The sequence below is a fragment of the Lepidochelys kempii genome, chromosome 6 (genome assembly GCF_965140285.1).
Source record: "Lepidochelys kempii isolate rLepKem1 chromosome 6, rLepKem1.hap1, whole genome shotgun sequence".
NCBI classification, from domain to species: domain Eukaryota; kingdom Metazoa; phylum Chordata; order Testudines; family Cheloniidae; genus Lepidochelys; species Lepidochelys kempii.
The window spans coordinates 127,807,654-127,916,174 of record NC_136385.1 but is presented as its reverse complement, the minus strand read 5'-3'; the positions used below and the strand labels follow the sequence as shown (position 1 = coordinate 127,916,174).

Below are 108,521 nucleotides of genomic sequence, written 5' to 3'. Positions count from 1 at the left end.
GTGCCTGGCTCCCCCTAGTGGCTGCCCCCAGCAAGCGTAAGGGCCTGCTACTTGCTCCCAGCGAACAAAGTTACCCCTTTAGCTCAGCTAGTTTTGTTGCTGAAGGTCCCAGGCTTGCTCCATTGGACTCTGTTTGTGTATGTGGCACAGATGCCTTATGCATCTCCCATGGCAGCTTGAGGGCCTCATCTTTATATTGGTCCCAGGGCAATGCCCCCGGTTGAGCCTTGTTGTGTGGGTTCACATCCCCCTGCAACTGGGGCAGGGGGAGTGAAAATTGCTGGATCCTTGTTGGGGCATTTCCCAGCTGGAGCAGAGAAAGCTCCCTCAGGCAGATTTTAAGAGAGGGATTTGTCCAAGCAGCTAGCTCCCTCTGCGGCTGCCTCCACACAAATTAGAAAAAGGTGTGTCTGTAAACACCTGGTAACTGCGATGGTTCACCTTGACCAGCCAACACCTTTCCACTTGCCCTGCCTACACCCGGATTTTAAACCATGTTAGCAACCCCAGTTTTCAAGACGTACCTTTTTTCCAACTGCAGACATAGCCTCAGCGTGACCAGCCCCATTCCCTCCCAGTATATAGGAGCCTCCTGCTCCAAACAAAAACTCCTTGCGGGTCTAGCCTTAGCAGCAGCCACGTATGCCCCAGAATACCACTCTCCCGTCCCCTAGCTCACACATCCCTAACCCCCTTTGCCCAAGGGCTACTCCTACCTCCACTGCATTCAGAGTGGAGTCTAAGCATAGAATCAAAGAATATCAGGATTGGAAGGGACCTCAGGAGGGCATCTAGTCCAACCCCCTGCTCAAAGCAGGACCAATCCCCAAGTTTTGCCCCAGATCCCTAAATGGCCCCCTCAAGGATTGAACTCACAAGCCTGGGTTTAGCAGGCCAATGCTCCAACCACTGAGCTATCTTCCTGCCCCTGCTCCAATGAACCAGAAGTAATTAGCTCCAACACCTGCTAACAGGGTGCACAAGAAGAAAATACAGCTGCCTTATGACAAGACGCTGTGGCCCAGTTCCTTAAAGGTATGGGGGCTCCTACCTTCTGCTGAATTCAGAGGAAGTTAGGGGTCTACAAACCTTTCAGGGTGTGCATCTGTGCATCTAGAGCATCTCCTGCAAAGGGGACAATAAATGGCGACTCCCTGACTGCTCCAGTCAGGCCGGCCAGCCAAGGTGCCAGCTGAGGGTCTGGTGCTGGGAGGTGCCAGCAGCCCGTGGGAGTTGAGATGCTCAGCACCCGGCAGGATTAGGGCCTAATCTCGTCCCTGACTCCCGCAGTTTAGGCTTTCCAATTGCGGATGGGTGAATCAGTCGATTCCTGTTTAAGGACAGAGTCAACCACTCTCCAGTCGCGGCGCACAGAGTTCAAGCTGAAAGCTTTCCACTGCACAAAGGATCCTGAGTCGTGTCCGGCCAGTGGAAGCCTTGTTGCTTCAGAAGGGCCATTAGTTTTTGTAGGTGCTGGGTAGGAATGTGTGCGGCCCTCCTTCCCCGTCAGTCTCTGTGGGAGGCCAGGCCCCCTCGCTGGCCAGACCAGACCGCGACAGCCTTGCTCTAAGGGGCTCGCAGCCACATTTCCAAGCTCGACCTTTTCTTCTGGGTGTTCCTGTCTCCCATTCAACGTCTCAGAAGTGACGAGCACCCGCAGCTGCCCTGGGCTGGACCGGCAGTGTTGGATGCCCGGCATTCTGGCACCCAACATGGGAAGCTCCCAGAATCAGAGGCCACTTTCAGTCCTGCTGTGGGTCAGCACTGGGCCCATTCACACGTCCTGGAACGGTGCTGGACGGACTATTGTCCCTACACTGCTTTCACTGTCAGCCAAGGGGACGGTGTGCTACTAACTCTTGTCAGCAGCAGGGCATTTTCCTTGGGCAGCTGCGGCCTGGAAGTAACAGAGCAGCGCATGCAGAGCCCCTGTAGGCAGGAGAAGAACAGATCGCTCAGGTCGCTGTTAGTCCCAGTCTTAAATGCAAAGGACAAAGGGCTCAGATCCCCAAAGGCATTTAGGCTCCTGATTGCCAGATCTGGGCATTGCTCAGTCCCTACTGGTGGGTGTATGGAGCAGCATTAAAGTACAGTTATATGGTCAGAGAAAAGTCCGTGTAAAATGACACCTTCACAGCCAACAGCTCTGCTCCCAGTGTATGTCCAGAATCCTGCCTGCTTTCTTTGGTGACAAGAATAACACCTTCTTGCTTTTCTCTCCTCTTAGCCCAGCAGTGCCAGCTCAGCTCTGGGAGAGTGAGCTGGATTCTAGGCTGGCTCACGCATCAGCAACTGAATTACTAACTAAGTTGCAGTTACAGCCTTTTTTAAAATGTACTTTTACAGGGGATGAGTCACAAGCTGGTAAGAGCCAGCTTGATTATCATATTCCAGGCTCAGGTTGCAGGGCTGGCAGTTGGGAAAAGCCATCTTTCCACCTGGACAAGGAAAGCACGTGCAACAGAAGTCATGAAGAATTGCTAAACATTGAACCCTATGGTGCTATTTTAGAGTCAATTTCCAGAAAATAACTACACTGTATCATGATTCTGAAGATTCAAGGCTTCCTCTTTCACAGACAATAGCTTTGCAATGTAGCTCTTCGTTGGAACACAGGGTTTTCATATCCCTAGATTTTTGAAAACAGCCTGACCGCTTTTGTTAAAAACAATTTTTTTTTGTTTACATGCAATGAAAGATACACCCTCCGCAAGCTAGAGAAACCACACGTCCTTGTGTCAGATTTTGGGCTTGATTTCCGAGGTATTGCATCTGAGCAGCAAGTCTGGGAATTACTCATTGTATACAGTGACTGAAAAATCAGGCCAGATCTTTTGAACGTGTGTGTGTGTGTCTGTGTGTGTTTGATTGCCTGGGTGAAATAGAAAGCAAATGGTCACAAACTTAGATGCAAACAGCATTTGACAGAGAGATTCCTATTTTATTTTTGCCTATTTCCTGTGCATAGAAAACCCTCAGAAGTGACCTTGCTGTCATGTGACACTTCATTCCAAATGCACCCCGGACAATAGATGGCTTTGTTCCACTCTGCAGCTTAATCTCTGAATATCACTTGCCTTCTGTGCCTGGTGGGAGTATACAGATCTCAGCCTCCCTCCCTCCCGGGAGGCTGGGGAAGGGTTTCCCTGCGCTCTCAGGAAATAAAACCTCTTCTTGTCTAACTGGAGACGACAAAGGCGGCGAAGAGATAAGAATGAGAAAATAGTTACATAAAGTGAGTGAAATCAGCAAGAAATAAATGGGGACAAAAAAGCAGGAATCAAAAGTGAGGTCATGGAAACAAAGCGCGATAAATAGCCACCCATGGGCTTTCTCCTCATTTCTAACAACCAACCACAGCAAAAGATTTAGAACAAGACTAACCCAAGTACAGCTCAAATGAACTATTATTCTGTCCAGGATTAATACTAGCTCCTTGGCTCGCTGCTGCCATCCTACGTTCAACATGAGTAATGCAACTTGAAGCTTATGCCTACCGATATGCATCCCCTACATGTTCTCCCCACGTAGCAGGTAGGAAACTGTCTGGGCCAGAACCTCAGTGGGTGTAAATCAGTATAACTCTGAATGCATTGAAGTCAATGGAGCGATGGCACTTTACACCTGCTGAGGATGTGGCCTGGGAGTCTCCTCCTCATCCTTCTTTGGGTGGCAGGGGTTGGCCCCTATTTCTCCTCACTGCGTGATGGGTGGGAGGTTTTGCCCCCAAAAGCAGTGGATCACCCCAACTCCACAGCAGTCCCCTGTCTTTGCAAAGACACCGAAAGGAGCCACACAGCCACTGGCTGGGAACTGCCCCCTGCGCCCCGGCAAGCTGTGCAGGGCTGGGCCAGGACATGTTTCTTCAGAGAGCTTCCATTCCCTCCCAGATTTCCAACACACACGCACACCCAGTGGAGGGGCTCCCGCAGCATACCATGAAGCTGAAGGTCGGGGGGATGGTACTAATCTGTCCTTCCTTCCTTGCTCCATCAACCAGGATTCAACGGTCTAGGCTCCTCTCTCTTCATGGAGGCAGAGAAGAGACTATTGCCATTGGTTGCTGGGATTATGGGCCAAACTCAAGCGTGGTGTCACCCACTGGGGGTGTAATTTAGACCACACATTGGTAAACTGGTGTAACGTACATGCCGGGGAGCAGACAGGCAGGATTACAACAGGAAAGGCAATTTACAGTTCTGGAGGGTGTACGATAAAAGGGTTGCTTTTCCTGCTATAGCCCCGCCCTTAGCATGTCATTTACACCAGCTGATACTTGCCGACAGGCAACTGACACTGGCCTGAGGCTGTCTATCACCCAGTAAAATCAGTCCTATGTATATTTTTGCAACAATCTGCCATTTTACTAAGAGAGTTAGGCTAATTTTGCAGCTCCAAGTGTCTGTGGAACAGGGTATAGGAGGGATAGAGAAAAGGGGAATTAGAGTATGAGGGCCAAATTTTAATGTGTTGTAAGTGGGTGATGTCACTGGATGTGACCTTGCTTACAGCGGGGTGAATTTGGCCTACAAGCTACAGCTCTGCTGTTTATAATGAGTTTGAACTTTCTCCAGGGAATCTGAGTTCCATTTTGTTAGCAGCCTCTTACGTCACATCACTATTTACACAAAGAAAAGGTAGGGTTAATAATTTGATCTGATTTACCACAAGCTATTGGGCTGGATGCAGAAATCATCGGGTGACATTCTCTGCCCCGGGTTCTGCAGGAGATCAGCCTAGATGATCCCAATGACTCCGTTGGTCTTAAAAGCTGCTACAGTGTTGCCAGTTCTCACAATTTTATCACTCGCCTCCTGATAGCTCGTATTTTCGTGAAGCTCCAGCTCCCGGATTCATGTGATTACATAAGAATCTCAGCTCTCGTTTAAAAAACAAAGGAAGTTTCTAGCCTTGTCGAGGGCTTGAAAATGTGACTCTTAAAGGCTCCAAAAACCGAAGGCAAATCCAAAGGACCCAAAATGTATTCTTTTAAACTCTCACGATTTTTGAGCCAATCTCATTGGTTTTCAACCCTTGAGACTGAGACTATGAAGTTCAGCAGTAGCTGTGCACATTTTAAAAAAATGCCCTGAGAGCACTGGCACATGTTCTCCGCAGTTAACAGGCCGGTTATGACTCATACATGTTGCCTAACTGGCTTGTGGAGTTTTGTGTTGTTTAAGTTCCTCCAGTAAATATTCAGCATCAGAAAATGGAAGAGCTGCATTTCTTCTCCCCACGCTGCAGGCATCAGAGGGAGTTCCTAGTGCACAGATTGGTCCTATGCAGGTACAGCATAATTGTGCAAAAGTTGATTATAGGGGCTTCAACAGCCAGCCTTGCCAGGATCAGGCCTTTGCAAAGTCATGCCAGGGTTTAGTAAATACACAGTCCCCCCGAGCTAAGATGGGGCTTTTTTCCTGGCTAACAAAACATGTCCCTGGAGAGAGTTTGATACTTTCAGTAACATCATCATCTGAAATGTGGTTAGGGTTGCCAACTGTCTAATTGCACAAACCCAAAGACCCTTGCTCCACCCCTTCTTTGGGGGAGTTTGGGTGCAGGAGGGGGTGAGGGGTGCGGGCTCTGGGAGGGAGTTTGGGTACAGGAGCGGGTGTGGGCTCTGGGAGGGAGTTTGGATGCGGGGAGGTGTGGGGTGCAGGCTCTGGGAGGGAGTTTGGGTGCGAGCTGTGGGCTGGGGCAGGAGGTTGGGGTGCAGGAGGGTGTTCAGGCTCTGGGCTGGGGCAGGGGGTTGGGGTGCGGGAGGGTTGGTAGGGGCAGCGCATCCCTTGGGTGGCTCCTGAAAGTGACTTGCACATCCCTCTGGCAGCGGCTTCTTGGCGGGGGCTGGGGCAGGGGGTCTCCGCACGCTGCTTCCCACAGGCACCACCCCCTCAGCTCCCATTGGCTGCAGTTCCCGGCCAATGGGAGCTGCGGAGTCAGAGCATGGGGTAGGGCAGTGCGTGGAGACCCCCCGTCACACCCCCCCCCCCGCAGGAGGCAAGAGGGACGGGAGCAGCGTGGAGCCAAGGCAGGTAAGGGAACCCTGCTGTGCCACCAGACGTTAGTTCCTAAAATCTCCCGGTTTGGCTGCAGTGGAGATTCCAGGAGACTCCTGGTGAAACCGGGAGGGTTGGCAACCCGAAATGTGGTCATTATATGAGATTTGCAAAAAATCCGGCCCAGACTCAAAGCTCTCCTTGATGGAACCGGCATGAACTCTGGCTGCCTGCTGGTGAACAGAGGTTTAACCTCAGCTCAGCTTCCCCTCCCCTTCCCTTCTCTTTCCTTCCTTTCCCTTCCCTTCCACCTGAATATTATACCTTGTGCAGGGGTGTGGCAGGAGGTCTATATACTGACTGCTTGGGTGACAGGAGACATTGCCTGTGGGAGTGCAGCATCCTAGGACAGGGTCAGACTCCAGGCAGGTGAGTTCTGTTACTCTCTTTTTTGCTTTTATGCTAACTTGCTTTGGTTTCTGGTTATAAACACTGTCCTTTGAAGGACCCGCTGCTAATATTAGTGATTGTCATCAAGCGTCAGCCATTGAAGTGAAGCCTGAGCTGCTAATATTGTGGTGTGCGTTTGTTTCTGTACTGAAGGCTCAAAGCGGCTCTGTGGCCTCCGGGGATACTAATGCCACTGACATTCAATTGGCTCGCTAGACGGGCTTTAAACTTGCAATGCAACAGGGCAGACATGCTGCAGGTGGGCTCCTGTCTCTGGCTGCCTCTTGGCATCTGCAGTTTGTCTAGTTAAACCTCTAAGCGCTCCCATTTGTGCTCAGTGACCCCTGTGGAAAGAAGCCAAGGAGCAGCAAGTGCAACCTTCACAGGAAGGTTTTACTTGTCAAGGACTTGCGCAGCTGCAGGGCCAAAAGATGTCTCCCCTTCAAGCCCACCTGCAAGCGGAGGCAGCCGCAGACTCTCTGGGGAATTTGAGAAACATAGGCTGGAAGGGACCTTGAGAGGTCATCTGGTCCATCCCCCTGCACTGAGGCAGGACCAAGTGAACCTAGACCATCCCTGACAGGTGCTTGTCCGACCTGTTCTTAAAAACCTCCAATGACGGGGATTCCACAACCTCCCTTGGAAGCTGTGACCAGGGTCCCAGGGGAGGTCACTCAGTTAGGGTGAACCGCAAAGAACGGGGCAGACAATCCCCAAAGCTGGTGGATATTCCAATACTTAGATTTACCAAGTCAGCACAAAACAGCTTCTATAATACCTCACTGGTTACCCAGAAGCCAGCAACACAGTTCCCTTAAAGCCACCCAGACTCAAGCCTCCACCGATACACCCAAGTCAACTATGATGAGGATTAGTGAAAATCTTATTCACCATATAAAAAAGTTCTCCCAATCCCAAAGGATCGGACACATTACCTCCCAGGTTAATGAATATTCTAGATCTTACCCAAATACACGCTTACAGCCAATTCTTATTAACTAAACTAAAATTTATTAAAAAAGAAAAGAGAGAGAGTATAGGTTAAAAAATCAGTATACATACAGACTTGACTACAATTCTTGAGATTCAAATTCAGAGCAGAGATGGTGAGCTTTGTAGTTGCAAAGAGTTCTTTTAGAATTTAGCCCACAGGTTACAGTCCAATGTCCAATATCATATTCAGGGCTTTCCAGTTTAGGACTAGGATCTCAATCTTGTGACTCAAACTTCCCTTGCTGAAGCTTAAGCAGCTCTGAGATAAAAAGAATTGGGACCCAAGACATCTTTCTACTGTTTCAGGTCTTCTTGTGACAGCTCGGAGTCCTTCGGCGAACAATAGGCACTCCTGGGAACTTTGAAGTAGACCCATTTCCTAAACATCATGTTTATTTATCTACAAAGGTTAACATAAGGCAATTGCCTGTTTTCTATCATTCTCAGATGATTTGCTATACATTTCAAAGAGAGACGAACACAGTGATGTTAGGATTGGTCAAAGAATTATTTTGTAATATCTTAGTAAAATGATTGGTTAAGGTAGAGCTAAGCAGGACTCCAGTTTCACAAGATAAACTGGGGTCCCAAAGGAAGTTCTTTGGAACCAGCTCCAGGACACAGACCCAAGATCAGAGGTGCCAGACCTCAACGCTCTGCCAATGACACTGTGCAGAAGCTGGAGTCCCTGGATGACCTGATTCTGACTGGCCATCAGGAAAAGTTCATCGGCCTTATTGGGACTGGTGAGCATAGTATGCTTAGTGTGTACGTTCTGTTTTGATGACTGTTAATAAATAGAGGTTAAGGATATTACTGTGTAAGGCTCTTTCACTGGTAAAAGTCCCAATAAACTCACAGAAGATTATGCCCTGAGCCCTAAGAATTGGGTATCGGTGGCCCTGAGCCCTAGGAACTGGGTAAGGGTAGGTGACTTTCCCCCAGAGCCCTAGGAACTGGGAAAGGATGGGGGTGCCTAAATCAACCAAGTTACGCCTTGAGCCCTAGGAACTGGGGAAAGGTGTGTGCCCTAAATGTGCGGGTAACAGTTGCAGAGTCCCCGGCCTTCTGCACAGGGCGGTGCTGAATGCAGGAGCCTCAGGACAGGCTTGCTGTGGGGTAGGCAGACTCGCCCACGCTGGGTCAGTCAGAAGGCGCTCTATCGATCTCACTCAGTCCTGCTCCCTCAGGCCCTTCGACAGCTTGTCCCCGGTTCTGCAAATCCTCCCTGGGGATCTCGCAGCAACAGGGCCGGAAACCTGCATCCTCCCTGACACAGCCGATGGGCAGTGAGTGTGTGGGGAGACTCAGCAGAAATGACCCGATGCAGACCAGCCAGAGCCCTCAGCAGGAAGGAGCCTCGATCCCATAAATCCACCCAAATCAGCCAAAAGTGACACAACCCAAGAATCCCTTGAAGCCTCAGTAGCTACACGTCAAGTCCTGCTTTCCCTTAGGCTTTTCCCCAGCCTGGCACCGGTTCCTGGAGCCAGACGTTAACGCCTGGCTTCCTGGGGACCTGGACTTGCCCCTGCACTCTGTCCCATGGGACTCCTGCTTCCCATTGTGGTGTCCTGGGCATTGCCTGTTGCTTGTTGGAATCACTTGCCTGGCCCAGCTCCTCCGTCTCCTTCAGCGGAGCTGTACGGATTTACACCGGCGGAGGATCCGGCCAGGTTCAGCTGCACCCTTCTGACTCACCGACAGCAAACCCGACACAGGGAAACACAAACTGCCCTGAAGATGTTTCTTTTTCCAGCCAACTCGACGGAGCTGTGGGCTCCCACCACCAGCTCCCAGACGGCACAGCTGCATCTACACGGTGGTAAGGCGCCACACCTAAGCCTGCGTCCTCGTTCCATGACCAGCCCGGCTTTTGTCCTCCCTCCGCCTCAGGACCTTGGCTAACAAATCGCCAGGGTGACTGGGAAGAAAAAAGCCGGGGGGGGGGGGGAGGGAGGAATTACGCGAAGTGTGAAAAAAAATTTGCAGGATTATTTTTGAGTGCGAGGCCATTCGAATCACCAGGGGGTGAGAATGATGACTTGGGCCCAGGCCCCACCCTCTGACGAGCTGGAAAAGTGGCCCGGCTGCCCTGGGGGAGGAGCGACTGGGCCAAATCGGAGGGGTGAGCTCTCCACTTTTACAGACCTTTCAGCGCCCCTGCGCACAGAGACGCCAGTCCCTGCGGGATGGGAGGTTTGGAGAGGGGCTTTCAGTGCTATCTGGGGAAGCAGCGATGCAGAAGGGGGTTGGGGCATGGCGCTCCAGGAACAGTTTGGTCCGGAGGGGACGGAGGGGAGGGATGGTGCAGATCACCTCTCTGGGGAAGAGCTTGGGGCTGAGCGTGGGGCAGGAAGAATGGGGGAGCAGGTGAGTGTGGGGCAGTGAGGGGGGAAAGCACAGGACTGGGTGTGGGGTGGGAAGAAGGGGGGTGATGCAGGGCAATGGTGGGGGGAAGAGCACAGGGCTGGGTGTCGGGTGGGAAGAAGGGGGGTGATGCAGGGCAATGGTGGGGGGAAGAGCACAGGGCTGGGTGTCGGGTGGGAAGAATGGGGGTGATGCGGAGCAGTGGGGGGAGAGCACAGGACTGGGTGTAGGGTGGGAAGAAGGGGGGGTGATGCAGGGTAGTGGGGGAGAGCACAGGGCTGGGTGTCGGGTGGGAAGAAGGGGGGGTGATGCAGGGTAGTGGGGGAGAGCACAGGGCTGGGTGTGGGGTGGGAAGAAGGGGGGGTGATGCAGGGTAGTGGGGGAGAGCACAGGGCTGGGTGTAGGGTGGGAAGAAGGGGGGGTGATGCAGGGTAGTGGGGGAGAGCACAGGGCTGGGTGTGGGGTGGGAAGAAGGGGGGGTGATGCAGGGTAGTGGGGGAGAGCACAGGGCTGGGTGTCGGGTGGGAAGAAGGGGGGGTGATGCAGGGTAGTGGGGGAGAGCACAGGGCTGGGTGTGGGGTGGGAAGAAGGGGGGGTGATGCAGGGTAGTGGGGGAGAGCACAGGGCTGGGTGTGGGGTGGGAAGAAGGGGGGGTGATGCAGGGTAGTGGGGGAGAGCACAGGGCTGGGTGTAGGGTGGGAAGAAGGGGGGGTGATGCAGGGTAGTGGGGGAGAGCACAGGGCTGGGTGTGGGGTGCGAAGAAGGGGGGGTGATGCAGGGTAGTGGGGGAGAGCACAGGGCTGGGTGTGGGGTGCGAAGAAGTGGGGTGAGTGCGGGGCAGTGAGGGGGAGAGCACAGGGCTGGGTGTGGGGTGGGAAGAACGGGGGGGTGATAGGGGGCAGCAGGAGGGGCGTGTGTCCACAGCTGGGTGCCGGGAGGAGAGGGCAGGGCAGGGCTGGGTGCAGAGGTAGCTGGAGGCACCTCAGGACTGGGTAAGAGGGAGTGACCGAGGCGAGCTTGGGGCTGGGTGCCGGGGGAGAGAGCTTGGGGCTAAGGGAGGCCACTGGGGGGTCTGCGGGGGCTGGGCACAGGGCAGGAGAAGGAGACTCCGAGCCCCCTCCTTAGAAAAACTCTGGTTGTGCCCCTGCTTGGGTCTATTGTTTGTTTTTGTTCCTCCAACTCAGACAGCTTGTTGCCACCCATGAAGGCCAGGGGAGGCTAAGCTCCCCTAACCCAGGCCATGGCCCCTCCCTCGCTTCTCTTCTCCCTTGAAGCTGGTGGGGGCTCAGCTCCAGCCGGTGGCTTGGGGTTTGGACTGGTGGCCAGGGGTGGCTCGGGCTGGTACTCAGGCCAGCCCAGGGGTCCGGGCCAGCCAGCATGCCTGGGGCAGCTTGGGCCGGCCCAGGAGGTGGGCCACTCAGGGGCGCCTCCGGCTTCAGGGGGGGCACTCGGGGCTCCGGCAGGCTGTGGGGGCCGGAGCCTCAGGCGGAAGGGGTGGGGCCAGGGTCTAGCCTCCCGAAGTGGGGGTCACCCACCACCCATGTTACCCTCCCTTCAAACTTGACACACAGTTAAATCTCCTTCAGAACTTGGGCCTGCGGTATATGTGTAGAAAACAGGTTATAATTAAGCAAAACTATTTATCGATTGTCCCATCTAAGGTGTATGTCTGTAGAAGGGCAGTTTGCCCTTTGACTGGTTGCAGCTTAGAGAGAACATAAATATCTGTCTTCACATCATGACTGGAGCTGGATGGAATATTTTTTGGAGGAAAGTTTCCCACAGCCCCGCCCCAAATAGTCTAGTCAGAACCAGAAGTGTTCCCCAGCCAAACAAAACTGACATTTTAAGTCCAAATGTTAACTGGAAACTAAAATTTTAGTTTCAATGCAACTTTGTTTAAACTGAAACATCAAAACAGTTGAAGTCTAAAGAGAATGACAATTTCTGTATGGAATCAGCTTGCGAAAACTGAAACTTTTCAACTGGAAAACTCCCAACAAAGGTTTTTCATTTGAAATTTCTCCTGGAGGGATGGGTGGGTTTTCCCAGCTGCCCTATTCAGTGTGGCACCCAGTTTTGCCGTATCTGGATCCACAGGGAGATCTACTTGTGGAGCGAAGGGAGCAGAATTGTGATTCTGGCTTTACAGGCTTGCTAATGAATAATTGTTCTGCTTGCAAACAGAGGTGCTAAAAATACCAGTTTCCATTAACTTCAATGGGCGCAGTCAGCACTCAGCACATCTGAAAACCAAACCATTGTATTAAGAACCTAATTTGAGGCTCCCAAGTTTGCAAATCTGGGCTGACATTTTAAACTATCATTTGTACAGTGAGTGTGGGGCACTTCCTATTCCCAGGGAACAGATCCAGGAAGACATCCTTTGCTACCACCCTCCCGCTGCCAAAAACATCACCTCTCTCTATCCACCATAGTGTCCCATTAAGCGCGGTACCAGCTGATGTATTTTCGGGGAAGGCTGGTGAGACAGTTCTCTGGGACACCCGCCCCACTTCACTGGCTAACTTTACATACAGGAGGGGAGCTCAGCTGCTCACTTCTTTCAACTCTAGTGATCAGTTTATTTAATTTAGGGTTTTATATTGCTGCTCATCGCTGTCATATCTGAGCATTTTCCTTATATAATCCATAGCAAGAGTGAAGCTGCTAGTGGACTTCATGAAGTCTCTGGAACATCTCACTTTATGGGGTAAAATCTCATCTTGGGGAAACTCTGGTTTTCGGTTTGGACTTTTTTAAAAGTGATTTTATTCTCTCCTCTTTTGGTTGGTCAGGATTATCGAGTAGGTGTCAGTTTACCCTGCTTTACGTTCTCAAGGCTGGCTTCACAAGGACAAGGGCTTGGGACCTGCTATTTCTTTCATGATTCTCCAGGGAGACCGAAAGACCAGCTCTGACAACGATGAGGGATTAACAACAGCTGCTTGGCTCTGGAGAAGGACTGTGGACTGGCAATTTAGGAGACAGAGAAGCCACCACTTGTGGGAAAGCAGGGCAGTGCACTCCTGGACACAGCAAGGGGTTGGACCCTTGGGGAGGGGAGTTTCATGTTACTACTTGTGGTTTGTGTTCCCTTGTTTTGATTTCAGGTCATGAACCTTCTCCTCTGAGAAATGCATGTGGCTGGCAGCATCTGATCTGTTCAGTGAGATTGCCAGTTTACAGTGTCTAACCTCTACAGGGCCCTCTAGCTAAAAACAGCTTGACAGTTCAGCTTCCTGCAATTAATACAGTTAATCTGACTATGTAGAAAGACCTGCTGACAAAAGCCAGCCTGTTTCTTTGGCATGAGCATGCAGGCCTTGTGATGTCCGTATGGCCCCAAGGCATGGCATTTCCTAGAGACACAAGAGGGCAAAGGGAAGTGGGCAAATGGCTGCAGGACAGTCCAAGGTACAGGGAAGAGGAAATCAGTCCAAAGTTCTGTTGGGCAATGTGAGCTCTAGAAAGAAGCTGAGCTTATGGCAGAGAGAGATAAAGGAAGCCGAGCCCCCAAGGAGCTTGTAAGCATCACATGTAGGTGATGGAAACAGAGCTGTAGACTCTGGTGAATTTCCCTGCAGAGACCATGTGACCTAGTGACCTGTGTTCTATTGCAGGCTGGGTGACCTTATGCACGTCACTTCCCCTCGTTTTCCCCCTACAATCCTCTTACTGCCACCATCTATTAGATTGTGTAAACTCTCTGGGGTGGGGACGGTCTCCCACTAGGTCCTAGTACAAGGGACTATTTCAATTCTACTGCTTAAACTCGATATGGCCTCATATTGTTTTAAACATGTAATTTCAGACAAATCTTTGAACTTTAAGCTGGCTAGTATGAATGTCACAAGGGACTTTTGTTTGCAAAATATAAGCATGTAATAGTTAGAAAATGAGCAGTGAAAGGAAGATAGGTAAATAGGCAAATAGTCCCAGCTCTTCAATAATTGTGTGGACACATAATATCACATTACAAATTGAAGGCTTCAGTGAGATCAGGATCAGGCCCCCTCATCAAAAGCTGTCACACCACATGGAAGGAAAAGCCATCATCACAGAACCAAAAGAGGTAATGGAGAGCAGCTGTCACATCTGGGGTGGGGGAGGAAATCAAATATAAACATCTAGCAATTCAGAATGGTAAAATCTGGACAGACACTATATAAATAAGTGTCACATAAGATCAAAAGCAGTATATAGGCCATTAAATATTTTCAGCTTCTGCACTCATAACACAAGAAAGCAAAGAAAACATCCAGAAATGCAAAACTTTAAGACTTCTTCTAATCCAGACAAAGTTCAGGCGGGATGCTATGTGCATTACCAGGAAGTCTTACAACACCAGTTCAGATTCTTTCCCCAGTCTGGACACTTTTGAGATATAGTCAGACTCAGCAGGACTAATTAACCCATTGCTGATCCAACTCCCATTGACATCAAGAGGAGTTTTTCCATTGACTTTAGTCGGTGCTGGATTGGGACCCTAAACCATAACAATGGAGATGCTCTCAATCCAAATATAAACATCTAGCAATGGACATCTGGAGTTACAGCTAGCGAGGGATGTTAAGAGTAACAAGAAGGGTTTCTTCAGGTATGTTGGCAATAAGAAGAAAGCCAAGGAAAGTGTGGACCCCTTACTAAATGAGGGAGGCAACCTAGTGACAGAGGTTGTGGAAAAAGCTAATGTACTCAATGCTTTTTTTGCATCTGTCTTCACGAACAAGGTCAGCTCCCAGACTACTGCACTGGGCAGCACAGCATGGGGAGGAGGTGGCCAGCCCTCTGTGAAGGAAGAAGTGGTTCGGGACTATTTAGAAAAACTGGACGTGCACAAGTCCATGGGGCCGGATGCTTTGCATCCAAGAGTGCTAAAGGAATTGGCAGATGTGATTGCAGAGCCATTGGCCATTATCTTTGAAAACTCATGGCAATCGGGGGAAGTCCCGGAAGATTGGAAAAAAGCTAATGTAGTGCCCATCTTTAAAAAAGGGAAGAAGGATGATCCTGGGAACTACAGGCCAGTCAGCCTCACCTCAGTCCCTGGAAAAATCATGGAGCATGTCCTCAAGGAATCAATTCTGAAGCACTTAGACAAGAGGAAAGTGATCAGGAACAGTCAGCATGGATTCACCAAGGGCAAGTCATGCCTGACTAATCTAATTGCCTTCTATGATGAGATAACTGGTTCTGTGGATGAAGGGAAAGCAGTGGACGTGTTATTCCTCGACTTTAGCAAAGCTTTTGACACGGTCTCCCACAGTATTCTTGTCAGCAAGTTAAAGAAGTATGCGCTGGATGGATGCACTACAAGGTGGGTAGAAAGTCGGCTAGATTGTCGGGCTCAACGGGTAGTGATCAATGGCTCCATGTCTAGTTGGCAGCCGGTATCTAGCGGAGTGCCCCAGGGGTCAGTTCTGGGGCCGGTTTTGTTCAATATCTTCATTAATGATCTGGAGGATGGTGTGGATTGCACCCTCAGCAAGTTTGCGGATGACACTAAACCGGGAGGAGTGGTAGATACGATGGAGGGTAGGGATAGGATACAGAGGGACCTAGACAAATTAGAGGATTGGGCCAAAAGAAATCTGATGAGGTTCAACAAGGACAAGTGCAGAGTCCTGCACTTAGGATGGAAGAATCCCATGCACCGCTACAGACTAAGGACCGAATGGCTAGGCAGCAGTTCTGAAGAAAAGGACCTAAGGGTGACAGTGGACAAGAAGCTGGATATGAGTCAACAGTGTGCCCTTGTTGCCAAGAAGGCCAATGGCATTTTGGGGTGTATAAGAAGGGGCATTGCCAGCAGATCGAGGGACGTGATCGTTCCTCTCTATTCGACATTGGTGAGGCCTCATCTGGAGTACTGTGTCCAGTTTTGGGCCCCACACTACAAGAAGGATGTGGAGAAATTGGAGAGAGTCCAGCGAAGGGCAACAAAAATGATTAGGGGACTGGAACACATGACTTATGAGGAGAGGCTGAGGGAACTGGGATTGTTTAGTCTATGGAAGAGAAGAATGAGGGGGGATTTGATAGCTGCTTTTAACTACCTGAAAAGTGGATCCAAAGAGGATGGATCTAGACTATTCTCAGTGATAGCAGATGACAGGACAAGGATTAATGGTCTCAAGTTGCAGTGGGGGAGGTTTAGGTTGGATATTAGGAAAAACTTTTTCACTAGGAGGGTGGTGAAAACTGGAATGCGTTCCCTAGGGAGGTGGTGGAATCCCCTTCCTTAGAAGTTTTTAAGGTCAGGCTTGACAAAGCCCTGGCTGGGATGATTTAGTTGGGATTGGTCCTGCTCTGCGCAGGGGATTGGACTAGATGGCCTCCAGAGGTCCCTTCCAACTCTATTATTCTATGGTTCTATGATTCAAACATCTGCAGAAGTTCATGTGTTAGCAGGTGCATCAGTGAACTAGTCTGCAGTGTCCTCAGTAAGAGAATACTTCAGCTAGTATCTGACTACAGCAACTCCCCTCTTAATGTCCTCTCACTTAATGTTGATTTGATCTTACGTCCCTGCTCCATTACAGAACATGCTCGTTTAAAGTTGTGCAACGCTCTGCTAGAACGTTGTTTGGCTGCCTGCTTTGTCCACAGCTGGCAGCCCCCTATCAGCTCCCCTACACCCCCGCCCTATAGCGCCTCCTGCCTGCCAGCAGATCCTGCGGATCAGCACTTTCCCCCTCCAGCCCCGCCTCCTACCCATGGCAATCAGCTGGATTGAGGCATTCAGGAGGCAGGGGAGGGAGGGGGAGACTGCGCGCTGCATCCTCGCGCCTCCCCCCTCCCTCCTGAATGCCACAAACCAACTGATTGCCGCAGGCAGGAGGCAGGGGAGGAAGGGGGGAGGAGCGAGGACGCAGCGTGAAGAGTAAAGGGGGAGGGAGGGAAGAAGAGGCGGGTTAAGGTGGGGACTTGGGGGAAGGGAAAGCGGGAGTTGAGCCCCCCGTCCCTGGTTCTTGCACAGTTGGGGAAGCTGCAGCTGCTGCTGTGCCTTCAGCCTCCTTGCCTGCCTCATTGTCTCCAGTGCCAGTGGGCTGTGCCTGTGTGGGGTAAGGCAGGGGCACCTCCCATTGCTTCATACTCAGCAATGATGATTGTAGTATTAAATTGTTTCTTTAAAATTGTTTAAAACTTATATCTGTATTAAATTGCTTGTTTAAAATGTATATAATGCCTTTTGTCTGGAAAAAAAAAATTCCCTGGAACCTAACCCCCCCCCCCATTTACATTAATTCTTATGCTGAAATTGGATTCGCTTAACATCGTTTCGCTTAAAGTCACATTTTTCAGGAACATAACTATAACATTAAGTGAGCAGTTACTGTATTAACGGTGTAATATGAGACAGCTACATTTGATTCCTTCTCTAGAATGAATCACTAGCTCTGGCATAGACTAGAGGTTTTGGGTGCCTCTGTTTCTGGGTACCCAACTTGAGATCCTTTAGTGTTTCCTGATTTTCCAAAAGCGCTGATCACCCACTCTCTTAAAATCAGGCCCTTTAAAATGTCTCAAGTTGTGCATCCAAAAACTGGAGGCACCCAAAATCACTAGTCATTTTTAAAAAACGTGGTTAATCTCCAGACCCCGCTGAATAATTACAGACAAAATACCAACTGGGGCAAGAGATCTGCCTGCTTTATGATCTGAGCAAAAGCATTTTATTCTTTCCGGACTGAAACTTAAACTGGGACAAAATGGAAAAATGTGTCATGTAGTCATTTAAATCATTGCCAACCCATCATCTGTCATGTAAATATAAACAACATGCTGACACCTTCAGGCAAAGAAAGAGCAGTAAGGCAGGGGTGTGTTAGAATCATAGAATATCAGGGTTGGAAGGGACCTCAGGAGGTCATCTAGTCCAACCCCCTGCTCAAAGCAGGACCAATCCCCAACTAAATCATCCCAGCCAGGGCTTTGTCAAGCCTGACCTTAAAAATATTTAAGGAAGGAGATTCCACCACCTCCCTAGGGAATGCATTCCAGTGTTTCACCACCCTCCTAGTGAAAAAGTTTTTCCTAATATCCAACCTAAACCTCCCCCACTGCAACTTGAGACCATTACTCCTTGTTCTGTCATCAGCTACCACTGAGAACAGTCTAGATCCATCCTCTTTGGAACCCCCTTTCAGGTAGTTGAAGGCAGCTATCAAATCCCCCCTCATTCTTCTCTTCTGTAGACTAAACAATCCCAGTTCCCTCAGCCTCTCCTCATAAGTCATGTGTTCCAGTCCCCTAATCATTTTTGTTGCCCTCCGCTGGACGTTTTCCAATTTTTCCACATCCTTCTTGTAGTGTGGAGCCCAAAACTGGACACCGTACTCCAGATGAGGCCTCACCAATGTCGAATAGAGGGGAATGATCACGTCCCTTGATCTGCTGGCAATGCTCCTACATATACATCCCAAAATGCCATTGGCCTTCTTGGCAACAAGGGCACACTGTTGACTCATATCCAGCTTCTCGTCCACTGTAACCCCTAGGTCCTTTTCTGCAGAACTGCTGCCGAGCCATTCGGTCCCTAGTCTGTAGCAATGCATGGGATTCTTCCGTCCTAAGTGCAGGACTCTGCACTTGTCCTTGTTGAACCTCATCAGATTTCTTTTGGCCCAATCCTCTAATTTGTCTAGGTCCCTCTGTATCCTATCCCTACCCTCCAGCGTAGGGTTGTTGCCTCAACCCTACCTCTTTTCCATTTATACACCATATGATTTACTTCAAAAAGCAGTTGCCAAATTCAGGACTCTGAGATAAATCCCCTGCTACATAATTACTATCACCTACTCAAGATAGCTTCTGAAGGACCTTACACTTGATAGGGGACATGCTGCAGCTCATGGATCTGACAAGTCAACCTGAGGAATGGTCAAATCCAGGATGCTTCAGAAAAAGCTCCATGATAACAAAACAAACTAAAAAGTTATTTATCAAAGAACCTGAACTATATGTTACGTGCAAGAGGTAGTTTCCAACTGGTTATAAAACCACTGCAAGAAAACCACCAACTATTGAAATATTACACCCCAATAAGACTACTGCTAAAATTATTCCGTAGTTTAATTCAGCCCATTTCACGACAGCAAAGCAAAGTGTGGGAGCGATCTCTACAAAAAGAGCTAGCTGTATAGGGAGAGACTATATTGAATGGCATAAGACACCAATAAAAGCCCTGCCCTTGAAGTTCTGCCAACAAATACTGTAATAAAGATGTGACACACAGAAATGCTGGTGAGAGACTGAAATTTATTTCTTGGCTCCAGTCACCTGGCATGGAAGAGGAGTACTAAAGATTATATGCTGCTCAGATGACAGGACTCAATATTTGCTATCTTCTTTCACACACACACACACACACCTTTTTTTTTTCATTTTTGAAAATCCAATGCAAATAAAACGTAATAGCAACTAAAGATAACAGCCACAAACTAACACTGCTAGTTAACAGAACACACAAATGGAGACATGGAGGTTGTAGATCACGGTTGATGATGACCTGAACCTCCCAACAGATGGCAGGATCGTTCTGTCTCTGATTGGACATCTGCCCATCATTACTATCTCTGAGCCTCTATAGCTTTCTGGCCACTTAACCCCTTTCTTGCGGCATTTATTTTAATGGTCAGCGATTGGACGAGCATATGTTAATTATCGTCTGTGCAGCGTGCTTCCACTATCTGGATGTCATCAAGAAACAGAGACCTAGGGCCTGACTCAGAGCCCCTTAAATTCTATCGAAATAATTTTACTGTCTTCAGTGCACTTTGGATTAGACTCCAAGGAACCTCTGGTTTTGTTTAGCAGTTTTCTGTTCCTCCTGTAAGGTTAACTCTCACGGTAGTTGATGAGCTATAATCTTGCTGCCCGCGGTACAGTTATTATCTTGGCACTTTGTTTGGAACCTAACATCTCCTCCCACTTGTATCTGCAGTGCCTATTTGGTTTCCAAATCACAGTCTTTCACCTGTTCTAGTTTCTTTAGGTACAACTCTTGTTCAGCTACTTGAGGGGCTTTGGCTCAATAGCTTGTTAGATGGTGACACTAAGGTTTTTGTCCTTCTGTCTTGGCACTGGTGATTCTAACAGAGCATTGTAAGGTGTGTTGAGGTGGTCTAATAATGCGAAGTACGGACCCCAGGAATCCACTTGGGCTTTCTTTTGTCATTTATTTGCTACTTTGTACTGATTTTTCTGGTAACCCTTTTGACCGAGCATGGTAAATGCTTAATGTTGGTGTGACTGAACTGATATTTCTAAGAGAATTGCTGGAAGAAATCACTTGCAAATCGTGGGTTGTGGGACCTTCTAAGTTATTAATTCATCTGGAATCCCATGGTGAGCAAACTGCAATTGACAATGTGTTATCACATGGTTACTCAGTGTGTTGTGCAACAGCTTGGTTAAAAAAACCCACGCTCAGTAGCAGTTCACTAGAGGTAAACTTTCCCTTTTAATTCAAGTAGATCCGCATCAACCTGGGACCTAGGGGAGCAGGCCTCGCATGTGACTTTTAAAAAAAAAATTAACATACATGAGCTCTTGGAATGGAGTGAAAGCAGCAGAATAAGAACAATGGACTTCAAAAAAGCAGACTTTAATGAACTCAGAGAACTGGTAGGTGAGGTCCCATGGGAAGAAAATTTCAGGGGAAAAAGGAGTTCAGGAGACCTGGCAATTTCTCTGAGAGACAATATTAAAGGCACAAGAGCAACCTATCCCAAAGGGGAGGAAAGATAGGAAGAATGGTAAGAAACCAGTATGACTCCATCAGGAGCTCTTTCATGACCTGAAGATCAAAAAGTGGTTACACGGACAAATTGCTAAGGATAACATCACCATGCCACCATGGGTCAGCAACTGAGCAGAGAGAAGCTCCTCCACGTAGCTCCAGCCACAGCTGCTGCTCTTCCTGGTTCTCCCGCCCCAAAGTGGTGGAGGCAGGTTACGGCAGCCAACTCTGCTGACCAGACGCTGCCAGGCTCCCTTTTCAACCTGATGTTCCAGTCGAAAACCGGACACCTGGCAAACCTAGATTCAGGACAAACTGCTGAGAAATAGGGCAGACTCACCCCAAACTGTTGGTTATTCTACGATTAGAGATACCAAGCCAGTAACAAAAGTAAACTTCTGTCTCACCTCACTGGTTAACAAGAAGTCCAAACTGCAGTCTCTTTAGGCATTCCAGCACTTATTTCACCACCCAGACTCTGAACTTTATGACAAGTGTTTACTGAAAAGTAATTTCATCAAACCAAGGGATCTTCTGATCTCAAGAGATCAGCCATATGGCCAGGTCAATATGTAACTCAGATCTTACCCAATAATCATGCTGTAGCCAATCCATTAATAGCTAAAATCTAAAGACTTATTTATAAAGAAAAGAAGAAGAGAGTTAAAATGGTTAATAGATCATATACATACAATAATTGCAAAGTTCTTATCTCAGTGGTAGCAGTAGCAATGATGTTACAAACTGCTAGCTTGTAAAGTCTTTGGTAATTTCCAAAAGACTGGAAGGTCCTCAGTCCATAGATTAGAATGTTTCTTAGAGTTGTAAATCCATAGTCAAGATAATCAGAGCAGAAAAGAGACAAGATGAACTCTCTCCTCGGACCCTACGCTATCAGCACTCCTAGCTATCTTCGAGACACCACTGGCTTCCTGAGGAAACTACAATGCATTGGTGATCTTCCAGAAAACACTATCCTGGCCACCATGGATGTAGAAGCTCTTTACACCAATATTCCACACAAGCTGACAGGAACAGTATCCCTGATGAGGCCACGACACACCTGGTGGCTGAGCTTTGTGACTTTGTCCTCACCCACAACCATTTCAGATTTGGGGACAACTTATACCTTCAAGTCAGCGGCACTGCTATGGGTACCCGCATGGCCCCACAATATGCCAACGTTTTTATGGCTGACTTAGAACAACGCTTCCTCAGCTCTCGTCCCCTAACGCCCCTCCTCTACTTGTGCTACATTGATGACATCTTCATCATCTGGACCCACGGGAAGGAGGCCCTTGAAGAATTCCACCTGGATTTCAATAATTTCCACCCCACCATCAACCTCAATCTAGACCAGTCCACACAAGAGATCCACTTCCTGGACTCTACAGTGCAAATAAGTGATGGTCACATAAACACCACCCTATACCTGAAACCTACTGACCGCTACACTTACCTACATGCCTCCAGCTTTCATCCAGGACACATCACATGATCCATTGTCTACAGCCAAACCCTAAGATACAACCGAATTTGCTCCGATCCCTCTGACAGAGTCAAACACCTACAAGATCTCTATCAAGCATTCTTACAACTACAATACCCACCTGGGAAGTGAGGAAACAGATTGAGAGAGCGAGACGGGTACCCAGAAGTCACCTACTACAGGACAGGCCCAACAAGGAAAAGAATAAAACACCACTGGCCATCACATACAGCCTCCCAGCTAAAACCTCTCCAGCACATCAACGATCTGCAAACGAAGGACGATTCTTCACTCTCACAGACCTTGGGAGGCAGGCCAGGCCTCTCTTACAGACAGCCCCCCAATCTGAAGCAAATACTCACCAGCAACTACATACCACACCACAGAAACACTAATCCAGGAATCAATCTCTGTAACAAACCCCGTTGCCTACTCTGTCCCCATATCTACTCTAGCGACACCATCGGAGGACCCAAGCACATGAGCCACACCATCAGGGACTCATTCACTTGCACATCTACCAATGTGATACATGCCATCATGTGCCAGCAATGTCCCTCTGCCATGTACATTGGCCAAACTGGACAGTCCCTACGTAAAAGGATAAATGGACACAAATCAGACACCAGGAATGGTAACATACAAAAGCCAGTAGGAGAACACTTCAATCTCCCTGGACATTCTATAACAGACTTAAAAGTAGCCAGCCTGCAACAAAAAAACTTCAAAAACAGACTTCAAAGAGACACTGCAGAACTAAAATTCATTTGCAAATTTCACACCATTAATTTGGGCTTGAATAGGGACTGGGAGTGGCTGTCTCACTATAAAAGCAGCTTTCCCTCTCTTGGTATTGACACCTTCTCATCAATTATGGGGAGTGGACTACATCCACCCTGATTGAATTGGCCCTGTCAACACTGGTTCTCCACTTGGAAGGTAACTCCCTTCTCTTCATGTATAATAATGCCTGCATCTGTAATTTTCACTCCATGTGTCATAAATATAAAGGGAAGGGTAAACCCCTTTAAAATCCCTCCTGGCTGGAGAAAAAAAATCCTCTCACCTGTAAAGGGTTAAGAAGCTAAAGGTAACCTCACTGGCACCTGACCAAAATGACCAATGAGGAGACAAGATACTTTCAAAAGCTGGGAGGAGGGAGAGAAACAAAGGGTCTGTGTGTCTGTCTATATTCTGTCTTTGCCGGGGATAGACCAGGAATGGAGTTTTAGAACTTTTAGTAAGTAATCTAGCTAGGTACGTGTTAGATTATGATTTCTTTAAATGGCTGAGAAAAGAATTGTGCTGAATAGAATAACTATTTCTGTCTGTGTATCTTTTTTGTAACTTAAGGTTTTGCCTAGAGGGGTTCTCTATGTTTTGAATCTGATTACCCTGTAAGGTATCTACCATCCTGATTTTACAGGGGGGATTTCTTTATTTCTATTTACTTCTATTTTTATTAAAAGTCTTCTTGTAAGAAAACTGAATGTTTTTTCATTGTTCTCAGATCCAAGGGTTTGGGTCGGTGGTCACCTATGCAAATTGGTGAGGCTTTTTATCCAACATTTCCCAGGAAAGGGGGGGTGCAAGTGTTGGGAGGATTGTTCATTGTTCTTAAGATCCAAGGGTCTGGGTCTGTAGTCACCTAGGCAAATTGGTGAGGCTTTTTACCAAACCTTGTCCAGGAAGTGGGGTGCAAGGTTTTGGGAAGTATTTTGGGGGGAAAGACGTGTCCAAACAGCTCTTCCCCAGTAACCAGTATTAGTTTGGTGGTGGTAGCGGCCAATCCAAGGACAAAGGGTGGAATATTTTGTACCTTGGGGAAGTTTTGACCTAAGCTGGTAAAGATAAGCTTAGGAGGTTTTTCATGCAGGTCCCCACATCTGTACCCTAGAGTTCAGAGTGGGGGAGGAACCTTGCCACCATGCATCTGAAGAAGTGGTTTTTTTATCCACGAAAGCTTATGCCCAAATAAATCTGTTAGTCTTTAAGGTGCCACCAGACTCCTCATTGTTTTTGTGGATACAGACTAACACAGCTACCCCCGATACTTGACAAGATGGAGATGTTTACAGGGTCTTTCATACCCTTTGCCATGTGCCTGGAAATTTTATGTTTCAGACAAAGCTCACAGTCTCCATTTGTGGAAAATTACAGGCAGAAGATGGAGTCAAGGATCACATGAGCAAGTCACATGGCCTTACATGGCTTGCTGACTCACGGGGGCAGCCATTACCCATATTCTGCCTGGGGCATCCACAGGAAGGCTCACCTGGTGGGACAAGCTTTGTCTATGGCCCATTGTGAGAGTTAATTGCCTTTGATGGACCATCAACACACAGCTGTCTGGCTTCAATACAGATTTTACCTGGTGGGTGTTACCCCAGGAACAAACACATTTGGGATACAGATGTATAGCCAATTTTCATCACTTCAGATACAGTGATGGTACATAGATTTAAACAGGATAATCATCTTTAGCTAACCATAACTTTTCCATTGACACCTTACATGATATACTTTGTGCAAGTTTTGTTGCAATTGTTTAACAGTGGCAATATTAATTATATAAATGGTCATATTTCAATCATTCAACATCACAGATGAGCACAAAAGAATAGCACAAGCATGTTGGCAGAAAATAAGAAAGGCTAAGGCAAAAAATAAATTATAGTTAGCAAGGGACTTAAAAGGTAATGAAAGGTTCTATAAATACATTAAGAGCAAGAGAAAGATGAAAGAAAGGGTAGGTCCTCTACTTAGCAGGGAAGGAGAGCTAATAACAGATTACATCAAAGCTGGGGTGTTTAATACTTATTTGCTTCAGTCTTTAGGAAAAAGTTAAAGTGTGACAAGATGCTTCACACAATTAATATTAACAACAAGAGAGAATGAACACTGGCCCAAATAGGGAGAGAACAGGTCAAAGAATGTTTAGAAAATTTCATTAAATGTATTAAAGTCAATACTGCCTGATGAAATTCACTCTAGGGTACTTAAGGAACTATCTGAAGCTATCTTGGAACTGTTAGCAATTATCATTGAGACTTCATGGATGATGGGTGAAGTCCCAGAGGCCTGGACAAGGGCAAATATAATACCTACCTTTAAAAGGAGAACAAAGAAGACCCGGGGAACTATAGACCGGCCAGCCTAATTTTGATACCTGGAAAGATACATGAATAAACATATTAAATAATCAATTTGTAAGCATCTAGAGGACAGCAGAGTGATAAGGAATAGCCAACATGGATTTGTCAAGGACAGATCATGCCAATCCAATCTAATTTCCGTCTTTGACAGGGTTACTAGCCTAGTGGATAGTGCGGAAGCTGTAGGTGGGATATGTTGTGATTTTAGTAAGGCTTTTGACACAGCCCAACATGATGTTCTCATAAGTAAAGTAGGGAAATGTATCCTAGATGAATTTACTATAAGCTGGGTGTGGCCGAACACACGCACTAATCATACCCTACTCACTACTGTAATAATCTTTGTATAAAATATGCCTTGTGAGGTGTCATTGGAAAACTAATAACTTGGGAGTCAGTAATATCCTGGTGAAATGTGTGTAGCAACACTATATGTAAAGTTATGAACATAATCTGAAATTATGACTGTAATGTGTTTACCAGACGAAGGGTCTGGGGGAGGGTGTAAGCCTGTTCCTCAAAGACAAAGGACAAATGAACACCTCTAGCCAGGTGTCATCAAAGTTGATTGGCAATCACTGGTCAAGTGGCCATTCCATGGCAACAGACGGGGGCAGGGACAGATTGATCTGCATTTAACAAACAACATGGAACCTCTTACATCACGATACTCTGTATCTCTATCCTCACAGTTCGAAGGAAATATATCTAGGGGTAACCTTCTGGCAAATTCATTTCAAAGGGTGATTGGAGTACACAAGTGACGTGCAAAACTGCCCCAGATTGATTGATTGATTTCTTTCTCATTCACTTATGAAGACAAAGGAACCAGTCTTTGGAGCCTGAGAGGGGTTATGACTTGAGAATTTGATTAGCCCTGTTGCTGGGAACATGTGGTAAGGATTTTACGTTGAACCAAGTCTAGTTTAAGTTTTAGCTACTAGGAAGCATTTTATCTTTATTTCCCTTGTAACCATTTCTGACTTTAATACCTTATACTTGTCCTCACTTAAAAGATATCTCTTTGTAGTTAAATAAACTTGTTTTATTCTTTAATCAAAACTAATCCATTGTTGTGTTTAAACGGGACTGTTTGATAACTTTAGCTAAAGTAGTAAACCGTTGTATATTGGCGCCTTACAGGTAAACTGGACCTCTACTATCTGAAATGTCCAGGAGAGGGCGGAACAGTGCAGAACCCATTTTGGGGGGAAAATGCAGGATTGGGAGAGTGCTGGGGTCACCCTGCAAGTAGTAGCCAAAGCTCCTGGAAGCCAGAATGTGGCTGATGTGCTGCTGAGAGGCTGCTGGGGTTACAGCTGCTGGACCAGGGCTGTGGCTATGCACAGACAATCAGGTGAGACCTGCATACTGGTAGGCTGATTGCGAGTGACCCAAGTTGGGAGCTACAACAACAAAGCATTTTTAGGCATCCAAGGTTGCAGGGTACGTGGTGACACAACCTCTCGCTGGTCTGGACTGCACCCCAGAATGTGACAGTGGGTGCAAAAGTGATTAGAAGATCGTATTCAAAGAATAGTTATCAATGGTTCACTGTCAAACTGGGAGGATGTATCTAGTGGGGTTACACAAAGGTCTGTTTGGGTCCAGTGTTAGTCAATATTTTCATTAATGATTTGGATAATGGAGTGGAGAGTACACTTATAAAGTCTGTGGATGACACCAAGCTGGGAGGGGCTGTAAGCATTTTGGAGGACAGGATTAGAATTCAAAACGACCTTGACAAACTGGAGAACTGGTCTGAAATCAACAAGATGAAATTCAGTAAAGATACATGCAAAGCACTATACTTAGCCAGGAAAAATCAAATGCATAACTACAAAATAACAGTGGTGAGTAGTACTGCTGAAAAGGATCTGGGGGTGACAGTGGATCACAAACTGAATATGAGTCAACAGTGTGATGCAGTTGCAAAAAAAGGCTAATATCATTCTGGGATGTATTAACAGGAGTGTTGTATGTAAGACATGGGAGGTAATTGTCCCACTCTACTCAGCCTTGGGGAGGCCTCACCTGAAGTATTGCATCTAATTCTGGGCACCACATTTTAAGAAAGATGTGGACACATTTGAGAGCGGTCATAGGAGAGCAAAATAATTTATAAAAATGTAGATAACCTGAGCTATGAGGAAAGGTTAAAAAAAAAACAATCTTGGGCATGTTTAGTCTTGAGTAAAGCAGATTGATGTGGGACCTGATATAAAGGTAGTGTGACCAGATGTCCCATTTTTAAAGGGACAGTCCCATTTTTTGGGACTTTTTCTTATATAGGCACCTATTACCCCCCAACCCCGTCCTGTTTTTTCACAGTTGCTATCTGGTCACCCTATATAAAGGGGATGGTGATCAGTTGTTCTCCACGTCCACTGAGGGTAGAACAAGAAGTAATCAGTTTAATCTGCAGCGAGGGAGACTTAGGTTAGATATTAGGAAAAACTGTTTAATTATAAGGTTAGTTAAGTTCTAGAATAGGCATCCAAGGGAGGTTGTGGATTCTCTGCTTAGAGAACCTGCTTAGACAGGTTAGACAAACACCTGTCAGGGATGGTGTGACACAGAAGCCCATTTGTGCCTCACTACTCTTATCAGGCCTGACATTGTCATTACACCTAACACGCTGTTGTCCTGATATATACCCAAAAGGTGGCATGAAAGATATTCCTGGAAAATTAATAACTCAGTGATCATTAATATTCTTGCATGCTGCATGTGCACAGTGCATACAAAAAGTTATAGATATGTGCTAGAATTATGTTCTTCAATTGTGTTTGGCAAGCAATGCATAAGCCCAGTGTGCCCTAGACAAAGGAATATGTATTTATTTGTCTGACCAGACTGGTCATCAGGTAGAGACAATTAAGGACATTTACGTAAAAGGTAAACAAAACCATCAACCTAGGAAATATCCTCTTGCAGGGGTCTGAATCTCAAAGGATAAGCAATTGAATCAACTGCTTGTATACAATATCAGTAAAAGTGTATTGAGTATGTATGAACCACACTGGTGTTTTATATTATTGTGAAATGTGTGTATTACACTATACAAGGCAATATGCATACTCAATGATATTTGGCTGTGACCAAACCCAGGGAAAAACAAATTTCCCCCCCAGGAAGGAAGGTAGCATTGTGAAATCAAAACAATTGAAGCCCCATTTACATATGAATCAGCAGGGGGAATGGGAAATCCCGAGGAAGGGAAGAACATCATGAAGACATCCTGAGCCTGGGGACAAAACCGTGAGTTTGGGAAAGTGTGTTAGAGAAGAAGCCATCTTGGCATTAGTCACTAGACAGACACAGGGAGCAGAGCTCTTGCAAGCAGAGAAATGTGGGTCCTGCAGTCAAGGGGGTTGAAATCTCTCGAACTGGAAGATTGTTCAAAGTAGTTTCCTCACCAAAGACTGTAGCTCATTAAGTTAGATCTTAGCCATTAGAAAGCATATGTTTACTTTTGTTTGTTTGTAATCCTTTCTAACTGTATTCCTTCTATTTGGAATCTCTTACCCTATGCCCTTTTCTTAATAAACTTGTTTTATTTTTTCAATAAACCAGCCCAGTGGTGTGCTTGAAGGGAAGAGTGTATTTACCCCAGTTATGTTAATAAGCTCAAATGTGCTTTTGTCTCTCTAAAGGAGCAAATGAGCCTCATTTACTTCCCAGAGTGTTCCAAGAGAGGGCTGGACACGATAGGGCAGTTTTGGGGAAATTCAGGATTGGGGGTGTGTTGGGGTCTCTTGGCTAGTAGTAACTAAGGCTGGTGGAGACCAGAGTGTGGCTATGGTATAACAAGCAGGCTGCTGGAGTCCGAGTTGCTGAACCAGGGCTGCTTAACACACAGACACTCAGTGCGTGCTTGAATGCTGGCTGGGTGCGTCCAGACAGGGAGCGACAGCAGGAGAGCATTTTAAGGCACTTGGTTACAGGACAAGTGGTGAGACAACCCCTTACTAGTCAGAATTGCACCCCAAAACAAGACAGATGGTCTAGGTGTACCTGGTCCTGCCTCAGCGCAGGGGACTGGACTTGATTATCTCTCTTCTAGCCCTACAGTTCTATGATCCTATGAACTGAGCACACCAGTATTAACAAAATCTTATTCACAGCCTTTATTTCTTACCATTAAAAGATCCATTTGTGCTTTGTCAACTTTTTATCTTTATTGGTGTATTTAATTTGCTCTAATTCCAAAACCTGTAACCATGTGTTGTACCAGAGTCAAGTAGATTTTTACAATTTCAAGTGATTTCAGTGGCTTTTACATTCTGTTTCCTGTATTTATTGCATATTTCACAGTTGGATATCCTATCTTCACCTGACCAGAATAGAATTCATGGGCTCTGATCTTACAATTCTCCATATTCAGATTACGATTTCTGACCTCATACTATTAATATACCATTACTATTGATTTTACATGAAAGTTATTCAGATCCTTCTGGACAACTGTGTTATATCCTCAAATAATAGATGCTGATTGGTATTATAACTAGAGTTGGTCACAACTATTTGTATTTGAAAGCATGTGCACGATAAGAATTTCCACTTGATCAGACCTCTGCTACTTTATGATCACTTTCTAAAGTCCAGAAGTGCTTTGCCCTGTGGTTTCTGTGATATTGCTTGAAAAGGTCTGTGGTTTCTTTCCCATCTCCATTGACTTCTACCCAAAAACTTACTTATGACACTGCTTACAACTGAAGACGTTAGCTTTTCTTTTGCCATCTGAGCATAGTTCTTCTGAGTTTTAGCTAGTGCCACTAACTAATCATCTTCCTGGAGGCCTGCCCCAAACACATGTGAAGCTGTATTGACTGAGATATTAGGCTCTTTTATGAATCCCAAAATATTTCAGTACAGACACTTCCATGGCAGCTTTTAAACTACTCAAAGCTTTTCTTCTGTCATCCCAGTACCATTATGTACTGTCCTCTAATTCTCTTTCGAGAGACTAGAGATGTTAACAGGCCCAGGAATCATTGTAAGGCCTCAATACTGGGCATGGGCAGCATGTGAATCCCCCGCCCCTTTGGGGAGACTAGCCCCTGGTTCCGGAGGCCCTGCCCCTACCCCACCCCTTCCACCCCCCCCTCGCCCGCCAGAACCCCAAGCCCCACCGTGGCTTGGCCAAAACACCCCAAGCACTGGCCCATCTGTTCCAGCTACCCTGAGCCATGGGCTGCCAGCCAGCCCATCCCAGCCACACTGGCCGCCTTGATCCCTGAACCTCCACCTGGCCCTGAGCACCGGCCTAACCCCTGGGCCACCAGCCGGCTCCGAGCACCAGCCCAACCCCTGGGCCAGCCTGAGCTGCCCCTGGCTGGCTGGCTCAAGCTGCCTCTGGCCGAGCTGCCCTGGGCTGCCCCTGGCTGCTGGCCAACTGAGCCCTGGCCCAGGCTGAGCCCCTGCCGATTTCAGGGGACAGGAGAAGTGAGGGCAGGGTCTCAGGGCAGAGTGTGGGTGGGGCCAAGGCCTGGGTTAGGAGAGGCTTAGCTTCCTCTGGCCTATGATACCCGCCGCCCATGGTATTGGGGTTTTTAATTTATTTGTCTAGTTGACTCTACTCTCTTGGTTAGGTCTGATTTGATACCTAAAATGCAAAACTCTGCACCTTCAATTCCCCTTGTATCTAGCCAGATCAGCTCAAATCCTTGGTTTCTATCAAAAACTAAAACGATTTCTCCATTGTAAAGTCTAGACATTATCTCCTCAGCTATTCAAGTGACCATTCACATATGCACGTCTTATTAAAAATCTTTTGGATTCTTAGCTTGTTTGGTTTTATTACAGTGATAGTACTGTTAAGTGACTCAGGGTATGTTGACACTGCAAGCCTGAGCTGGCTTTCATCTAGCTCAGTGGTTCTCAACCTATTTACTATTGTGGGTCGTGTATGTGTTATGTGGGCTGCATCCAATACTACCTGTATGGCCCTGAGGATGTCACAAGGGCCACAGCACTGTGCTGATTGGGCAGCAAGTGACCCATGGGCCGCAGGTTGAGGACCACTGGTCTAGCTACAGCAAAGCTAGCTCACTTCAGGTATGTCTGCCTCTGCTGCAATCACACCTCCTGATAGCTGCGTAGATGTACCCTCAGCGTCTTTACCTAGTGCATGTATTTTGGCAACATACAGGGATTTAGCTCAAGGTGATAGATTATATCTGTAATGAATCCCAGGTAATTAAACATGGTATCAAGCTGTTATAATTGCACAATGTTTGCTAGCCAAGTTATACTCCTTAGTTTCCCCACATTTCCAGAGTGCTCTTTAGCCCAAGCACACATTCAGACTGGCAGTGCCATATTTTTCATTTTGTGACTCCAGTGAAAAATCAAGCTTAATTTTTATTTTTAACCATGCTGGTCGCCCATCTATTTATAGATGCTGGTTGTGTTTACACTACCCTCTGCTCCAGTTTTGGTTGTGACACTAAAAACGAGTGATCCAAATGTCCATTACACAACCCAATCTGTTGTAAAACGTTGTGTAGCAAATGTAGCTAGAGACCCAGCTCCTTTCCCAATTGTATCATTAGCGGAGGAGCTCGGTGTGCATAAATTTTGCTTTTGCGTTTCTGTGTAACTGGCTGACTCACGCGCTTTGACGAAATACTGCTTGGGCAGACATGTCGGCCACAGGGGCACCATTTTAGATTTTGGTGGGGGAGGGGGCAACTTTAACCAGGATTCCAGGGGCTACTTAGGCATCTGAAAACTCGAGGGTTTTTTTCCCAGACAATAACTTAGAAATTAGCTGATAGAGCACTGTATCTAATTCCTATATAAAAAAAGAGGATTACATAAATATTAGACCCACTCAGCTCTAATCCTTACATGTTCTCACATCTAGTGTCAAGTCACTTGAGGGACACTGGTTAGGTTTACAATTTTAATGTATATTCTTTGTTACTAGCTCTTGAATACAACAACTGCCCTCCCCTGTCCCCCGAGGTGAAAGTAATATTAAACACTTACCGGGACGGGAGCCTGGCTCCGGGCCCCTGGAAGGGGTGGGCCTGGGGGTCAGCCTCCCTCAGCCAGTCCATCCGCGCTGCCTGGCTCACGCCGCCCGGGGCTCCTGCGGTGATTTGAAGGGCCCAGGACTCTGGCCACTGCAGCAGTGGCCAGGAGCCCTGGGCCCTCTTAAATTGTTGGCCCTGGGGTAGCTGCCCCTTTGCCCCCCTCCATCGGCCTCCTTACGGGCAGGGCCGCTGATGTGGCGAGGGGGGGGCCGGCGACGTTAGCAGCAGCGCTGTAAGGAGGGCCCTTTGCTGCGGCAGCTGGGTACGGACCGGAACCGGCTTCTTACCAGTTCGCCGCACCGGCCCACTTTCACCCCTGCCTGCCCCCCAGCTGGCGCCCCTGGTGGGGCCATTTCTTGTGACTGACCCTGCTCCCCCAGCCCGTGCTGCAGAGCGGGGGCACACAGCCCCCAGCTCGCTGCCCCAGCCGATGCAGCGGAGAGAGGACAGGGAAGGCCAGGGAGCCAGAGCCGCCCTGGCCCCGCAGCGGGGGCCCCAACCCTGCTACTCCTACACCCCCGCCCTGAGCGGCAGCCGGGGGGCGGGGCACAGGGAGGGGCGGGGCTAAGCGGGGTTTAGCCCCGCCTTCCTGGCCGGTGCTGGGGCGGAGGGGGCGGGTCCGAGCCGGCCTGGCCCCGCCCCCCCCGCAGATAAGGCAGCCGGCGCCGCTGCCCGGCGCAGAGCCGAGGATGAAGCGGCGCAGCGAGCGGGGGGTCGCGCCGCCGCCCTTGGGGGAGGGTCCCGCGGCCCAGGCTTCGCCGGGCGGGGCTGGAGACCCCCCTGGGGGCTCCCCGCGGCCCAGGCGGTAAGTCCCGTTCCGCTGGGGGAGGGGGCGGCTCTTCTCTCCCCCCCCCCGCCGCCGCCACGTGCCCCCCTGTGGGGGTGTCTCCCTCGCGCTCCAGGGCAGGCCCCCCCCCCCGTCTGCACTGCCCCTCCCCCCCCGGGGGGTCTCCTCTGCTCCCAGCCCCGCTCCAGGTGAAGCGATGCAAGGCGGGTCGTGTCACGCTGCTCCCCGCTGGCAGGGGGGTGCCGCTTGGGGGTGCCCAGGTGCCGCCCTGCCCCCTCCCAGAGGGGGAATGGGGGGGGAGCGGTGGTGTGCAGCCCCGGCTTGGGCCCCCGGGGGGGCTGCGAGCGGGGCAGCGAAGAGCAGCTCCGGGCGCAGCCGGGTCACTGTGCCCGGCTGGGCTGCCGAGCATCCGGAGCCGCTGCTCTCCGGTCTCCCCTTACCCTGCCCCCGTGGGGACATGAGCTGGACGCAGCGAGCCCTGATGTGGTTCCTCGCTCCCCAAGCCCGGCCTCCTTGGGGGTGTGGAGGAGCCGCGTTGGTGCGGGGGAGCCAGCAAGTCAGTTGCCTCTTGTGGGCGCAGGAGCTGAGTGTTGGGGGCTAAGAGGTCCTGATTTTATAGGGACAGTCCTGATAGTCAGGGCTTTGTTTTATTCCTCGTCCTGATTTTTCACACTTGCTACCTAGTCACCGTCTTGGGGGAGCAGGAGGGGTGAGGTGCCCCCAGGGGCAATGGAAGAGGTGCCTTGCCCATGGGGATCAGGGGTGCAAAAATACAAATTCACCCAGGGTGCTATTTCCCCTAAGCCTGGCCCTGGGTAGCTGCACCTGCTGGTGTACATGGGGGTTGCTTTATGCACAGGTATCCGCCCTTTTTAAAAGCTTGGCTCCCAGTGTATTGCGTGCTGCCCCCTCCACCCCATGCCAAGTTCAGTTTTGCTTAATAAAACACAAGCGTGCTCTCTCTCTCTACATATTTAAAAACTTTACAATGGGTACAAATTGCTCAGAGGAGCATTGCAGATTTGAAAGGCGGGTTAGAGCTTGTTGTCTGACCCCAAATAATAACCAATTGCTGATGATGTTTGCTTAAATTATGAACATAGACTATACTAGATACTTCTACTGGGAACCCTAAAGAAGGAATTAAAATTACCACTTTCTTCTGAATCCTTGGGTTAACAGATGTGAAAGAGCTTTTGCTTCTGCTTTCACAATCCTCCTTAGCATTCATCCATTTGGAGCTCAATTGGCTCTTCTCCCATCTACTACAAATTCCATCCTGTTTTTTTTTTCTAGCCTTTCTGCATAAATTAATCACCTCCCACCCTACCTTTAATTATTGTCTCATCTCTGTAGAGATCAGAATAGGTTGATAAACTCTTATCCAAAATCTAGCCACAGTAGCGCAATCGATCTCATCTAAGATAACTCTTCATAGCGTCTGTGTTGAGCAATTCTCATGACTGTTCTGAGCTCCAAGTGCATCCAATATTCTGCTTGTTTTTCTGATGTATGTTGTGCAGACCTTATTATTTTTGATTAGTAGTTGCCAAGATGTGCTTGGCACTGAAGAAACACAGTATGGTTTATGCTCCAGGGGCCCAGTCTAAGGACTGGGTCAACATAGACCAGGGAAAGGGAATGACAAGAGACAGTTTCCTAGATTTTCCTGCTCTGTCTTCTAGAGAACTTACTAAAACGCATTCTCACTTTCGATTTCAATGTAAATAAGTCCCCAGTTAGTCATTTTCCTGCCAGTGGTTCTACCGTCTAGATTGAATTGCCTTGGGAGTCTCTTATGTTGTAGACTTTTCAGGACAGGAATTGTCTTGGTTGTGTGGCACCAGCATGTGGAGAGCTAGGCCGTCCAATTCAGCATTCTGTGTAAAGTCTCATCGTATGACAGTACCTTCTTCAGAGTTGTTTATCTGAGAGTCTACATGGATGTCTAGGATCATAAAACCTTAAAATAGACTGAATTGCTATGATTTTGCTTGGATCAAATGCAGTGGCTTGTAATTTCTTGCCTCCTTGGTATCTAGTGCTTGTGAAAAGTGGCAAATGACAGTAAAGGAGACTTGAAGTCCCCTTGCCCAGTCACACACCAAATACCGCACAAATAGTGGTAGCATATGGGCTCCCTTGAAGTACTGAGGGTCACGACAGACCCTTTATCCCAGTACAGATCTGCTGAATAATTCAATTTTTATTAAACTCTGTGGCACATGTTTCTTTTTCTATAAAAAGAAAAGCATTCTCAGGCTAAAACAAAGCATCATCCATATAATGCATTAAAATGTTAAAATTCAGTTCCCATCCAGCTACTTTCTTAAGCAAGTTTTCCCCCATTCCTATCTGAGAGCCATTCCTGCTCTAGATGATAAACTCCTTGGTGCCTGGTTGAATTCTGCTCTCGCACCTCTGACTTCGCAGGGAGGCTGCACAAAGTGAAGGATGGGATAGAAAGAACTTGGCTTTAATATTTAATATATAATATATTTAATATTTAATATATAAGCTATTACCAGCAGGACAGTGGGGTGGGAGGAGGTATTGTTTCATGATTTCTGTGTGTATATAAAGTCTGCTGCAGTTTCCACGGTAAACATCTGATGAAGTGAGCTGTAGCTCACGAAAGCTCATGCTCAAATAAATTGGTTAGTCTCTAAGGTGCCACAAGTACTCCTTTTCTTTTTGCGAATACAGACTAACACGGCTGTTCCTCTGAAACCTGGCTTTAATATTGTGACCCAAAATGTCATAGATGCGTTTGTAGGTTCAGACCCTAGCCAAGCATCAGCAATTACCTAATAACGACTAATACCCTCATTCAGTTAGAAATAACTGGCATCATTCAGCCAACCATGAAGCTGGTCAGAACATTTGGTCAAAAGCGTCTGTCTTGTTCAAGGGTGGTTATTGTTTCAATTTCTTCTGTAAAAACTCTTCTTCCATCCACAGCATTTACCCCACTTCTGATATCTTTCCTGCCATATTACTTTCCCAGCACTATCCCCTTCTTCCTTGGCTTTCTTCCTCTGTGTCTCCTCTTATGCACTGACACAAGCTTATGCTGTCTTGCTTTCTGGAAAATCTGCCCTGTTTTTTAGATGTACAGTGAATTTGTACCCCTTTTAACTCAACTGTCTTCTACTCTGAGCCATACCCTAGGCTGGTGTAACTGCAATGACTCCAGCTGAGCGTCTCTAGCTTACGTAAACTGAAGATGCTGGCCCTTTATACTCAAACATCTAGCTCTCTTCCTCCCTTTCCATAGCACTCCACATCAGTGTCCTTCCTCCAACAGAGCTCTGGTTTGAAGTTAAAAACTTCCTGTGGCCTCTGAGATATTCATGCTCTGGCAATCTCAATGGACAGCAGCAACAGAGCTAGACTCACACTGGCAAATAGCTAGCTTGCTTTCTGATGAGTATCCTGTCATGTTGCTGGGGTGTCTGAACATGTTTGGACAGTGCCCTCAAAGGCTAGAGCCACATCCCAACAAGAACAGCATCTTCTGGGAAAGTTTTGAATAATTCCTGTTAGTGTATGACTGGGTGTGTGTGGGAAGTCCTTTTCCCTGACTCAACAGTTGCATCATGATCCAGCATCATTAGCTTGCAAGACTCCTCATTTCCCCAGAGATTGTGTGAACTTTCTCTCCCAGCCTGGGGCTAACTCTGGAAAATCTCCTGTTGTTCTTGGTGTTTTCATCCTCTTTTGGGCATTAATACATTTCAGAGGTAGGTTAGTTCAACACAAAGCTACAACTGACAAAGCTGAAGCAATTACTAGGTGCTTCCAGGCTCTCTTCAGTGTCTGGGTGTTGCATGCATAGAGTGACTGCAGTTGCAATGGCTTGAGCAGTAATCCATGTTTTCTCACAGCATACTCAAATTCTTTCTAAAGAAGAGTGCTGCTTTTCAAATGGGGCCCGCATCTCACTGTGTACTGCATAGGTGCCATTTTTGAGTAGCATGGAAGTAGTTGACCCCTGCTCCACCCCACTATTTTTCCTCAGGTGCCTATGCAAGACAGGCTGTGTTTATCCCCTTCTGAGAGATGGGGGTGGGGCGGGGGGAAATTGAAGCATAGAGAGGGTGCATCAGCTTGGGCAAATCACTGTCTGCGCATTCCTTCTCTAGCGCATCAAACATAAGGTGTTTTTTCTCTACTTCCAAGGCCCTCTGCCCAGTCTCCACCCTTCCTATAATCTGTCATTTGCTATTAAGAGGTCAGTGCTTGGCTCCGATTGGCCCATGATGTCAGTCTGTGCTGCCCACTCGTTAAGCTTTCAAGTAAGTCCCTTCCTGGTTTCTCCTTGGCTGCCCCTCAAATGTGGGAGGAGCTCCCCATGAACATCCACAAAGCTACCTCCCTAACCTCCTTCAAATCCCTCTCCAAAACTCTCCTATGCTGTGAGGCCTGCAAAAAACTTGACTATTAGGCTACTGGTATGTTGTGACTGCTACCTATTGCCAATGTTGTCTCACTGTTTCCTTGTACTCCCCTGTTGGTCTGTACCCATCTTCTTTTTGTCTCATAGAATTGTAGGGCTGGAGGGGACTTAAAGAGGGCATCTAATCCAGCTCTCTGCTGTGAGGCAGGACCAGGTATACATAGACCCGTGGTTCTCAACCAGGGGTACATGTGCCCCTGGGGATACTCAAAGGACTTCCAGGGGGTACATCAACTCATCTAGATATTTGCCTAGTTTTAAACAGGCTACATAAAAAGCACTAGCGAAGTAGGTACAAACTAAAATTTTGTACAGACAATGATTTGGTTATACTGCTCTATATACTGAAATGTAAGTACACTATTTATATTCCAATTGATCTATAATTCTATGATAAAAATGCATATGTAAGCAATTTTTCAGTAATACTGTGCTGTACAACTTTTGTGTTTTTTTTTTTTGTTTTTTTTTTTGTAAGCAAGTAGTTTTTAAGTGAGGTGAAACTTGGGGGTACACAAGACCAATTAAACTCCTGAAAGGGGTACAGTAGTCTGGAAAGGTTGAAAGCCATGAACATAGACCATCCCTGACAGTTTGTCTAACCTGTTCTTCATATCCTCCAATGATGGGGATTCCAAAACTTCCCTTGGAAGCCTGTTCAGTCCTTAACTATCCCTACAGTTAAGCCATGTCTTACATAAAGTCAACTTAACTTTATAGCGTAGTTGACATTGAGCCTCCGACTGAAGCAAATCAATCTTGTGTGTCCACGCTACACTCATTGTGTCAGAGGAGTGCAACCTCACTAGCAGGGCTTGCATCGCCGCACAGACCACTGCACTGTGGGTAGTTATCCCACAGTTCATGTAGCCAAGTGGAATTTTGGGTTGGGCTTGCAATGCTTTATGGGACCAAAACATTTGCGGGGGTGGTTATGGGAACATGGCATTAGCCTCCCATGATGCACTTCCCTCTTTCTTTCCCTCCAATCAACAGCAAACAAACAAAGCCTCTTTTTGCACCTTTTTTCAATAAGCCCAGGTTACCCATGCAGCTGCTATAGCATGAACCCAGCTCAGCTCTACACTGTTGTTGTGAGCATTACAAACACCTCACGCCTTATCCTGCAGTATTTACACAGCCAATAAAGGAGCTGCCGTGTGGAATGATGTCACACAAGCAGCCCTGCTGGAAGACCCAGAACAGAGTAATTGGCAGTTGCTGGCAACAGTCATGCATCACCTTGACATGGTTGACTGCTACATCTGGGCCTGGGAAACAAACACTAACTGGTGGGACTGCATCGTTATGCAGCTGTGGGATGACCAGCAGTGGTTGCAGAACTTTCGAATGCATAAGGCCACTTTCCAGGAACTGTATGACAAGCTTTCCACAGCCCTGAAGCACAGCAATACTAAAATGAGAGCTGCTCCGACAGTTGAGAAGTGAGTGGCGTTAGCTCTGTAGAAGCTTGCAACACCAGACTGCTACCGGTCAGTGGGGCATCAATTTGGAATGGATAAATCTACCATGGGATCTGTTGTAATCCAAGTTGCCAGGGCCATTAGCAGACTTCTCCTAAGAAGGGTAGTGACTCTGGGCAATGTGCAGGACATAGTGGATGGTTTTGCTGCCGTGGGGTTTCCTAACTGCGGTAGGGCGATAGATGGAACGCATATCCATATCTTGGCACCAGACCACCTTGCCAAAGAGTACATAAACCGAAAGCGGTGCGTCTCCATGGTATTGCAAGCGCTGGTGGATCATGGGCCATTTCACCGACATCAACATGGGATGGTCAGGAAAGGTGCATGACATGCACATCTTTAGGAACACAGGTCTATTCTGAAAACTGCAAGCAGGGACTTTCTTTCCAGACTGCAAAATAACCATTAGTGATGTTGAAATGCCTGGGAGTCCCAGCCTACCCCTTGCTCCCATGGCTCATGAAGCTGTTCACAGGCAGCTTGGACAGCAGTAAGGACCGGTTCAACCATCAGCTGAGCAAGTGCAGATTGGTGGTGAAATATGCCTTTGGATGTTTAAAAGGTAGTTGGCGGTGTTTGCTTACTTGGTTAGACCTTAGTGAAAGCAATATCCCCATTGTTTATTGCTGTATGCTCCATAATATCTGTGAAACAAGGGGAGAAAAGTTTCCAGTGGTGTGGGGGGTTGAGGCAGATTGCCTGGCAACCAACTTTGAGCAGCCAGAAACTAGGGCAATGAGAAAAGCACATCAAGGGTCTCTGTCTCCATGAGGCTTTGAAAACCAGTTTCAGCAATGAGTCAGAATAATGTGACACTTATCTGTATTCCTTGCCAAACTTCCCCTCCATTGCATTTTCTCCTCTGTAAACTCCACCCCCACCAATCACCGTGTGTTGAATGAATAAAGACCTTTTCTCCTCAATCCAGTTACATTGTGTTCTATGCACACAAACAGCAAAGAAAAGTAAGATAACACTGTGAGGGGAGAAACAAGGAAAGCTTGCGTACAGCTGCACTGAAATAACAATCAAAAGGTGCAGGAATGGGTGCCTTCTGGTCCTTGTACCCTCCCCTGGTGTTGGGTGAAAGGGATACTGACACCCCCCCCCCACACACACACACACCCCACACACACCTCCCCTGGCCTCATAGGACATCTGGGAGAGGAGGATGTGGAACTTGGCAACAATGGCAGCAGGTTCAGCATAGGCTGCAGAGGGTCTCTAGCGTTCAGCTGCCTTTCTTGAACCTCAACCAGATGCCTCAACATGTCTGATTGTTCCTTCATAATCTGCAGCATCTCTTCCTGCGCGGCATGCTCTTGTTCCCTGCATGGTCTCCTGTCCTCCCGGTCCATATCCTCGGACAGCGTAATCCTCCATTTTCTGAGCTCTGTCTTCTCACTGTCGGAGGTGCGCATTAACTCATTGAACATGTCCTCCTGACTCATCTTTCCTCCTTCTAATCTGGGAAAGTCTCTGGTGTGGAAGAGGCACTGACAGACAATGTTTCAGCTCCAAGGAATACAAAGCACAAGGGTAGCATTGGTATATTTATGCTTGATCTGTAATTTTCACTCCATGCATCTGAAGTGTTTTTTTTTTTTACTGACAAAAGCTTATGCCCCAATAAATGTGTTAGCCTTTAAGGTGCCACCAGACTCCTCATTGTTTTTAAGGGGGGCCTTGACTGTGCATGCAGTGTTTCTGGTGCAAGGTTAATTCTTTTTATAAAAAACACACCCCTCAATGCACTTCATTGCAAGCCACCACATAATCACAACCGCTGGCTACTGGAAGAGTTGGTTTGCTGCTCCAGCCATGGTGAGTAAAGCTACAAGGCATGGACGAGAGGTTTTGTGCTGCTGCTTTTGTGAAGACATCCTTAGGATCACTGGTTGGAACTTAAGGAAAAAAACCCTTTCCCCTCATCAGCCTGGATGGAGATTGAAGACAAGCACCAGCATAAAGTCCCCCCAATTTTTTTTTACAAAAGCAGCACGGGGGAGGGAGACACAGGAAGCTGCCCCCCTTTTTTAAAATGCTGGTTGCAATACACAGTGATCCTTTCCAACCATAGCACGTTTGGGACAGCGTGGTTGTGATCCAGATTTTACCTAACGGGTAGATTACTCGTTGAATTGTTTGCAGTTTAAGGGCTAGCATTGAAAACTTCCCCCGTTTCCCCTAGGTAACCATATGCGATACCCTCAGAAAAGGGTTAACAGACGGCAAGGCAGAAGATGCTGCAAGCATCTGGGTACAGACCTGGTCCTTGTGCTGCAATGCCAGCAGAGTTAATACTGGAGTGGCGAGGGAAAGTATCCGTCCTGTGGTGGACAAAATAAGGCAGCCCTTCCCAGAAACTTTCTGCCAAGGATTGCGGAGTACCTCCATGAAAGCTTCCTGGAGCTCTCCATGGAGGATTCCTAGGCCATCACTATGCACATAAACAGTCTTTTCCAGAGAGCACCTTCTGCATAACTGGAGTGGCCATGGATACCCACTACACCTACTTTTTTGTTCAGATTAAACATAAAAAATAATAGCATGTAACCCCTACAGTTTGACCAGAAAGGTGGGCTCACCAGAGGTGCCTTCCCCGGCATAATGCTCTCCCACCAACTGGTCCTCTGAAGGGATAGGCTCCAGGGTTAAAAACCGTTCTTGGCTGTCAGGGAGAATGGATCCGCCACTTGCCTGCTTCACCACCTCCTTGTCAACAATGTCCTCCTCATTGTTGCTTGAGGTCACCCAAGGCTCCTGGGAGGTCTCCACGGAGCGTTTTGGGGTAGTGGTGGGGTCGCCAGCAAAAATATCATGCAGCTCCTCATAGAAGTGGCACATTTGTGGGGCAGAACCAGAATGACTGTTCGCCTCCCTTGTCTTCTGGTACGCTTGCCAAAGCTCCTTTATTTTCATGCAGCATTGCTGCATGTCCCCGGTATAGCCCTTCTCCCCCGTACAATCTTGGCACAGATGGCGGTGTTTCTTCTGCAGGATCGCAGCTCTGCCTCCACAGATTCTTCTCCCCACACAACCATAAGATCCACCACCTCCCTGTGTACTCCATGCTGGAGCGCGTGTGCAGCCTTGAGTCTCCATAATCGGTTGTGCTGGCGAGCTCCTCACACTGATCAAACAGGAAATGAAAATTCTAAAGCTCCCATGTTAAAGCCCAGGAAACCTCTTTTTCCTGTGTACCTGGCTGATGTGCAGTAGAGTTGAAAGTGCTCTCCAGAGTGGTGACAGCAGAGCACTGTGGGACACCTCCTGGAGGGCAAGTCAGTCAAATGACACAACGCAGTGTCTACGCTATCCCCGTGTCGACCCATGGATGTCCGATCAAGTGCTACACCTCTTGTGGAGGTGGAGTACAGAAGTCTACAGGCCATTTAGGACAGTGGAAGGGACGCGGTAGTGTAGACACATTATTAAATAGACCTAACACGGCTTATGTTGCCCGAACTTTGACGTGTAGATCAGGCCGTGGAAAATTTTTCCTGATATCTAACCTAAATCTCCCTTGCTGCAGATTAATGTGATTACTACTTGCCCTACATTCAGGGGACATAGAGAACAGCTGATCACCATCCTCTCATAAGGCCCTTAACATAGTCTTCAAATATCCGCTGCCCTCTCCTCCTCCCTCCCCCCCCCCCCCAGTTTTCATTTCTCAAGACTAACCATGCCCCTTTCTTAACCTTTCCTCATAGGTTGGATTTTCTAAACCTTTTATCATGTTCGTTGCTCTCCTCTTGACTCTCTCAGAACCGGACACAGCACTTCACCTGAGGCCTCACCAGTGCCACATAGAGTGGGACAAATGACCTCCCATGCCTTACTACACTCCTTTTGTTACAGCCCAGAATTTTAGCTTTTTCACAACTGCATCAGATCCACTGTAACCTCCCACCCCATTCTCTTCAGCATACTACCGCCTAGCCACTTAGTCCCTGTGGTGTAGTTGTGCATTTGGTCTTTCCTTCCTAAGTGTAGTACTCTGCATTTACCTTAGTCTGAAATCAACAAGGGTAAAGTCAATACTCTGACATGTCAAGGTCACTTCGAATTCTCTTCCTGTCCTCCAGAGTGCTAGCAACCCCTCCCAGCTTAGTGTCCTCCACAGATATAAGTGTCGTTTCCACTCCATTATCCAAGTCAATAATGAAAAGACTGACCACTGCAGGACCCCACTAGATATGTCCTCCCAGTTTCACAGCAAACCATTGTCACTCTTTCATATAGTCCTTTCATCTAGACCACATTTTCCTAGTCTGCTTTTGAGAATGTCATGTGGGACTGTGAAAAGCCTTCCTAAAATCCAGATTTATCCCATTCACAGCTTTCTCCTTCTTTGAAAGGATTATTTGCCTAGTGGGGGGAGGGGGAAATTCTGATCTCAAAAGATCCGCCACATAGCCAGGTCAATATATAACTCAGGTCTTACCCAATAATCATGCTGCTGCCAATCCTTCAGTGTCTAATCTTCTCTTACTAAAAAAAAGTCAAAATGGTCAAAGAAATCCTATACATACAAACATTGCAAAGTTCTTGTATCACGTTTGAAGCAGTGGTGGAATAAATTGCTGGCTTGTAAAGTCTCTGGTAACATTCAAAAGATTGGAAGGTCCTCAGTGCATTGATTGGAAGGCTACTTTTAGGGTAGATCCACAGATCAGAGCAGGAAAGAGGCAAAATGCAGATGCCTCTAAGGTCTTTTCTACTTTCTCCCAAGCTGGAGGGAAAGCTCGCAGTCTTAGGGTATGTCTACACTACAGAATAAGGTCGAATTTATAGAAGTTGGTTTTTTAGAAATCCGTTTTATATATTCAAGTGCGTGTGTCCCCACAGAAAATGCTTTAAGTGCATTAACTCGGTGGAGTGCTTCCACAGTACCGAGGCTAGAGTCGACTTCCGGAGCGTTGCACTGTGGGTAGCTATCCCACAGTTCCCGCAGTCTCCGCTGCCCATTGGAATTCTGGGTTGAGATCCCAATGCCTGATGGGTCTAAAACATTGTCACGGGTGGTTCTGGGTACATATTGTCAGGCCCCTCTTCCTTCCCTCCCCTCCGTGAAAGCAAGGGCAGACAATCGTTTCGCGCCTTTTTTCCTGAGTTACCTGTGCAGATGCCATACCACGGCAAGCATGGAGCCTGCTCAGGTAACCGTCACCGTATGTCTCCTGGGTGCTGGCAGACTCGATACAGCATTGCTACACAGTAGCAGCAACCCATTGCCTTGTGGCAGCAGACGGTGCAATATGACTGGTAGCCGTCCCTCGTCGTGTCCGAGGTGATCCTGGCCATGTCGGCTGGGAGCGCCTGGGCAGACATGGGCGCAGGGACTAAATTTGGAGTGACTTGATCAGGTCATTCTCTTTAGTCCTGCAGTCAGTCCTATTGAACTGTCTTATGGTGAGCAGGCAGGCGATACAGATTGCTAGCAGTCCTATTGCATCATCTTCTACCGGGCAGCCATGAGATGAGGATGGCATGCAGTCCTGCACCATCTGCTGCCAGCCAAAGATCTAAAAGATAGATGAAGTGGATCAAAACAAGAAATAGACCAGATTGGTTTTGTACTCATTTGCCTCCTCCCTTGTCTAGGGGACTCATTCCTCTAGGTCACACTGCAGTCACTCACAGAGAAGGTGCAGCGAGGTAAATCTAGCCATGTATCAATCAGAGGCCAGGCTAACCTCCTTGTTCCAATAAGAACGATAACTTAGGTGCACCATTTCTTATTGGAACCCTCTGTGAAGTCCTGCCTGAAATAATCCTTGATGTAAAGCCACCCCCTTTGTTGATTTTTAGCTCCCTGTAAGCCGTGTCGTCAGTCGCCCCTCCCTCCGTCAGAGCAACAGCAGACAGTTGTTCCGCGCCTTTTTTTCTATGCAGATGCCATACCAAGGCAAGCATGGAGGCCACTCAGCTCACTTTGGCAATTAGGAGCACATTAACCACCACACGCATTATCCAGCAGTATATGCAGCACCAGAACCTGGCAAAGCGATACCGGGCGAGGAGGCGATGTCAGCGCGGTCCCGTGAGTGATCAGGACATGGACACAGATTTCTCTGAAAGCGTGGGCCCTGCCAATGCATGCATCATGGTGCTAATGGGGCAGGTTCATGCTGTGGAACACCAATTCTGGGCTCGGGAAACAAGCACAGACTGGTGGGACCGCATAGTGTTGCAGGTCTGGGACGATTCCCAGTGGCTGCAAAACTTTCGCATGCGTAAGGGCACTTTCATGGAACTTTGTGACTTGCTTTCCCCTGCCCTGAGGCGCATGAATACCAAGATGAGAGCAGCCCTCACAGTTGAGAAGTGAGTGGCGATAGCCCTGTGGAAGCTTGCAACGCCAGACAGCTATCGGTCAGTCGGGAATCAATTTGGAGTGGGCAAATCTCCTGTGGGGGCTGCTGTGATGCAAGTAGCCCACGCAATCAAAGATCTGCTGATATCAAGGGTAGTGACCCTGGGAGATGTGCAGGTCATAGTGGATGGCTTTGCTGCAATGGGATTCCCTAACTGTGGTGGGGCCGTAGACGGAACCCATATCCCTATCTTGGCACCGGAGCACCAAGCTGCCGAGTACATAAACCACAAGGGGTATTTTTCAATAGTGCTGCAAGCTCTGGTGGATCACAAGGGACGTTTCACCAACATCAACGTGGGATGGCCGGGAAAGGTGCATGATGCTCGCATCTTCAGGAACTCTGGTCTGTTTCAAAAGCTGCAGGAAGGGACTTTATTCCCAGACCAGAAAATAACCTTTGGGGATGTTGAAATGCCTATATGTATCCTTGGGGACCCAGCCTACCCCTTAATGCCATGGCTCATGAAGCCGTACACAGGCAGCCTGGACAGTAATCAGGAACTGTTCAACTACAGGCTGAGCAAGTGCAGAAAGGTGGTAGAATGTGCATTTGGACGTTTAAAAGCATGCTGGTGCAGTTTACTGACTCGCTTAGACCTCAGCGAAACCAATATTCCCACTGTTATTACTGCTTGCTGTGTGCTCCATGATATCTGTGAGAGTAAGGGGGAGACGTTTATGGCGGGGTGGGAGGTTGAGGCAAATCGCCTGGCTGCTCGTAACGCGCAGCCAGACACCAGGGCGGTTAGAAAAGCACAGGAGGGTGCGGTACGCATCAGAGAAGCTTTGAAAACCAGTTTCATGACTGGCCAGGCTACGGTGTGAAAGTTCTGTTTGTTTCTCCTTGATGAAACCCCCCGCCCGTTGGTTCACTCTACTTCCCTGTAAGCTAACCACCTTCCCCTCCTCCCTTGGATCACCGCTTGCAGAGGCAATAAAGTCATTGTTGCTTCACATTCATGCATTCTTTATTCATTCATCACACAAATAAGGGGATGACTACCAAGGTAGCCCAGGAGGGGTGGTGGAGGAGGGAAGGAAAATGCCACACAGCACTTCAGAAGTTTACAACTTTAAAATTTATTGAATGCCAGCCTTCTTTTTTTTTTTTTTTTTTGGGCAATCCTCTGTGGCGGAGTGGCTGTTTGGCCGGTGGCCCCCCTTCCGCGTTCTTGGGCATCTGGGTGTGGAGGCTATGGAACTTGGGGAGGAGGGCAGTTGGTTACACAGGGGCTGTAGTGGCAGTCTGTGCTCGAGCTGCAGCAAAGGCAGCTGGAGCACAAACTGTACACTGGAGCATACTGGTTTGGTCCTCCAGCAGTCTCAGCATTGAATCCTGCCTCCTCATCACGCTGCCGCCACATTTTGAGCTTCAGCCCTCTCTTCAGCCCACCACTTACTCTCTTCAGCCCGCCACCTCTCCTCCCCCTCATTTTGTGCTTTCCAGCACTCTGACATTATTTGCCTCCACGCATTCGTCTGTGCTCTGTCAGTGTGGGAGGACAGCATGAGCTCAGAGAACATTTCATCACGAGTGCGTTTTTTTTTTTTTCTTTCTTATCTTCACTCTCCTCTGGGAAGGAGAAGATCCTGTGATCATTGAAACACATGCAGCTGGTGGAGGAAAAAAAAGGGACAGCGGTATTTAAAAAGACACACTTTATAAAACAGTGGCTACGCTCTTTCAGGGTAAACCTTGCTGTTAACATTACATACATAGCACATGTGCTTTTGTTACAAGGTCGCATTTTGCCTCCCCCGACCGCGTGGCTGCCCCCTCAACCCTCCCCCCTCCCTGTGGCTAACAGCGGGGAACATTTCTGTTCAGCCACAGGCAAACAGCCCCGTAGGAATGGGCTCCTCTGAGTGTCCCCTGAAGAAAAGCACCCTATTTCAACCAGGTGACCATGAATGATATCTCACTCTCCTGAGGATAACACCGAGAGATAAAGAACGGATGTTGTTTGAACACCAGCAAACATACACTGCAATGCTTTGTTGTACAATGATTCCCGAGTACATGTTACTGGCCTGGAGTGGTAAGGTGTCCTACCATGAAGGAAGCAATAAGGCTGCCCTCCCCAGAAACCTTTGGCAAAGGCTTTGGGAATACATCCAGGAGAGCCGCGAATGCCAGGGCAAAGTAATCCTTTCACATGCTTGCTTTTAAACCATGTATAGTATTTTAAAAGGTACGCTCACCGGAGGTCCCTTCTCCACCTGCTGGGTCCAGGAGGCAGCCTTGGGTGGGTTCGGGGGGGTACTGGCTCCAGGTCCAGGGTGAGAAACAGTTCCTGGCTGTCAGGAAAACCGGTTTCTCCGCTTACTTGCTGTGAGCTATCTACAACCTCATCATCATCATCTTCGTCCCCAAAACCTGCTTCCGTATTGCCTCCATCTCCATTGAAGGAGTCAAACAACACGGCTGGGGTAATGGTGGCTGAACCCCCTAAAATGGCATGCAGCTCATCATAGAAGCGGCATGTTTGGGGCTCTGACCTGGAGCGGCCGTTCGCCTCTCTGGTTTTCTGGTAGGCTTGCCTCAGCTCCTTCAGTTTCACGCGGCACTACTTTGGGTCCCTGTTATGGCCTCTGTCCTTCATGCCCTGGGAGATTTTGACAAAAAGGTTTTGGCATTTCGAAAACTGGAACGTAGTTCTGATAGCACGGATTCCTCTCCCCATACAGCGATCAGATACCGTACCTCCCGTTCGGTCCATGCTGGAGCTCTTTTGCGATTCTGGGACTCCATCATGGTCCTCTCGCTGCTGATGAGCTCTGCATGGTCACCTGCAGCTTGCCACGCTGGCCAAACAGGAAATGAGATTCAAAAGTTCGCGGTTCTTTTCCTGTCTACCTGGCCAGTGCATCTGAGTTGAGTGCTGTCCAGAGCGGTCACAATGGAGCACTCTGGGATAGCTCCTGGAGGCCAATACTGTCGAATTGTGTCCACAGTACCCCAAATTCGAGCCGGCAAGGCCGATTTAAGCGCTAATCCCCTTGTTGGGGGTGGAGTAAGGAAATCGATTTTAAGAGCCCTTTAAGCCGAAATAAAGGGCTTCATTGTGTGGACGGGTGCAGGTTTACATCGATTTAATGCTGCTAAATTCGACCTAAAGTCCTAGTGTAGACCAGGGCTTAGTTTTTGGGGGAAAAATTACAGGCAAAAGATGGAGTCTGGGGTCATGTGAGCAAGTCATATATGCCCTTGCATGTTTTGACTCACAGGAGCAGCCATTACCCATATTTTGGCTCAAGTGTCCACAGGAAGGCTCACTGGGTGGAGATAAGCATCTTCTGTGACCCATTGCACGAGCTAAGTGTTTAATGGGCCATCAACTTAAATAGCTCCTTCCCAATGTGCTGGCCAGACTGGATGTAAATTACCTGGTGGGTGTTACCCCAGGACACCCACCTTTTTGAAGTACTGGTACATAGCCAATATTCATAATTTTAGATACAAAGATGATACAAGATTATAAATGGGATAATCACCCTCCAAATCATAACTTTGCCATTGACACCTTACCTGATACACTTTTTGTACAAGATTTGTTGCAATTATCTAACAGTGGCAACATTAATACTAACAAATGTTTATACTTTGATCATACAGTATCACTTGTTCTCTAGGTGCTTACAAACTATTAATCAGTTTTGTACAATATCTTTCCAGGTATCAAAGTTAGGCTGACTGGTCTATAATTCCCTGGGTCTGCTTTGTTCCCCTTTGTAAAGAAAGGTACTATCTTTGCTCTTCTCCAGTCTTCTGGGGCCTTGTCTATCCTTCATGAGTTCTCAAAGATAATTTCTAGCAGTTCCAAGATTGTTTCAGTTAGTTCCTTAAGTACCCTTAGATGAATTTCATCCAGCTGTGCTGACTTAAAAAATATCTAAGATAAGTTAGATGTATTCAACATATTCTTTCCCTATGTTGGCTTGTCTTCCTTTTCCTCTTGTTAATATTGTGTTGAATATCTGGTCTCCATTAGCCTTTTTAGTGAAGACTGAGCAAAGGAGATTTCATCATTTATTAGCGCTTTCCCTCTAAGTAGAGGAGCTAAACTTTTTCATCTTGCTCTTAATGTAGTTCTAGAACCCTTTATTTCCTTTTTTGGCCCTTGCTAAGTGTAACTTTGTGCCTTAGCCTTCCTGACTTTGTCCCTGCATGCTTGTGCTATTCTTTTGAACTCCTCCTTAGCAATTCATCCATGTTTCCACACTTTGTAGGATTCTTTATATATATATTTAGTCGTTAAAGGTCCAAACTGTGTGTGCACATTTGTAATCTATCAAAATACTCTGAAATTTTGAAGGATACACATGAGCCTACATGAATCGAGTAGCATTTTATTAAGATTTTTTCCTCCCACAACATGGTGGGGTGGAAAGAACCTAGGTCAGCCCAACTATCTCAAACAGCAAATACTTATTGCATCTTGCCTCCTGGAAAGCAATAAGTCTTGAAAACGAGTAGCGTGCGCAGTGGAGAGAATTGTGTGTTACTTAACATTGAGGTTTAGAAACTTGACTTCTAAAGCCCTGCCAGAAAAGATGTGTAAAAAGGTAAAAGCAAGGACTAGCCTTGTCTGAAAACTCTTAGGCACAGCGTGTGCGCACACCCTCTGAACAGCGATTCTATCCCTAGTATACTCAACCTCTGACTATTGTTTACCAGTCTGGGTGAGAAGCTCATGTACCAAATCTCTGGACATGCAGTTTAATGCCATGATGAGAATCCTAACGGGAACATTCAAATCCACACCTGTTTAAGAGTTGTGCACTCTGGCACACCTTTCCCCCGCTCCCAAATCCAGGGAGAGATACATACAACTGAACCATGGCCAACCTGAGCTTACAAATTCATGAAGACTTCCAGAACCTGCCAAAGGCATGCCTGAAATCTCACTGGCTTTTTTTTTTTTTTTTTTTTTGGGCAGGGGAGAGATCTGGCTAAAGTTCTTAAAGTGCTCTCATTCAATCCTGAGGCTCGCTGGAAAGAATTCTGGGATAATGTGAATTTCCCACACACCTGATTGCCAATCTCACAAAGGAACTTCCGTGCTTCAATGTACCCTGGAGACAGTCCTCTGCACTGGACCATTTTAGAACATTGCGTGGCAGCTGCTGTCCCCACTCTCCTCTCTTGGAAGAGGAGACAACACAGTATGACTGTAGACACCCCCTGGCAAACGGTGGACCATGCTGAAAGTCAGTGTCTGCTTTGATCACTTGCCAGTGGCATCTCCCATTTACATCAAGCCACTCCTGAAGCTACCCGCTGGCGCACTAATCTGGACTTGCCTATTTGCCTCTCTTGCCTCACGAAAGAAGGCTTTAGAAAGATTGAACAGGCTGTTGAGCATCAGTGATGGGAATAGGGAAATCCCTTTGCACATGCTGCCTTCTGCACACCAAAGAAGTGCTCCAGCTTGTTCGTGCTCCTCTTGAAGTACCTGAGGATCATTTTCCAGACTTTGCATAGAATACAAAAGACAGAGTTAACTCGAGTCTCTGCAGGCAGCAGCACTGCTGAGCACGACTACAGCAAATCTAGCAATTGGTGGTGGTCTTAGGCCTCTAGTGCCTGACAGGGAAGTGACTTCTTTTAAAATAGCTTTTTGCAAGAATCTTAACTTTCCTGCTGCTGCGGAAGAAAACCACCCCTGCAAAACTCTAGGTCCTTGTTTTAATCATGTCCATAAGCTAGAGACTTGACCCAACCCCTCCCCCCACAAGTCCTATGTAAAGACTCATAAAGCTAAACTAACGCTAAATATTGTTTTCTTAAAGTAATGTATATCAATGGGATTTATGTCTTACAGGAGTTGGCCATCCTGGTTATTCAGAACACTAATTCTGCATCTCTTCATTATTTATGTTTCCATACCATTCCTTATACGTCTCTTTCCTGCGCTGTTGGCCAAGTTGGTCTTTCTCAATATTGGTAAGTATTCCTCCCACTTACTTGTGGGGACAAGAAATTATGTGGAACTCATTGCATTTCTTTCTCTATTGATTTATCAAAGAGCAAAAGGGGGCAGCGGGTGAGCAAAAGTGTACATATTGCTTTACTAGTACCAAGCTACACATGAAAGTGTATCAAAGGGCTAAGAATGATCTATTTGGGGGATTCTGGCTAATTTCATGAGATTTCTGGGATGTGAAATAAAACCTCTATGTAAATCTGAAGCAGTGTGGTGGTGTGAGGGGTAGATTGACTACCTTTCTGTGGTGCAGCTGGTTTGGTGGGATGAGAAATGCAGTGGGGTTGCTGAGTGAGAATAACCTCTTCGGATGATGAAGGCAAGGGACAAAGGGAGATCCTTAATTGGCCTGACCTTCCTGGTGGCAATATATTTGTTACTCCTGGGGGAATTCTGCGCTAAAATATTAAAATCTGTACACTCTTTTTTTTTAAAATTCTACATATTTTATTTGTCAAAATAACGCCATATAATCACATCAGTTTCAGTTATTTTTGGTAATTTATTTCAAAATACCAGTCAGCAAGTTTTGTAACAATACAGACAACAAAACATGTTTTTGACAGATCCTTACTAGACATATGAATACAGAACTTTGAGTAATTCCTTTAAACTACAATGCAGAACTGTATTTGCTGCACAGAAGCAGTGCAAAGGCTGGGGGGCGGGGGAATCAGGGGTAACGGAGAAGCTGAGGGAGGGGGAAGTAATTGCTGGGAAGGAGCCTGGGAGTGAACCTGGAGAGTGGCTGGGTATGAGTGGGAGACCTATGGAACTGTTTGTTTGTTTGTTGTTTTTTAATTTTCTGAGGGGGAGGAAGGATTGTTGGGGAGCCCCCCCATGCAGACCCTGGCTGCCTCTAGCCTCTCCCATTCAGTCAGGCACCCCCATTCCCATCCTTCTGAACCCCAGTCTGTGCCCCATTCTGTCTTCTCTTCTCTCTTCCCTCCCCCCCCCCCCCAAATATGTCTCTTCACCTGGTCCCCCCGCCCCGGGTAGGGCACTGTAAGGAATGCCGCCTCTTCTCCTCTCCATTGGCTGCTACGGGGAAGCTATCCGCTGTCATGGTGCCACAGCAGCTCCTGGTGGCCAAAAGGCATAACTGCAGTGCCTCTCTGACAAAGTATTTTCTGTGGCAGGGGGGAAATCTGCAGACGACTTGAATTCTGAGCGTGTGCCATGGTACAGAATTCCCCCAGGTGTAAGTGTGTACGGAAGAATCCCATGCACTGCTACAGGCTGGGGACCAACTGGCTAAGCGGCAATCCTGCAGGAAAGGACCTGGGGATTACAGTGGACAAGAAGCTGGATATGAGTCAGCAGTGTGCCCTTGTTGCCAAGAAGGCTCAGAGCATATTGGGCTGCATTAGTAGGAGCATGGCCAGCAGATGGAGGGAAGTGATTATTCCCCTCTATTTGGCACTGGTGAGGCCACAGCTGGAGTATTGCATCCAGTTTTGGGCCCCCACTACAGAAAGAATGTGGACAAATTGGAGAGAGTCCAGCCAAGAGCAATGAAAAGGATTAGGGGACTAGAACACATGACTTACGAGGAGAGGCTGAGGGAACTGGGCTTCTTTAGTCTGCAGAAGAGAAGAGTGAGGGGGGATTTGATAGCTGCCTTCAATTACCTGAAGTGGGGGTTGGCTGTTCTCCGTAGTGGCAGATGACCAAACAAGGAGCAATGGTCTCAAGTTGCAGTGGGGGAGGTCTAGATTGGATATTAGGAAACGCTATTTCACTAGGAGGGTGGTGAAGCACTGGAATGGGTTACCTAGGGAGGTGGTGGAATCTCTTTCTTTAAAGGTTTTTAAGGCCTGGCTTGACAAAGCCCTGGTTGGGATGATTTAGTTGGTCCTGCTTTGAGCAGGGGGTTGGACTAGATACCTCCTGAGGTCCCTTCCAACCCTAATCTTCTATGATTCTAATAGCACAAATAAACAATGTACCATCACTTTGCAATTATTTTGCATTAATATGCTGTCATGTAGCAAGAGGAACAGCAAGGCCCGGTGAAGAATTCGATTTCTTTACAGTAAAGTCCTCACTGTTTTTGGTGTAATAGAAGCCCAGAAATCAATGAGAATATGCAAAGAACAATATTAACCCCCTGAGATGATAATGTACTCCAGTACCTGCTGTATGTGGGTTCAATTCCACTGATGTAAGGGGAGTTTTACCCATTTGCATGAGATCTGAATTTGGCCTTACACCTTCAAAGGCATAAGTGCTGACTTCCCCTCTTTCCTGTGGGTGCTCGACCCCCACCTCTGCTCTTGGCCCCGCCCCACTCCACCCCTTCCATGAGACCCTGCCCCTTCCAACTCCTTTTCCAAAGTTCTCACCCCAACTTCAACCCCCCTCCCTGCTCCTATTCAAACTCCTTCCCCAAATTCCTGCCTTTTGCCTGCCTCCTCCCCTGAGTGCACCACGTTCCCGCTCCTCCCCCTCCCTCCTGGAGCTTGCTAATGCTGCCAAACAGCTGTTTGGCAGCAGCCAGGCAGCAGGTGCTGGGAGGTAGGTGGAGGAGTGGGGATGCGGCATGCTCTGGGGAGGAGGCGGCGAAGTGGGGGCAGGGGGAGCTTGGCTGCCAGTGGGTGCAGAGCACCCACTAACTTTTTTTCCCTGTGGGTGCTCCAGCGCCTATGTTCAAAGTGGCTTACAAACATTCTCTAATCTTCAAATATCCCCATGAAGGTAGGTAGGTATTTATACCCATCTTAGATTTGGGGAAACTGAGGCACATGTGAGGCAAGTGGTCTAGGACCACACAAAGAATCGATGGCAGAACTGGAACCACATGCTGAATCTCCTGGGGCCTGGTCCAGGTCCCATAAAGTCAATAGAAAGATTTGGCTGGGAGGAGAATCAGGACTCCAGTGTTGAGATCAGCTTGTGATGCCAGGATGCCTATTAAGGGACTCTGTTCCAGTCACTTTCCTCCTGTCGTTGTCTTTTGCATGAAGGATTCATCATCCTGTACCTATCTGGCTAGTTAATGGTCAGTTTCATGTTGGCTTGGGGATTGGGATGGCTGGTACTTTCGGTCCATTACTGTGAGGTGACAATAAGACACTTTTCTGCCAAGGATCTTGTTCATGGCAGTTCTCGTTCTGAGAAGGTGGGTAGGCTGGGTAGCAGAGGTAGTATAAATATGTACAATCACTTCTCTATGTGGAAGTGCTATGTATAATATACACTTGAAGGGGAAAGATTTCAGAACTGCTTGACACAGGTCTGCCTAGGCTCTCATTGAAGCCAAAGGTGAAAAGCCCTTTGACATCAGGGGGAGGAGTTAGCTGAGTGCAGAAGATTCCACCCATGATAGGTCAGGAATTAGGTTTTCTCGCAATAACATGAAACCTCTTCCTCGGAATCTGGTGAGACTCTGCTCAGTTTGTGACTCTGGAGGTGAACTAATCCTCCTAGCTATCAATAGGATGATTACTGCACTGTACGGGGAGAACTTGCCACTTAGCATTTTGTGACTTGTCTTTCTCAGTGGCATTTCCCTTTGTGGACTTTGGGAAGCCTGAATTGCTGCTGAACCATACTGTAAACTTCTATCTCACAACCGAACCAGAGGTCACCATCGGTGTCTGGTGAGTAGACAACCAGATCCATTCAGATTCTCATGGACTGGCAAAAGGAAAGTGTTTGTTTGAACTCTAATGTACCCAGCTGAGGTCTAATGTCTAAGAATTTCAAACGTCAAACTATATTAGTAGTTGACACCTGGATACCATGTGGCATGCAATGTAAAACTTTTTTACACTCACTACTTAAACTTTTTAGATTCTCCAGCTAAAACTTATTCTTATGTTCTGCATAAAGCTGTACGTTTTAGTGACGAAGCAAAGTAAGAGCTTGCATGTCTCCAGAACTTCCTTTGTAGTAGTGAACAATAAAAACAGCAGCTGTATCTGGATGCAAAGGGCTTGACCCTTCTTTGACCAGATCTGTGTAGGCGCACACAGCCTGCTATTTGTACCTGCACTGCTGCACCTTGGTGTACATGGGCAGGTGGTGAAAGTCCATGGGCATAGTAGTGAAAATCTGCCTTGAATGTCAAGCTGGGTCAGCTAGCAATGGTGTGCCGCAGAGCATCATGTGCATTGCTCCCTCCATTGGATGTTCTGTATTTTCCTCATTATTTCTGTATGCTGTCTACCAGCAGTTGTGTCCAAAGCCCTTCATCTGTCACAGTGGATCTGTTCCTGGCTACTGGACTGTGATGAGAATATGTAGCTATTTTTAAAAATAGAGAAATGATGCTGCATTATATTCTGCTGAATTAAAAACAGTATTTGGTCTCTCAATTGTTTGTTTTTCCTTTTGTGAAGGGTATTCCATATAGATCAGTGGACAGAGAAATGGCTGGACTCTACCTAACGAAAGAGGCTGTGCCTGTCTGGTTTTTGAAGACCATTAACTAAATGCAGTTATTCATCTTCCCAGTGTCTGATCCATGAAACAGTAGCATGTCTCCTCTGATCAGTAATGGCATATCCAGATGCACTTGAGCAGGCTTGTTAATTACACACTCTTGGTTCTTTAGGCATGTTTTGCCTGGCAGCAGGGGGATAGAAGCTCAAGGGAAGGACCACAGCTGGTATGAAGAAAGTCTTGCAGACAATAATCCCGTTATAATTTATCTCCATGGCAATGGAGGTAACAGGTGATTAACATGAATAATGCTATATTTGTAGGTTGTTCTATATTATGTTGGGTACATTGTGTTGCTTGTGTCAGTCACATCTGTTGTCACCAGCTGGAGACAGAAATAGTTTGGCTGTAAACTCTGGAAGTTGTCCTCCCCCCTACCCCCCAAGCTCCGCTGAAAGTGACCTTTCTTATGGAGAGACGGCAGACTTGTTCCTGGTTTTTTATGATGTGGCTTATAATACTGTTTGGTACCCACTCCTCCCCAGCATGTGTCTCAGCCACTTCTTATGCCTACTAGGTTGTAAGCCCTTGGGGGCAGGAGCTGTTTGTAGAATATCTAGCCCAGTGCAGCTTCCACAATAGAAAGGCTTAGGAACAGTTCTCTTTTTCCTATAAAGAGAATCCTGTCAATTCAGCATGTCCTACTGAAGCGTCTGCCTGTCCTTTTGCCATTACTATGCACAACTCCTTCATCCTCCCTCTTTGACTCATCTCTGCATCTACTCCCCACATCACACGCTCAAGCCTGCCAGTTCTGTCTGCGTGGCCTCTCCTGTTTCCACTGCAAAGCTCTATTCCAGGCCTTGATTCTCTCTTGCCTTGACTCCTGTCCACGTCTCCTTCTGGCCTTCCTGCCAAGCTTTCCAAAATACTACTGTGGTGATCCTTTGCCTGGCCTGATGCATGACCAAGTCCAGCCTTTCCTAAAATCCCTTCACTTGACTCCCTGGTCCTTCTATTTCTGTCAGGCTCCCCATTCTCCCCTTCACAGCCTGCTGCAACTTAGCTCCTTCCTGTCTCTTTGCTCCTGTCTCCTTTTGTTCCCCCCTTTGCTCAGTCCAGATTGCTCATTCAGTCCTTCACCTACGTCCGCCTTGTGCCTTCTCCTTTCATGCCTCCCTCTATGCCTGGAGCCTCCTTCCCGATCGAGTCCTGCCCTGACTGGACCTGCAGAACCTTCTGATCTCATGGAGAGAGTCAGGTCAGGATATGCCCCACCTTGTGTATTGCTGTCATACCCTGAACTGCTGCCTAAATGTTCTGTTAGCCCCATCATAGCCAGCCTTGAGGAGCAGTCCTCCTAGCCCCTTGGAATGGCTGTAAAATGAATGCTGCGGGGTGGCCAACCTGTGTCTCCAGAGCCACATGCGGCTCTTCAGAAGTTACTAGGCGGCTCCTTGTCTAGGCACCGACTCCGGGGCTGGAGCGACAGGCGCCAACTTTCCAATGTGCCGGGGGCGCTCGCTGCTCCACCCCTGGCTCTGCCACAGGCCCTGCCCCCACTCCACCCCTTCCTGCCCTCCTCCTCTCAGCCTGCCCTGCCCTCGCTCCTCCCCCGCTCCCCCAGAGCCTCCTGCACACCACAAAATGGCTGATCAGGAGGGAGGGGGAGGCGCTGATTGGCGGGACTGCTGGTGGGCAGGAGGTGCTGGGAGCTGGTGGGGGCTGATGGGGGGGCTGCTGATGTATTACTGGGGCTCTTTGGCCATGTACATCGGTAAATTCTGGCTCCTTCTCAGGCTCAGGTTGGCCACCCCTGGCGCACTGTGTTGGATTTCTTTTAAAGGATGCTCTTTATCTGGCTGAGTCTGAAAATAAGTTCTTGATCTAAATTGCCTCTCCCTTGAGGCAGACTGGTTTTAAACAGGAAATAGCCAGAGCCTCCTTTTTGTTTCTTTCTGGTATTTCAGCAACTGTGGACTTTGGCCATACGTCTGTGTGCTCCAAAGCTGGTGCTCGCGCACTGAAATAGCGTGCCACGACTTCCATCTCGCTGGCTCTCGCTTTAAGTCTTTAGTGATGATCAATTTTTATAGCATCTTGGGTGCTAAAATATTAGGCCGTTTATTAGCTTCCTGGTGCTTGGTAAAGCTATGTCATTACTCCCAAATCTTGTAGTGGCTGTCTCAACACCCTCCCCCCTCCTCCCCCCCCCCCCCCAAAAAAAAACAAAACAAAACAACCCAAACCCTTGACTGCTAATCAATATGAAAACATTCTGCTATAAAATAACTTGCACTTGAAATATTGGAGAAATGTGAAGTTTGTTCTAAACTCCTCTGTTAAGGTTGCACGTGTCGTACTCTAGAGGCCAGTACACCCATTCTGGGCCTAATTGAAGGTGAATAAAACATCCTGGGGCTGAGGCAATGAAAGTCGAGGCTAACTGATCTGTTGAAGGGGCCAGCTGCAAACTGTTGGTTCCTATATGGTGCTCCGATTTAAAACTGTCCTCTAGTGCAGGGCCACAGTGCACAGACTAATCCATTTTTAAAATGGATTAAAGAGCACTTTAGCTTCCTGTTATCTTTAAAGAATCTTCATTTCTTCCTTTTGCCTATCATCTGGCTGCCCCTGGTAAAGAGGACTTGTTCTTTGAATCAATGAATCCTTGTTAAAGCTTTTTTTTTTTAACTCTCCTACAGGGCTTCAGGGCACAGAGTTTCCTTGATGAAGGTAGGTCAGACTGATACGAGTGGGTATTGAGACTCCCACAGTCCAGTGTGTGGGGTGTACTCGCTCAGATGGTATCCCAGAACACTGCTTGTTATCTCGCTTCCCAGGTAGTGTATGTCACCAACAAAGATTTGGTAGGGCCAAATCTTGCTTGGTTTTTGTTTTTTACACAAGCAAGCCAACTGCACACATCTGAGTGATGGCTAGGAGTAGGGCAAGTAGAATCTAATGGGTACCAATCCTTTCTTTCCATGGATTGGGGCTGCACCACTGTAGGATGGTTCTTCAAGCCCGTACACTAGCTCTGAGTTTTGAACAATAAATACATTGGCTGCCCTAGTCTGTCATTTGGAGTGTAACATTGCTTGATTTTTTGAACAGGTGATGAGTGGTGCAGGCTTCCATATATTGGCTCTTGACTACAGAGGTAAACTTAACAAAAAACACCAAACAAAGCTGTCTCTCCATTTATTAAAATTTTTTTTCTTCATGTTTTAACCCCCTAATCTGCTGCTTCCCAGGGTATGGGGACTCTAGCGGCTATCCAAGTGAGACTGGATTTACTACAGACGTCATGTACCTCTATGACTGGGTAAAAGCCCGGAGTGGAAATAGCAGAGTGCTCTTCTGGGGACACTCCTTGGGTAGTGGGTAAGTGTGGTACCAGAGACTGGCCAAAGGATGTGGAGTCTAGGGATTGTAGTGAAGCATCCCTTGTGTTGCTGGACAAATGTGTAGTTGCTGTATAACCTAAAATACCAGGGTGGGTTTTAATTGCAAACATATAATGCCCATGTAATCCTATCTCTCCTCTGATCTCTGCTACTGCTAAAACTTCCTTTTTAATAAAGGAAAATCCTGTTCAATCCCCTATTTCTCCTATTAGGCCTTGTTTATAGTAGGAAAATGTCACATTTCAGTGACTTCTAACAGAGGAGTAATGTCCTGGCCCAGAGGACTGGAAGAATGCTAAAGTTGTGCCAACATTTTAAGGAGTAAACCGGATGATCTGGGTAACAATAGGCCTGTCAGCTTGACATCAGTCCTGGGCAAAACGTGTGGAATGGCTCATATGGGATTCTGTTGTTAATGAATTAAAAGAAGGTAAAATAATTAATGCCAGTCAACATGGGTTTAGGGCAAATAGATTTCTGCAAACTATTTCTCGTAACTGTAGTTGTCAAAGGTAATGATGCTGGGATACTTAGACTTTTGTGAGGCATTTGATTTGGTACCATATGACATCATCTTTAAGAAACTAGAAAGGTACAAAATCAACATGGCACATACAAAATGGATTAAACTGGCTAGCTGGTACATGTCAATGTAATTGCAAATGGGGAATTATTTTTGAGCGGGTATTTTTTTTAAGTGGGATTCTGCAGAGATTGGTTCCTGGCCCTACTTATTTCTATCAATGACCTGGAAGAAAATAAAATGACAAAGCTTGCTAGTGTCCCAAAGACTGGGGGAGTGGTAAATACTGAAGAGTATAGGTCACCGATACAGAGCGATCGGGATCACCTGGTAAACTGGGCAGCCATAAGCAAACGTTACAGTACAACCAAACATGAAGTCCTACCATCTAGGAACAAAGAATGTAGGCCATAGTTATAGGCGGGGAGACTCTATCCTGGAAAGCAGAGACTCAGAAAGGCTGTGGGGAGAAGGGTCATGGTGGATATGCAAGTTGAACATGAGCTCCCAGTACAATGCAGTGGCCAAAAATGCTAATGTATAAACAGGGGAATCTCGAATAGGAGCAGAGGTTATTTTACTTCTGTATCTCGCACTGCTGTGACCGCTGCTGGAATATAGTGTCCAGCTCTGGTGTCAACAATTAAAGAAGGATGTTGAGAAAAACTGGAGAGTGTTCAGAGAAGAGCCACAAGAATGATTAAAGGATTGGGGAAAACCTGCCTGATAGCTATAGTCTCAAGGAGCTCAATTTATTTAACTTAACAAAGAAAAGGTCTTGATTAGTCTAAAAGTAGCTACATGGGGAACAGAAATCTGATCACAGAGGTTCTCCAGTCGATCAGAGAAAGAGAAATTTAGACTAGAAATAAGGAGCAAATCCTTAACAACAAGGGTAATTAACCATTGGAACAATTTACCAAGGGTTGTGATGGATTCTCCATCCCTGGAAATACTTAAGTCAAGATTGGATCTTTCTGAAAGAAATCCCATTCCAACCACAGCTGTTGGACTTGAAGCAGGAATTGGACTCCATTGGGCTGTGTTACACGGGGGATCAAGTGAGATGAACCCAATGGTCTGTTCTGGCCTTAATCGATGCATCTCCTTTAAAATGCACTGCCCTCATAATCACTGACTCATCGCTCCTTTCTTACAGAGTAGCAACAAATGTTGCAAGGAAACTGCTTGAAGAAAAAGGTAATTCTGAAATGTTTATAACCCGGGGCTGGCCCATCAGCTGGGTGGAGCTGAGAGGAGCAAGAGTCAGTCACAGCTCGCTGTGGCCACGGCCAAATTTAGCGCAACCTAAGGGCTTGTCTACACCACATCAGCTAGGTTCAGCTCCAAAGGGCTGTCAGCTGGGGACTGCTGAAGTGCACTGTGCTTCCGGCATTTTTGGGGTGTTGCGGGATGCAGGGTGGGTGGCCTAGGGAGCTGGCTCTGCACCTGTTGGGAACTCCCCTCCATAGGAGGGGAGTTGGACAGTGCCAAGGAAGCAGAGAGCAGCTGCCAAGTGCCATGCAGGGCAGACCTAGAAATTGCAGTAACTTGAAGTTGCTGTCCAGCCTCTTTAATTTTCCAAATATCCAGCTGATTGAGCCTGATCCAGAGCTCATTGCAGTCACTGGAAAGACTCCACAACCTTTGGATCAGTCATTAGGCACAGTCTCGGAATAGTGGCAGAACAAGGGACTGTTTCTAATCTCCTAATTTTGCACTGTGTGTGTGAGGGGGAGAGTAATACAGATGCTCAGCACATGAGAACACCTGGCTTTCATATACTGGACTTGCTAATTCATGCATGGTTTTCGGGTGGGGTGGGGAGGAACGCAGGTGAGAGGCATGGAGGCAGCAAGAAGGATGTCAAATGGTCCAAAGCCTAACTGATCATTTCGTACCTCCTTACGCTTTCCAAGGCATCCAGGTGGACTTGATCATTCTGGAATCCTCATTCACCAACATTCGGGAGGCAGCAGCTCATATCCCCATTACCAGAGTAAGGCCATAAACTCTCTGTATCCTAGCGTAGCTGCACGTGGAAAGCAAGTGCACGTTGCCAGTGAGATTCTTCTAAGTAGCCTGGCTACGTCTCCCTTGCAGGACTGGGGAGGGAGCATTATTTAGATGTCTGACACCTGGTGTAGCTCCTGGCTATCAACCAGCGTTCAGCAGTGGGAAACGCAATGGCAGTCTTATCTGGGAAGGTCCTTGGTAACAGGCTATCTCTGGGATGAAATCCATCTCTGGACACCATGAACTTATGTGGGCACTAAACCTGCTGTCCTATTGGAGATGATACCATATTCCACAGCCTCCAAACACCATATCTCTTGGCCTGCAAATCAACAAGGGACAAAAGATTAAGAGTTAGACCCTCCCCCTGCTCTGGCCCCACACTGTAAAATGCCTGGAGTGGTGTAAAGGGGCTGGGGAGGCATTCAGATGATGCAGTGACCATGGAAGAAAGCCCATAAGGCTGCCTTGCAAGCCCTGGCCTTGGGTGCATGCTGGGGGTGGGGGCGTGTTGGTGGGTGGAGCATGTCAGGGGTAGGACTACAATCCACAGTGCTGCAGAGATTCTCGGCAGTGCTGGGGCCCATAGGGCAACCTGGGGAGGCTGCTGTAACGGAGATGGGCTCCCAGAGCTGTCCAAGTTATCTGGTGTCCTCTCCAGTTACCAGAGCAGCCTGGGATTAGAGTGCAGAGGTGGGTCAGTCTTTAAGGAACTCCTCCCCTTCCTGGGCTGCAAGCTCACTCCAGAATGCAAGCCAGCCTCACTCTTGGTACACACGACACGGTAACCCCACTTCCAGGCCTTTGGCGCCGCTCAGGGAGGCGGACACTAATTTGTGTCTTTCTGGTCCTGAACAGTTGTCTTATAAACGTTCTCCATGCAGAGTAGGTAAGGGAGGGGGAGTTAATCAAAGCTGGTGATAATGCATGTGAAGGGGGGGACCTTTGACTGGTCAGGCCGCTTTACACATTCTGTTGATGGAAATTCTGCCTTTCCTTAGCATGAAGGATTGTTGCATCTCGGTGGAACAGGCACAAGTTGACCTGGGTTCTGGTCCCACTGCCACGCTGTGTAACTACAGGCAAATCACTTAATCTGTGCCTGTCCGTAACATGGCAATAACACATTCCTAACTTTGGGAAGTGCTCTGAGATGTCAAACCCCTGCATGCTGCCCTAGAACTTCAGCTCTGCACAGGATTTATACTAATCCTGGATGATTTCTTAGCCTTAATTGTTCTGTGTGTACAGGACCTGGCACAACTGGGTCCCGCTAGAATCTCATTTACTATTAATGAATTAGTGTGGTGATTTGGGAGGGGTAAATGTTAATGTCATTTGGTCAAGAGATCTACAGCACCAGGATACACCATGCCTGGTCTCCTGTTTTAGGCGTAACTTGGAACGGAGATGTTCTGTTCCCAGAGAGTGGGCTTTAAAACCAGCGACCTTCTCAGTTGTGGTGGGGAGGGGGAAGCCCTTGTTGACAGAGCTGTCAGCAGTGCTGAAGAAACAGCACATGTCAAATGCTGGTCAGTGCTACATAGCGATGGCAGGGTAAATACTTGGGTGAGTTTGTTCATGTTCAGTTTTACTCTAATGAAAAAGCTGTATGTATGTGAAGTATGGACCCATTCCTTGGGTGGGAGTATGCAGGGGGACAAACTGAATGCCCTGCAAAACTAGGGACAGTTAAGAGGTACAACAGGGTCCCTAATGTTAGAACATAAGAACGGCCATACGGGTCAGACCAAAGGTCCATCTAGCCCAGTATTGCATTGAATTCTCCCTCTTTCTTTGATAGATCTACCGTAAATTCCCAGGATTTGAGTACTTAATCCTTGACTCAATGGCGTTGGGTGACATATTTTTCCGTAATGATGAGAAGTGAGTAATGTTTCTGGACCTACTGTTCTGCTTGAAGCATGAATACTTGTCATCTTGCTGGACTGGCTAGCTGCTATGAACAAAGTCCTGTTTCTGGTTACATTACAACCCATTTTTTGTACAGTGGAGGAATCACTGAGACTGGCGGCACTGAGAGGCTCAGCCTCTTGGAAGCTAGATTTTCATACAACACTCTTTTCCCATCAAAATTAGCCCGTGTCAGTAACTAGCTTTCTGAGAGACTTCTGCCCCCTAAAACGTGTGCTTTTGTCACCTACAAAATGACTGCAGATGTCACTGTTTAGACAAGTTCAGTCCTATTGTCCCTCATCTGAGTTCCCCCCCCACCGCGCCCGCCCGCCCAAACAGCAGGGCGGCAGATAGCGCGGGGTGGGTGTAAGACAGGTAGGCCTTCTGTTGCTTTGCTGTATTGCTCAGCTGTACGCAGAAGAGGCTCTGTTCTTTCACGCTCCGACAATGGCTGCAGTAGGAAGTGAGACCAGGAGGGCAGTTCTCTTCCACCCTCTCTAGCTATTTACCATTTCCCTGCTGTTCCTCCCTTGCTGTCTTTCTCCTTAAGTCTTTGGTTTGGGACCGCTGGCAATAGCAGGACATACCCTCTTTTACAAAACATTCTGTGGCCTTGGTGTAACTCACCTTTGCCACCTTCTGCCCGCAACTCATTCTGGGATCTGACTCTCTGCAGTCATGCCCCACCTGATGCTAGAGTCTTCTCTGCAGCCAGGAGCCACCTTCCTTTATGTCTCTCCCTCTGACTTAAATGTATCTCCTCTCCCTTGCCTTCTTTCTGCTGCGGCTTAACTCATGAGTATTGCATAGAGGGACCCTAACTGGTTTAGGGATATAGTGCACATGAAAGATGCTGCATAAAATAAGGCACCGGGGCTTTTGTTCTGCAGTTGCATGCCCCTGAGGGTCATCCCCTTGCCCTGGAATCTCCATTCCCACTACAAAAATTGTCCAGTCCTCCCGCATGTGAAGGAAATCTTGAAAATTATAAATAGGGAGACAACACTGTCTTGGTTGACACTAAGGCCTTGTCTACATCCACACTTAGTTTGTGGCAAGTGGGGGTGTAAAATGCACACACCATTCCCTGGTGCGCTTTGAAGCAGGCGTAGCTGCTGGGTAGTAGGCAGCCTGAAGCCTTAGCTTAGAGCATCGTCCCTGTTCACCTGTGTGTGCATTCTGAAACCTGACGTACTTCAAATGGATGGTCCCACTAGTAGTGATGGCCAGTTAAAGCTCTTACCCTACAACTGAAAACTGATTTCCCCTGAGCCAGAAACAGCTGTGTGTCATCTGGGCACCTGCCCTGAACTTACGTTACACTTGGAATAGAAATCTTGAAAGCAGAAGCTTTTGTGAGAAACTCCCATCTATGGGAGTTGGGCAGGATTCACAAATGAGACAAACGGAGCCACAGGTGTGTCGAAAGCCTTGCGCGTTCAGAGATTCTCCACTCAAGTGTTTGGGTGAGTAGGGAAGCTACAAGCATGACATCTGTCCCAGTCAAGCAGAATAAACCAATTTAGGCCAGGCATATTTTCAGCCTTGCTTCCATAGTCAAGTGTTTGGTGGAGACAGAGGACTGATCTACTGAGAAATATTTCACACTAGGACTAGTGACTATATATTAAGGCTTTCTTCCTCCCATGGAGTCCCTGTCATAAGTACGCTACAAAGCGTGAACTGGCCATCTCGAGACTGGCACACCCTACACATCATAGGGGGAGCTCAGCTATCCAGCCCCTGGACCTCCACTATCTTGAGAAGAGGAAGGAACTCACTCCTCCACCAAACTGCTGCAGAGCTGTCACTTTGACTTTTGCTGCAAGCAGCATCACCAGTGATTTGAGTGTAAAGTTCATTATTCCAAGTGATTACAAAGAGGGGATAGTATTTAGGACTTCTAGTCTTCAGCATTTGTCAAATGTGTGTAGGGGGGGAGGGTATTTCTGGTATCTGCAGTGTCCTGAAATTCAGATGTTTCTACACTCTCTTTGTACACATAATGTTCTGCTCCTGTCTGCCTTTAAGATTTAAGAGGAGAGAGCACTGAGTTTTTAAAGGTACAAACTGTAGCTAAACAGCAGAGCACTTTGGGCTGGGAGAGACCCCTCGAACCAATATTACTAACAAAACTTTGATCCTAACACTGGCCCTTGTTAGTAAGCACTAGGTTAAATAACCAGACGCTGTGTGTTTCTTTAACAGGCTCTATTTTTTCCCCTTAGTGTTAAAGTGCTGTCCAGTCCCCTTTTGATTTTGCATTCGGAAGATGACCCTGTCTTGCCCATGCACCTGGGTAGAAAGGTAACTTTTCTCATGATTAAAGCCAACTCTACCTCTCTATGCGGTTAGGTTACTGGGGGAAAGGTGAGGCCAAAGGAAGTCTGAGACTGTTCTCTTTTACAAACGGGCCCTGTTACCAGCAGTGGCATCACGTATAATTGTAGATTCCTTTGTATGCCGCTCACTGAGAAGAATCTATATTGACTTCGTATGTGCTGTGTTTAACACCATGCATAAAAATTCCATGCAACACAGAGAGGTTTTTATGTGGGGGGTGGGAAGGGGGGGGAGTGCAGCCCTTTCAGCACAACAGAGCAGTATCTCCCATGGGTGTAAGTAGTGTTCCCATAGATTTTTTTCCCACCCATGTGCAGAACGAATTTTGTTATAGTAAGACACATCGCCTTCATATTGGTGCACATAACAAAACTCATGTGGTGGGGCCAAGGGGTTTAGAGTGTGGGAGGGGGCTCAGGGCTGGGAGGGCTCTGTCTGGAGGTGTGGGGCTGGGGATGAGGGGCTCAGGGCTGGGTTCAGGGGTTGTGGGCTGGGGATGAGGGGCTCAGTGTTGGGTGCAGGGGTGAGGGCTCCAGCTGGGGATGCAGGCTCTGGGGTGGGGCTAGGGATGAGGGGATGCTCAGGGGCTACAGTGGGGAAGAGACTACTTCCCCTCCCAGCTCTCTCTCCCTGCAGCAGCACCTGGGCTGGGGAGGCCCCTCTGGGGCTGCAGGAGGGGTGCCCCTCCCTGAGCCCCCATGGCTGGGGGAGGGGCACCCCTCCTGCAGCAGGTCCCTGGGCAGGTTCCCTGAGCGCCTGCATGGTGCTAAGTAGGCTGCAGCGTGACCACGCAGCTTGCAGGGAACTTGAGTAAGTGCCCTGTGTGTATGATACTGCTAACAGCCCCCACTACTAGGCTATATCCACCACTTCCCCTTCAACATCCCTTAATTCCCCTCATGACGAGTACCCTGGAGGCGGGTCTTGCTGCTTCCCTGTACTACTGAAGGTTCTCATGATCCAGCTGACTCCAGCCTAGAAACAACTGCCATGGCCTGAACAATTGTGCGTAGACCTGGACCCTTAGGCAGGCAGACTAGTTCAGAGAGATCCTGCCTCGGAGTGAGCAGGTCAGCTCTAGGATCGAGTCATAAGGCAGGGCTGGAGCACCGTTAACCAGACTCCGTGTAAAGAAGGGCATCCAGGCTGCCGCAGCAGTGAGTAACTGTCTGGGCCTTTCTCTTGTCTCTACTGGGAGTTCTGAAAGACCTTTCATTCATTTCATGGCTCTAGAGGAACCTTTTTATCTGCTTGGTTTGTCTTTAACCTTGATATTCACCCCAATAGAATGTTAGGGTGCTAGTCTTCATGGAGGTGGGTACATTTTTTCTTGAAGTACCTTGCAGAAAGGAACCGGATTGTTGCACGATGGTTGGGAAAATGGAAAGGAATGCTAGTAGGGCTAGCAACGGCAGTGAACGCAAGTGATTAACTGCAAACAAATTAACTAGATTACTTGCAGTTTTAATTGTACTGTTAACTTTAAATTTATATATTGGATGTGGTTCTACACTTTCAAATACATGGATTTCAGTTACACCACACTAGGACACGTACAGGTCTCACTTCATATTTTTAATTGCAAATATTTGTACTGTGCAAAATAGTATTTTTCAATTCACCTCACACAAGTGCTATAGTGCAATTTTTATTGTGAAAGTGCAATTTATGCACGGCTTTCTTTTTTTACACAACTGCACTCAAAGCAATGCAAAACTTTAGAGCCTCCAAGTCCACTCAGTCCTGCTTCAGCCAATTGCTAAGACAGACAAGTTTGTTTACGTTTATGGGAGACGCTGCTAACTTCTTATTTACAATATCACCTGAAAGCAAGAAGCATCATTCACATGGCATTGTAGTAGCTGGGGTTGCAAGATACTTGTGCCTCTTCATGCTGCAGCCACCGTTCCGGAGGATGTACGTCTCTGCTGAGTTTAAATTGGTATTCTATTTAACAGTGCAGTTAATAGCAACTACATTTAATCTTGATTAATTGCCATTCTTAATTGTTTGACAGCCTTAGTCTAAAGCAATCAAGTTCATGAACTTAAACCTGATGTGACAGGAGTGTTCAAAAAGCCAGCATGCCAAGTGTTCTGTGAGCTGAGTAATCACTGCTGCAGTACAAGGAAGTGTATGAATTGATTGGTTCAATGGGAAGGAATTATGGCGTGCCTATCAAAGAAATCACCCTGATATTCCAGCTCAATGACCATATCCAAACCTTTGTAGGTCAAGTAAAACTAACAAGGCTTCTGCCTGCTAAAGAATTCTTGTTGGGGCCGTCAATGCTGTTTTCCCCTTAATATGAGCTACTTTTGGGGAGAAGTGAGTGTACCTCTTATGTGCATGAAACTGGATCAGCAGGGGACTAGGTGGTGGTTAAGGAAGAGAAGCAGGTCTAGTGGATAAAGCACTGGATTTATTCAAGTGACCTAGCCTCAATACCCAAGACCACCACCGCCTGACCTTGGGCAAGTGAGCTGCCTGATCCCATCCTTCTGCCCATTGGAGAGATGTGGTTAACAGCACTACCCTAGGTTACAGGTGCGTTAATGAAGCCATTAAGTGCTCATACTGTGGTGAAGAAGGCCATGTAAACTACCTACAGAGAGAAGCCATTAGAATTCACTTAACTGTACTCAAAGTCTAAATGACATGTAGAAGATTCTCTCTCTCTCTCTCTCTCTCTCTTCTCCTCCCCCCCACCATCCTAGCTTGCTGAGATTGCTCTCCATTCCTATGAGAACAAAGACAAGGTCAAGTTTGTTGCCTTTCCAGAGAAGCTGGGCTTAGCCCATGAAAACATCTGTTCAGATCCAGAACTGCCAGACATTGTGAAGTAAGTAATGCCAGCAGGTGACTCAGCTGTCAAATTAGCTTGTTTATAAAGTAGCTTGTTCTGTGGGGTGGGTAAGGGCAAGTGTCCCTCTCAGCTGAAAAGCCTGCCCAGGTCTGTACTCAACTAGTTAGCATCTGCTGTCTAGCTGTGGACGTAGAAGGGGGTTTGCAGCCTTGGACCACAACTGGCACCCTTAACAGGTGAGCAAAGCAGTGACATGGCCAGGGCTTTGACCTTAGCCCTAGAGCTGGATAGGCTAGTTCACAGGGCTGTGCGATTAACTTCCTATTCAGCCACAGAGCTAGTCTCCAAGCACTAATTCAACTGATGGAGACTTGGATGTCTGCATGAGTGACTATTGGGAAGCAAGCGTCTGTAGCACCTGCTAGCAGCTCTGCCTGCCATGGTAACTCAAACTCTTCCCAGCCTTAGCAGCATCAATTCTTGTTGCTGAGGGGGAAGCATGGGGCAATTCAGGAGGAGACTGGTGGTCTGTTCCAGGCTCTGGGAGGTGCGCTGCTGCTTGCAAGATACTTTTACCCCTTTGCTTCTGTTTTTTTTAAACAAGTGGGGATAATGCTGCTGCCTCTCCCCAGTCAAATCTATTGTAAAAGATGCTCTGAAAATTTACCTTTGGTCAAGGGCTTATGCTAGTCAAGGGGCCTGTTGCTTTTCGTCGCCCTCGGTGTAGATCCTGGTCACTCTGCTGGGAAGAGTCCTCTGGTTTCCCTGGGAAAGCACAGCAATCATGTTCTTCCCTGTGACATACCACAACTGCGCTACTGGACAGCTAAACTAGTCTATTATATATCCCTTATCCTTCTCATTGCTGTGTTAACATGAGCTGCTCTTTGCATCTGTCCATATTTCACTTACTACTTATAGGGCAATTCTGTACAATGTAGAAGTTGTACAGCAATGAAGTTGTGTGCACACAATCCCAGTAGGCTGTAGAGCTGAGGGCTACCACTAGAGGCTGCTGGACCTGGCAGAGTCCATCTTGCAAATACAGTAACTCCTCACTTAACGTTGTGCAGGTTAATGTTGTTTTGTAGCTGATTATTTAGGGAATGTGCTCATTTAAAGTTACACAATGCTCCCTTAGGATGTTTGGCATCTGCCTGCTTTGTCCACTGGATTAGATAGGGTGACCAGTGGGAGGGGTGTAACAGGAACCTATATAGGACACCCCAAAATTGGGACAGCTGGTCACCCTAGGATTAGAACGGGGGGGTGGGCTCCCCCAACTTCCCTGTAAGCCAAGGTATGTGGCTCAGCAGCTGCCCAGTAGCAGTTCTGCTGTGCTGCTCCTGCCCTGCCCTCTCCTGGGAGCTTCCTGCAGAGGAGAGGGGGGCTGATATCAAGATGTCCCGCCTGCTCTATACCCTCTCTCCACAAAGCAGAGGAGGGGACAGGGCAGCTTGCTAGAAGCTGTTGCTTCCTGTCTGAGCTGCTTAAAGGGGCAATGCCTGCCTGCCTCATATGCATGCACCCTTACAGCTAAAGGTGCTGACTTTCCAAAGTGCTGCACATGTGCTCCAGCTGGATAGTGGGGGCTCAACATCATGTTCCATTTTTGCAGGGAAGTGTTTGCAGATACTGCCCTGTATCTATTGTTTCCTCTCTGCTGCCTTGTAGAGTGTGAGGCTACATTAAGTGTATTAACCCTTGAGGGCTCAGCCAAGTGCTAGTTCATCATTTAGCAGCAAGACATTCCCTAGGAAATATCCCACCCTCTGACTCCTCCACCTCAACCAAGCTTCACAATCATTCAAAACTTAGTGTAGATGTGTCTTGTCTGGTGAGTTTGTCTGGAACCTAACCGCCCCCTGATTTACATTAATTCTTATGGGGAAATTGGATTTGCTTTATTTCACATATGTTCCTGAAAAATGCATCTTAACTATGTTAAGTGAGTCACCACACACACACTCCCTTCTACAGTATATTCTGGGCATCTGTAGTTCTCTGCCTGCCCTGAAGGAAGGAGGGGGTGTGTGCAGGAAACTCCTAATCAGCTTGGGACCCAGCATCAGGCTGTTTCTCCCTCTGCTGGGGGGGAGGGCAGGCAGAGAACTGGGTTGTCAAAGGTGGTTTTTTTTAATCTCTACTCCTGTATTGTTAAAATACCAGTCAGCAAGTATATTTGAAAAATTTCCAAAATTGAAATGCATGATTATATAGTCTTATGTTGACAATGTGCAGAATGCCCCTAGGAGTATTTTAGAGTGCAGTATCTGTGTTCACATGGGTACATGTTGAAGTAAGTATTGGTGTTTAACATTCAGTTTTAAAGCTTCAGCTGGAAGACCTAGTCTGAAAATGCAATGAATCTTTCTCCCCCGTATCCTGCATCTGAGATCTCTGGGGACTGTATGTACCAGTGTGGGAATCCCTAGTATAGTGAGTACCTAGCTCTTGCACCACTCTGTCAGGAGCCCTCAGCCTTTCACAGGTTAGTATTCCAGAGGCACTGGCTGCTGCTTCCTTTGGAGGGTCAATTCAATAATTAGTTACTGGAGTACTCAGCCCAGCATCTGTAATGATCACAGTCCTTAAGGGGCCTCCAGAACAAGTCCTGTATTAGTATACCACAGGGTCAAGTTTATCTAGTCTAACTTACCTTTCAGGGGAAGATACATATTAAACATTTAGCCATTAGAATAGGATAGTTTAACGTTACTTGTTTTGTTGCAGAGACTTCGTGAAGAACATCAAGTGATACCAGCTACTGCAATGTATGTTAATCACCATGGGCGCACTTAACAGCTGCAGCCACATCATGGCAGAGACTTTCAACAAAACTACAATAGAAAGTTGATTTGATTTTAATCAGCAAATGGACTAAATACATTTGTGTAGACAGACCTGCTACTGGCAAAATAGCTTCCCCCTGCCCTAAGCTGTACCCAGGTAGGGCAAAGTTTACTTTACACTAAACTTTGTTTTCTTCTTAAGAGCTTAAAACTAAGGGCTGCACTAAATGTAAGCAGTTTTTGAAGTGATAAATAAGCCCCTCTATGGCTATTTTTACAGACATCACATCTGTGAAACTCCAAATTGTGTAGTCAAGTTACTAGTCAGCACAGAATTGGACTTTATCTTAACACCTTAGTAGGAACAGGGTGCTTAATATCTGGAGTATGACTATGGGGTAGTGATGAGGCCAGTGTTCGTAGAGGGCTGTCCAGTGGAGGGCTGGAAAGGCTCTGAGTGTTAAGGTGGGGAGGTAATTATCTTGCTCTCAATACTCCTGCTGAGGTTGCCTCAGTGCTAAGTCCAGTTCTTTAGGAAATTAGAACCCATGGGAGAACAGAAAGTGATCAAAGGTAACAGTTAAGGGCAGTGTTCTGTGCCCCCTGCAATTACAACACTTAGTTTACAGCAAGGGAGGTTTTGGTCAGTTTTTCCTTCTGCTGAAACAAAGCCTATTACTATCACCCTTGCTCCTGAGGAAACCTATTACTACTTGTGTGTGTCTAGTTAGACTAGTTGGGCCTATTTTCCTTCCTTCCTTCCCCCTACTTCCCTTGTGACATTTTATGTAACATCTGACTTGAGGACAGGTACAATAAAATCGCCTGGCTGAGTCTACACAAGCAATCCCAGGTTCTGACTTTAGGCTTAAGTAAACCACAGTGAGTGCAGTGGATATTTCAATTGGCACTTTTATTCCAGCACCAAAAGCAAGCAGTTGTATTTGAACATTCCTAACACCTTGACTCAGAGAAACCTGAAAGACAATAAAAAGATATCCACTAAACCATTATGGGAATGTATGTATGTAACAATGCTTACACCACATCTTTACTACAGGCAGCTTGCACAGCAGAGTCTTCTCAGAACTACATCTTCAGCTTTTCAGTTGTACAACTGGAATTCTTATCAACCACATCCCTTGGTTCATTAGGCGGAGGAATCTTTGTGTCAGAAGGCTCCACATTCCAGATATCCCGGGCGTATTCCTTAATGGTCCTGTCACTGGAGAACTTCCCAGAGGCAGCTATGTTTCTAATAACCAGTTTGGTCCACTCCTTAGCGTTCTGTGGATAGACCAGATCACATCACGTAAATGCTGACAGTCCTTGCAGGAATTGTATCTGTTCTACCACGTGCCTGAAAGGACTGGTAAACTCCTATCTAGGACTATGGTTAGACACCAGCCTTGAAGGGAACAGCAGCATTACTATAGTACCCAACAGGGACAGTGTCTAAAGTTTGAGTGAGGGCAATTTTAGAAAAACTTGTGCTGTGCTAACCAAACCTCTCCAAGTTGCTGGCCTACATGATCCTGTTCCAGTGAAGACATGCCTGAAGGTCACTTTCATATTTAAGTATTTGGACACAAAGCTTTGCACACTGCTCAGGATCAGCTGCTCTGCTTGAGTGCATAGTGAACAATGCCAGCTTTCTGAAGAGCCAATTGGCTCAAATACATTTTTGCTAATGGAGATCCTAGTGAGCAATTTGAAGAGCAGGGCCCCCAAGCAGGCTATAGCCTCCAGCAGATTGCAAGTTTCTTGCTCCCTCAGCCACCCAGCTGATGGAGACAGGTAGAAGTCGGTCACTATCCTCAGTTAAGCTCTAAAATAATCAGTGCTCAATCTGCCATTATATTCAGTAACTGGTAAGTCTCTACAGGTAGATGCAGTGGGCTAGATCTACCTCACCCAAACCAGTAGATACAGTGGGTTATAGCAGGGGATTTACCAGATTAACCCAGTATGCCCTGGAACAAGTTAAGAGCAGCTTTCAAGATGTTCTAACTTGCAGTAGGGATCCAATCCCATTCCAGCCCACCCTGGATTGTTCTTGTCCCATTCTTACCATATACAGCTGGCTGACTTTGTCTTGGCATTTGACATATGCCTCATAATCTGCTAATACTTTAAACCTATTAGAGCAAAGAAAAAAGTGCAAGTCACTCACCCTGCTCCTACAGACATTTTATATACCTGGGTGACAGCTAATATTAAATAAACTAAAATGCTCAGTGGTCTGCCCTGTTTAGAGTTGAGAATTGACACAAATGGGGAAATACTTCACGAAACATGTATTCCTGACTTGTTTGAAAGTCTTCAACCTGTTTGCCTAGAACTCACCCCCATCCTGGCCTGTATCGAGTTCTCAATGGAAAGAGGGATAGTACAGACCAGCTGAGACAATGGTACACCAGACATTCAAGAAAGACCAGATGTCATGGGAGCTAACATTATGTATTCCCATAGTGCCTACAATTTCAAAGCAGCTGCCCACATAATAGGTACAACATCCTCTGTCACAGAGCTTTTAGTCCAAGCACTGCAAGACACAAAACACCCTCCTCCTGGCCTGAAATAGGGAAAGAGCAGCAAGTGACATCCTGGTTACTGTTCATATTCTCTGAGAAATACAGGCTGTACCATTCAAAAAGGCTATTAAGAAGCCTCACGGCACAGGAACATCATCTGCGTACGCTTGTGACAAAGGCATGTGCCCAAATGTACCAGTTTTATGTTCCCAAGAGGAATATTAAAAAAAACTGCTAAAAATCAATTCTACATCAGTTCTAAAATGTTAGAATTGTAGAGAGAGCCTTTCACCCCCAAAGGATCCTAAATTGCTTTTTCATCAGTATAGCACTCTGAAATACAGTCACCTCAGGGGGAGAGCGTGACAGTGAGGAAGATAAGTGGCAGCCAGTACATTGCAAATCTGTGCTCCAAAGAGTTTTGGCTAAATATACTGCAGCAAACTGATAAGTGCCATGGACTGAATGGAGGAGACTGGACTTCAGCTCCTCAAGCCACATCTGAAAAACACCTCCCCCACCCCCGCCTTGGAAGGATGAAGACCTAAATGGACCCTGCTGGGGTCTCTACTTGGTGCCAGGGAACACAGGTATTTTGAACTGAATGCTGATACCACTAAGCCATCTCCTGCCCCAGAGTTAGTATTTCAGAGGTGGTTCCTACCTGTCATGGTGGAACAGCATGTTGGTCACTTCATTGAAAAGGTCAGGTTGCGTCGGAGAGAAGAAGCCACTCTTGATCTGATCAATGGCCTGCTTCAATTCAGGAAGCTTGTCATAGTATTCCTGAGCATTGTACCTGAGGTGCAGAGCGGGAAGATGTTTAACAAGCCATTTTAAACATCTGTTTGTTCTAACAATTTAACAGTGATGAATCCGGAAGCTAATTTTACCTACTGCCACGGTTAATTCACTAGTCCGGTGCTCTGGTGCCCTCTACTGCTGTGGTCCTTTTGATGCAACAGACCTTTAAGGGCAGCTCTTTCCACCTGCATGGTATTCAGAAGTTGCACCACTTCCTAATGGCTTTGTTCCTTGCCAAGGTAAACCCATGCCTATGCAGCCTCCAAGGCTGGATTACAGCAATGCCCCTTCTTTGAGCAAAGCTACCCTCCAAGGCTGGGCTTCCAAGCCAAGCGGCAGTCTGAATGCACAAAGGCTGAAGTTCAGAGTGATTGTAGTCATGTTGGATCAGGATATGAGACACACAAGGTGGGTGAGGTAATACCTATTATTGGATCAACTGCTGCTGATGCGAGAGACAAGTTTTGGAGTCGTTGGCCAGCAGTGTGATTCAAAGCTTCATTGGTATAAAGGCCCAGCCCAGGAGACTGGCTTGTTTGTTTTTTTTTTTCCCCCCCTCCCTCAAAGCTCTCCTTCATATAATGCTATACAAGAACCTCACCCTTTCTTGTCCAGCTCTGCGACATCCTGGATCCTCATGCCGAAGATGAACAAGTTCTCTTCTCCAGCCTCCTCGGCCATTTCAACGTTTGCTCCATCCATGGTCCCAATGGTCAGGGCTCCGTTCAGCATGAATTTCATGTTTCCTGTACCGGACGCTTCAGTGCCTGCCGTGGAAATCTGTTCAGACAGGTCGGTCGCTGGAATCACTGCCAATAAAATGCATTCAGAGGGTCAGAATTACTGGCTTCGTTCCTAATGCCATGAGAGTCCATTTTAAAGTCTAAACAGGAATCCATCCTTGGCGTCGCTGCCCAGTTTAAGAGCAGCATCCATTAGCATCCTTGGATTGGTGTTGTGTTGGCTCCTAGTTCTAGGGATTTATACGGATTGAAAAGTTGGCTGCAGCTTGGGACCTGGCTTTAAAAAGACACTGGCAGGACATACCAGCCTACTGCAGCTTCCTAATCAATATGGACACTTTTTAAATCCATCCTTCAGAATACATGTTTTCAAACTTAGGCTCCTGATCCTACAACTGGCTTTGTGTAGATGGAATGCTGAATCCATACAGAGGTCTGCATAGATCCTCTTGCAGGATCAGGGCCTTAGAATTCTGGCCATAGCTTCATTCCTAAATCATCATCATCAAAAACTTATACTAGGTAAGATTGCACACTGCTTGGAGAACTTTAGATCAGAGATCATTCTCCTCTGCAGTTCTTAGGCAGTGTTCGTGTTTAGGAGACTTATTCTTGATGTTTGAATTGCTGGTTTATTTTACCACCACAGCGTGCACAGAGATGGAATTTTCAAGACAACCCAACTCTAGAAGATCCAACTCTCTCTCAAGAGCTCTTGCAGTGTTGACACAGCTATGAGAGAAAACTACAGTTGTAAGCTCCACAGGAGAACCTTGTTTTGGTTTAAAGCGCACACGCACAGAAAAAGCGGTGAAGAAGTAGCTTGTCAATCCAGGTATCAAAGTGGAAGAACATACCCACACTCTCGCTCACTCTGAAAGGGAAACTGCTGTTAACCCTTCCAGCCGTGCTTCGGCTCGTGGGTCTACATATAAGCAGCAGAGCGTACAAGCTCTAGGTAGGGAAGAAAAATCTTAACTCTGCACCCAATTAGACAGGCTGATCTAAAATTACTTGGCAGCTTTATTGTAATCCTCCTCCAAACCATACTGCGCATGCAGCCTCTCCCACGGCTCTGAGCACTTTACCTTTTTCAGCCAGGGACACTCGGTAGTTCTCCAGAAAGATGACTTTCAACTTGTTTCCAACCACAGGGTCATTGTTCACCACATGACCCACAGCTGTAATGAGTTTGATGATCATTTTAGCCATGTGGTATCCAGGAGCAGCCTAGAAAAGAGCCACAGGCTGAAGATTAGCAAGGCTGTTAATAATTGTACACCCACATTCTTTGACTGCCGTTTTGCTCACACAGCTAGTTTGTTGGAACACCCTTGTTACCTTGTCTTTTTCCCCTCCATACCCCAGCCCGCTTGTTTCTTGCGTCCACCAGTTATCTTGTCATTTTGACTGTAAACTCTCTGGGGCAGGGACTGTCAATTATTCTAGGTTTGTGCTTTGCCAAGTTCAGTGGGGTACTGACTTGGCTGAAACCTTTCAGATGCTACCATAAGAGGTAGATTTTTCCAAAGGTGAAAATCCCATTAAAAGGGAGTGGGACTTTTATGCTCCTAAATCCCTTAAGTGCTTTTGAAAGTCTCCCCCATGAAGTGTCATACCACCCCCCCCTTACACAAAGCCCGGTGGGATTAACTTACTTTGCCTCCAATAACAACTGTCCTAGGCACAAATGGCTTCATAGGATCTCTCTTTATGCCTAAAAGAAAAAGGAAATGTGAAATTACCTAACATTTTCAGAACAAGTGTTGCAGACTTTCAGTACCTATCCACGCTTGCCCAGGTCAGATTGTCTCCTTCAGAAAGACAGACAGCGGGTGAGTGACTTACGGTTGTACAGGGTGATAACGTGCAGGCAGTTCATGAGCTGACGCTTGTATTCGTGGATTCTCTTCACATGCACATCAAACATGGAGGAAGGGTTAATCTTCACTTTGTATTCCTTCTCCAAGAACTGGGCAAACTTGACTTTATTCTCCTGCGGAGCAGTTAAAAAAGGGCATTATTGCACACAACGGAGTTCACACCATCCCATGGCTTGTCCAGAGATTCCCTAATCCCTTACCTGTTTCACTTTGGAAACCTCCCGAATGAAGATCTCGTCATTAACAAACTTATGCAGCTTTATCAGCTGACTTAGATCTTTCACATAGTCCTCTCCTATTTTCTGTAATAAAAATAAAATTAAGTAATTCAATATGTTCATCTCTAGAGTTACTGAATAGCCTTTTTACACAGATGGTGCAAATTTAGCTCAGTCCAGGCAGACGGATACAGAATCCAGGGTGTTCTAACTTCAGGGAGGGATCAATATTTTCTAATATTATATCAGCACTTTTGTTCAAGAAATTTTAACTCAACAGGCTGAAAACTAAAATGACAAACAAGGTTTGGAAAAGGTTGGCCAGTTTTAAATTGAAAGAGTTAGAGGTCAGAGGTCCAAAGTCAAGCCCCCCGCAATCCCTCTCCCGTGGAGAGTTTCAGAACATATTTGCCAACTTGGCTTCACTAGCCATGTGGTCAAGAGCCTAGGATCTGGGCTTGAGTGGCTTGGGATTTTGGACTCTCCTAACTAGGGTTTATTCCAATAGGTCCCTGCTCCAAATGGGAGTTAAAAGGCAGACCCTCAGACATTTTTGAATGCTGGGCTTGTCAATCTGTAGCAGTATTTTGAAAGGCACAGCTCTTTCCCTTTGGGGAAAGTGTACCGGGGCCCAAGTCCTGTGCATGTCTTTGTACCACCCACAAAGAGACAAGGAGTAAGAAACTCAAGGTAGTTTTCAATTCTCCAAAGCTTGAAAATAATAATAAAAAAAAATCTTAAGGATTCTTTTAAAAGAGACTTTCACTGCTCCCTCTGGCTGCAGCATTAGTGAACAAGGTGGGAGCACCCTGCACTCACTCACTCTCTGGCTCACGGGGACGCTACTGTACAGGGCAGAGTGGGGGCAGGAATACTCTCAAAGAGACACACAGGAAGTCCCTTGATAGCTTCTCATGAGATGGGGGACCAGTATTTTAAGCAGGCTTTTGAAGGCAGTCTGGGTAGTTTTCCCACCCAGGAACGCTGAGAGATATTCCAGGCCAGGAGAAAACAGTCTGAATAAAGCAGTTTCCAATACAAATTCTCTCCCGCAAATGCCAGCCTTGAAAGACCCTCAGCCTTTGCTTCACTGTCTGGGGCTGGAAGACGAGGGGGGACAGGGTGACCAGTGGGTGGAACTGGAGGGGAGCAGCTGCTTTTTCCTTTATTCCCAGCCATAGGCACCGAGTCCGTGGGTGCTGCGGGGCAGGAGCACCCACGGGGAAAAATTAGCAGATGCTCCGCCCCCTCCGGCAGCCAAGCTCCCCCGCCCCCACCTGGCCTCCTCCTCCCCTAAGCATGCCATGTCCCCGCTCCTCCCCCTCCCAGCACTTCCCGCCTGCCACCTAACAGATGTTTGGCGGCGCTTAGGACTTTCTGGGACGGAGGGGGAGGAGGGAGGACACAGCACGCTCAGGGGAGGAGGCGGTAAAGAGGCGGGGCAGGGGCTGGAGGTGGAATTGGGGCAGGGCAACAGTGGTCCGGGGGCAGGATGGAGGAGAGGGGGTCGAGCACCCACAGGGCAGAGGGGAAGTCAGTGCCTAGGTTTCCAGCTCTTGAATCTAGTGCTGCCCCCATGGGGAGACCAACCCCCCCCAGAGAGACATGCATCTGAGCAGCCATCACTGATGCAGAGGCATCCAGCTGCTGTGTTCAGTGAGGGTGCAGAGGGCACTCCCAAAGCCGTGCCTCACTTGGAGAAAAAGCTGGTTACCATTTTAACATCGTGCCCAAGCCCTCTTTCCCACATGCTCCCAGGACATGTACATACAGAGGTGCTGTAGTTACCTCTGCTATGAGCTCTGCTAGTCCTGGGTTGCAAAGCAAGAGCCAGCGCCTGGGGGTGATTCCATTGGTCTTATTCTGAAACTTCTCTGGTTCCAGGTCAGCAAAGTCCTTGAATCTAGGACAAGGACAAGGTAATGGTCTTATTCTGAGAGGCTATTCTTCCATGCTCAGTGCGAAGCTGTTATCTGAGTGGGCATCCATGCATACAGGCAGTGTTGTCTAGAGCACAGGATTGCAAATTCTACTCCCAGCTTGGACAATGGTTGACTCGCTGCATGGCTCTGGGCTAGTTGCTTACTGTCAGAATCTCCCTTCCTGCACCATTACAAGTGGGAGTTGCAATGGTGGGGAATTAAGGGGGAAAAAGGCTAATTTTACGGCCCATTTCTATTACATTAACATTCATTCATAAATAAATGAATGTAACAATTGCTAATCCTGGCTTGCTCTCGGCATCAGTCACAAATGCTCTGCACTGTGCTGATTTGATCCTGACTCAGACAATGCCGGTTTTCCATTTTATAAGAATTTTACTTAGTTGTACTCCAGTCTTGATTTCAGACGTCTTACTGAACAGGGTCAGGCACTGCTGTACTTTGCAATTCATCCATTGCCATCAGCCACATTTATAGTTTTTCTAACTTACACCTGAGTCTTCACGATATCAGAGTGGATCTTTGCTACGCCATTAACAGCATGCGAGCCAATGATGCAGAGATGGGCCATGTTGATTCTCTTGACTCCTCCTTCTTCAATCAGGGACATTCTTCTCAGACGGTCAAGATCATTAGGAAACAGGGCTGCAACTTTCTGTGAGATGGGATAAATGCCAGTCATAAATTTGATATCTATAATTGGGCATTAAGATCAGCTGCTCTCTTAGCCAGCAGAAGGAAAGCACACCCTCTGCCCTAATAGCATCTGGGGTCTGATCAATGCAAGGACTGCTGTATGGTAAAACCCAATCCTATGTAGGTCTCTGGGGCCATCTGAAGCCTTTGTAAAATTCAGGTTATAAAGAACAGCTTCAGTTTTGATATGGGAATAGATCGAAATTTTGGAAAACAGATTTGGGATTCAAGTATCGTCCAAATGACAAATTCAAAAATGTGCTGTAATGATTTTTAAGAAAAAAGATCCACAGCAACTAGATCGTGGATACGTTCGAGCATCAATAAGGTCAGTCACTCTACAACTCAATCAATCCCAAAATAACCAGAACAAAAAAAGCCATCCCTGTCCACAAATAAGAACAGCCACCTGTATGGGCCAGTATAAAACAGGATTAAGTATACCTGACCTGATGAGTTCTGTGTAAGCTCGAAAGCTTCTCCCTTTCACGAAGAGAAGCTCGTCCAATAAAAGCTATTACCTCGTCCACCTTGTCTCTCTAAGGTTAGCTACAGCCAGCCAGCGGCGGTGCTGCTGTGAATCATGAGTCACTGAGCGTGGGCCAGGCCTAAGAGGCATCAGAGAAATGGACAATGGGACCAACAGCATCAGAAGTCCCAGAACAGAACAATAAGGAGTTCTATAGGGCCGATCCACTCCGCAGTGTGCGCTGCACATCCCAGACGAAGCAGTGTAATGGGCCTTGTTAGGAACAACCGCACTGGTTCATCCTCTACATGAGTTATAACAGCACCGTGTTCCAGGCAGCCCGGATGGCGGCACAACTGAATTCTGCTTTGAGCTCTGTTGCTGCCTGTAGCAGGGTAGCTGCCCCACTCTGGCATGAAAGGGGTTAAAGCAAGCCAGAGAGGCTGTGCAGAGCGCCAGCCAATCAAGTGGAGGCTTGAAAGCAGCCTATCAGGGCCAGGCTGGGCCCTATAAGAAGGCTGCAGGGCAGAGAGGAGTGCAGTCTCTCCCTGGTGGGTGAAGGGAGAAGCACCCAAGACAAGGACAAGACAGAGGCTGGGGGAGCTCTAGGCGGACAACTGCCGCACTGGGGCCCTGACACAAAGGGGCAGAGAAGGTGCTGTGGCTACAGGAAGTGGCCCAGGGAAGCAGGCAGTAGAGGAGAGTTTGAGGGGGGCAGTAAGTGGATGCTGCTAGAGGGTCCCTGGGTCAGGGCCCAGAGTAGCAGACGGGCCTGGGTCTCCCCTTCCCCCTCATTTGCCAGTTATGAGAGTGGCTAAGCCAGACTGCAGTTTGCCCTTGGAGAAAGGGGCTAGCCACTGAGGCAAGTGGTAGAATCTGAAGCTACCAGTCCCCCAGAAGGGGTGGGAAGAGAGCCAGCGGAGCGGGCGCAGTCAGAGGGCAGTGTCCAGAAGCGGATGCCGCGGTCCAGGAGTGACATGGGTTCGACTGTGAGGATGATGGAGACCGAGAAAGTAACTGAGAGCGAGACACCACAAGAGAAGGTGCACCACTGAAAGAGCTAATTCCTAAATCAACCAGCCCTGTTACACTGCCATTCTAGCAGTTTTGTTCCTCTCTCCTCTCCTCCCCATCATTTGCTGCATTTGAAGCCTTGTGAAGAGTTTGGATCATTGACATCTGCAAGTACTTGTTTCTGCCCTCTCTGGAAAATCCAATGCTCCACAAAATCAGCATTATCCGGTCTCCCCTGCTCCCATAAATAAATATTGTGTGTGTCTGGGCAAAGCATCTTTACCCACTGGCAGAGCGGTTTGATTCACCAGTTTCTCCTTTAGGAACGAATTTAGTGTTTGATTTCCCCCCCCTACTCTGAGCTTTCTTATAGGGCCACTGATACAGCAGTAGGGGGGGAAAGGCAGGAGTAGAGAGAGAAATTTTACTAATTCTGCATCCTGGCTTGGTTTCACATTTACACTAAGGCCCCTTTGTGCTGCCAGAGTGCAAAGAGACCTTAATGTCCTTGAGATTTAAGCCCTCCCTTGTTTATTTTACACTCCTGAGTCAGCCCCATCTTCTCTAGAGTGAGCTTAATATTTCAGGAGGAAAACAACTTTGTTTCTCAGAGGGACTTCTTGTTAAAAATCGATAGATCAGACAGCCAGTAATGGTATAAAGAGGAAACGCAAAAAAGGATTGCCTGTGGTTTAGCCCAATCCTTATGTCAAGGACCCCCTTCTTTTCCCTACCCTCTGTTGAAAAAGAAATTCAGCACAGATCCTCACAGCCACACATGCAGATTCCATGTCAGAGAGAAGCCAGCCCATTACCACCACCACGCCCTGGCACATCACAGAAAGATACCGGATGCTTCCTTTCCCCTCCCACAGCGGGATGTGTTCGGCACTGAGCGAGTGTCCCTTTCATTTCAAGTTACTTACGTCCAGATGCCTCTGGTTTATTTCGTAAATTATTTGCAGATGTCTCGGGAGCAGCTTCTCCACAAGATCGACCGGCCAGCGCTCTAGAGCTTCAGGGAGCACCGTGTGGTTTGTGTAGGCAAAGGTCTGCTTGGTGATATCCCAGGCCTGGCGTTCAATAGAGGGGGTTAACGGTTAAAAGAGTAAAGCCAAGGACGCCCCAAACCTGTACAACACCCACATACTACCCACTCTGACAAAACTTTACTCAGACCCAGTCCTGGGATACAAATTGTCCTCTCACGAGGCGGGGGTAGGGGTGTATGTGCCTGGGGGCTGGGTCTGCTGCAGACTCCCTGAAGCTTAGCCGGAAAGTAATTTAATCTCTGCAGCCTGGCCTACACTAAATCAGTTTAACTACATCACTTGGGGAGGGGGGGAGGGGTGTGTGAAAAATCCACACCTATGAGTGGTAGAGTTAAGCTGACCTAAACCCCCTCACCTGCCATGTAGACAGACCCCGCTCAGGGAGGCGGATTAAATACAGCGACAGGAGAACCGCATCCCCCCATTGGCGTGGGTAGTGCCTACAGTGGTGTGGCTGCAGCAGTAACATTTCAAGTGTAGACAAGCCCTGAATCTGCATTCGCCATCTGTAAAGTGGGGATGATGCCACCTCCTGTGTCTCCTCTATGTAAACGGACAGCTCTTACTAGGTAAATGTACAGCACCTGGCACAACAGGGCTATGTTCTCGTTTGGGGCCTCTTGGATGACTTTAATACCAACAACCAACTTGTCAATCTATGCTGGTCACTCCAATTGTCTCCTTCATAAAACTATGATGAAACAGGCCTTTCTGACAAACAAGAACATTGTTGAACAAAGGGAAATTTCATTCCTTGCAATAGATGCTTCCAGCAAGCAGACTCAGATTTTGCAGATCCTTAATGCTCTGCTTGTTTCTTTCAAATCAGAAGAAACAGGCTTTTTAAACAAACTCCCATGGATTCTCATATGGAATGGTGAACTTTTTTTATGCTGGAATTTTATTAAACTCCTATATAAGAGTTCCAGATTGTAATGTTCTGTTTGACCAGTACAGTCTGTGGCTGCTAGTTATTGGTTCCATAAATCCTAGCTTAGTTACTGCTCTAAAGATGCAGATTATTGATGAAGTTGTTACAGGCAGCTGCTGTTCCATATCCTGCATGAGAAAGGTAGTGTATCCTGATAACTACTTTTAGCTAGCTATTTTTAATCTAAGAAGTTTTAGCACGTTTACAAATCCTTGCCACATAAATGTCAGACAATCATCATTACGACAGTGAGCCTTTGTTTAGAGAAGCACACAGGACTATCATCTCTATTTAACAGGCTGTGCCCATATTATGGAATGAGCATCTCTGCATCGATGGCTTTGTGCTGCACAGGAAAAGATTCAGTTTCCAAATGGTTGGTAGTCAGTTAGCTTACAAGTGCAACAAGAGTACGTATAAAGAATAGATACAGATCAGTGAACATCTGACTGGCATGTGTGCAAACCCACTGAGCAAGCACTGTGTGAGGATTTGTGTATGCACTTTGTATATGCAACCCAACTTGGGCATATTTATTTTTATATTATATATAAAATAATAATAAAGGTGTATATATATCTGATGTTGACACATGCAAAAGTGTTAGCAGACTTTTGAAAATGTAGGGCTATGCATGGAGCAGATTGACCTCTTCAGTAGTACACCTCTACCCCGATAGAACGCGAATTGGGATAGGACGTGATAAAGCAGCGCTCTGGGGGGCAGGGCTGCGTGCTCCGGCGGATCACTGCTTTAGCGTGTCTGGCTCCGACACGCTGAGGGTGCCGGGCCGAGGGTCTCGGGGGGCAGACAGGGAGAAGTGGGGGGTTGGATGCTTTGGAGGTTCTGGGGGAGGGGCAGTCAGGGATGGGGGCGTTGGATAGGGCGTAGGAGTCCCGGGGGGCCTGTCAGGGGGCGGGGCTGTGGATAAGCATCGGGGCAGTCAGGGGACAGGGTTGGATAGGGCATGGGAGTCCCGGGGGGCCTGTCACAGGGTGGGGGTGTGGATAGGGGTCGGGGCAGTCAGGGGACGGGGCGGGGGGGGGGGGGGGGGGGTTGAATGGGTCGGGGGTTCCGAGGGGTCAGTCAGGGGGCAGGAAGTGACTATTAATAACGGAAATGTTCGAGGCCAATGCAAGTTCGATATAAAGCAATAAGATTTTTTGGCCCCCGAGGACCGCGTTATATCGGGGTAGAGGTGTAATTTGTTTTATTGATTTCTGAACAGATCCATTTTTGAACAACAGAAACCTCACAAAAGGTTTTACAACTTAAAGATATAACTGTGCGTATCACAAGTTTAAAATTGGCCTCCATAAGTCCCTAAAGCTGTCCTGACAAGGCCTGCTACCTATCACTTTCTTCAACTTTGTGGTCTTGATCACAGTGTAGTTAGATTACAGGGGTAAATCCAAGAGTCTTGTCAATATTCTGTCATATGCCGTGAGAAAGGTAAGGGATTATCTAGGCAGCTGCTCTTTAGCAAGACTACACTTGCAACGTTTGGTATTCTCGATCACAGAAAAAGCACAGAGATGATTTTCCAAACCTTAGTCCATGGCAGTTTTTCAATGTCCACAAAAACCCTCATCAATTCGGGAATGGCCAGTGCAGGATGAGTGTCATTCAGCTGAATCGCTACCTATAAAAATAATACAAAATTCAAGCAACCAAACCTGTAATCCTTCATTTTGCCCCACAGCGAGCTGCTTCGAGACATGTCAAATATGCTACCTTTCCATTGATTTATTCCCTCCTTTGAAGCTGGGTGGGTTTGAAAGTGAGTTCTTAGTCTAGGAAATACCATATCAGATCCTGAGAGAATCACTTGGTCTTCACAGCCAAAACATTTATGAGGAAGCGGAAAGCATGCTTTCAAACTCAATCATTACAGACTTCACTTGGCCATTATCCCATAACGTTTACCTGATCTGGAAAAGAATCAAATATAGTTCGAACACTTTCTGTGCTTCCAAATTTGGATGCTTTGAAACGTCGGATGATATCCTGGAGGGTGGCAGCCACGACGAAGTACTCCTGCTTCAGACGCAACTCTTTGCCTTCGAAAAACTACAAACAAGAACAGACAGGAATGCTACATAACCTGAACAGTTAAGGGACAGGTGCAATACAAGAAGGGTTTAATTCTCAGTTGGTTTGAGCTTAAATTGATCTGGGTTGCTCTAACCTTACAGCAGTGTGTTACTTTTTGGTTTTGGTATTTCCCCAGCAGCATTTGCAAATTCAACATTGCAGCATTGTGCCAATGCATGAGAATGAAAAACCGAACCTGACTAGAAAGAAGGAAGCTGTCCAGTTTGTTTTCCCTTGCCTTCAGTGAGTGAAATTGCTGAAGGAAAAAGGCAGAAAAAGACGAGAAGAAAGTTCATTTGTAAGGATTCTTTTCAGTGTTATAATCCCTGTGATTGGTTTAACCTGTAGCTACTGACTCCTTGTGCTGAACTGAGGCGGGAAGTAACTCTTCACACTCCTAGGCATACATGAGCAGGGCACCCAGCATGCCTTGCTTGGATGACAGGTCAAATCCCATCCCTGCTGGAGCCAGTTCTCTGCTTTGTTGAGGCAGCTGAAGGGAGTTCTGGCAACGAAGGAAGCCACATAGGAAGCCAAACATATCTTACACCAACATTTTCAAAATCCAGGGCCTAATGTTAGGCTTCCAAACAAAAGTGACCCGATGCCCACGAATATTAGAGGAACAATGAATTTAACCTCATGCCATTTTTTGACCTTGCGTGAGTTCAGCTGGAGCATCAGCCTGACTGGTTTTGGATTTAAGAAGTCTTCCTTAAACCGGATTTGTTGATTTCTCTCTTTAAAAGGGCCTTGTCAGATCAAATTAGTCACACAATTCAGGGTTTATGAAAGACCGCCTTTTACAACACGCATAACTTCATTTCTCTCTTTAAAATTTCGGGTGGTATTTTCGAGTGCCCACATGGATTGAGGAGCACAAGTCACAGCTTTCAGTAGAACTTGTGCTCCTAAATTTCGTAGATGCTTTTGAAACACGCCCCGGCCGCGCTCCCCCCGGCAATGAATATTTTAAAATACTCCTCTGCAGTGTGTGAAACCCCAGCTTCATGTCAGGCTAACTTAAGAAAACCATGAAGTAATGCTGATTGAAACGGCTCAGTGTTTGCTTCCCACAATGCATGGAGGCTCACTGTTCTTTTGTTGGTGTTTTTCTGATATGCCCTCTGCTCCAGTAGTCTGACACGGAGAGCAGGATTAACCCGTTTCCCTGTCTGGGCACGAGGAGGTTTTGATTCAGCTAATTAATCAAACGAACGAGCAACAGGCTCTAGCAGTGAAACCTTTAGCAATTTTTGGATGACTTACATTATCGTTCGGATAGAGGACACGTGATATGTTCTCAGCCAAATTTCTGTCCAAGACGGCTTGAATGTAATCTCCAACGTTAACTACAAGGGAAGGGTTGAGTCAATGCAAGCGCACGTTGCACAAGAGGCTTGATGGGTTGCACGCAGGACAGTTAACAGTCAGAGGAATGACAGAAAGCTGGGGAATCGGACAATAAAGCAACACAAGCTTGACTGTCAAAGTAACGGGCGAGTCAGGAGCAGGCCCAGTTACTGGGCTATTCAAACTGGATCCTTCCTCCTTGACTACCTCCCCCCCGTAATTTCCCTTTACTGTTGGTTAAATAGCAAGTTCCAGTCCTTGTCCCAGCAGCATTCTATCATCCATGTTATTTCACTGCTCTCCCTGGCAGCCCTCCTCCTCCCCGCTCACTCCAAAGCATGCGATCGGCCTCAGATGTGGGGAGATTCAGGACAGAAGTGAATATGTCACAGAAGAGGTACTCACAGTCTCGGAGGTTGAAGTCATTAGGTGCCCGAGCAGACCACAGCCGCATGGTGTTGACAGTGTTATTCATGTATCCAGGCACAGGGGTATCGTAGGGCAAGGCAAGGACCACCTATTACACAGGGGTTACAGTATGACCTGTAGTGAGCCAGATTTGGAGGTCTTTTTTAGAGAAGAAGCTGGAATTAAAGCGTGACTTTGTGCGATATTCCGACTATTCCCAGAAACACAGCACGCCCCTAGATGTGTCAGTCAAGGCTACACACGGGGCCTGACCAAAACCACCTGAAGTGAATAGAAGGATTCCCACTGACTTCAAAGAGCAATGGAACAGGCCCACAGAAAGCATATGTTGAAACGACATGGAATTCAAAGCCCAATGGTGTCAGTAAGCGTCTTTCCACTGACTTCAACAGGCTGTGGATCGGGCCCTTAATAGTCAGTTTGGCACTGCTAATTATACAAAATTATCTGTTGCTCAGAACATTGTTGGGATTCTTTGCTAACTTAAAAAAACCTGAAAAGGTGGCCATAAAAATATGCTTGAAATGTACAAAACTGTTAGAAATAGAATTAGAAAAGCAAGTTGTGGCTAATCAAGTTGAATACTGACTTCTCCTTAAAAAGGGAGAATTTGCAACTAGGTCTCCAACTCCAGCAATAGGAACCACTCATTTACACCTTAAAGGGGGGGGGGCGTAGAATATATTCTAGAAACATGCTCAGGAACATTGCTCCCAGCCCTTATACACCCATTGCAACCATCTAGATTTTGGAAAGTGCTATAATTCAGGACACGGGGTTGGGAGGAAGAGGGGGAGTGTTAGTGTTATGGAAAAACTAATCAGCACTCATCCCCTCCAGCCTGCAAAGAGAAGTTGCTCAGACTTTGATCTGAAGATGGGGTGTCTGGGGAACCCCCAATTTCCCTGCCAGCTCCACACAGACAGATGGCACTGTCAGCACGGGACACTCCATATGGTATCTGCAGGCTGAGCAGTTACCAGCACAGAGGCCTGGTCAGAGGTTTGCCCGTCAGTAGCTGGCTATATATTATGCCAGGGTTGTTTGTGCTCAGGGGTGAAAGTGAAGTTTTCATTCCTACTCCCAGTACTGGGATCAGCCCAGGCTGCAAAGCAAGGGCTAGGAGGCACTTTGAAACGTTTGGTTAAAAGCAGTATTTCTTTGCAAGGCCAGCCTTCGCTCAGCTGTGGTCTCTTAGATGATTATGGTTCGTTTCCTGTCAGCAGCACAAATGTGCTGCATCTCGCAGACTTCTTTTCTGACTACAGTACAGAGAGTCAGTTCATTTCCGTGGACATAAACAGCTGAACAAATGTACAGAAGGATGCTACGATAATACAAATAAACAGACAAGTAATAAAAGAATGCTACTTTACAACCTGCTGAATCTTACTAACTTCGTCCACTTCTACTAATTTCATTAAGTAATAAGATTATTTCTTTTAAGCTTCATGTAGAGTAGTTTCTAAAGAAATATCCTTCTCCACCTCCCCCCAGATGTTTACAGCTTCTTCATCTGGTGGCAGACAGCCACCATAGGACTGCCCCACTTTAAACTGGCCATTAAATGCAGGTGGGACGTTCAAAGCTCTGTAGCAGTTTCCACAGACTTTGTATTTAACTCAAAAGAGGATCCCAGGTTAAGGGGGGGCCAAGAAGAGCTGCAATAGAATTCAGGAGTAATCACAGATTGTCATGTTGAGCCTCCTTGAAGTTTATGGAAGGAATAAATGACCAAGACGTGGGCGCCACCTCAGATTTATCCCCTTTTATACCCTTCCTAAACAGACCACGCTGCTGGCAAGCCACAGTGTCCCTTACACAACAGCAAAGGAACAGCAGACATCGGTTTTCGTGCACTGGAACTGCGAGAAGTTTTCTTTCAGGATAAAATACTCAGTTTCTAGCTGTTTGGAAAAAAAAAAATGCATTTCCTCCTTCAACAGGCCTGTGCATGACCCAGCTCACGTCAGTACCTGCGTATCGACCCACTTCTGTCCACTCTTGGTGTGTTCCACTCTTCCATAAAAGTGGACAGGCAGCATGTACTCGGGACGGGCTTTCTCCCAGGGGTTGCCATGTCTAAGCCAGTCGTCGGCTTCTTCCACCTAGAAGGGGGATAGTTAAACAGAACCATTTTTTACCCCCACCTCATGCAAGGTGAAGCAAACAAGCTAAATGCCACCGTTTGAGCTAATGCAACAAAAACATTTGGGATCAAAGAGGTTATATTTTTAGGGCCTGGAATAGAGAGAGTACATCCAAGTGTTTGGATTGAGTTGTATGGCCCTTCAGGTATGTCTACACTGCAAAGAAAAACTCACGGAGGGGAGTTTCAGAGCCTGGGTCAATGACACTGGCTTGCGAGCCTCAGGCTTTAGGGCTAAATCTAGCAGCGTAGAAGTTTGGGCTCAGGCTGGAGCCTGTACTCAAACCCAGTGCGTGTGTGTGGGGGTGGGTGGGGTGTCTTGGGGCCCAGGCACCAGCTGCTGTTTTTAGCCCTGCAGATCCAGCCCCACGAGCTGGAACCAGCTGACCTGGGCTCTCACTCTGCCGCAGGTTTCTCTCTGCAGCGTAGATGTACCCTACGAAGCCAGGCCCATTAACATAAAAGTAACTTATTCATACGCTTCCCGTTCAGAGAGATCTAATAAGTGGACTCAGGGCAATGATGGGTCAAAGACAATCAGAGAAAAATGCCTCAGTTCTTGCTTCTGATTTAGATACTGGGATGAGGCCTAAACAGCGCAGAAAATTGCAAGGAAGTTACTGACCCCTTGAGAGAATAGGGCTGCTTTTTTGTTCAATGATGATTTTTTCAATATTGAGCACAGTCCTAAGAAAATCTGGGGGGAGGGGATGGGGATTTTTAAAGACATTTGTCCTTCAGATTATTCCTTGGAGCGGTGTGTTTCTCTCAGCATTTGATTCATTTCAGAATGGAACCAAAAACAAAAAAAAAAGAAAAAAGTGGTTTATTTCCCAGTGTTAACAGTGGAAGACAACTCTGCATAGCGCTGGCATGATGCTGAAAACTTAAAATCAAGGATAAGTAGACTCAATATATGCGGACAAGTGGAACTCACTCATCTTTTAGAGAAATGGGACAATTTGCCACTGTGAAAGGGACATGGCAGTTGGGACTCAAAGAATTGGAAGACTGAGTTATGCCAGTTTAGCCTCTACACTGTGTCTTTGTACCGCTCTTACTTGGGACATGGGAGAAGAGGAAGGGAAGTAACAGCTATTTTTACATTTTATTTTGGTAAAAAAAATATATTTTTTTTTTTATAGGGGAGGACTTTTACCCCCCCACTGTCTCTTAATTGAAGCAAACTCTGGGCAATACAATAGCAGCTCACCTTAAGTGATCACTCTCTCGTTACAGGGTGTATGGTAACACCAATCGTTTCATGTTCTGTGTGTATATAAGTCTCCCCACTGTATTTTCCACTAAATGCATCCGATGAAGAGGGCTGTAGCTCACGAAAGCTTATGCTCAAATAAATTGGTTAATCTCTAAGGTGCCACAAGTCCTCCTTTTCTTGTTGGTTTAACTGTGTCACTCAGGGGTGTGCATTTTTCACACCCGCGCAATCTAGTTATACTGACCCAATTTCCTAGGTGCAGACCTTAGACATCCATCTTTCATCGAAAGCCAGTGGAAAGAGGACCCCTATCTCCCATTCATGCCTTTGATAAGCTCCTAAAAAGTTAGGACTAAGCAGATCCTCAGCACACACCCTGCCTCTTGGCCCTCTCATGGGTCATACTTCAAAGGAAGCCCTCCCAAGAGGTCCCCATCTTGGGAAGCCCTAAACTGAAAGGGTGCTGCAGCCATGGAAGGTAAGGGACGGTCTAGTGCCACTGGTATCATGTTTCAGTACCAGATATGGACTAGTCACAGAGCTTGCTTATACACACCAGATGGGATCAGCATAAGACCCTTTAGTGCTCAGCCAGGTACAGCTGAGCTATGTTTAAATAAGGTATTTTACACACAGCACCACCCAGTAGCCGAACAGTTTCATACACTTTATCATTCCATTCCTTCTCCTCTAAATTCTACATTCCCACCATTTAACCTCAAAGACAGCAAGATAGTCTGTTCAATGTATCAGTTCATTAACTGTCTCTAAATCATACTGGTTTTCTAATCACATGACCTGAATGTGTAACATGGTCATCTGGCTGTCCATTAGTTGCAACGACTGACTGCGGTTCACTTGGAATCCTTTTTATTCTGCATCGGCCATCTGTAGAGTTTGTTCCTCAACAATCAACAGAGCAAACTGTAGAAGTTGACAGTTTCTGTTGAACTCTTCATTGTTGCTCTCAATCACATGATCTGGGCACAAAATTCTTTTTCTTTACAACAGCTGGAGTTGTCCATCCATTTTCTCCATTCAATTAGACATGAACACAGTCACCAGATTCTAGACCTGGCAGTTCTCAGAGGAATGTCTATTGTAGAAGTGTTCATAAACACCTTTAGCCTTTTTATTCAACTTTGCTACTCTCTTCATGTCTGTCCACTTTGGAGATGGATTCTTTTCCAAAGTTGGAACAGTAGTTCTAACTTTGGAAAAGAATCCGAGTTGCCTTCCCCTCAGGAGTTGTGCTGGACTATATCCAGTGGCTCTGTTGGTGTCTATCTGTAACTCAGAAGACCAAGGAATGGATCTTCCTTCTGTAGGATTTTCTTGGCTGCCTGTACAGCTCTCTCAGCCTCTCCTTTCACTTGTGCCTAATGTAGGCTGCTACAAAATCATATCTTGTTCAGAAGGACTTGCATTCTGCTGTAGCAAATTGTGGTCTGTTGTCCATCACAGTTGTTCTGGAATACCGAAGTGAGCAAAAGTTCACTTCAGCTTCTCAATAACTATGTCATTCAAGAATATTCCACACTGACCAGGTAATAAGGTCCTCTGAATTTGCATAAATGTGCAGCTCTCTCTTCCAACGTCTCTCTAGTAAGGGTGTTTGTACACTGTATGGTTCAGCATGGTCTCAATTTGATTTGTACTGGATCTTCTCTCAAAAGTCCAATATCAAACTCCCCACTGAGTTCTTCCATCTTTCTCACTAGGCCCATCATGGTTGCCTCGCTGTCTTTGATCACTCACACACAGAATGCAAAGCTTTTATCTTGGTAAGTTTTTCTGTGCAGAACTGGCCCTTGCAGTTCAGAATACCTCCAGGGCAAGCCAGAGAGGCGCCAGATGGGGTTGAAGTTGATTGTAAGTCCCTTCTGAGATGACTGTGATGTCAGTTCCTGAGTCAATTTTGAAGTCAATAATCTTGCTATGAACATTCAGTTTCACTCTCCAGGCAGGCTCTATGTCAGCACAAGCGATAGATCCCAGAAACAATGGCTCTTGATTGTCTGTAATGTGAGCCAACTCCCTGACTGCTTTGGTGCACGAAACAGTTGCATGGAATATGGACATTTAGCATGTATTACACGGTGTGCCTCCGGCTGGACATGCATAATCTCTTGGGATATGACTTTTCCCAGAGCTCGTAGAATTTGTCCCTCTTAGCCTGGGAGTTCTCTCCCCTTGCCTCAGAGGTTTTATGACAACTTAACACTGAAGTGTCTGTTTACAGTTTCTAAGCTCCTTTTCAGTTGCTCTAAGAAGTTTTGCTATCTGCGCAGGTCAGACTGCTTTGCTTTCTGTACTCTCCTTTCAACCGTCACTGCTGTGAGAGGTTTTTCCTTTCTGTTAACCCAATAACCAGCCTCCATCTGATTGTTTTCATGTTTTGCATTCCCCAAAATCAGTTGTGAGCCAATGTACGCAGAGCTCTTATGAAACATTCAACATTTCCCCTGGTTCTTGAATTCTCCGATGAAAACATGCTCTTCCATAAAGTATGCATCAAACATAGCCAGAAGCCTTTCATGGTCATCTGTACTGAAAGGTTTCAGAGTAACAGCCGTGTTAGTCTGTATTCGCAAAAAGAAAAGGAGTACTTGTGGCACCTTAGAGACTAACCAATTTATTTGAGCATGAGCTTTCGTGAGCTACAGCTCACTTCATCGGATCCGATGAAGTGAGCTGTAGCTCACGAAAGCTCATGCTCAAATAAATTGGTTAGTCTCTAAGGTGCCACAAGTACTCCTTTTCTATCTGTACTGAAGTCAGTCACAAAGTCAAAGGATTTAAAGCTCTGCTCTGCTTGCTTCCCCATAGCCCAAATTAAAGATAATACCTCTACATCTCCAGGTTCATTGTGGAGGTTGTGTGCAGTTCAGACTCTTGTGAAATACTGCTTAATCTATCCATTGTGACAGCTTGCTAAAGCTCTCTTGGGCATTGAAGAGTGACAACCTGGCAACCTTTGTTGCGGTTTTCCTTCTATTTCTGTTGTCAATTTACTCCTGACACCATGTCACGTTCCTGTACCAGATATGGCCTGGCTACAGAGCTTGCTTATACACACCAGGTGAGTTCATCATAAGATGATTTAAAATACATAGGAGTAGAGGACAAGACCATGTTAAGACAAAGCAACCAAAGAGTGAGGAACGAATGTCACTATCCTGCTGTTTAACTAAACAGCTCTTTTAATAGGAAAGAAGTTATAAACTGTGCATGCTGAGGAAGGCAGGTTGGGGTGAGGTTCGTTTAAATAAGGCATTTTACACACTGTGCCACCGAGTGGCTGAACATTCCATTACCATTAGTGAAATCATTTGTTCACATGGCTCTTGGATGAGGCTTTTTGGCAGCTGATCTGTAGATGCACAAAGAGCTCCCAAGTTCATTAGCTGGAGAGCCTGATTTCTTTGAGAGAATCCATGCACAGGAGAGTTGGAGAGCCACATTGTTCAGAGCTTTGGGGACAGATTGTCAGAACAGAGGTCTGAAGATTTTCATTAAAAATGCACACTCTGTGAGCTGATGTGCAAACTGGGCATCTAGAATTCTGTGCATTCTCCGGCACAAAGCCTGACTTGCATTTGCAGTTATGGTAACTGCACATGAAAATTCAAACAAACACTTATACCCACACCAGGCACCTATAATCTGACCTTTTCTGTTCACTTTAATTAAAACTAAAAGACTATAATAAGAAACACTTAGGAAATCTTTACATGGTTGTATGTTTAATTTCATGCAACACCAACCAGTAAAAGACTTTATTTCAAGTTTAACATCCCAGTAACTGCTCATGTTGACAATCATGGGTTAGCCTGGGCATCTCTGTTTTGTAATCTCTACATTGAACCCTGGTTATCATTTGCAAGATCTTCAGTTAATGATTTCCCCAATTTCAACAACTCAGTTGCTTAAAAAAAGATGTTGAAAGCCAGGTCCTCCACAACAATGCAAGACCTTATAGCTCCAAATATATCAGAGTATTTTTAGAGCTATAAGAGCACCGGAGCTCCATGAGAGGCAGATGACCATTGACGGAGAAGCGTTCCTTCTAATATGCTTTTTTCCAGACAAAGATGATTACAATAGTCTAAGACCAGATCTGTTTACAAGGTAATTGGTTCCCTGTCCGCTCACTAACTCAACTGGATCTTGTGAGTGTGATGAGACAGGAATAGATTTAATAAGAATTTAAACCTCATCCTGGAGACCTGCTAATGAAGCAGGTTGGCACCTCAGTGAAGAAGTGCTGCTAAACGGAAGACTATAGATTAGACACTGCCTTAATACTGCTGAATGAGAGCTATAGAGGAGACAGCCATTATGTACAGGTCATAGGAGTAGAGGACAGGACCATGTTAAGACAAAGCAACCAAAGAGTGAGGAAGAAAAATCATTGCCCTGCTGTTTAACTAGCAGATCTTTAATAGGAAAGCAGTTAAAAACTGCACGCTGAGGAAGGCTGGCTGTTCATAGGATTAGTCACTGTTCCCTTTCCATGAGTCAGATGGAATTCTGTATAATCAACTGCAGGGCGGATAAGAGCCCAGGCCAAACATGCAATGTTGGCTACACTTTAAAATAAATATATATTTACACACACACGCGCGCGCGCGCGCACCCTCCAGGACCATTAGAAGAGTTGGATACCACAGATTTGTGCTAATAAAGGAGAGTTTCAGATTACAGCTCCAGATGAAAGCTTATTGACAACACAAAAGAAATAAAAGATTGGAGCACTGCAGATGGAAGAGAACAGCTAGGCCTGTCACAAAGAAAGAGGACTTTCCCAGTTTGTGAAGAGCCAGAAACCTGGGCCCATAACCCAAAGGTCTGAAACTGTCCCCTGCTAAGAATGGGCACCTTTGAGCTCAGAAGCCAGGAAAGAACGTCCTTTCTTGGGGGATGGGTGGGACTGGCCTAGGTCTTTCCATCTCAAACCTACATGACCTCTTTTCCACTCAGGCCAGTGTGCGCTGATATTTTGCCCCTGCAAGTGCATCTACCTTTCTCCCCGCCACAGCTTTCTCCTTTATGGGGAGAAAGAGGGGGGCTTCTCTGTCTGCCAGAGCCCCAAGGATCTTCTCCTTTCCCTCCTTGTGGTCCTGGGTCACAACAATTCTTCTGTTGGGGGGGGGTATCAGTCAGTCAATGTTGCTCCTCAGCCATGTAAAAGTAACTCTTCCCCTGCCCCAGGAAGAGGTGCACTGCCATTATCACTCTTCCAATTCTACCCCAAAGAGCATGAGACCCCAAATTCAATCCCTGCATGGGTGGGTGCAGCTTCCAGTGAGGTCAGTGAGATTTATGCCTTTTTATATGAGGGCTCAATTTGGCCCCAGGACTACAAATGGCTTCTCTGGCATGACAGTGCCACAACTAGGCACCTTCCTTTGGTGCCATTCCTCCACAGCACACTCCTAACCAAACCCCACAGTTTACAGCTACACATGGGCATCTAGCTGCACTTTCACTGCAGTGGGCGCACAGGTTTCAAATACGGGCAAAATCAACGAGCCATTTATCATTCAAATGCTGCAAAGTTCAACAAGGAAACGTCTTTTGACGGCCTGGAATATAATTTCAGAGCAGCGAGGCAGGAACACCTCAGCCTGGTCAGTCGCTGCTGAACAAACTATTAGTCTGGGTGAACTCAAAGGGCCCATTGTTTCTCCGTGCAACGCAGCTATGCCAAGATATGCTGTAAACAGATTAGTATTCTGCAAGCACCAACAAGTCAATGTTACCAACCTACAATACTGGCATCCAATCAGAACTGCATTTTTCATTTACTAAGGCGTTTCGTGCTTTTAGGGCCGACCCTGCGTAACAGAGAGAAGGCGGGTTTTGTGGTTAAGGTACTGGACGGGACTCGGGAGACCTGGCTCCATGTCCTGGCTTTGCCATGAACTTCTTGTGACCTTAAACAAGTCATTCAATCTCTCTGTGCTGCAGCTCCCCATCTGTAAAACAGAGATGGTACTTCCTTTCTGCCACCCTTTACAGCTTTAGATATACAAGGCAGACAGACTCTTCAGGGCAGGGACTGTCTCTTACGGGATGTGTCTCCATACAGTGCCTGTTACAATGGGGCCTGTTATGACTGGGCCTACAAATTTACCCTGACTGTGAGCTCAACTGCTAAGAGTGAGTGAAAGTTCAAAATTGTCACAATGACTTCTTATATAAAATTGTTTAAAAGAAGGATGCAAAAAGGAGAGAAAAACAGATGTAATTTAGAAAGGGTTTTACGAATGCCACTCAAGGACTGTGTTAAAATTGTAACTGGTAAGGTTAAAAATATCCCAAAACTGGTGCGTCCAAAATTAGGCCTATTTGGTGAACAAAGTAATGAGAAGATGGAGTATTCCATCCACCACTCTGTTTCAGGGTTCTCACAAAGAGAAGACTATTGGGGAAAGTTAGTAAAAGCAGCAGCTATCTGCCAACAAACACTGCAGCAAGCCTTATCATGGCTGCCACCCACACCATCCCCTGGGACCTTGGACCTTCTTTGTCCTAATCCTGAGAGATGTCCTGATCAGACCAGGCGACAGAGAAGGACCCAGATGACATTGTCACTGGCTAAATTCCAACCACCACCTGGGAAGTGAGACTTTGTCCCCTTTCCCCTTCAGTGTGTCCTTCTTCTCTCTCCTCTTGCCTTCTGTTTAATAAGAGTCTCGCTTAGCCAGCCAAGACTGCGTATTTTACAACATTGCTGTAAGCATTTGACCAGAGTTGCAACTAAAAGCAATGCCATAAACATATTTGCCCATTCTTGGAGGGGCTGATAAGTCTTCTGGGCCTGTGTTTTTCCAGCAGGGAGATTGCAAGCGAAAGTCAACGTCAGAGACAGAATCTGCATTTTCTATCTTGGCTGTTCTTTGCTTTTCCCTTTTATGGTTGTTTTGCCTCATCTTCCAGGAGGCTGGATTGGGGTTTAAACAGCAAGGACAGCTCCAGCCCATCTCAACAAACTTGTGTTTCTTCACCAAAAAGGACAGTTATTACTATCTAAGACATTGTCGAACAAAAGTGGGAGGGGTTTATTTCTTTTAAAAAAAAACCTCTCTAGCTAAAGGAAACAAGGGATGTTGTTAAAATGAAAGCCTTATTTAATACTTGACATTTCAAGTGATTAATCTTCAGTAAAAGGTTATAAGGATTTTTAATAGCATGTTTGCCATGGTACTAAGCAGGCTAAGGTCCCCGAATACCAAACCCTGAACCTAGTTTCAAACTCGTTCATGTTGGACAATGACTGGATTATGTTAATACCTTTGACCCTGGCTCAAATATTTCATCTGAATCAATGCAACAGGCCCCGATTTCAGTCAGGATCCCTAGATATGACTGGAATACCAACCACACGCTCCCCAGCAAGCTAGATTTAAAAGCTGCCACACGCTCCCTGCGTTCTATAACATTTTGGTGGGGCAGGCTGGAATCTAAGGTAGCTTCATTTAGGCGTTAAATAGTGACTGAATGACTCCGGTATTAAAAAAAAGAAGCCAGAAGCCTGGGTGGTGTTTATTTGGATATTAAATTTCATGTTCGCCCCAGTGGTCAGCGAGCAGCTGATATCTGTATTGACACCATGGCTTCAACATTGTACTACTGTCAGGGGGAAGCCAGGGGAGGCACTTTGAAATCATGGGAGGAGCAAGTTGGTTAGATGATTCTGAAAAAAAAAAAGTGTGTATTGTGTATTTGATTTTGATAGGCTGAATTCCAAGCATCCCAGCCTGTCCCCTGGCTATCGTTAAATACATCCTGAAAACTCACCTTCTTACGCAGCTGAAACTTTAATAATTCTAAATTAAGCACATGTTTTTGCAACCGTAGAAACTTCAAATTTAGCATTTTTTTCCTCAAGGCTTAAGATCCCATACACTAGCCATTTAATGTAACAGCATGGAGTGCGGCCTGTCAATGCATCGGGTTAAATACAAACACAAGGGCAGGTACACTTTGGTTTTGGTCCACTGAGTTATTAAGTGGGTGGCTGCAGAAGGGTGGGTAGAAAGGATTCTCTCTCTGTATTGACAGACATGGAAGAAAGAGGCAACATAATCCCCACTTAACCATCACAAATAGTTTTGGTTTTTGTTTTGCTGGAGGAATGACCTCTCTTTCCCCATGTTACAAGCAGGAGAGTAACTCATATTTTAGGATTTGAGGCATACTTATCCATAAGTCAACTGCAGGGGGAGGGATTTCGAAGAGCTTTTACATTTTCCCTGGGGGACTGGGAACACCCTCCTCCCCCAAATAAAATTCAAATTTCAGACTTTCAGGGCATGTTTCTCCAGTTAACAGAACACTGCATCTTGTATTGGCTCCCCTAAATGCAGCTTCACTGCCTAAATTAATCTAAACCAAGAGATCTAAAGTACTCAAACTTGGACAACATGTGATAAATGGGACAAAACATCTGAAGTGACCCATGACCCCAGTGTCGGTGTTTAAAGGAAGCACATTCTTTGCTTCCACAAGGTGGGGAGGGAAACAGCAGGGTTTGGCTTAGGTGTACCTGCCATCCATCTCGGATCTTCTGGTTGAAGATTCCATATTCATATCTGATGCCATACCCGTATGCAGCAAGCCCAAGTGTTGCCATTGAGTCAAGAAAGCAGGCTGTTAAGGATAGACAATTTAGGGACATATTTAGTGAAATTTCCCATTATGGTTTCATCAGCCCCTGAAAGTGACAAGCTTACAAAGCAGCCCAAATATAAAAAAACAGAGCTCCCTACTTCGCGCTAAGTTGAATGGTACATTTACGCAGCATGCATATGCAGGCATGGCTTAGAGACCGTCAGTTAATCTCTTTTCCATTCCACATCTTCCTATTGCTCCAACTCCTTGTCTGCATAACACACAACACCACATGCTGCCTCCCCCTTTGTGTATGTGGCTCCAACCCCATGCCTGGCACACCACACGTGCCACCTCCCATGCTAGGGAAACAAGTACTCTGAGGACTAAAGAAACACCAGTTGAAAGCAGGTGTGGATGGGAGTCAAGATACAGTTGGCCTTGGAGAGCATTCTGAGTAGACAATGAAGCCCAAGGTTAATCTGATGCTCAAGCAACTGGGGGATCATCACTGGGGTCTGGAAGTCAGTCCTGCTTTCTTTTCCATCAGACCCATATGCAGCCCTGCACTAATATAAGCCAAGAGTATCAAAGTCCGTCCCTCCCTCCCGCGACACGCACCTTCCTCCTAAATAGTCCTGTACTATAAACAGCATTTGCAGGGCCACTGGTTCAAAAATAGCAAAGTTATATCTGCATGGTTGTTATCCTATTATTCAGCCAGCGTGTCTATTTTCTGGAGTCAACATTTTGCAAGTTACAGCCAGGCACTAATAGAAAAGGGGAGATAGCTTCTGTGCAGAAGAGGCCAGACTGAAGAGGACAGGTGGAGTCCAAGAGCGAAACAGACTATATTTAAACTATTTGGCAGACAGCTTAGTGAATGAAAGGAAATCATCATTTTTATTAGGGGAGGGGTGTGAGGGAAAGGCAGGGAGATCACATAGATGGGACAAATTAGTGCCCTGCATATTAAACTCATTTCCCTACCACCAGCATTGTCCACAGTGTTCATACTACAAGAAGGCATGACCATTTAATTTACACTTATAATTAGGTACTACCACAATGCAGGCAGACAAGTGCTCCTTGCGTTCATGGGACTCACTTACCAGCCAGTCTTCCAAGACCTCCGTTGCCAAGGCCAGCATCCTCTTCAATGTCCTCCAGCTCTTCTATATCCAGCCCTAGCTAAATACAGACAGAAGAGAGACGAGCTCTGTGCTCTTGAAACCAAGTGGCAGAATGAACATTTACAATACCACTCTGCCACGAGGGAGAAACACAGGAGTTAAGATGCAAACAGAGCTATTGGAAAGAACCCATTTACAAGGAGCTCTGAACACAATTAATTCAGCACTGCACCGTCATCCCTTGTTACTATCCTGGCAGGCAGGTGCTCAAGAAGGAACTTGTTTATTGGATTCCAAGCTTAACCAGACTCATCTCTGCAGCTGCGACAGTGAATTTCCCCCAAAGCACCTTTGGTCCTCTACCCTTTCCAGGCACTGTGGACAATAGCAACATAAGCCCCTCAACCCCAGCCCACTTGCACTTTTTGTTCTTGAAACAAAGAGCTGATTTATATAGCACCTTTCACCTGAAGGTGCCAACATGCTCATCAAAACTTCACAATATAGAAGAGAAACATTTCGCCCACCAGTGAAACACAGCTACCTTTGGAGGATGGTAACCACCTATAACAAGAGCACTACACAAGAGATCAGGATGTTAAATGAAGAATAGCTGATCCACCTGAAACTACTAGAGTAGCTAAGTATGAAAAGCATCAAGACTTTATTGGTTGTTAGCCAGGATACCAGGCTAACACCTATTCTTCCAAAGAGTGCCAGGGAATTTTAATGGTCTTAAGCTGTCAGGACATTGGTCTTAGATCTCACTCAAAAGACAGTGCCCCCAGAAGCACAGTGCCCCCTCATACCTGGCTGTGGCATTGCTTTATTTCTGGCAGTATGTGTCACATATACTATACCACTTTACAATTTTTGTGAAGGTTTCCCATCCAAATACAGACTAAATCTGATCCTGCATTGCTTATACCCAACAAGGTAACAGCTCAACTCATGGTACATACCACGAAGAAGTTTTGGGACACTGGAAATGAATTCTAACACTGAATTTTGCTAGGCATTTTTGGGTAGATAAGTTGCTGTGCCTACGTATAGAAAATTTTTGAAAATGCTGTACTCTGTATGAAAACTCTGAAAGACGTTTATGCCACATGAAACTAGGCCTACCAATATATGGGGCAGGGACCTAGCATTTGCACTAGAGTACAGTTATATTTCAGCATTACATTTTACAAAGAGACTTCTTTAGATACTACAGAAAATCCATGTAAGTTAGCACCTACTGCTAGTTAAATTATTAATTTTTAGGTATTGAAAAAACCCAAAGAATATTTTATAAAATCATTATTACTCAGTTCATACCAACAATCATCAAATACCACAGCTGAAAATTTCTCAGAATAAAACCTTACAGGTCCTACCATCCATGTAACAAAAAACACATTTAAATAATATCTTCTCCAATCAACCAGAACAGTACATGCCAGTAACTCCAGAGGTATATTAGCATAAGCTGTATTTGAACAAAGAATCTAAACACATTCCTCTCCGAAAACAAGGCCCTCACCTTACTGCTATTCTCTTTGCATTGTGAAAGAGTGCAGTATAAGTGAAAAATTCAGAAATAAACGCGTTTCAAAAGGAGAGCCGTTTGTCTGAAGAATATCCCTCCTGCTGTGTAACTGCTTAAAAATGCTATGCACTAGAGAGCATACTGTTAACAAGAGTACAAGGGCAGCAAAGGGCAGAATGGAATAAAGCCACTTTCAAAACTTTGGAACAACAGTAGCGGTTGTTCAACGACGAATGGTGGAGCAAAGCCAAGCCATGAGTGACCAAGATAACCTTGGTCCACTGGTGCGGATGGAGTTACGCCTCGTTACACGAGGGAGGAACTTGGCCCAAAGTCTTGGAATATTATGCTCAAAACACGGACTAATTTAATGTTAAGGTTTGGAGCTCTGCTAGTGAGCAATCAATGTACAGCATGCCTCCATTTTACTGAACAATCATGAGTCACTCTGGATTTAGAGAGCACTTAACAGTTTACATATATGCTCGTTAGCTAAAAAGTAACTATTATACACCACTGACTCTGCGACCAGCCCACAAGCCTCAAACAGCAGTGACAAGTAACGTTTCTGTTCCTGTGAAAAGGGGAAGTCGAATTTTACACCAAGAGGTTTATTCTAATGCTGAAATTTTGTAAATTCAGTAACATCCTGTCAACCGATAGTGCCAAAAGCATAGGAATTTCCTTATGTAGCCAACACCCACTGAACACCCAGTCAGTTAACATTCTTCCAAGACCTTTACGTTGGCCATTTAGGACTGTGTCTATCAATTGACTTCTTGGTCTACAATATTCTCTCCCTCCACCCCCCACCCACCCCGGTGCCAAAAACAAAACAAAAACCCCTAATGACTAAATATTACTCCGCTAAACCACAATATAGACACACTTACCTGATAAATTGCCTCATCACAAGCATTCTGCAATCCAAGGTTTATCATGGTGTTCTGTAAGGTGCGGCCCATATAAAATTCCAGAGAGAGATAGTAAACTCTCTGAAACAAAGAAAAATGAAAGCAAATCTTACTGAAACATGTAGAAACAGTCTCCTCAAAAACGTTCAAGATCTGGAAACATTATTTTGGCATCTTCTAAATCCAAGAGTAATAAAACCAGCTTACATCATCAAAAGGACTCAAGTCTTTGTTAAGGTAACACCTTGAGTAGAAAATCCTGATTATTAGCTGATGCCTTGATTTAAAATAAGCACGGCTTTAAAAATTCATAAGCCACTTTGGGCAGGGGGTGAGGGATCCTAACCCACTGATTTCACTTTTTAAAAAAAGGTGTTTTCAGCCTTTAGGATTGTAGCGATAACCCCATGCAGCACTCTCTTCCTGAGTCTGCAGACAGACTGCTTCAGGCCTTATGTGCTGTACATGTAACCAAAGGAAAGGCTGGAAATAGGGCGGATGCTGGGAAAAAAAATTATAAAGTATGCCATGCAACAAGATGGAGGAAAGGCCTAACTACCTCCAACCCTGTGTTCTACACCCTCACTGCTAGTTTTAAACAATTAATGCTCACACAGGGAGAAGAGAGGGGCATGGTAGGTCCAGGGTGGAAGAGGTTGAGTTTTGTTTGAACAAGTGATCAGAACTCCTCCAAGAGCCTTAACCTGTGACCGACAGTTTCATTGCATCAATGGGAGAGGTGCATGTTCAGATCAGGGGCAGCATGTGGCCCTATGTCTATTTATGAAACCGAGTTAAAATGTAAACGAAGCAGACATTTCAAATTAAACCAGGCTTTAGAAACGCCAAACAACTGACCTGACTCTGATGCACAGAGTGCTTTCAAGAGCTACTCCTGCTTCCTGAACAAAACATCTAGATAGAATCTCCCTTGATGCAAATATTCTAAATAATAGAAGTCTTTGTTCCCTGAAATTTAATTTCCTCCAAGGATTATTGTGTTTATTGCAGTAGTGCTAAGAGACTCTAGTCAGGGATCATGGCTCTACTGCGCTAGGTGCCGCACAAATGACTCAAAGAAAGACTTGTTGCCCTGCCCCAGAGAGCTCACAATCTAGGACTGTAACAATATGTAACAGATGGGAGGGAAGGTAACAGTAAAGACAAGTACATTTGCATAAATGGTCACAGTGGTCACAGCTACATGCCACTCGAGCCAATGGCTGCTAGTGATCTGTGGGCATCACAGCAGAGGTTGGGTTTAAGGAGGGATTTAGAAGAGGAGAAGGTGGCAGCTTTGTGAATGTTGACGGGGGGGGGGGGGGTCCCTTCCACATGTAAGCCACAGTGTGGGAAAGAGCGCAAAGGTACCTGTCGAAAAGCAGACATATGAGAAATCATCATTGGCTGAGAAAGGTGGGGTCAGCCTTGTGATAAGTAATTAGACTTGATAGATTGGGAGGGGCTTTCAAATGATGTCACAAACAGGATTACTGTTTAATCCACTAGCAAGCACTGTTCTGTGTTCAATATAAACCAAAGCGGACAAGCAATGACCCTAGAGGAATGTTAAGCCAATTCACTTGAGACTGCTTGAGCTTTTTACTTCAGTCCCACTTCCTTCTCAGAGGAGCCTGAGGGTTCAGAGGATGGACATTTCACACCTGGTCATGCGATACATGAGTTCTCAACCTCCTCCACTACAGTGCTCCTAGTTCCCACAAGTACCTAAAGTCCCTGGGTCTCCATGAAGTACATGTATCTACTCTAGAAAATTTTGAATTACAGGGCCTGGGTTTTCCTAGAAAAAATGCAGTCTGTATGAGCAATGCTGCAGACCACAGGAAGCACTACACAAGTCTCTTGGGATATGACAGTTGTCGATTACCTTTTAAATTTTGATTACACATGTTCTGCACTTTTTGGTTTCTTATTGCCACATTATAAGGATCAGAGTTAAGAAATACAGCCAGGGAGTAAGAAAGGTGTACTTTGGCTTGACTGTCTTCTTCAGTTGAAGTTCAGAGCAATAGAAGAAAGTGAGAGTTATATATAAACAATTGTGAAGGACAGCTAACATGGCACTTTCACAGAGTCATAAAAAGAGGCTCCTTATACTTTTGCAATGGCTCATGTAAAGTATTCCTAAAAGGCTCAAAGGAAGTTTTAAACTCTAGTAGTAAAGCACGTACAGCTTTGAAGTTCTGTCACTGCCAATTAATTTTGCTTTTATTTTGAGCTGACTCTGACCTTTTTGATCCCTTAAACTAATTTACCCTAAAAGGGTTTCCGGATATTTGTTGGTCAGCCAGACCCACTGGACAATACAAAAGGGGGGCAGGAATACACAGGAAGAAACGCTGCAATACAATACAGCAAACACTTTCTTTCCAAGCACTGGATATTGGTGTTTGCAGCCAAGTTTTGTTCAACTAGCAAAACAAGTTAAAGTGGCCTAGTTTGTTTAAACCCAGTTCCTGGAATCAGGGACAAATGAGGAAGCAGACACGTCTCCCCCTAAAAACACCTAGTTCCAGCTGAATGCAAAGCAGGAGCAAGGGGAGATTTAGCAAGGTTTGCTCATGAGGAGTTTAAGATGGGAAAGTAATGTCTCCTCCCAATCTCCAGCATCTAGTCAGGGCTTCCCCATGCCAGACATGAAGTAGCCTCCCCACTCCTGAACCTTGGGAGGGTCTTGAGCATAGGTACGGGACCAAGAGGCGTGGCAGCACCCCCGGCCTAAAGTGGTTGCCGTCCTATACAGGTTGTGCAGTTTGGTTCGATGGCTCTCAGCACCCCCACTATACAAGTTACTCCTGGTCTTGAGTCAGAAGCTACTCACCCTTCCCATAACTTGAGGGATTTATACAGCTATGTCCCCGCTTGGGGACCTGCCCAAGGAAGCGGTCCCAAACTCACAGTGCCTTCCCCCTCCCCACTGTGCCTTGCACACCACTATGCTCCCCTTGGCCCTTAGCTTCCCACCTACTGAGCAGCCCTCCCTGGTGCACATCTGGGGCTTGTGTACCCCTGGTGATCCTGGACTGGGTTCCCTGTACCTGGGGGACCTACCCGCCAGCTGCCAGCAGCCCCAGTGCAGCCCCACCCCCCGCCCTGACATGGGGCCTCCCCAGCTCACCTTGGGGTCCTTCTCGTAGTAATACTGCTGGGTGCGGATCCACCTGCCCACCAGGTGGTCGCGCACAGTATGCGCCAGGGCGAAGTAGTAGTCGCGGGGGGTGGCCACATTGCGGTCCTTGACCAGGGTGAAGTGCAGGTGCCGGTTGAAGCCCTTCTTCAGCTCGGCCACGTTCTCCACGCCCACGATCCCGCGGATGCTGATCTGCTTCCTCTTCTCCTGGTCGGTCAGTGGGCGCGACATCTCCCTGGGCCCGGGGCTGCGGGGGCAGGATGCACGCTCAACACGGGCTCCTCCCCTCCCTGGGGTGCACACAGCCGGCAGGGAAAGGGGGCCCAGGGTGCTTCTCCCCCACCCCACAGGGGCTGGAGACAGGACCCCTCGCCACCCCACTGGGGAAGGGAGGGTGATCCAGGGAGGGGACCCCCCCCGCCTATAAATGGGGGAGCACCCAGGTATAGAAAAGGGTCGCATGCACAGGGCAGGGCTGGATGGTGAGTGGGGACCCTCAGCCCCCTCCAAGGGGTGCACGCAGGGTGGTTTTGGGGGGGCGACCCCCTGCGCCCCTATCCATAAGCGGGGTGGGGGCTGTGGGGCGCGCAGGGGGGCAGGGAGGGGAACCCCTTTCCCGCCCGGGGGGGGAGGCGGGCGGGCCCCAGCGCTCCCCGCAGGACGGGGCGCAGGGGGGCGCCCCCCGGGGAGGGATGCTCAGCGCGGGGCCGGCGGCCACCTACCCGCTCTCGGGGCGGCTGCTCGCGCGTCTGCCGGGGCTCGGGGAGCGGCGCCCGCCGGTATTTATAGCCCGCGGTTGGCTGCGGCCAGCGCCGCTCGCAGCCACTCCCGGCCGGGGCTGGCGGGTTCCTCTCCCGGGGGCGGGGGCCGGCGGCCGGCCCCGCGCTCTGCAAATAGCCTCCTCCCGGGGCCGGCGGCAGCGAAACCCGCCCAGCCGGTGCCTGCAGGGCGCAGCCGCCTGCACAGACCCACCCTGGGCTCTGGGGCGTGTTGGCTGAAGGCCCCCGGGGCTGCAAACGGGGCAGGGCGGCCTGTTTGCAAGGACTTAGCCTCACCTGGGAGCCTGATCTGTGGCTTTGGGGGCTGGATTTGAAGGGGGAAGGCAAAAATAGGGTTTGCAGCCAGCTCAGCTGCAGCAGCCTCGGCTATGGACTTTTGTCTCCCTGTGACATTAACAAACAACTTGCGGCTTTATGAGGCCCTCCCTTCCAGGCGCTCTTTGCAAACGGGTCAGTGCACCGCCTCCCTGGCGCACAGGAAAGTGAATCAGCCCGACGCTGTGGAGGAGCGGAGTGTTTCTTCCAAAACAAGAACTGCCGGCTGGATTATTGCTGACCTGGGCTTCTTGCCAGCGTAGCCAAGCAGGAGAGGAAGGAACAGAGGGGTATAGTTCTGAAGAAGAGCCCGGTGTAGCTGGAAAGTTTGTCTCGCCACCAGAAGCGCTGCAGCAATAAAAGATATTCGCTCACCCACCCTGTCTCTGTAAGAGCCTTGGAAGGGATTTATCTCCATGTTCTGAAATATTAAAAATCAAATCTTCGCCCAGAGCTACAATATAAGGAAAGAAACATCAACGCTCCCTCTTAGCAAAAAGAAAAGGAGTACTTGTGGCACCTTAGAGACTAACCAATTTATTTGAGCGTGAGCTACAGCTCACTTCATCAGATGTTTACCGTGGAAACTGCAGCAGACTTTATATACACACAGATGCATTCCGATGAAGTGAGCTGTAGCTTGCGAAAGCTTATGCTCAAATAAATTGGTTAGTCTCTAAGGTGCCACTGGGCCTCCCATTTCTGTTTATAATTGATCTGCGTCTTTAACTCCCATTTAAATTGATGTGAAAACACTACAAGGCCTGGTTCTTCTTGGTTTATAGATGAACAACATACCCCCATATCTCAGTGTCTGTCCTTGGACCCGTTAACCTTTTACCCCCAGATTATGTATTCCTTACGCCACCCGTTCCTAAACTGAATTTCGTACCTCTTGATAATCTGTACTTTATTGCCTGATAACCAGAAACTTCTATGCTTAAACTCTGTACCGTTTTCTTTTTACTTCAACATCATCTTAAATAAAATTATTATACACC

At 46.9% G+C, this 108,521-nt stretch overlaps 2 protein-coding genes across 3 annotated transcripts; one reads left to right on the top strand and one right to left on the bottom strand.

Moving 5' to 3' along the window:
• The first annotated feature begins 32,903 nt into the window (after positions 1 to 32,903).
• ABHD12B (abhydrolase domain containing 12B) lies at positions 32,904 to 72,557 on the top strand. Its single transcript, XM_073350180.2, has 13 exons — positions 32,904 to 33,054; positions 51,193 to 51,314; positions 54,857 to 54,956; positions 55,913 to 56,032; positions 58,446 to 58,476; positions 58,858 to 58,903; positions 58,998 to 59,127; positions 60,833 to 60,873; positions 61,593 to 61,672; positions 63,494 to 63,576; positions 65,835 to 65,913; positions 68,667 to 68,791; positions 71,489 to 72,557. Exons 1-13 carry the CDS (start codon positions 32,939 to 32,941, stop codon positions 71,511 to 71,513), a joined length of 1,098 nt encoding a protein of 365 aa, XP_073206281.2. The 5' UTR covers positions 32,904 to 32,938; the 3' UTR covers positions 71,514 to 72,557.
• On the bottom strand, positions 67,585 to 107,725 carry PYGL (glycogen phosphorylase L). 2 transcript variants are annotated; one of them, XM_073350178.2, is made up of 21 exons: positions 107,482 to 107,725; positions 106,415 to 106,673; positions 103,255 to 103,356; positions 100,810 to 100,888; positions 99,633 to 99,736; positions 89,687 to 89,818; positions 87,687 to 87,798; positions 87,198 to 87,280; positions 85,761 to 85,904; positions 85,384 to 85,476; positions 82,778 to 82,924; positions 80,164 to 80,327; positions 79,518 to 79,632; positions 77,712 to 77,813; positions 77,477 to 77,624; positions 77,287 to 77,345; positions 76,717 to 76,858; positions 75,487 to 75,694; positions 74,746 to 74,880; positions 73,619 to 73,685; positions 67,585 to 72,834 (listed from the first exon to the last, which is right to left on the bottom strand). In XM_073350178.2, exons 2-21 carry the CDS (start codon positions 106,655 to 106,657, stop codon positions 72,637 to 72,639), a joined length of 2,577 nt encoding a protein of 858 aa, XP_073206279.2. In that variant the 5' UTR covers positions 106,658 to 106,673; positions 107,482 to 107,725; the 3' UTR covers positions 67,585 to 72,636. The 2 variants fall into 2 exon arrangements, with proteins under 2 accessions (XP_073206279.2, XP_073206280.2); XM_073350179.2 differs by lacking the exon at positions 107,482 to 107,725 and adding an exon at positions 107,149 to 107,433.
• Between the last annotated feature and the right edge of the window lie 796 nt (positions 107,726 to 108,521).

Excerpts from the sequence above, each read along its gene's own strand:
- ABHD12B (XM_073350180.2), top strand. The coding sequence starts at position 32,939 with ATGAAGCGGCGCAGCGAGCGGGGGGTCGCGCCGCCGCCCTTGGGGGAG. Across the intron at positions 59,128-60,832 it reads GGACACTCCTTGGGTAGTGG|AGTAGCAACAAATGTTGCAA; the intron begins GTAAGTGTGGTA and ends CCTTTCTTACAG. Across the intron at positions 63,577-65,834 it reads TTTTTCCGTAATGATGAGAA|TGTTAAAGTGCTGTCCAGTC; the intron begins GTGAGTAATGTT and ends TTTTCCCCTTAG.
- PYGL (XM_073350178.2), bottom strand. The coding sequence starts at position 106,657 with ATGTCGCGCCCACTGACCGACCAGGAGAAGAGGAAGCAGATCAGCATC. Across the intron at positions 80,328-82,777 it reads TAAACCAGAGGCATCTGGAC|AAAGTTGCAGCCCTGTTTCC; the intron begins GTAAGTAACTTG and ends CCCATCTCACAG. Across the intron at positions 74,881-75,486 it reads GCAGAGCTGGACAAGAAAGG|GTACAATGCTCAGGAATACT; the intron begins GTGAGGTTCTTG and ends TCTGCACCTCAG.